The following is a 144,179-nucleotide window of genomic DNA, read 5'->3' as shown; positions in this document are numbered from 1 at the left end:
TGGTCATACCAGACCAAGAATGAAAAAAGTAACATAGTCTCACTTTAATGGTACTGCTGAAATTCAGAATCAGTATAGACAATGTTACTTATAATAGGCTACTAGCAAACTATTCCATCACCACTGCACATGCACATGCACTCACTCACACTCATTTTCAGACCTAATGGAGTCACGTTAAAGTTGAGTTTCCTCCTGCAGGTGTCAGGTGATTTCCTGTGGCTCAGATCACAGCTCTCAGTCGTGCAGCTAATGGGAGAAGGCATTAGAGGACATAAACAAGAGCACATCAGCCCGTCAGCTCATCTGCCATGATGCTCCCTTCTCAGCCCACCGCCCCTCCAGTCATGTCTGTGAGCACAGTTTGCAGGAAATGTCGGCCGGCGTGATTGATTTGAGATGGGCTATTCCCTGACTTCATGCTTGTATAAAGCAAGACAGCTGTTGGGAGAAATCAAATTCCTGCAGGAGCTGGAGAGGCATATTTTTCCATCTGTTTAACAGAGTCATTGCCTTTCACTAGACGAGTAAATAAAAAAACATGGCCAAGATGTGGCAGGAGGTCACTGAAACCCTCATTATATAGCAATTACAGCACAAAACTCCTTTCCTTTCAAAATCCAGCTTGAAAGTCAATCCCACTTTCTAGGGCTTTTCAAAAGTAAGACATGACAAGGCAGCGATCTATCTTTGGTAACAACTTCAAGACTTACATTACCCATTGTGCATAGCTAAAGTATTTATCCAGTTGTTCATTTGTTATTTGGAAAGATTCCTTTTTCATGTATTCCTCATAACACAACTATATCTTTTACACATGTTTTCTAAAATACTGTCCTCATGAAAAGCTAGTTAAATGCTAAATGGCTTGAATTGTTGAAAAGTTTCCTCCCAACATTTTTGTGAAGCCTTCTTCCCAACACTTTAAACAAATCGCAAACGTCATGACAGTTTGTCATGCTGGATGTCTCTGCTCTCTTCACATCGCTTCCCAAGAGATGTTTGGACAGAGTCTTCACTACAGGCATCTTATCACAGTACAAATGTGTGGAAACACCTTCATTTCTCATTACTGCTCTCCATTATTCATTATGGATGTGTGCTGTGTTAATATTCTGCTTCTTATTAGTCTTTATCAAGACGTAGATGATAGTTTTAAACATTCTGTAATGGCTGAATGGTCAAAAGCAGCTCAGCAGCAGCCATGCTAAAGCACTCTGCGTTTTAAGTGATACAGATTATGAAAACAGATGAAACCCAAGAAGCGGAAACTTAGTTTGAACAGCAAAGAAACACTGTAAGAAAACATTAGAGTCTTTAGAGCTACTGCACTTTTGACTCCTGATTCTTATCATTCAGCATAACTCTTCTGGTGACTCACAAAGCTAAACAGAACATGTTTAGTTAAGAAGTTATTATCTTAAGTTATGTTATTATCTTAAGTATTAGTAGTGGAAGTTAGTGTTCTCAGTACAAACAGGTGGATCTGCAGAAGGTCTTTAAAGAAGCAGCTTTTAAAGCACCACTTGATCCTCTGGAGGGTTGTTTTCTAGGAATCATTCATGGTTCTATGTGGATCTTACATTATAAATATCAATGCAGTTTGAGTTTGGGTTAGGGCTGCAAATTATGACCATAGATTATCTTTAATTTCTTAAATATTCAATTAAATGATTAGTGAATAAAAAGCAACAAAATAGTAAAAACTGTGTGTAAAAGTTCCCGGAGCCCAAGTTCATCTTCAAACTGCTTATTTTGTCTAACAGTCAGAGATATCCAATTTACGATCATATAAATTCTCATGTTTAAGAAACTGGAACCACACAGCAAATGTGTGGTTGTTTTGCTTGATAGATAATGAAATGACTTTAATCAACTAATTGATTAATACCGAAGACTAATTGTTTCACCATTAATTTGTGTTCCCAGGCTGCAAAACTGGCTAAACTCCTTGGATACACATAAACCCTAAATATGAAGTCAGGTCCTTTAAATTAAAATGTTATAATACAGGACAGTTTCCTCAAATATGCAGCTGGTGTACTAAAGGGTTAATGCTCTTGATAGTTTCATAGAAGCTATGGTTTATTCAGCCCCCTATTCAACCCCGCCAAGAAAATATGTTTATATATTACTAAAATCTTTTCCCAATTATGTTCAGTTACATCCATCACAGTATTTAGACCCACCTCCTGGTTCAACTTTCACTTATCGTAGGCCTACTTGCCGTAGTTTTGCACGCACACAGTTTTCCTGCACAATGAAGATATTATTACTGATATTTTAAGTGTGCTCAATGGCTAAATTGTTAATTGTTAGATTGTTTACAACCTGTCTGACCCTCTGACAGTCACATCATAACCAGAACTGTTGACCAGAGGTGCAAAATAAAACCTAAGTTGTAATAAACCATAATTTTCCTTTATTTAAGTGAGGAGAGCAAGCAACCTTTTCTTATTCTATGTATGAAATATAAATGTTTTACCTGTTTAAGTCAGTCCATACACTTTAATCCTGATATGAAATGTTTTAAGGTATGGACACCTGTAACGTGTTAATGTTTGTAAGTTAAATATGGGCTCACTTTAATTCAATAGTAACAGTTACATCTGAGATTATTTATGATTTGATAAATTAAAAGGTGTCTGATAAAGCTGTGGTCAGTGGATACCAGTATCATATAGTTTGGGCTTCTCTGACCTAGAGGTAAATACTAAATTACAAGGTACTGGATTGCATTATACTGAACCAGTATTCATTTTATGACAGTATTTTTATGTCTGTGTGTAATGCTTCCAGTTTGTTGATAATAACCTAAATAAGTCCTGCCTGCACTGTTTCACCAACAGGTGATCTCTGAGATGAGCCATTACTGCTGATCACAAAAGACAGCGACAGCACTTTTCACTGAAGTAATTCATTTTCCCACCACAGCAAAAAATAAAAATAAAAACATTTGGGTTCAAGTTGATTTGCCAATCAGCATTTATGAACTCAAACAACTCTGAGGTCTGACTCCAAGACTGTACTTGCTGTACCAATGTACACCATAAAGATATTTCATGAATGAGAGACTGACTTTATTACCTCTCCGACTGTTTTTCTGAACTTGACTGTTATGTAAATGGCTTTAAACATAATAGGAATGTGTATTGTATTAATACATTATGGAAATAATATGTGAATCCCCTTACACCTATTAAAAACAGCAAGTACATGGGATGTTTACATCATTAATGATATTTTGACAGCTTGACTGCAGCTGCATATGATTGCAATTATGAGTCATTCTGAATCGATTAAACTAATATCATAGACAAAACACAAAACTGATGTGACCATTCCAAGAGCCACAATCAATCTTTATCAGGGTTTTGTTCTAAATGTAGTATTACACAAACTGTTTTCTGAAAATGTAATCGATGATAAAGTCCTACAAATGATATCTTTAAATACACCATATGTCATTTTCTGCTGCTAGGGGTCTCTCAATCAAAACAATAACAAAAGACAGAGTTTGATGACGTCTTGAAGTAGCACAGGATCATGGGAGTTGTTGTCTTCATTGTTAAATAACCACCATTGCCGTCATTAACAGTCAGCTTCTCCTGGTTAGGATTCCTTCGCTCATCTCTCAGGAGGTTTTTACTGGAGCAGAATTATCCACAGAGGTCTCCTTCTCTCCAAAACAAATGGACCTGGTGATTGAAACCAGTAAAAACACTAAATAAAGCAGTTTGACATTAAAAATCAGTGTTTCTCTGATTCTGTTCAGCGGATACAGGACATCCGGAGGGGCTGTGAGCCGAACTGCCGCTAATGTTTGCTCAGCTTGTTTCTCTGACAACTGAAGACCCAGACGTCCCATGACTAAAATCCTTCATCCAGTAAAAGATATAGTTAAAAATGACCAAGATCTACAAAGCGTATCATTAAAATGTGGCTTAAAACTGGATAAAAAGTCAATTTATGACAACACTGACGTATGCGCAAAGGGGGTATGACACCATTGACAGGCAACCAAATGAAACGGACCGTTACCTTGATTGAAATGACGTATTTCTCTGGGTTTGAACATTGTTGGAAACATTTGGGATAGTGTAAGTACACAACTCAATAAAATATAACATAGGTCTAGTCGTTTTTAGACATTTTAATGCAGAAAAGTTACATATTGGGCCTTTAATTCATGTGTAAGTATAGCTGGAGTTTCTGGATGCATGCTGGCCAGATATTTATTTGAACAAGACATGCACAAAACAATCATATTCCCCAATTTCCGGCAATTGTTTTTAATTTTACAACCTTCTGTTGTATGTCCAACCATCTCTCATTTGGTTTGATTGCAGGCTGTTGGAATATTCAGCATGGATTAAAATAGCAGAGGGCCTTCGGTGCTTGTCGACTTGAAGACACAGCCGTAGTAATCTCCCAGATGTGCCTCACATGGCTCTGGAATCACTGGAGAAGTTTCCTTGCAGGCCTTATGTGGATTTCAGTAAAAACAATCAGAAACTCCTGGCACAGGAACTGTAAGTAATTCTATGATGGCCTTGGAGACAGTAACTAGAGGTGACAGTTATAATCACCGTTGTATAGCCATGACTAGTGGCAAGATACAGTATGTGGAAGAGATTCCTTAACAGGGATGTAAAAGATGTGCATGGAAAACATGTTGGACATGACTTGGACTAAACTCTCAGACCTAACCTTCTATCCAGGATCTGTTCAAGCTTTATGTTCTGTTCATTAGTATGTTTCATTTAGTGATTAAAGTTGTTCTGTGCAATAAATCAGCACTGCATTGATTTTTGAGTAAGTAGCATTGTGGAGCATGAAGGAGACCATCATCAAGAAGAGCAGGTAATACTGACCTAATTTCTGTACCCGTGTCATCTCTGTCATACAGCTTTACAGAACAAGGACAGTGAGTAATGGCAAAAAACAGGAAGAGGGCATTGTTTTCTCTGTGCAAGTTGAACTAAAGCTTTCAGTTTCTGGCAATGGCAGCTGGTGGAAGCAAATGCTAATGGAAAAATTACTTGTTTTAGTTCTGTTTTTGGTAAAAGCTTGCAAAAAAAAAAGCCTGGCAGACAAAAAGCAGCATTCTTTTTGCAGCAGGAAACAACAGATTTTCCGGGAGATGTGATCTTTTAAAGGTGCTATCACTTTTAAATCTAAATTCAAAACTCAGGAAAATTTCAAATATTATGTATGGAATGAAATTCAGTATAAAAGTGCAACAGCCTCGTACTCCAGCGAGGGGGGGGCATTCCTAAAATACACAGTACACCTGCATGCTTTGTTGCTCTATCAGTAACCTAGGCTAGTGTTGTTCTTTTCACTAACATGAAATGGCGCAAATTAGCGAGCTGAGCTGTATGAGGGACCGTTAGGGACATTATTCAGAATTATCATGCATATACATGTACTTTTCCTCTCCCGTACGCATACAAGTGAAATGCTTTTACACACACAACTGAAACACTCTCACACAAACTGAAAAATTATACACTTATATACACAACTGAAACGCTCTCATGAAAAGCTTTCACACAAACTAGCAAAATGTGCACTTATACACAGTTAAAATGCTCTCATATGGTATTGTGAAATCCTTTTATATAAACTATTGAAAAGCATTCACAGTTCTATTGAAAATAATTTTGTATGATGGCATTTCAGTATGTTGTATGAGTGGATTTTAGTTAAAACAGAAGGCATTTCAGTTGAACCGGAGGGTGACTGAGAAAAGAGAGCGCATGTTGGTCGCTTGTTAGCGACACTGATGTCTGCTCAATAGCCTGCAAGTGGCCGAACCCAAGCAGCGGCGTTACTTAACAATAGTCAGTGGAGACCATCACAACCCTGTCAAATGCAACAACAATTGGGCAGCAACTGACCGTTGCAACTGGACACGCTGGACAGTCACCTAGCATCCCGCTGCTATGCTGGCAGGATGGGAAGAGCTCCAGCTCAGAGTAACTTTGCAAAAGGAGCAATTTTACAACACAACACAGGACCACTCTAAGTCAGTCCATAAAACCAAACTAACATTTACAGGAATTGCACTCATAAAGTTTATAAACATTTAACAGTTTTGAACATAAATAACCAACAGCCTTTCCTGAGTGTCAGGCTAAGAGCTGTCTAGGCCAGTAATTTGTTTTTGAGGCTCATGAACCTGGAAGTTGGTTTTGGCCGCAGTGTGTCCAGTCCCACAGTCTTTGAAAGACTTCAAAGGTTTTGGCCAGTTTTGAAGGATACTCCAGGTTTAGAGTGTATGTCAGGTCAAGAAGAAGGCAGGATGTTCTGGCCATGTTGTCCACATCAGTAAGCACAGGGATGCTCTCCATGATGATGCCCACCGCATCATAGCAAACATGAATCTTCATGCTGTGTGTTTTAAGGTCCTGTTGCACATCAAGCTCTGCTTTTCCATGTACAACATACAAACAAAACACAATGATGAAGACAATCGGTCTTATTTGTTGATGAAAGATACAAATAAATTGGATTTTATGTTATCTATTTCAGCCAATACTTCAGTTTCATTGGAGCAAAACATATTACATCTGTAGAGCTCAGTTTAAAAATTTCAATAATTCCTTAAGAATATTTCATTTCAGATTTTGTCCAGATCTTGTGATTTTTAAAAAACCTTGCAGCTACTGCACATGATGTGTGCAAGTACATCTATTCAGAAGCCATCACATAAACATCTAATGGTTTATGTGTAGCTGGTGTTTCATGCTGTGCAGTTTCAGCATTGGCTCTAGTCTACTACAAAAAATGTTGAATGCACTACTTTGATTTTTTAGCGTGCTACTACAAGTTTTATACAAACAAATAGCATACAGCAGTGCTCAGAAAGCCCCCAGGGGGGAATTCCAAAACTACGATTAGACTTAGCGGTTAAAAAAAGTATTTCAATTTTTTTTGGAAATGTACTCAGTCACCTTATAGCAAAGAGTTAATGAAAAGATCAATATTCATTTTGTGATATCCTTAATTATTACATGATTTATGGACGATGCCTAAAATGCCTAAATTAAAACAAACCATACAAGTGAAATACAACACATTGTTAATCAGAAATGTAAAAGTGACATGTTGTGGTTTCAGGGGGAATTATGTGCTATAACTATTTCTTGGCCAAAGACACAGGAGTTGTTTAAGAGCCACATGAAGGGTTAGTATAAGACAAATGCAAGTTTTGTCAACTGTAAAGCATGCAAAGATATTCCAGTAGAGCCAAGAATAAAAATATGGATTTGGAAATGTGCACGATACATATCTGTCCCCTTTACCACATAGACATGATACCTGAGAATACATGACCCAAAATGTCAAACTATTTCTGTAAAACTTATTTGATAGTCAGAGCTCGTGTGTTTAAAAATATAACAAGCTAAGGGAGGAAATTATTTGAAACTCAGTTCCATCAACACATTTTTGATGCCCTGACCAACTCCTCCTCCCTTCATATTGAACAACTCCAGGAGTGTACCTGTCCAAGTGGGACATACATACAGGGCAAGGCATGACTGTGTCCAAAGGTTCCATGATGCAGTCAATAATGCTTTAAAGGACCATCTCCCCAATTTTCAACCAGATCTCTAGCTATCCAAATTAGGGATATAGTGTGTTGTTGCTGATGTTCTCTGTATCTCTGGGACGCAGCTGCAAAATCTGTTGTTCTTCCAGCACCAGCGCCGTCATTTGATGCGTGCAGTGACATAGTTGGGCCAAGGAAGAAGTACAGGCTATTTCAGCTTGGATTTCTAGTCTCAGCCTCTGAGTAGCCAGGGGGCTTTAGATGCCACTCAAAAACAAAACTTCCTTGTTCTCATCACTTGTATTGCAAACTAGCTATGTTTCCAATGGCGAAAATGGCATCCCAAAATATGAGTGCAGAGGATGTTATGGACAAGGATACATTTTACAGTGTTTTGGTGGACTTGGATATTCAGCCGTATTTGAGCCAGAGTGTGTTTGGGGGTTGGGCATCCGACGCTCGCATGCAATGCATCCTGGTACATGTGGGCACTGCCAGCCTCGTGAGCGGGAAAATTCAGCTTTCTCTGTCAGTATGGCAAGCAGTGAGGAATATATTGCTTCAATTGACTACATTTACCACCAACACTTATTGGACATCCACATAAAACCTGGTGAGATTTCCCCTTAAAATATCACTTTTCATAGGTACAACAGTGGTACATAATTTACATGGCCATCCCATCTGTCATTGAAGAAATAAAAAAAGAGTATGGTTACCTCCTGCTACTTTGATACATGCCTAATGACAGCTGTTAAGATTAGAATTTATACAGAAACATGTATTGCAAAAACCATTGATACATCTACTTTAGTCTAATATACTTAAAGGTTTACCTACTTTGTAGCCAAATGAGACACCAAGGTAGGTAGAGGGGAAGGTGTCTTCAGATTAGATGAGGTTTGATGGTCTTCTCTGAGCACATCATTTAAAATGTTTTTAAGAAACTATTACGCTAGGTCAGGTTAGTATTAGAATATTACGTTGGGTAAAATCATACAGACAAATACACAGAACAAATCATTTAATTATTCATTTAATTTTGCACTATACATTCTGCTATACGTTTCTTCTCAGCCGTAACAATGTCAAATCTGTTAAAACTAAAACTATGGACTTCATAAACACTTGTGTTTTGTTGGTTTGATTTCTTATTTTTTTGGAATGTGAAAGACCTCAATACTGTGTGTGTAAAATTCTTAACAATGATTGCAAAATCAATCACTTTTTGTGTCTGGTCTAAAACCCAGTGCATGTGTAAAATTAGGGAAAGTCATACAATATCAAGCTGCTAAAACAATTTCTAAATTTTTTATGTAAGGAGAACTGTATTCAATTGCAATCTTTAATTGGGGTTTTCAAATCTATTATAAACTGTAGCATAACACAAGGTTTCAAGTCACACAACATAACTTTATATATATATAATGAGTGAGGCAACTCTGGCTTTCAGAGGCTTTTCATGGAATGCATATCCTCAGTCTATATTTTGTACTTTACAGAGCATGACAAAAAGCTGAAAGTGACACTAGCAGGCCAGCAGTTGAAATGCTGCACATATCTGGATAGTTGGTAGATATAAACTAACTGCCAATTAACCTGCATATGACCTTGTATGTAAAGTTTTTTGTAACTTTTAACCGCTTTGCTACCACTATTCACAATAAATGCTCAATATATAGCCATTAAATCCTGTTAAAAAGTCTGTGAGATAAATGTTGGGAAACTCAATGACTTCCACATTAATACAGCAGGGACATTTGAGTGCCCTATGTGTAATAAAAAATCACAAATACAATAACAGTATATATTACACTATAGAACAGACAAAAAAACCCTAATAATAATAACAATAATAAAATAAATACATAAAAATAATAATAAAATGAACCGAAGAATTATATCTTCATTATCAATGTTACCATTATTTTTAAAATAACTTTGCAAATACAGTGGCCTAAATATTACACTACAGAACAATAGAACAGGCAAAAACTCTCTCTCTCTCACACACACACAGTATTTGAAAGTGCAATTGTCTTCACTGAAATAAACCAAAGAAATATACTTTTATATTATGTGATTTTGTGACAAGTGATTTTGGTGAAGTGAAGTTATTGAATATTTAAATTCCCCAAAATTATGCAAATGCACATTTTTTCCAAACTGAGTGTCGTAGTATAACCAGGGGTTAAACTGGGATTTGTTATGTGAGGGGCTCTGTGGTTTCAGCATAGACTACAAAATCTGATATTTGACAAAGTGCAAATAAAATATAACGAGGTGAGACAACTCTCTGCTCTGAACAGTGAAACGCTAATCAAAGTCATTCTAGATACTTTTATTAATACCAGAGACAAGTTCAGACTAATACAACAAACACTGCCAGTTGTACGGTTAAAGTAATAGCTTTGGCATTTGAAGACATGTACATATCAAAGCCAAAATACATACATATCACATTACATAAGAGGAGAACACCATACAATCAAGTAAAAAAAAAACAATATATAGACATTCAATTATGTTTTGAATATGTTTTCTTGTTTATATATTACTGTTTTCCGGTTTTGTTCCTGCTTCATAGCTAGCTTGATGCTAACATGAAGCTGTTAGCCAGTTAGGCTGTGTTGCGTTCAGAGAAACAGACAGTAGTGTCTTAGCTGGCAGCGTATGACGTATATATAGCTTTATATATATATATATATAGCTATGAAGAAAACGTGTTTTAGTCATTGTTTGAATTATTACTAGAACAAGAAAAGTGTAAAAATACACCATAAACATTGTTGAAAATGTGCAAAGTTAAGCATCTCCTGATGACATAGAAGTGCATAGACCTATGTGCCCGGGGCTGAGCAGCCTCGGCCCAATTTAACCTCTGAGTATAGCCAACAAGAGACCATTGATGTGTGAAGTCATTTTGGAGACACTACACTGTATAAAATATTTTTGTAGTGTCTCTTTTCGATGTTGCACTTTTTAGACGGTCCCTGCGCACTCGTCTCACAGTCGGCTGTATATAGACTCCATGTTATTAGTCCAGCTCAGCGGACAGCTTGTTGGGTGAAAATTAAGTTGTAGCTTATTGTCTACCATACTACAGTAGGAAAGTGTGTTTTAACAACATTTCGCTTTAGAGTTATTGATCCAGGAAGTTTGAATATGTGAATATATTTCCAACTTTACTGAGGTGCTGTTTGGTGCCCCCTCTGGTACTTGGTGCCCTACACACAGCACGTGACGCGTGTGTACGTCGCAGCGATGTTGTGGTCATCTACCAAGCACAACGTCAGCAACCCTTCAACAATCCAAGTATTTCTGATTTCACTCTAACATTAGCTGCTAGGCGCTAAGCTTGAAACTGCCACAGCAGTAATGGCCCCGGCACTTTAGAGTGCGACACATAAAGCAGCCAAGAAGAGCAAACAGCCACTTTGACTGCAATGTCTGACTTGGTAAATGAACAAATACAAAGCGTATACTGACTTGTGCTGCATGGAGTTGAACTCCTTATAAAATCCATGTACAAGTGGAGCTGCTGAAGAGAGCTCAGACAGGAGGACAGGAACAGACCCAGACTAGCTCTGTTGCTGTGTATGTGGTGGTGGTGATGTGATGTAAGCACTATCACTCAGTTTTGTGAAATCAATTTGTCATCAAGTGTAATAAAAGTCAATTTAATTTTAGAAAATGATGAGTTGCACAGCACCCTGGTAGCTGAGTGGTTACTGCATATGCTGCGTAACCACAACATCCCTGGATCAACTCCAGCCAGGGACCCTTGCTGCATGTCATGCCCCCCTGTCTTTCCTTCTTTCCTGTCTGCTTGTCAACCATCAGCTGTCCATTAAAGGCAAAAAATGCCCAAAAATATATCTTAAAAAAAAAGAAAATAATGATTTGTTAAAATCTTTTTCAGTTTTTACTAATGTGTAACTTAATCAATAGAAAGGAAAATTAATTTAGTGGGAGAAATGTACATTTTAAAATAGAGTAATATGGACAGCAGCACTGAGTGTGCGTGAGTTAACTAAAATATTTGTTCAAACATTTTTTTAAAAAGTGCTTATGATTAAGTGTTATAATAACCCTGGAGTGTGACAATGTCTGTTATAACCTTATTTGTGGTTTTATGTAATTATTTAAATTGTACCAATATATGGCACATATTCACTACATATAACACCTTTAACTTTAGATAGGATGAGACAAATCCCATGACAAGACCCCAAGCCCATTGATTCAAACTGAAGACATGCGTCCATCTTTAAAATGTCAAAATAAAAATAAATTTAAGATAGATCATAAATATGTGGTTTCATTTTTTTAAATAGGCCCAGTAATTTCCTAAAACAGCTGAGTACTGTAGTAGGAATAAAATACAGTATCTCAGGCTTGTTAGTAGATTCAATTCAATTCAATTTTATTTATATAGCGCCAAATCACAACAAAAGTTATCTCAGGGTACTTTTCACATGGAGCAGGTCTAGACTGTACTCTTTAATTTACAGAGAGAGAGACAATTCCCCCATGAGCAGCACGTGGTGACAGCGGTAAGGAAAAACTCCCCTTTAACGGGAAGAAACCTCAACCTTGACCGGATGGGTTGAGAAAGAGAGAAGAGGGTGGGGGGAGGAGGGTGGGGTGGGGGTGGAGTGGAGCAGAACAACAACAGCAACAACAACAATAACAATAGATACATCAGTTCATTGTTGGTCTTTTCATGGGATTTGTTGACAATAAGAAAAATATAAAATATCAAAAATTCACTACTTAAAGCATTTTTCTTACTTTGTGATGGTGGTTTAGTATTTTGGATTAATTCTGTTGATTGGTCTTATTATTGATCATCAGTAGCCTTTGATAGCATCACCGACATTTTGAATCAAAACACACAGAAATGAATGGCTGTGTTAGATGACTGAGCCAAGTCTGAGCTTTAGAAAGGCTTTCCTGCTGCAGCGTAGCTCAAATGATAACGCTAACTGCTCCTTAATTTAGTACTTAGAGTGACTGCTTCAGATGTCTACAGCTTTTGCTGCAGGAATGAATGAACGAAAGTTGAGCATTCTGCTGCCAAACCACATTTCAAAAGCCTTAAACCTCCCCCATGACACTTCATGTGAAAAAAATGTTTTTTTTCCAAAGCCACCCAAGCCAAAACGACACATTTTAGTATTATTCTAGTGTTACTTTGCTACAGTCAAATCAAAGATAGGTATTCAATCAATAATGTTCCTCCCTCCCTTTCTACCCACTACCCTCCCACCTCCACCCGCAATATTAACCAGATAATCCTGCAGCTGCCAAGAATATCTCAGCGAGCCTTACACGGACAAAGGAAAGAAACTCTGTCTAACAGTATGGTGCTTAAATTGGCAAAAGATTCATGACCTGTTAACACACTGGGGGGCAGAGGCAGATATGCCAGTGCATCCCATTAAAGCCCGGGACAGTGTGCATTAAGGAGCTGGCTCTCTTAAACATACCGATCAAAATATTAATGGTACGTTATAAACACTGTGCCTTTATCTGACAGTGATTTACTTTACAAAGACCTTAATCCAAGAGCACGAAGCTGCTCTGCTCATTAGCAGTGGCCTTTAACTCACACTCCGGGGTGACACACACAGGTGGACGCTGAGCCCGGAGTGACTATTGTGTTTATGTTATCTTTTCATAAGCTCTGTTTGAAATTTGTCAAACTGCATCACTGTTTAACTATGTGCCAGTCAAAATTCACACTGCCAGATGGGTGCCTTTCTGCTAACCTTGCCCAAGGCTGCTCGGCCACACAGAGCACTTCTCTTTCTCTATCTTTCTATTTTCCTTCTTTTCCTTTCCTTTCTGTTATTACCTCTCTTTTCAGTTTCTCTCCTGCACTCCGAGCTCCAACAAAATCCGGACTCTATTTTCCTTTTAAATGAAAGCGTATGCTGGCTATGGATAAAAGTTTGTGTCCCTCATGATAACTGCAGACAAGCTAACAACATAACAACATAACACCATAACGGTTACGAGCAAAAGAATTGTCGAGCATAGATGTCTTGTTAGAGAGGTAGGTGTTAATGTTTATGGAAACAGTGAGGGGAAACTGTGATAGAAAACAACCCAGTAATTAGCTGCAATTTAGATTTAGCAAATGGACCCACCACACACACACACACACACACACACACACACACACACACACACACACACACACACACACACACACACACACAGCAGCTTAGCCTCTGTATGCGCTCCTCAGATCTCCAGCACAGGAGAAACTTTTCTCAAAGGTCTTAAAGGTTTCAGTAAAATTTTAAATACTTTACTCAGCTAATACAAATAAATCTGGTCCTTTACTTGAAGGATCATACAGTGGTTCATACTGGTATAAACTACAAATCATGTATATTTTGCATCATGACTTACCATTTTAGCAAATCATACTGATGTGTTTTAGAAATTTGGATGTATTTTTCCAACCACTGTATTCCATCAATTTATGTGAAATGTAGAAATCTATTAGAATATTAAAACTGAGTTGTGTAAATAATCACAGTGAATATTAAGTGAATTTATTTTCAAAGTTACTTTATTGTTATGTGGTAATGTGATTGAAGCACTTTACACTGCTTTACCTCACAAAAATGATGTAACATTTAAAAAAATTCTTTCAGACTTCTTGTTCACTATAAATATCAGATTGCATAACTTTAAGGAAAAGTCTGGTGATTTGCCATATTTTTGTTATTGTCATCAAATCACAGACAAGTACTGTTTGTCTGCTTCCTCTGTGTAGAGCTCCATTAACCTTCACTAAAAGCCACACAGTTGCACCGGCTGACAGGTCCCTTTATTATGGTGAACATGGGCACTGTGGTTTGTCACCAGTGCACAAAATCCATGGCTGAAAATAGTCCCCAGTAAATGCACTAATTACTTGCATTTGAGTGACGTTCACTAAAAACTACAGTGCCCAGCTGTTTTAGGAAATTAGTGAGCTATTTTAAAAAATAAAATTTAAAACTGAAAGCTAATATACATTTTATATATTTGGAAGCAATGGCTCAGTAAGAGCCACAGACAAGTTAAGGAAGTAAGAAAGTATTAAGAGACAGACTAACTTATCGTTGGTTTTGGTAAATAATAAATCTCCAGCCTTATCATTTAAATTAATTTCTATCTGCTATTTGATTATCTTACTATGTAAAAATGAATGTAAACAGTGGAGCCCTGGAACAGTAGAAAAACACAAAAATCTTAATCCTTATAGTATGCATTTGAAAATAGTCGGCAAAAATTTAGTAAGGAAGTTTAGTAAGGAGCCAAATAATGTGAAAACACTGGCATGGTCCTTTAAAAAACAAAGTTTTTAGTAACCCATCACACTGTAAGTTACTGAAGTTTGATTCCAAAATTAAATTTTTTTGGTTAAACTCTGGACCTTTCAGCATTGGCACATTTCTTTTAATAGTAGGATAACTTTAATAAATGTTGGTGGTTGACTTTGGAAGTAACGGCCTACTAACTCTCATTTCCTTGATTTATTTGTAAGCCAGGATATTTATATGAAGCCCTATGATTAGGTTTATCATCAGGATCATTCAGTAGACTATTTTTGAAAGTAAAATATAATTACAATTAATATGCAGTATTAACAGGTCTAATATTTTAGGGAATAAGAAAAATGAAAAATGTTGCTGTCGCTTTCAAAATCTTCACTCAGAATTCATTGAGGAAGAGACATTTTTACTTTTTTTACAAAGCTGCATTTGTGGAAAAAGTTTACTTACAGGACAGCAGACAAGCTAATGTACATAAGTAATCTTTTCACTTTGTAATTTTCACTGTAGCGTACATGTCTTATTTCCATTAAAACTTAATGTCATAAAAATCATAAAGTCAGCCAGGAAAAGTTGAACTGAACTTCCTTTTCAGTGTTCTCTACAGCCGTGGAGTTTTAGAAAGCTGTGAAGGAAGCTGTTTGAACAGATGCAAGTCAGAGTGAGTCAAGAATCTGTTTTGAACAATCATCCAAAGATTAAGGATGTTAAAAGCAATTGCGGGGCTTTGTTTTGACAAGCTGAAATATTCCTCAAACCTAATATTTACAGCAGACAAGCATCTTCGCACTAGACACTAGACCAGTGGATGAGCTCCGTAAGTGCTTTGCATCAATTTAGCCTGCTAATGTCCAAGTTGGATTGTGAGCTGTACTCTTGTCATCAAATGCCATAAATAAGGCGAAATCTAATGTGTTTCTGTGTTGCCTTCTTCTCTGTTATTGTAAGCGTTGTTGGATCTAATGATAGAGAGGCCCAGCTGGCCCTATCTGCCTCAACTCCCAATCTAAACAGATTGACATAGTGCAGGTGTCCACCTCCTCCTCTGGCACCTCAGTGGAAAACATTAGATTAGAGCAGGGCTTCCTTTATAGCTTTTAAATGGAGGCGCAGGTCAAGGGCTCCCATCCAAGGCTCCGATCAATACCATGACCCCCACCAGTTTGCCCACTCCGGCCTGGAACAGAGAGAAATAGGTGTAAACCAGACGCTGACCGATGACCCCGCTGCCAAACTACCTGCACCTACAAAGGAAGCCTCTGATGGATGGCGGCTCAAGATTGCTCTTGTTGCATGTTTGTATATAAGAATCATTATTTCCCAGCAGCTTCTCTTCCTCAGCATACAGCCCATTCCCTCTCAGGGTTTTAGGGCGGTCACTTTAAAAGAAAAAAAAAAAAAAAAAAGTTTAAAAGAATTCTAACGTGCAATATGTTTGAATTAATTCAAATACAACCCATGTAGCCTAATCCTAAAACACATTGTAGAATTCATGTTCCATTCATCTGTGCCTCTGCCGTCTAACTTGAGTGACAAGCTAACATTACTAAGCATTTGTATTTTACGTCAACCTTACCTTTAGCCTCAACTGCTGTAATTTCTCCATCATTCCATAAAGTTCCACAAACGCTTTCACACTCACACATTCCTCATCAGATGGTTTGATGTTATTATCTGTTCAGCACATCCACTAGTTATCGCTATTTTCCATTAGCAATATTTTCCTCTTGTACTGGAATTAATAATCTTCTCAATTACTGCAGACACAGAGGTTCAGGTTTGCCTTCATGAAAGATGACCTCTGATACAGCTGAAGTGCACATTTTTATTTATTTATTCTTTTAAAGATTTTTTTTGTTGTTCTTGTCATTTTTGCCTTTATTGGATAGTGAAAAGTGACGAGGCAGAGAGGAAACAGGGGGAGAGAGAGATGGGTATGACAAGCAACAAAGGTCCCTAGCTGGAACACCAGGGACGTTGTGGTTATGTGGCATGTGTAGTTACCATTCAGCTACTGGGACGCTCTGAAGTGCACATTTTTGTCAAATGGCTGACATAAGTGCTGCAAGTGTGACAGATTGCATCTTATTAAGGAAAATCAGCAGAAGGTTTTGAAAAGGAAAATAGGAGACACTGGTGAAAAAAAAGACATTTTTAATTAAAATCTTCTCTTTAACCCTCTAATATTTCCACCACAGAGACAAGGTCATTCTTGCTACATTGTTGAAAGTTGTTAATGTGCATTCAAGATGCCGAACAGTATTTCCATGTAATAAATCCAGTCAGGTTTGGCTCTGCATCATCAAGTTTCACTGAATGGATCCTGGCATTATTCATCAGAAATTCATACCTTTCAATAAGACATTTGTCACCATCTGTCAAAGTCATAAGCTAAGACATTTTCCACATCTTCAGCTCAAACACCATAGGGATTACCATCACAGCTAGTGCATTTAAATAAAGGAAGGTATTCAACTAAATATCATCAATAACAGTAATGGACTGTAACTACATACATTTACTCAAGTACTATTCTTTTGTTGAACTTTACTTGAGTATTCCCATTTCATGCAACTTTATACTTCACTATATTTAGAAGGAAATATTGAACTTTTTAACCCACTACATGTATTTGCAAGCTACAGTTACTTTGCAAATTAAGATTTTTACACAGGTAAAAAAACATGGTTACGTTGTTAAAATCAGCTACAACAGTAAAATGCTGTTTACACATTTATGCATCAGTTATATTAATCCAATACTATAATATATACATAAAAGGGGTCATTATGAACCCATAATGAACACTTTCACGTTCAATACTTAAAGTATATTTTATAACCAAAAATACTTCAGTACTTTTACTTAAGTACAATTTTGAAGGCAGGACTCCTACTTGTACTGGGATATTTTTACGTTGTGGTATTGCTACTCATATTTAAGTAAGGGGTCTGAATATTTCTTTCACCACTGATTAATTATAATTGCGATGCTACATATTTAATCTGAAAATAATTGCACTCTGAAGGAAACCATCTCCATGTGTGTTAAGATTCCCAGTTACTTTACTTTGTTAATCACAATGGCATTCTGGTAATGGAATAAATATCAGGCTACAGTTTATAAAACAAAATAACACAAGACCACACACAGACATGATGCATACTCGGTGCCTGGGACAATATGTTTTGTCTTTCATACTAATCACCTCTGTGATTCCTTTGGAATTGTAACTCTGTGCTTTGCAGTCATCAGGAACCAAATGTAATATTTCACTGCGATGTTATGATAACCTAATTCCTCTGGCCTGCCCTCGGCCCGTGAACACAGCATAAACTGACATACAAGTGCAAACAGGAGAGAAAACCGCAGGTGTTAAAACACTCTATTGAGCGCGGGGTAATTTTGACATGTTTTTGTTTCATTAACACTGTATTAATCCATTAGGGCGTCCAGTACACCTGTGCTGTGAACACAGATACTTTCTTCTACACTGTAGCATTCCTCAGTGACAGCTCGACTAGTCACGCATCTCCTTCTCCATGTCCCCACCTGTGGTAGTCACAACAATCCCCCCCCCCCCACTTCTCCATCCTAACACCCACCTCCGCCTGACTTAACCATGTTGTTTTGACAGATAGTGTGGAAAAAACAGCTGCTGGAAGTGTACGGCACAGCTTCAACCGTCATGTAAAGGGTCGTTCAAGTGTTGGCTGACACAATCAAAATGCAATACATTAAGAGCTCTGGGATGATAGCAGCAGCAGTTTGTAACTCATCAGCTTTGTTAATGGCCCGTCTTAATGTTCACTGTTGGCTGATGTCATGGCATGCCAGTTGAGCCTGAATACATAAGCATGAATGTGTTCTGTCGTGACACGCAGCGATTACGGCAAAAAGGATCATTTTATTATCACGTCTCAATGACTCACTTGAATGTGGCTCAGAAGGTTTGAAGTGAGAAGTGACAACTTGTATGAATAGGCCGGCACGTATAAAGTGTTTCTACATCAGTCAGGAGCTCCATAACTAATTTCTACTTATAGTTTTTATAGAAGAAGAATTTAGAAATATAATTGTTGGTATGTGGCTATATACAAAAAGTTAGAACTGAAAAGTTAGCTTACATAATATCTTACTTAAGAAAAAGGAGGAAAAACATCTAAAATATACTGAAAGAAAAAGTGTTATTAAAAAAACAGTGTCCCAATTCAATGCTAACCATGAGGTTTGGTGGAAGGAATCATCTGAAACCACAGGTGTTTTGACTAAGTTCAATGTCATAAAATATTGTTTTGAAATGTATTTCATTATTCAATCTTTGACAAAACACAACAGAAAATGCCTACAAGCCTCAAATGAAGTTTCCATATGGACATTTCTTTTGCTAGTACACTATCTACCAAAAACGCTAACAGCCTCCATGGCTGTACAGAAAATAATACTGGATGCTATCTAAGCTAGCATTTCTTGCTACTATTATGAATTATTTTAAGCTTTTAACATAAAACTTGAATAATGTTTCCTTCAGTTTTTACCAAAGTAATTTACTCATGTACTTAAGTGCATTTTTCTTGCTAGCATTTACATTTTATGCTACTTTTTCTTTCACTCCACTACATTTTAGAGGCAAGAATTGTATTTTTTACTTATTTGACAATTGACAAGAGTTTTAAATACAAAACATTAGCTTCTAAAATATTCTAATTTGTCACAGTTTAAGATACAAGATAGTTAAAATGAGCTCCACCTTGGCTAGCTACAACCTGCACAACCTTTATTTAGAGGATTTTTACATTGTGGTATTGCTGCTTTTACTTAAGTTAAGTGCTTCCTCCACCACCGGAGCTGCTATTTTTGCACTGATGAAATGAGAAAACTCAACTGTTTCATAGTAAGGTTACAGGAACAGGGTCATCACCATTCATAGTCCATGAAATGAATTAGCGGTTAGTGTAACATGTACAAAGTGGTGTTGATGACACTGGGAATCTGTTGCACAGAAAGTCGGTCACGGTAACGAGAGTGAACACAGCTTAATTTGTTGCTAGCACCTCTGAAAAGAGAGATGCACATTTGTTGGAGATAAACCTCTCCTTGTGTCTCCCCTCCTCCCTCCCATGTGTTATTGTGTCAGTATCATAGCAATGAGGCTGTATTTGGCTTTGGGAGGTGCGCTTGTGGCGGCTGAGTGACGTGAACCCTCGTTGGCCCCTCTTAGAGAGGACATGCTGATTAGGTAATCACCTGTGTACACAAAGCCTGCGCGCTCCTCTCCCTCCATATCCTCTTTGACAGACATGAGGGGACGACACAGTTCTGCTTTCACACCCCTTTTCATCACAGTGCGGATAACAGCTTTGCTGCAGCCTGTCAGATGGTAAAACATATTTACCGTTTCAACAGAGAGTCACCAGGTGAGGTCTGGACTGGTCTATTATACAATCAGGGGAAAAAAAGGAAATGATGAAAAGTTAATCTTTTAATGCATGCCAGGTAGAGGCTTATTACCGGCTCAACTGTGGATCCTGAACCTGAAGTGGCTTATGAGCTTTAACTTTGCCACTAGAGTTTTTGTTTTTATAGTTTATAGAACACAATATGTAGGTTTGTCTTTTATTTTTCTTCAACAGTAGAGAAGACCAAACATTCAGTATTTACAACACCATTAATCTCTTGGTTCAGTTATGAATGAGACAACAGGTTATTTATCACTGTTGCAACAAGCTGCTATATGCACAAATGTTATCACAGGGCACATGCTGCCTGCGCTGCCATTCATGAAACTCTGTCCTAATTAGCTTAGCACTGCTAATAGATGAGTCGGCCTGGTAAGAGGAGAAGGGCCCGGGTGGACTGGCTGGCCTCTGAGGCCTGATGTGGCTCAGACCTGTCACTGCTCAGCAAATTGATTCAGTGGCACGCTCCACGCTGAATAAAAGAGCAGTGGGTGGGGGTAGCGAGGGACTAGCAGTCCATTCATTAATCACTGAGGTAAACAGGCCATCCAGTGACACCTGGTCGGGTTAATGCCTGGGACCCCAGAGTAATTACCACTCCCCTCCCCAGCCGGCCCCAACCAGCCACTCACATGAAAGCTTGTGATTATAAAGGAAATGGGAATTAGCAGAAACATTTCAGAGAGGCGGTCTCCAGTTCGCTGGTAGCAAAGAGGGCTTGCAAAAGAAGAGGGAGGGAAAAAAAAAAGTTGGTGGAGATGTGGGCTGATTGGAGTTTTCCCCACGGGGCATGAGGGGTGGCGGGGAGGGAGGAGTGGTGGGGGGGGGGGGCAGGGGTCAGGCCCACACCAAATTAGTAGTGTCTGTTATTTGAAACCAAAATAAAGCAGGAGCAGCAGTAAATGATTTCCCCAATGCTGGAGTGCCTTTCTGGGCTCTCTGTTGAAATTACCGAGAGGCCACGTCGCAATTAGTGGTTTGTTTCTTTTAGACTGAAATATGGCCATAATTCATAGCTTTCAACCCATTTCATTGGGAAGATGTATTGGCTGGCCAAACTGAGGAGGTAATTGTAACACATGATATGGCAATTTGTTACCCAAGCAGCAAGTACACAAGGTATTTGCATGGACATGTATAATACTGAGTTGGTATTCCAAGGAATAAAGGACATTTGTTTCCAATAGGATGTAATTGAAAACTGCCTGTTGGAGTTATTACACAGCTATTCATTAGAGAGGTATGAGGCATAACACTCCAGTGTGTTGCTCAGCTTGTAATGGTTCCAGTTAGTGTCTTTAATGTCAAAATGAGCTAGGACGGAACATAGCTTACATTTCCTCTTAAGTGAATGTTCTCCAGAGCTTTGGCGCAGTTAAAGCTAAGGCCTCCGCCTCCTCAACGCTTTGTTTTCTATAAAAAACAGGTATCCCATTTCTGTGTGTTTACAATAGCAAGCATGAAACATTATTTGATAAATCTGGATGTTTTTCTGCGCGCTGGCCCTTTGTTTCCTGGAGATTAACAAGCTAATCTTCTTGCAATGACTCATTACGCTCTGTATGTAATAATTACTGTGTGAAGTAATGATCTAAATACAAGTGTTTCCACTCATAATGACTCTTTCATTTTCCAGAATGTTGACCTGGCTCGGCAGCACTCAAGTCTTTTGCCAAAGTGGATGCAGAACATTAAACCCCTTTTTCCTCCTTTGCCCCCCTCCCCTCTCCCCTCCCCTCCATCACAACATTTACAGTAAAACTTCATACTGCCCCAGTGATTGTACAGAGTTCAGATTTTCTCTGAATTTTGGGAGAAGATCACAGTGGAAATGAGCGTGTGGCTTTAATGCGGATTCATATAAAGATATTATGTTGTAATAAACTGCAGATTAACAACTAAAGTATGGTATAGTTTGATATTTCCAGTCCGGCCCAGACTGCAGCAGGCGCTGAACTGGATTTCTCTCCATTCCTCCGCCAGCACCAGAGCGGCTATTACACAAGTCCCTTAATGACACTTAATGATTTAATTGTGAAGAAATCATGGAAACAAAGTGATACATGACTTACTCATGTTGACATTTAGCAGACCCAAATCCATGTGTTCTCTCACTGAAGGGAGGTAATACATGCCCCCCCCCCCACCTCCTCTGCTCTGTGTGTCCCCCCATATCTACTGGCATTTCATTAGGGCCAACCACAGGTATTTAAATCAAACCCAACCTAGAACATTTATTATTGTGTAGTAGATCTTGTTCAGAATGCAGAATGTTCAGATGGGTGTCCCTGGCCTTCACTACATTGGAAACCAGTGGTAATACCCCCGTCTAAGCTGTCTAATTAGAAGATTTTAACCATGTTACAGACATTTTTATATCCATTTATGTTGTCACTGAGCTTAGCCTCCTCTTGCATGCTCCACTTGTTTCCGGTGGTCTACGTAAGATGCTCAAGAACTCCGGATTTGTCAGACGAAGCATCCCAAAGCAGAATTGGTTAAAATCGTAAGCAGATTAGCAATTAATCGCATCATTGAAATTCTTAAGGATGAGAGCACTCTCTCACTGTGGAACGCTAATGTCTTTAGAGAAAGTCTGGCAGAGCTCGTCCCTGCGCACATCTGCCTGGCTGCTCCCCAGCCATTGATAAATGGAAAACTACACTTAACATCCTCAATAGACGTGCACTTGTTTTTTTTTTTTTTCTTTTTTTTGTGAAATGGGAAAGTTTACAAGTGCTCCGCAATAAATGAGGCCTCAAGTGCACTTAAAGTGACAGCAAGTGTGGATTTAAATGTCTGTGCTACTTTGAGCCCGGGTAGCTGCTGAAGAACTACACCCAGCAACCATAGCTTTTGCTTAGAGTCAGTACTAATGGTGGAGCTAAATCCTCCATCTGCACCAGTATCAACAGCCCAGTATCAACAAATGACTTTTTAATGCAATTTTTGCTGAAAAGCTGGTATAGTGCATCAAGGTAAAGCTGTAGAGGACAGGTGATTGAAGGGATGTATACTCATATGCATATGAGATAGTACTACTTAATTATTATGCTTATAAGCAGTATGTTGTGCAGTAAAGCATTACTGAGTGATATGTTAAAGTTTTTTCAGTAAGGAAAACATACACTGACAGCATATGACATCCGTCAAAACACCCACACTTGTTGTTTTCTATGTAAATTTACTAGCAGGATTATCTCAGTTTGACACGTGTCAGAATACACCACTGTCCTTTTTCCAAGTATCAATGCACATTAACTTTCCAGAAAAACAATTCACATTTGCTACCTGGATTGGAAGTTAAAGTCATACCATATATCTTGTGTCCGTACAGCATGGCACGTCTGGTGCTACACAACATGGCTGTCAGATGTGTGTCGTCATTAAGGGATGTATAATAAGGGACTACAATTTGAAATTCAGTGATTACATTACAGTTAAAATAAAAAAGTTATGTTGTGTTATTCCAGCACTTTGAAGGTCGGCTTGTTTGGTGGGGAAGGTTAGCTTGCTGCGCACTCAGCCCCAACCTAAACAAGTAAACAGGTCCTGGTCTAGGAACTGTTAGCTTTTTGGCTAAAAAAGCTCTGCCAAATTAGTAGGGAATACCCCTTCCAGTAACTTTCAAAGTTGTGTTGTCTTGTGTTCTGTCTTCTTAGCTGGCTAGCTACTGGTACAGTATATTGAAGAATCAGCTGGGTTTATTTGTAGGGTGGGTTAATGCTGCAGTTTCACTGTAAGAACGGGACATCCTGGGCTAAGCTAGCTGTTGATGCTCGGTAAGTATTTTCCAACCATATAGGCTGGCTGCTTGTTAAACCCCAATATTTAGTTTTCTATTTCTCTATTTCTATGTTAAATGCAGAAGATGAAATGTGAGTGCGGCGGCTTTGAAATTGTTGGAAGGCAACTTTGACAGAGCTGGCCAACTTGCCCAACACTGAAAGTTAGCTTTCTGGATCATAGCTACCATTGAGGACATTGAGGTCACATCCTCAGTATTGTGTCTGAGAGGGTTTTAAAACGAGTTAACATTTTACAATTACTGACAAGTTATACATGCTGGGTTTTTAGAGGCTGATTACAATATTGTTTAGAGTCTGTGTCTTTTTTTTTCTTTATTAGGACAGAGGGATGACAGGAAATGAGAGACATGCAACAAAGGTCCATGACTGGACATGAACTGTGAATGTTGCAGTTCATGGTCAGCACCTTAACCGCTTGACCACAAGAATGAGTCAGAATCTTTAAAAGTGACTGTTCTTTGGCAAAAAAGAAAATCAGTTAACTTAAAATAAAATTAAATGAATTAGTGTTTTTTGCCATAATTCCTGGCAGTGTTAAGAATTATTTGAAACAGCAATTAGACTTATAAGAAAGTAAAATGTACAGAAAATGTAATATAACCATTTTTTAAAAAAGTGTATATAAGTGTGGGTTTTTGGTGTGGTGGGTTTGCGTGGTGGGAATTTGGACTCATGACCTCAGTATTTCAAAAATCCTGGCTACAGCCCTGCTGCGCATGAATGGTTGTTTTGAACATAATCAGTGCAAAAGCCTTTTCAAATTGTGTTTATTTTCATTTTTGTAGACAACCCACATAATCAGCATATAAACCCCTGATAGCTGTGAAGAAAAACTCCAAAATTCATTTTCACCACAGACCTTGCAACACATTTGCTCCGTGCACTCCCAGGGTTTCTTTAGCACTGAAATTGCTCTTGGCTAACTCAACCAGCAAAATAAACTTGGAGGAATTCCCCCTGGTAAACTGAGCCGCTATGAGTTGAGACACAGTGGTGGGAGGGCAAAGGCCTCTGGCTGGTACACATGGTCAAGGCAAAAGCAGTGGTCATAGAGCTGCTCTTAGACTCCAATCTCTTACTGATGATGTACAAAATCTTCAATGTAGCTTTGTCACTTAATTTCTTATATGTATTATTTAGAGAGTTGAAGATTAAGCTGCACCTTAAGGTTATTTGTCCCACTTTTGTAGGATAGTTTTGTTCACATGCTTTAAGAAGAACTGATGATGCTGCTATTTTTAAGTGTTTTAACATGCAGAGTCACTTTGGCATCAGACAGAAGTTTTTTGTCAGACTTCCATGACTACGCAGCAAAAAAAGGTAATTTTACTCCCCTGTCCCAGTGCCTTCATTCTCCTCTGTGCCTCATCTTAGCTTAATTTTGACTACAGTCATTTATAGTTTAATTGAGGGCAATTCAATGTGTGTGTGACAGCTCTCCATTAAGACGAACATGAGATTTAAAGGCAACAATTTTCTCTTGAGAAATTTTAAGCACAAAAGCACAGTGTCCTTGCAGTTAAAATGTTTTGAAATCATCACACTTGGCTCTTCCAGCTCTTTTTGAAGATGGATGAAATGGCTTTTAAAGAGTCGGAGTGAAGAAGTGCAGATACCTTGATGAAATATGTCTTGTATACAAAAGAGATTTTATTACTCCATCGTTCAGACAAAGCCATCAGCGCAGTGCACTTTTCCACTGGTTGCCTAATGTAAATTCCTGCTCAGTGTTTATAATTTCCACAGCAGGTGATTCACTCAATCAAAGAGGGATCTCCAGTTTCCACAGACCCTGGACTAAATCTTGAATTACATGCAGCATCAGAAAGATGCAAGCTCAACACCGTTTTTTGTTTTGTTTTGGTTTTTTTAAGTATAAAAATCATACCTCGCAGGCATGATCATAATTTGTTGTTATCCCAAAAAACCTGATTTGATCAGATTTAGCTCATAGATGAAGTTAAAACAGTTATCCAGCTGCTTGGCTCGTTGCAGAGAGTGCACACGCTTGTACGCTGAATTAACAAAGGTTTCTGCATCGATAATCGTCAATCTTCCATGTCAGGAGAGGGTCTTCAGTGCAGGTCAGAGGCTGCCACATGTAATCAGGGAAGATCTTAAAGTCTCCAGGGGAACTGGAGAGACTCTTACCAATCCCAGATGGGATCGTACTCGCCCTCGCTGTGGCACGTGGACGTCAGGCATTACCTCAGCCGCTCACAGCAACATGCACAAAACACAGACTGGAGCAAACATACTGCAACACTCTGCATGGTTTTCAACAGGAAACTTTGCTCCAGGTTAGAGAATCATTGTGCACAAAACACTCATGCACATTTCTTGCCTGATATTACGATCCTGATCCTAAAATAGTTTAAAGTGTCCATTAAAAACTTTTTTTCATTTACACGAGTATCACAACACTTGCAGATCAAATCATACATTGGTAAGATGAGTGGTTTGTTTTTTTTTAAACATTTCCTCATATTTACACAATATGTCCACTGTGCAGCATTCTTTCTATACAGTACATTTGCCATAAATTAACAATAGCTTTTTTCACTTAACCATACTTATCTCATTTGATACGTATTGAAACATTATTTTCTATCTTGTATATCTATATTTCTTTGATATGTTCATGTCTAATACTGTATATCCTGCATCCTACTGCTGTTGTTTTGAATGCACTCATATTGAATACACTAATGTCAGTGTTCAACTTGTTACTTGCAAATGTTTATACAAGCCCCATTTTCATTTCATCTTTTTCTTTGCTGTATCCTGTTACTATTTCCCAATGCAACGATCCATTTTCCTCATGGGTGTCGTTAACGAACTTTCTAAATTCTTCTCAAAAATATTTGTCTTATTATAGCATTCATTCATTATTAATGATGTGTTGTTGTACAGTTTACATATGTAGGCCAAAAAAAAGCTTTTACCCATAACATCTGCTTCAGAATCATTTCAAAAGAGGAAGAAAGAAATAATAATAACTCAACACTAAAGTATTCCTGAAAACAATAAAATACCGAACGATAAAGTGAGTAACTACTAAAAACATACTGTCTATAAGTGGTGGGGATTCTGATTTTTTGTTTAAGTAAAAGTAGCAATAAAACAACGTAAAAACATTCCATCACACATAATTTAAAATTGTACTTAAGTAAAAGTAATGAATTATTATCAGCAAAATGAACTGAAATATCAGAAGGAAAGAAATAAATAATGTTTTCAGAGTGATATTTAGAGCTAAATTAAACTACGTCATGTTGGCTAGTTTAATCTATAATATCAGCTGATCAACAGCCAATCCACTGAAAGTAACTGTGACATTACTTGTTCAATTTATTAAGCAAAAATGTCAAACATTCTCTGGCTCCAGATTGTCCTATACAATGATTTGTTGCTTTTGTCTGTTTTACAGAACTGTAAATTATTTATCTTTGGTTATTGGTCTGTTAGTCCAACAAAAAAAAAACATTTGAAGACATTACTTTGGGCTATGGAAAATTTTTCAAAGTGTTTTTGACTCACTATTAATTTCCCAGTCAAAATGCAAGATTATCATATGTTCTGTAGGAAAAATCTTAATCTGCATTTTCTGAAACTAGAAAGCGTGGCTGTCAAATAAATGGAGAGCAGGGAAAAGTACAACATTTGTCTTTAAACTGTAATGGAGTAGAAGAATAAAGTTGCATAAAACTGGAAATACTCAAGTACATCAAAATTCTATTTTATTACAGTACTTGAGTAAATAAGTACTTAGTTACTTTCCACCACTGCTGTTATAAATGTACAACCATTTTGAACCAGGTTGTATAATCATGTATAAGTGACTGTGTTTACATGTACTGTATATTGGTATCCACAGGGCCTAACACTGTTACTTTAAAGGTAGAACCAAATAAATCTGATCATTTTTACAAAATATGTAAACATCTGATGTACAGTATTAATCTTACATGTAATATTTTGTCTGTATCCCCATTGACTTAGCTACCAGGTTACTCTTAATTCTACATTTGCATTAGTGGCTCAACCTTTATGTAACTATTCTCAGGCTTAATGAAGGCGTTTCACACTGTTCATTGATTCATGGCTGGACTCCCTTTGACTCTGTGGTTATTTTATGCCCAATTAGTAATGCTTCACAAAAATAAACAATATACAATACATTTTCTTATCTAATTATCTAGGAGACCGTGTCTGTTTCTAGAAATACATTAGATCATAATCAATATACTATAGTTTTCAGTCTTCACAAAATATAGATTTATGACATGTTTTGTAATATTATGCCTCAAATGATTTCAGTGCGTGTGAAGCATTGAGCAACTTACAAGAATGACTTATCACTATGCAGCCATTAATTCTCCTCCACTTGCCCTCAAAAATGAAAACAAATGTCCTCATGCCAACTTCACTTTGAAATATGAGGGTTCCAAACAGGGTCCTTGTGATGTGGATGTAAACTCAAAAACCGCGTCCACACTGTGTTCAAACATGAGCTCACATTAAAGGAGTCAGTGTTGGGATAAAAACACAGCGCTCACTAAAACAACCTGAACAGGCACTGACAGACATGGTCGTTTTCACTGCACATATTTTATGAGTAACCTGACATTGACCGTGGTGTAAGTTATGTTTCACAATAGTGAAAAAACTAATTTACAAAAGGCTAAAACAGCCTATAAGGTGTTTGTGTAATAAAAATCCAAATGTAACTGGTCCTTTGGGTGTTTTTGAGAATTGGGAGGTCAGTTTTTTTTTTCTATTTAAGTCATTAACACAAATTCATCTGAAGGATTTAGAGCAATAGCTGTTCAGAAAGCAATCCAAAGCTCTTCAGGAAACAAAACATCAAAAATGGTTTAGGTTTTTAAAAAAAATTATAAATTAAAGTCTACCAACTATAGGAGTGGAACAATCAATTATCAATTGAAAATTAGATCAAATCAAATTGTGAAAGAAAGTATTTGCTCTTCAACTGAATTTCCAACTTTAACAAAGTGTATCTGAATCAAATTGCTGTTAAGCTATTAATCTACCTACCTACAGCCAATCCATCAATGTCGAAACAAGTTGTGTTCAGCTCAGCAAGTTCTCCAAACTAAACAACAAAGTACGCTGCCTGCTCTTGCCTTTGAATCTGTAACAAATGACCCTTACAAAACTGATTCACATGACTGTTTCCTGATCTGTCATCACTAAGGTTAAGGTTGGATTGTTTAGGACACTAAACTACTTGGTTAAGGAAAAGATCATCATCATGGTTTAAAGAAACCAACATAGTACAGAAAAAGTGGTCTCCCATATCAAAGTCTGATCCTTAGTTGACCCACCCATCCACCCTGACCTCCTCCTTAAAGGTGCGTTCCACTGACTGGACGATATGGATGATGCGTCTCCACTTCCTACTGCTAAGCAAAAGTGAAGCCAAAATATCTCATTTCCGAGAGCTGCCATCTTGCTTGTGTGACGTCATTTGGAGCCAGAGTCTGCGCAGTAGAGTCAGGCAGCGGGATGGCGGCCCACGGGACACGCCCCCTCAGCTGTCCCGGACAAACATCAGCATGATAAGAAATACATAAAATGACAGAAACCATCTTTGAAAACATGAGATCATGAAAATGGCCAGCAGGGCGGCGCAGTGAGGAAGGAATCCCTGCTTCACAGGGAGGTTCAATGACATGAACTTCTAAATGAAGGCTGGAAAACAGGATGTGGCTACACATGAGAAGTGAAGAATGGGGCTTGACGCACTGATGTATGAACTTTTCTGACCATTTATGAATGTTTCCATTTGTCTGCTGCCTCACAGAGCAGAGCAGCTGAGCAAACATCCAGTTGTCATTTTTGGCTTCTTTTCTAACGATCATAATTTGTTTCCATTAGCGTGTGATAAGTTAGATCATGTTGGCTTGTTAGCATAATGTTGTGAGGTGACACCATTAGTTTACACTTCTGTTGTGCATCCCCGAAATCCAAAAATCTCCTCTCAGCTTTCTGTTTATTTTTGTTCACATTAATGCCAACCCCTCAATCAGTCATGTTTGAATTGATTACTGCGTTGGATGCTAAACAAAATTAGGGAATGCATCTTTATGATTAAGCTGACCTACTTGAAAAATACGTTGGCAGCTAACAAGGTTCAGTTTCAGCTGGCAAATTTGCTCTGCATGACTGTTCATTCTGTCACCTCACAATCACAAATTCATTATCTTATCTTGATATGAAAATGTAACGGATTTGTCTAGTCCACAACTTTCATCATAGTCATGTTGGCTTTTTGAATGACAGGTGTGATGACGGAGCCGAAGGCTAAAATGACTCAAGTGGAACTGACAGTTAGAAGAAGACATAATGAATGATCAACATCTGAAGACAGGGTCTGATATGGACAAACATGGGTACCTAATTAGGTTTTGATCATGAGAAAAAGATTTTGTCTTGTCTTGAAAAGAGTAATAAAATTAAAAATGTGTCCACAGCTGCAAGCAGCTTTTGTAGTTGCCAAATCAAGTCTGTCTAAACCCATGAAGCTGACGCTTTGTGCTGATTATTAACAGTTGTTGTTTTTTAAACATATTTTTTTATTGCTGAACACATCACAAATTAAATTCTATTCACCTCCATTGTATTAGGGTGGAGTCAGAAATCTCAGAATCTCAGCACATGAAATCAAGCTATATACCTGCATCGTTAGATGCCATTAGAGCAACAATTCAACTATTGGCAGGACAACATAGTCTGTCAGTGCCTTACAAAATCGAAATTACTATTACAAAAATGAAATACTTTATGATTGTCACGTTGTCTGACGTGCAACCTCTTTGTTTAAGGTTTGATTAGGTTTAAAGTGTCAGTTTGCTTCAAATGAAGTGCTTGTCGGATCATCAAACAGCGTCTGAAACTACCACCCCCCACACCTTTCTGACATTGGATCTGGCAGGGCTGTATCCAATAATCTTTGTAACTTTCTGAAACCGACAATCTGACAAGCATGCCAACTTCACACAATGATTGGCTTTCTCTCAAGTTCTGTTCCTCATTCTTCACACAACTAAAGAGGTTGTCCGAGAGTGTGCATCATTATCTTCACTTGTGCAATTAATTCCGTCTTTCTCTATGGCCTTCGAGTGTGGCCATTCAGGATAGATTCCAACACTATGGACTTCAGACGTGTGAGTGGGATGTACGAACTACATCGTTTGAAGAATACTGTGATTATTCCCAACCCCTGACTATGTATGTTTTGTGCCTAAAGGCCCTACCTACTTGGTAGGGTTTGGGAATGATCAAAGAACTACTTGGTTAAGGTTATAGAAAAGGTCTTGGTCATGGTTAAAAGAAAGCAATGTTGCCTTACTGTAAGACACAGGAAATGAACAGCAGTCTCCCATGTCAAAAGTCACACACTTTGCTGACCCATGCATCCACCCCAACTAGTGCAGCTACTACCATCCTTGCATCTGACAGACAAAAGTCATAATTTGCATGAGCACTAGAGTTCCTTGTCAGGTAAATATAAACATATGTTTATGTTCATACTGTAGGTTATATAAGTTAAAGACTCTTTCATCTTTCTTACATTAAGTCTCAAGGGTAAACATGCATTCACTGCATATTTTTGGGGCCTGCTATTCAGTTTTTTTCTGTCTGTCACGAAGTTGCAAGAAATAACCATACATGCAATGTCAGGTATTCTAATCTTAAGTGTAATCAAATTGTACATTGAAGTGCACTTGGACATGTATTGCATACATACAGGTTTTGATGTCCTAATATAAAATGTGATCCAGAATCTATTCTCGTTGTGTGTGTTATGATAAGTGCTTGGAGAAAAAAAGTTCCTGTGATTGAAAAAGCGATCCTCTTCTTAATGATGATGAGTGAGCCAAAGAACCCATTAAGGCTCTAAACTTTACCCTTTTGAATCAGGGTGTGGAGAGCAAACACTGCAATAGCTACAGAAACTTGAGTCACGCTAAATTAACTAACCTGACAATCACACAGCTTCATGTCTGACTTAAAGTATCCACATGAGTTTAAAAAGGCAGAAAGATTGAAATTGATAAGCCAGTACATGTTAGATGGGCAGCAGCTTGTCTGAAACCGTACGTCCAATAACTGTATTCATTGTGTTTGAGGGTTTGGTGAGTGAAGCTGGGTGGAGTTTGAGCCGGGGCATTCCACATCGCCAAGGCCTGATGAGACATTTGCTAGACTCAACATATTTTCAAAGTGACATCATTCTAACAGTTTCATATTAATGCTCATTTTGACTCACAATTTTAAAAAAGAATTGCCCTGTTGACCCAAGTTAGTCATGATATCTGTCATGGAAATTCTTCTTGGTCTGTCTCTTTAATTAAGTCATCACAAACCTGCAGGTTTGGTAAAAATGAGTGTGCTGTTTGCAGACTATACACATTACCTAATAGGATTTCAGGGTAAAGAAGTTTAATAAACTTTTTGCTGCAATTTTTAAGGCACCAACCAATGTGCGGTGTTTAGATATTTTGCTGATCTCATTGACTGCTCACATCCTCTGTTTGTATTATATTCATTGTACTACTTTTTCTTCGTTTAAAGCAAGACCATAACTGTAACTGTAACTTTTGCTGTCATTGTGGCCACAAGTAGAAAATTACAGATACTGAATAAGCCAAGTATAAATAAGAAAATGAATGATGGCTGAATTCCATGTAGCTGCTTCAGTTTCATGGTACTGACTTGTGTATGCTGGCTCACTGTTACATTGGCTGTGTCTGAAATCACTCCATCGTTCACTCATTCACTCCTCCCTATAAAATGGACATTCAATAGTGACCAATAAACTGAGATTTCAGAGACTTATAAATCATAATTATTTCCCTTCATCACTGAAAGATTAGTGTCTCTAGACTATTCTATAAATTTGCATCTATAAAATTTAGAGTATTGCATAGAATGTCAGCCATGGACACTACCTTTTCATTCCATTATGAATTTTTTGTATAGTGGATATATTTACAGACTGCAGTATATATAGATATGGATACGCTGTCATGGCTTGCTGGGACTTAAAAGAAAAGAGCCATCATTAAAGTTATGAATAACACCTATGCTTTCCTATAAAGACAAGTCAAAATGTCTACTGGGAAAAAGCTTCCTCTTCTCTCAAAATTCTCTTAAGTCAGTTGCTTTAAAGACTTTACAATTAGGTGACCAGTCCGAGCGATTGGAATAGATTTGCAAAGTAGGAGGAGTTTGGGCACCCCTGGTGTCTTGTTCATTTACTGCATAGACAATGTTAAGTGGCTAACATTTAACAGTTGCACAAGACAGTCAATGAGTCAGCAATGTTAGTTACACAGCAGCATCTGTCTAAAGTTTCCTAACATTAGCCACCATAAGCTACCAGACCAAGTAGGGCCACAGCCACAAAACTTAAGTATATTGGACTGAGCAATAAATTTAGACCTCAGCCATGCTCTTGGAAATGTAAACAAAGAGTTTGCCAACTGAAATCCAAACACTCATATCTGAAATATGTCATCACTCTTTGATGTCACTTTGATTAGATACATTTATGTAATCTGTATGCAGGATGAGTCATCAAAAATATTTTAAGGACAAGAGAGGCATTTTGATACATATAGAGTTGCAAACTGGGAGGAGTTATTTTGGGCGCCTCTGGTTCCGGAAGTAAAAATCTCATTCATTTTTCCCATAGACAATGTTACATTACTCACAGTTAGAGCACTTCTATGGTTTGGATTGGCATGAAACTCTCCTGGTTAAATCATCAGAACAAAAGATGAACGACTGTGTTAGAAAATATCTTGGTCTTTAGTAAAAAGTACAAGACTGTACTACGACTCCCAAGGTGCATTTCAGCAAGAAATCGCCAATCACCAAGCTTAAAATTTGGTCACATGTGCCACTTTCGACGGGCAGAAGCTAAAGATTACGGTGTTGAGAAAACTGATTTTACAATCTGCAGAGTGAATCAGTTCACTTTTAATTTCTCGGTCACTGTTGAGTGAATTCAGCAACTATGGCTATTGTTTACAACTTCAGTGACAAAGCAATTTGAATTCATTATGCTCTGATTCGTGGCACTTACTGGCTTCTTCACCATGGCAACAGCGTCCGAGGCTCATGGGTATTGTAGTATTCTTAACTGTCTGCAAAAGTCAGGCAAAACATGATTTCTCAGAAATGATGTTAAAATAATTGAAGCTGGCAATCATAATATAAACCTATAGGATTGATACATTATCCGGGAGAGTCCTGAGTTTCTATGTTCAGTAATAGCGAGGAGATTGTTTAAAGAAATATTTGAAATGGGAATACAGAATAGGAAAAAAACACCTCTGGAACCAGCGGCCCCTCCTACTTTGCAACTATATATTAAACACTCAAAACATATTTTAAACACTCAAAACGTATTTTAAACATAGAGTATATAAACACCAAGAGATAGCACAGTTAATAAATGGATACCAATTGAGATCTTGGAAAAAAAAAAAATTTCACTGGGTATTTAAAGGTGCAGTGTGTAGAATTTAGTGGCATCTAGTGGAACAGACTTGGCAGAAATGGAATACAATATTAATAAGTATGTTTTAATTATTGTATAATCCCATGAAATGGAATTGTTGTGTTTTCATTACTTTAGAATGAGCCCTTTATATCTACAGAGGGAGCAGGTCGTCTTCCACGGAGCCCGCCATGTTGCACCGCCATGTTTCTACAGTCACACAGAACAGATAAACCACACATTGGGGTCTAGAGAGGGACTTTTGTGTTTTTTGCGAGTTCTAGGATGTAGGTTCTCCTACACACTTGAAAGGTGAGGGGGAGTGGGGGGTATTCAGTTGGTTGCAATCTACAATCTCACCGCTAGATGCCACTAAATCCTACACACTGGTCCTTTAAGACTAGCCACAAAATCTCACCAACACACACAGAACACCACATGCACTCTTGTATCAATAGTAAAAGTTGGCTGGAGAGATTCTAATACCCCTCTGAGGCCTTAATAGTATAATATTAGATGTCTGCATGTTTTATTACTTAATGTGTATTAGAGCAATGGGAGTTCAGTTAGGATATTTTTCACCCATTGAACGTAATGACAAACACAATAAAGTATTTTATTAACAGGGCTGTGATTGAAATGTGATTATATCCCCATTCATCACAGTTGTGACAGGTTTATCTAAGGGCAGGATTGGCCTTTTGAAAAAGTCCTATTCACTGGACGTGATTCATAAAGACAGACAATACGCAGTCAGTTTAAGAATGATGGTGCTTGTGTGAAGCAAATGGCTCGTGTCGAAGTTCAAACACTCACGCTGGAATTAAACCAGTTTGTAAATGTGTCATAAATCTCAAAGACACCGTATGTGGTGACACTATATCCACATTTCACACTTAGGAGTTCACCGCTAAATAGCTGGTTATCATTCACCCTGTAAAGCAATTAACTCGTTATTGGTATGTTTACAGAAGCTCTGGTGTGAAAGAATTCCCCTAGAAATGGTGATTACTGTGTGATCTGGAAATCATTTGAAGAGGAACCAACACTTCATCCACCAGGGTTAAGTTGTCTTATTATGTGATTTTTCTTGCCTAAGTTGCGTATTTGTGATTTTAGCAGCCCTGCAAGTACGCAAAACATTTCATGTGTGGCTTTAGACTGCGCAGCATCCCACAGGGAGAGCAGTACAAACACAGCAATTAGAACTGCTTCAGAGAACCAACATTACAAAAAAGAGCAGACTGTAGTCCCCACCATGTGAGCAGTGCCAGAGGTTATTGTGTTCCCAGGCTTAATTATCCAAACCGCTGCTAAACTAAGCTGTAAATGTTTTGTCACTCGGATTCAAACAAAAAGAACCTACTATGTCATGGTAAAATATAAATTTGATTGTCGCCTCCGGTGTGCATTTTTTCTTACAAAAACTCCTGCAGAGCTGAGTGGTGTAATGTGAACAAAATGTAGCTCTGGCTTTTTCCTGAAGGTGCTCTATGGTTACAAACAGAACCTCTTTTCTAATGACCATAAATCATCAAATCATATAACCACAGTTGGAAATATGAAAAAAGTCTAATAGTGTGTGGCTGTGAATCACTGCAAAATGTTCTACCTGCAATGTTTTTTTTTTTAAATAGACATTCTCCTAAAAAGACCACATCCAGGATTTTTAGTGTGCTAGAGGACAGTATTTCTCAAGAAGACCTGACCAGGTTACAGTCAAGTCCATGAATCAAGTCCGTCAAACATAAAGATGAGTGAAGCTGTCATTGCAGGGCAGCTATTAGCATACAGCAAGCATCTTGCTGCATGTTATTTTCCTGGTGGGTGGTCCCCACTCTGCTAGATGTGGAAACTGAATTAGCGCCCGGCCAATTTTGCCTGCGATCTGGAAACATTCTTTACCTTCCAGAAATGAGCTTAATATAGAGCTGTAATAAAACACCTCCAGCCTCTGGCGTGTTGTTTTACCAAATAACATCTAACTGGCCATTACTCCCCATTAAGGCTAATGGTCACACTAATTAGGATAATTCCATAAAAGGCTCTGTGTTTAGACCAAACTGTGGACGAGCATTAACTTAATGACAAGACTGACCACTCTCAATCGCTGCCAGTGTGCACTTTTTTCAAGCAGGCTATTAGTCTGCAGCCTTTTTCATATTGCTGTGTTGAGAAGTGCTCTCTGAGCAGTATTGCCTGCAGTTTAGCTGGTTATGAGGTCATGTTACACTTCATTTCTCTTCATAATGTAACGGTCAATTAAAATACTTTTAAATGTTAACGATGTTCATGTAAACAGTGGGAATAGTTAACGTCATGACAGGAACCTATTGATGTGATAGACTGTTACACTTCAAAGCTACACATCAATATTTTTATATAGACAATTGGTAAAATATGTGTGATGTGAAAGGAGTCATCCATGGTGACAAATCTACACTGAACCACACTCATCTCCAACTCTGAAGTTTCCCTCAGTTCTATGTAGCATTTTAGTGTCTTTGAGCTCATCGTTTTGGCTATTAGGCTTGCAACTTGTTCACTCTCAGGAGCGTCATTTCCAGACACAACAGGCAGCTATTTTGACCCAAAAACCTCTGAAAAAACCCACTGTGCACAACTTTCTCAGCACTGTATGACAGACAACCAATGTTACTAGCTTCTGAACGTAGGGGAGCATTTAGCCGCTAAAGAGACAAATAATTGTAATATATCAATTGGTGGAGACCAAAACAGAGCTAAAAGGAGAATGAATATTGACATTCGTCAATGACCCTGAATGAATGATAACGTTGCTACATGTCTGCTGGATGTATAAATAAGCAACAGCTTGCTAGCATGTTAGGCATAATAACTTTATACAGAGCCGAAGTGAAACTGTAAGTTCCGTGTTCTGTTCCAGAAGTAAGAAAACCTCATTCAAAATCGCATTAAAATTTGTAATGGTGCAGGTAACAAAAAATCCAGTTTTAGACCATAGCCTTAACTCAGCCATATGCCATGTGGGTCACTCCATATGTTTAGATGAGGGTAATTTGATCTAATCATGTTTATTCAGTATTTCAGTTTTTAGCAGCCTTTAACAAACACCATTTCAAATAAGCTCTAGATGTTTGTGGGCTAAATGTCACAGATTGACAGAGGAGGCGAGTCCATGAGCGAGTGAAGGGGTAACAGCTAGTTCAAACATGTTTATAGTAACAGCAGGACGCTGTACAAGTCTTTACACAGCACAGATTACAACTAAAAAGTTGAAAAATTATTTTAGAAGAAAGCTTTGGGGAATTTTATGGATATGGATGAAACCAAGTAACATGATGCAAGTACTAACCCTGCTGCACTTGTGCTTTGTGTCTGTGTTTCAATTTCTTATAGCAAGTGCTGTAGTGGAAGCAGAATAGTCTCAGAATAGAGGAAGTAAACCCCAGAAATATACTTCTTTTTTTCAGAAAGACAGATGAAAGAATTGCTGAATGACGTCAGGACTTTGGCTCTCTATGACGGCAGGCCTCACAGGTTAAACGTCACCAGCTTGACCCAAGAGGCAAGTCCATGGGCGAGTTGAGGGGTCATGGTTAGTTCAGACATGTTCAGACATGTCTGTAATAACAGCAGGACAAAGGGGAGCGAATGGTATAGTAGGTTTAGACAGCAGTTGAAAAGGGGACTAAAGAAGCTTAGAAGAGAGAGCTGGTGGATATCATGATTACGGACAAAACCAAGTTACGATGATATAAGTACCCACACTGCTGCAGTTTTTGGTATGGTCACAAAATAATCATTGTTTAACTTTATTATAACCCTGAAGGTTTCAACTTCTGAACACAAGTACTGTACTGGATGCCAATTTGTCTTAAAATATGGACAGTAAACCCTGAGAACCTGTCTCATTTTTTTCAGAAAGACATGAAATAAATGCTGAATTAGGGATTGTGATGAGTTACAGAAACTGGTGGAACAGAGGCTAGCATAGACATGACTTTAGGACTTTGTCTCTTTATAAGGCCATTGTGAACTTTGGCCTCCAAGTGGCCAAAAATGGAAATATCCTGCTTTAAAGGGTAGCTTCATAAAACTTTGTTTCGTGTCTTTTTTTCTTTTCTTTTAGTTTTGTCCATCATTCCCAAGAATAATTATAGGAATGTATTCACCAAATTAAGAGTTATATTGAAGAGAAAATTAAGGTGAAAAGCATATAATTTATTGTAAATGTCCACTTTAAACACATACTTCCTGATTCAACTGGCATACTTGCTAGCTGTGCTAGTGCAATGAAAAATTATTTACTGACATTTCAGGTACGTTCGCTTTTGGTTTTTACCTCCAAATGAATTAGTGGCTAATCAGGGTGATCCTTTAACTTGCTACTAACATCTTCCTTGACAATAAAAGTGTGAGGACCAGTGCATTCCTCTCTACTATATTCTACTTCAGCTGAGAGGGTAACTCTGAGAAGTATCTGTCTCATTACTGATGGTCCCAAGCAGTCAGGGATACCTCTGCTTGAGATCTTCTCAAGCAATGTCAAGTGACACTGAACAAATTCCAGAGGACATGTTTTGTCTGACTGAAACAGAAGAAAATAATTGACTGCAGTGGGGCAAAGAATGCTTTTAAAGCTGCTTGGGGTTTTTTTCCTCTTTCATCCAGTTTCCATGCAAAGTCTTTGCAATCCTTTTAGCAATCAAGATGATTTTCTCTGGATGTACCACACAGCCTCTCCCAAATGTTTAGAACAGTTTAACGCTGTAATTTTTTGTTTTCATAAGTGAGGCGGCATGGCTTTATAGAGCGCCAGCATACCGTATTAATTGTATTCTTGTGGGTACTGCTGATTGCCAGTCTGCATTGCCGCTGATTAACACCGGTCCTGGAACTGCCGCTGTTGTCCCAGGTGCTCTGTGTTTGGAGAGAGAATGCTTCCAACATTAAATACTTCACAGAGGAAGTCTCTCCCAGGGCCAAGGCTGCGCAGCCAGACCACATTGAAACACTTTCTGTGTGCTCTTACTTCCTCCGCTTTGTGTTGTTAAATGTTAGGATTTATGTAACGGTGATCACAGCAAGCAGGGCTGAAGTCACAAAATGAATTTGCAGGCTGACTCAGAGCTGAAATCACCAGGCAAGTCCGAACAATTAGCATTGTTTTCTTTATCAGAGCATCCAGGGGTAGGCAAGGCAAAGCCTGCTCCAGACATTTGTTTGGATCACTGCTGTGTAGCTTTCAACATACAAGATTAACTTGAATTGTTGTCATCTGAGTGAATAGAAATTGGCGGATTAGTGCCATGTAGTTTAGACTGCAATTGTCATATACAATAGACACAACAGCTGTTGCAGAGTAACAGATCCAGGAGAATAATGTGGCATTTCCCCCTCCTGCTGCATTATCGCATTTTGCTCAGTTTTATCTTCCCTTGTTTGCTCCATTCGGAGCCAGAAATGAGAAGATGATTTGTATGAATCTTTAACAGTCCTTCAGCTTACCATTTCCATGCCTGCCTTCATTTCAACATGTGTAAGATTGTTAAATGTTGCTGGCATAGCTCCAGCAGGCCTAATAAAATAAGTGTTATTATTTCTGACTGGACTTTTGAATGGTGGCCTGAGCCCATGGCCCCCAGTTTGTGTGTGTAATATATATATATAAGTATATATATATGTGTGTGTGTGTGTATGTGTGTGTGTGTGTGTGTGTGTTCAGTAGGCGGTGTGGTTCAGCCCCTCGCCGGCCGAGGAGCTGCTAAACGGAGTTGATTAGCGCAATTGGAGTATTCAAGAGCAGAGCAGCTGCTTTGATTCGCCCTGATTGCTGTTTGAAGGAAATGGCCGAGAGAGGCACTGTTCTGTCAGGAACTGTTTGGCAGATTCCAGATGCCCCTCCCCTACTCACACACTCCACACACACAAACACACACTAGCGTGCACACACTACTAGCAGACCTCCCACTCGCATATTTTCACTTCATATTCCTCGGCCTGCTCATTTCAACTCCTGCCATCTGAATATTAGCTGTGTGTCAAACTAACCATGAAATAATGAGAGTAATGCTCCTGACATTAGCGATGTGACTCATGCTGGTTCTGAGTACTCAGCAACCAAAATGGCATCCAGAAACTTTAACACACAAGCTTTTGGAGCCGAGATGTACTGTACTGTTAGGACTAAACCAAATTGTTTCCGTTTAAGACGGGAAAGGGGATACAAACATTTGGATGCTTGGCTTCGGAGCCTGGCAGTGACCGCTCGCTTCTCAGCATGCTAATGACAGGCTTTGTGTTCTCATACACTCCACGAGAGCGATGAGCCGTCCACACAGGGCTGCAGCACAACCAGCTGCCTGCAGCCAGAGCAGCTGGAACGAATACAGAGGTGGCCCTTTCTACCCAGGACCCCGGCAGATCTGTGTGCCAGCTAGATTGAGTGATATCAGTCAGGGACTCAGGATAACGATAATGATCACCCTCCAGGTCTGCTGGGTCTCTGCTCGCTGGAAAGCTCATTTTTCTGCTTTCTCACTGGCGCTAATTCTGAGGTGATGAATGCTATGTCCCCGATAAGCCTTTTCAAAAGAAATGATCCAAAGAGAAAAAGAACCGCAGGCAAGATGAATCAGATTCAGCTGAAATCAGGTGTGGTTTCTTCAACTTCCACACTAACTGTTTTCATAATCTTTTTAAAAACACTCTGTCAAAGACACATGAATTCATATCCTGTGATGGTTTTGTCACAGAAAACTCCAGTGATTCAGCAAATAGCCGCACCCCCTCCAGGATCAGTGGCGTACTCTAGCTGCACAGCTCCAGTACTGTATGTGCTTTGTTCTGGCAGTCACTCACTGAGCTGAAGAACATTATTTCTCCTCTCATGCCAAGTCCACAGCAATGAATGTACATATGTGCTGCTGTTTCCTCTGCCTCCCCCGCTGCTGCAGAAACATGAATGACTCAAAAGCAGTTCAGGACATATTTCACAAAACTGTCTTCTCCCCTCAGAACCACTCAATCAAATGCCATTTACGTAGAAGAGTAACATGTGGTAAGGCAAATGCAGTGTTATTGTGCAATTTCACTCACTTTTATTTGGAAATTACCTTCCTGCCCTCCAGTAAAGGAAATGTCAGGGGAGGAAACAGATTTTAGACTGCAAAAACTGACAGTAATTTGCACTTAATAACAAAATATCCATTATTTCTTTTTTCTGTTTTTTAGAGGGTCAAGTAAGAAAAGCCTTCTTGTTCATATAAACTCTTAGTGAAAGGAAAAATACACAAGGAGAGGTTTAACGGAAGATGAATTCTTGGACTGCTACCATTAATAGGTCTTTCTTTATTCACTTCTGCCACGACTCCACTAAATACGAGGCCATTTTGAGTCCATTGCCAATGACAGGCGGTATTGTTAGGTTAAATATGTCTTCCTCTGCACTCATTACACACATGTCAAGCACAAAGAACCTGCCTCCAATTTACATCATCAAGCCTGAAATTATTGCCTCCTTCAGTCATGGTGGGAACGCGATCTAGCAGTAAAAATGCAATTATCATGCCCAGAATGATTCCTAGTGGAGAGGGAAAACGTCAGGCGTGTTGATGTCTTTTCATAGGTTGCTGAAAGGTTTTTCAACTTAATGGAATTGCTGCATGTTTGTCTGGGTATTTTTCATCCATGCTTTAATTTCTAAGTGAAAAGGTGTGCAGGGAGAGGGATGGATAAGCGTGTCAACAAGAGCGCAGAGAGGCGAGGGAGGGCCAGGCCATTGGGGGCGGACTGGAGGTAATTGGGGCAGGACTGGAAAAGGGGGTTGGTGGGTGGTTGGTTGTGGGGGGAGGGCACATCTGAGAGCAATCGCACCGTGTGACAAAATGCAGACATAACAGTCTGCTCCGACACTTGTTACCAGCACATAAACACTTGCCTCAGTGAGATAGCGGGAGAGGGCCGCGGCGGTGGAGGGCCTATGTCAATCTGTCATTTATCAACCTCTAATTAACTGTTAATTTGCCAACCTTTGGGTTCAAGCATGCAGCCAATTCATCACGCCCAACAAACAGCATGTCCTGCTGCTCCCGAGGGGTGGTCCCAGCGCCTGCTCACACCTTCCATCTGACGCCCTCGCCGAGCCCCGCGCTGACTGCACGAATCATCTGCTGCCTTTGTTCGGCTCCAACGTGATCTTTCCAAAGATGGAGGTGACCCTTGTCAGTTGTAAAGCCTGATCTGCTCGTGTTTGTTTGATTATTGCTACTCAACACATTTAGAGTACAGCCATTTTTCTTCAAAGCATGTAGCGTATACCATAACACAGAGTATATACATGAAGTTAGACTGATATATCACTTTGCTGATATAAAGCATGAGGCTTATATCCAGTAGAATACATTATTCATGCCATGTTTTTTTTGGCTGCACCAGTGAGTACCTTTGTGTGTATCACACTCAAATAAAAATATGAATTCATATCAAAATGAAATATATTTGTTGTAGATACATTTATCCAGGCATATTTCAGGTCTTTGGAAACTTTGTTATCTTGAGTTAACTATAATTTCATGGGTTAAAAGATGTTGGAAAAGCTTTTATCCAAAGTCTAAAAGCCTGTAACCTCGCTAGCAGCTAGCAGGTCAATAGGTTAGCCACTACCAGAGGCCATGTTTTATGTTGATGTTTACCAGATAACATTTAGCATTTTAGCATTTAAACATGGTTATCATGCTAACATGTTAATGTACCGTCTGGCAGGTTAGAGTAATATTTAGTATGTTAGCTTGTCAGAATGTTAAACATTCAGAAAGTGACATTTAGCACATGGCTACGTTAACATGTTGGGATGGTGTATTAATATTAACATACAAATGTTTCTCAACCGTATGTGCTTTTTGGAATATACTCAGATCTTTTCTTGCACTCAGGTTTTGATGCACTCATACACTCTGGATGTTTTATGTCTTTGTCTTGAAGACATCGTCTGACATTTTGTAATTTTTATACTTTGGTCCTGAAAATATATTACTTCATTTTAACTGTAGTTCAAATGTGAAACTTGGCATGCTGGTGTCTGCCATGCTAGTTAGCTTTCTGAGCATTCATTTCAGAGCTGCAGGCTCATCAGGATTTAGTCATGTTTTTCCTGTTAAATTGGTGATGATAGATGAAAAGTCAAGGAATTATCAGTCAATAGGAATCATCCACTGGGGATCATATGTGTTTACCAAATTTCACAACCCATCCAATAGCTGCTGAGATATTTCACTCTGGAACACAGTGGCCAGACAGACGACAAACCAGAAGAAAGACATCATCTTTCCTAGAGCATTGCCTTTAGTCTAGTGACTAAAATAGTCACTAAACACTGTTTTTTGTGTTTTCCACATTGATAAGAACAAAATTCAGAGTAAAACATTGGATTTGTGGACTTGTTTAGGTTGTAAATGGTAATATAGAGATTTAAGCCCAACATGTCAGGAATTGGCAATTTATATCTAATAACATCCGAACTGGCCTTCAAATACTCATATCAGTGAAAGCCAAATGTGCTGTGCACGGCAGCAAAAACAACACACACTTACCACTTTAAAGTGATAACTGTTATGTGATGAAAAATGTCTCAGACTTCAGAGCCAAGTTGTTAAGTTATTCCGGTGAAAAGCTGTCAGCGACTGAGATATTTCTAATCCGGTCCATCCTGATCATCTTCTTGGCAGACAACAGGGGTGTGTGTTGAGGGATATCTGATAGTGGGTGTTCTCCTCTGTGTGTGCCCTTGCTGAAGAGTAAAACAAACATGCGTGTGGTTGTGTGTATGTGTGTGTGTGCTGACAGCAGTGGCTGTTAGCGGGGCAGATGGAAGTGTGTACCACACCAAGGTGACAGCACATGTCAGAACAGCGAAGGAAATGCCCCCATAAAGCATTGCTGTTGACAGCTACGGCTTGGTCCGCCTGACACCCAACATGAAGCTCTGCGCCTGGCCGGGTCATGTCTGCTAACACACACACACACACAAAGACACACACACCTAACAGATCAAACCACTCCATTGACATGAGAGATACTAGCTGGGTACAACCCACAACAGGTCACCTCTTCACGCACTCAGCACCAACACAAAAGCTCAGTCTTCAGCCTGTGCAGTGAGGTTGGTATTAGCTGCAGCACATGCATCATACTTGACAGCAGGCCAACGGTAACATCCTCATTTTCTCCACTGACAACAAGAAGAGAGAGAGAGATTACACTGTTGCTTATGAAACCAATTTTCCAAACCAATCTGTTGCTGTGCATGCTCCACTTAAGCACAATTACTCTGAAACAGAATGCGTGGGGCTAATCCATTTAAAATGAATCACAAATTCAATGATAAATCTCAAGCTAACGTAAATAGAGCAGCCCAATTAAGGCAATTTGAAATCCTAACTTCTCTGGCTAATCACCTCTCGGAGCAAACACAGAGCAGGTTTGATTTCAGTCGCTAGTTGTTATTAGAGGAAGGTATGCCCAGAGATAGCAAACTTAAAGCTGGGCTTCCCCCCACCGCCACCGCCGCGGCCCTCCCCTCCAGCAATTACACTCACTCAAGCATACGAGTTGAAACTCGGTGCCAAATGAGGTCGTTTTGCAGCAATTTCACTTCCTTGAGCAAATCTCCGAGGCACTTTTGAGAAAGGACAGACTGTTTACAAACAGTCTCTGATTGCATGTGTTAGTCTGCGAGAGAGAGGAGCAACACACCTGTCAGACAGCTCGAGCACACACACACACACACACACACGTCTGAAATGACTTTGATAAATCCTCTATCATCTGAATGACAGAACATGTAGCTGTGTGACAGTGAATCAAAAGCAGCTGCAAAGAACTTCCATGAGCGGTGGAAGCTCACAGAAAGACGACTTTATCCGCTCCGTCGGCCCCCTAGATGAAGGCGGTGGGTCTTTTCCGCACCTTATTTACCCCTGCCTCACATTGCTATTTGATGATTAACGTCTGCATAAGTAATTAATCCTCGTTACATAGAATATTTGTGAAATAGGTAAATGAGGCCTCTTTTTCCAATTTGGCTAACATATTTATATTAGGATTAAAGCGGCAGCGTTTAGCGGCTGCTGAAATACTGCCTCAGTGTGCTCTCCCTGCAGCTGCGTGTCCCAGAGCCGGGGCCTGCTCAGTCTAATGTGCTCTGATAGTCCCACCAGAGGATTTCCTTACACCAACTCCCGGCCGCCGCTCACTTGATCAGGCCCAGGCCTCAGTGCACTCATTCATCCCGCCAACCCCTCCCCACCCCTCGAGCATGTGTGTGTGTGTGTGTGTGTCAGTGTGTGTGTGGGTCGGCGTGTGAGAGCTCACCTCGGCGGTAATGACAGCCCACTGAAAGGAGACCTGTGGTGAGCTCGAGCCAACCAGATCTTTTCAAGATGCCTGCAATCAGGCGCTCAGGACCGTGTCATTGCTCGCACACAGGCCGGTTCGAGCCCGCCGATGAGCGAGGTTTCCTTCAGTGCGGACTCGTCGAAAATATACGAGAGTGTGTGGCCTCAGTGATGGGGATTCAAAGTGAAAATGTCCTTATTCTATTCCTGGATGCTTTTTTGGCCTCTTTGCAGAACTCCCACTTTGCATACTGTTCACATTCAGCTTAATCATAACTGAGAGCTGCTGGATATTGCTTTTTTCGAGAGTTCAAAGCTTTAAAATGCTAACTGTTGTAAACATCAAACCCATTAAATCTGCTTTACATAATCCGACTCAGGCCAACGGTGAGGCGTATCTCTCTGAAGTTTATTTCCTGTAACACATCATTTAGGGCCAAGTGTTCCCAACAGGTCATTAAAATCCCTATAAAAGGACAAAACTGCAAATGTTTGTGCCACAGGCTGGAAAAAGCGTTCAATCAAGGCACTTTAATTTTAATCATTCGTGTTTCCTTTGCAGTTTGGTGCCCACGCTTTGAAACCGAAGAAACAGAAAATAAACATGGCGCTCCTGGTAAAGAAAACACACACAAATTTACTCCGCTTTGTCTTTCTGTCTGGGTTTGTCCCATGTTTTCCCCCCGCAGAAACACGCCAGTCACACACACACACGCACACACACACACACACAGGTCATACACAGGGAGAAAAACATGTGCTTATTATTTACACGTATTTTACAAGATTAACAAATGTAAAAAAATCTGAATATTTGCGCGCAACAAACTAATAATTATTCCATTTTTTTTCACTTCATAACACCTCATTCGCATTTATAAATCTTGTAAAACATGTGTAACTAACATGCACTATTTTCTCTGGTCTGCCATGTGAGGTGTTGCAGCGAGACTCGGGCCATGTGTGGACACTATGCAGGCCGGTCTGCGGCCCTCTCTGTATTATTACAGCTGTAAGTGTGCCAGCCAGGGGAAATTTGTCTGCAATTCACCTGAATTAGAAGCGCTAACCCAGCTCTCCCGCGGCACGGCGTAATGGTTTGTTTATTTTTGAGGTTTTGCTTTTAGCAAATCATTCCTTATCTGTCATTTGCTTATTGTCCCATTGAGTCGCTCCCAAAAAAAGGGCTTGTGGGGAGGAGGTTGCTGCCACATGGCCCCCCGGAAATTCCCACCTTTTTACGCTCTTCAGTTAAACAGTCCAACTTTGTGCAGGTAACACATCCATCCATCCAAGCGCCTGCATGATGTGTTCCCTGCTCTACTCGCTCTGGCTTTTTGTTTATCTGCCTTGTTTAAGATTTCCAACAAAGAGAGATTTAGAATAAGTGCCACAGTTATTCTAAATGAAAGATTCAAAATGCCTAAAAATAGCCTTTGATTATAAAGAGTTTGCTTCTACTCATGCTGACTGCAGCGCACATTGTTTTAGCAGCACAACTCTCTCTCTGTAATCAGCAAGGCAGGCTCTGCAAATCCTCCTCAGTAAGCCACATGAATGAGGCCATCAAGATGTGAATTATCACATGATTGTCTATAAATCATGTCATATGGTGCACAAATATGGTAATGCGGTGAACATCTCAAGTCACCGAAATGCTCAATTTTCTTCAGACCTCTCTAGCGAGCATGGTAAAATGTTATGCTTATCAATTTTCCATTACGTGTTTTATTTTTTCACGTCAGTCACAATTTGCTTGTTTCCGTAAACAACTTTAAAGCATTCAGGAGGTCAGTGGAGACAAGAGAAAAAAAAAAAAAAAAAAAAAAAGATGTCTGAAATCATCCAAAAGGGGGAAAAAAAACATAATTAACAGACAAACAAATAGCCGTTTGGAGTGAAGTTTAGCAGAAGTGGCACAGCGGCCAAGTGTTCCTTGATGTGCGGCTAAGTGTGTGTAATGGCCCTGCAGATGTCTTTAGCGTTCCTCCCCATTGAGATGTGGTCAGTGTGGGATGTGGAGTGGGCTTTTTTTGTTTCTGGGGTTGAGGGTTTACACAGAGCCAGGCAGCCTTAGCGTTTTAAATCAGCCCGTCACACACCACTGCCTCCCTGTCAGAGGCCTATCTGCTACCACTTACTCAGAAATGCAACAAATTTACTTATAATTACTTAAAATTTTGTCGTGCTTGTAAATACTTGTGCTCTGACAGTTCATTTATTTTGTTTGATTGCTGCCGACTATTTATAGTGGAGGGCTGCCTGCATGCAGATTCCATGTGTCATCTAGATTCTGCAATAAGACAAAAGTGGCTGTGATGATTATCCACTGGTTTCAGGGTGTTTATTTACTCACTGAGGTCCAGGAGAATGTGGATGTAATTGACATGCATTCAAGCTTAGGATGGCATTCCTCAGGATCTGCATGGGAGTGTCTGACAGCAGCCAGGACGGCTCATTATCTTAGAAACCGGTGTTCTATGCAGAATGATTGTTTCCCATTGTTCTCTGCTCTGGTTTGATGTCTGAAGTGAGCAGGTTTGTGGGAGCTGGTGAATGACCTCAAACTAGTGGAACACTTCAGATGCAGAAGGTTGTATGACTTACTTATCCATAGTTAGTGTATCACCTGCAGTAGATTTGGGTCGGCCTGCTTCCAGTTCCAGACAGGAGTACCGGCACGGAAGCAAAGCACTATACTGCTGTGGACGGGACAAGCAGCAAAATGTATTCAGAGCTGTTTTGGTCAGTATGTGCTGCTGTGGAATAATACAGTGCGCAGAATGCGTAGGAATAATGGACGTTCTACGGTTGAGAAAATGTAGTGCCAAAGGAAAAGGCTGTCTGACGGCATGTTAAAGTGGTGAAAATATTCTAAATATAGCGTACACTTGAATTGATATTGATTTTTTTTAGTGGGCCTTTATTTAAGTGGCTAAAATACGTTTTGCTGCTGGCCCCGTCCACAGCAGGTACTCCTGTCTGCGTCTCCAACCTGGGCGGGTGATGACCCAAATCTACTGCAGGTAATACACTGACTATGGATAACTACCTCATACAACCCCACTTCCAAAATTCCAAAATATCCCTTTAACCACTGAGTAGTGACAAACAGCATCAAGATGTAGCCTCATGGAAAGAACATTTCTGGAACCTCAGAACAACTTCACACTGTAGAAATATCTCACTGTTAACAGCTTGTTTGTTTTCATTCTTTTTTTTTTCTCGTAAGCCCTTAAAACAGAGAAATGATCCCTGTCACAGGTTGCATGATTATGAGTTGTGGGCAGTTCAGTCAAAGCTGCACTAATCAATACTTTCATATTAACAATGGATCAAATGACTATGTGTTATGTGAAAGGGGTCGTTGTTTTGGTTTTGCTGCCTGCAACTTTACTGTTTTGGTTCATTCTCAGCGTTCTCATCAAACTTGCTTCTAGCAGCAGCAGGCAAGCTGTTTTCAGTGAAAAAGTTCTGACAAACTCACTTTATGTTACCTGCCCAGCATCAGAAGACAGAGTTAGCAACATAGTGAAGCATTTAGCAGCTAAAGAGAACCTCTCAATATTCTCAGGAGATAGTGGAGACCAAAACAGATCTCAAAGAGGGTGAATACCTGCCAACACGTCCATGACAGGTTTATAAGGGGTTGATATGTCAGTATGATGTTTCAGCTTGTTCTGGTGTCCCCACGTAAAAAAATAAATAAAAATCAAGAGCTATTCTCCCTTTTGAGGTGGTTTAATTCCAAAAAAAAATTGAATACATTTTAAAGGTGTTTTAAACGGTTTTACATTCTACCGTAAGAACAAAAGCAAAGGTGAATGAAAAGTCCAATGAACATTATTTCTTGTTTGTCACCATGTTAATTGTGACTCCATGTGGGAAATACTGATTTAGTCAATAACTGGGCCCAAAAGTTCCTATAAGAAGAGAGAAGATGTGTGAACAGGGTGAGACTATCTTATCAGTTTTCATTCAAAACAAAAGTTGTTTCACACATTTTTGTGATTTTCTTATTACTGCCCTGTTTTGCCTTGTTTCAAGACACTGACTCAAATGTCTAGATAATTCCTAAACCAGGAGAAGCTGCACTGTGAACAACACCAGCGGAGTAAAAAAAAGACTGAATCTCAACAAACAGACTTGTTAGGAAAAAATATTCAGCAGCAGAATGACAAAAACAAAAAACTGCTTTTTTTTCCTTTGTCTGTTCTCCGCCACTTCTCATCAAGCGTTGGCCCACCAGTGACGATAACTGCATCCCCATCCCTCACATCTCCACTCCTCCAGCACAATTAAGCACACAAAGGGGTGACAATGTGGCTGCTGTCCATCTCCCGAGAGCCTCCAGCAGTGGCCACGCTCCATTTCAGCTCCACAAACACACAGCAATGTTTTCCTGATTAAAGGCCTGATAGCGTGGCTGGGATGAACAGCGGCTGCTCGGCAGTCAAACAGGGTCACTGATACTGTGGGAGTCATGAAGGCAAGATGAGGCCAAGACTGCTCCAATGAGATAACTCAAAGTGATTGCCATAATCAAAAATATTAAAAGACGCTTCGCTGATTGCCGTTTACTGCCGTTTCAAAGCCGCAATTTTCTTTTAAAAGGCAGGCGTGTCAAAGTGATTCGACACTGGCTAGTTGTAAGTTGTCATCAGTGATTTTGGCATGTTCCCCAGTTTAGATCATTTCTGCTCGGAGATCACACGGGACCGATACGCAGCTGCTAAAAGAAGGCTGATAAAATACACAAACTCACATTCTCAAAAAAGAGAAAAAGTCTCACATCACACGTCTAATCATTTCCAGTTTAAATTCAAGCGGGTAAATGCGACCTTTCTTTAAAAATCATTTGAATATTTTATCACTGATGATTTGGATTAGCATCATGTGCAGAGGTTGCATGGTAAATGCCTCTTTCACCATGGTGGCCTTTAAACTCCCCTCTGTCTTTTATTAAAGCCCAATGTCTGCAAGATAACTGCACAACATTCATCTTCATAATAGAGCCTGGCTGGATTTGTCCCCCGTAAGGAGCCCAACTTAGCTGGGTTAAAGGAAAGCATTACAGCCAGCAGGCATGTGACCACATAATTTCAGCCAGAGAGGCCTACGCTTCCTCTGTTTGCTGTCATTATGCCCTCAGTAAGCCACATAAAGGCCCAGCCATCCTGTGGAGATCACTGCACTCCTCGCCGCTCCGCCTGATTGGTTATTATCTAAATGAACCAATGTTCTATATCAGGGCTTTTGACTACATAACTACCCTGTTAATATTCAGAGGAAGTGCTGGAGGTCAGGGAGCTCTCAGCCGCTTGACCTTGGGGTCGCAGGAACCTGAGCCGCAGAGTGGCACATGGCAATGAATGAGCCCTAATGATTTAGATGGTATCTGTTACACAGCCCGGAGAAAGCCAATCTCTCCAGACAATCTGGCCGTGGAGAAAAAGCAGAGAGTTGAAAATAAACCCCCACTTGTTTCAGAGAGGGGTAACGCTGCTTCATCAGCGCAGCACGTCATTGGAATTCCCATCCAGAATGATGAATAATTACACACAGATGACCACACAGCAGCCTTGGACGCACCACCGGTAGATGCATTATGCGTGCAGTTGTTTAGGGAACCGAGTCCAGGAAATGCAGCGAATGATTTGGATTGTTTGTTTGTTTACTCTGTGCTTAAGTGACTTCAGCACCTTGTTAAAGAGGCCTCACACAGCCTTTGACGGCGGGGCCCGCCACAGGAGCCTCTCCAGAGGATTAGGTGAGCATTTGCTTCAGTTAGGCTACAAACAGGGCCCTTCGTGCAGCCGTTTAAGACACTTGTTGATGCGTGGCATGGCTTTGAGTTTCCTTAAAATACTCGGGTAAACATTGGGCTTATGCACAGCAACAAACCCATGACCTTAAAGGGTGCTTTCAAAAGCAATTTCCCTCCCTTACTACTGCATGTAAACAGAGTAATTGTACTTGGGAGACTCCCATTGCCAGCTGAGTGTAATTTATTTCCAAGTCATCCACAATGAAATCAGAGCCACAGTGATAACTGTTATGACAGCAATGCTTGTAACATTCTCCAACAATAATAATAACTCACTATTATCACTGCTACAGCCAGTGCTATCATCAAGAGCACCCGCCCACGCTGGATTTATATAGATATTCTTTTAATATATTATTCATAAACACATCACATCAACCAACATTTTGATAAGGATCCATGAAATTCAGTTATTAGTGATGACCAAGATACTGAGTAGTAAAGTTCACTGGATACAAAAATATATTAAAGCAAAAATTGAAAAAAAAAAAACACTTGAGAAAGTTGAACTGTAGTAAACTGTAGTGAACTATTAAAACATGAAATGAAGCTCATAACTCATGTCAACATATTGAACTCCAACACAAAAAAACCCCCCAAACATTTTCCATCACTCATCAGTCAGCACACACAACAATACTGCAACGATTAACCACGACTATTTCTTAATAATAACAAGTCCAAACTTTCATGTCACCATAACACTATTATAACTATCTACCTATTGTTACTACTGATACAAGTCAAACTATTACTATAAGGATAATAATAATAATGTCAGTACTAACAGATCCACTGTTACTAATCTACTGTATTCTGCTGGAGCTGGTTCTTATAAACACAAATCCTCTAAAAATAACTGCTCAGCTATTCTAACAGATGTTTGCATTTGTGTGTTGCAGAGTTAAATATGTTGCATCTGTTGTTTGGCTTCTCTGTTTACAGAAATCTATCACAAAGTGCAGATCATAGATGTTTATGTCAGGGGGCCTTGATGCAATGACAGTGTAAAACACTCACTCATTTTCTCTTTTCCCCCCCAAGTAATACACTCTCTCTCTCTCTCTCTCAGAAACTGTGTTCAGCTCTGCAGTGATCACATGACTTACCGTGTGCGGCTACATGTGTCCTGAGGTTGAGCCAGCGGTTGGAGTTGGACACTAAAATACAAATAACATGAAATGAAAAAGATGCAGGAGGTCTGTTAATTAGTAAAGGAAAGGAACTGAAAAAGAGTCATTTACATTCAAGGTTCTGTGGAAAGATGTTAATGTGCTGCAGCTATGAAAATATGACTAACAAAACACATGCGGAAAGCTAGAAAAATGAGAATGCAATGCTCTAAATGTGTTCTTTGTGCTCGCTTTTCCTTTGAATTAATTTGTTTCAGTATATTGATGTCTGTCCATCTCCCATTTATCATGGTAATATATATATATTCAAATAATAATTTAATCTACAAGTTAATACATTGAAACATGCAATTTAAAGGTTAACCACAGCAAATTGCATGAATTCTATAGGTCATTGCGGTTATTCTCCATCATGATGATTGGTATTACTGCCATATTTATGTGGAATACCAAACTGAATTATCACTATTATTATGGTGTTAGTTCATAAAATTCATATTTTTCAATTACAGGAAGCAACTGGGGAGAAAAAAAACCATTAAATACCTTTAGCTTTAGCTAAGGCTAGTGGTGGCTATCTCACAACCTTGATGGCGTTTCAGCTGACTAGTTGGCCGTCTTTCCACCGGGTCTATGCCTCGTTCATGTCATGTCATCCAGACCGTACTTAGGAGCAGCCAAATGGAAAAACTGTGCATGTCAGCCTCCTAATTGCAATGCCAAGTCAGAAGTATCAAGAATTTCTGACAGCTAAGAAACATTATTTTCCCATTTGATGCAAAGAACTACAGAAGTGTCAGTAAACTTGTGGCAAAATAGCCGCAAAGCCTCCATCACTGGCAGTTACATTTAAAATCCAAAATGAACTCTCATTCAGACGTCTCAGCTAATTAAAAAGGAGCTAAACTCTATTTATTTGTAGCTGGTTTCACTTGTTAATGAACAATTAGCCTATATAGCATTAACCATCTCGCAATAATTCATGAACACTTCCAAATGGGAACAGCTAACATCGCTTAAATACAGAATTGGAACCTGGAGGTTAACAAGCCAGAGTACATACTGTTTAGACTTGTGTTTTAGCTCTATTTTGTAGTTACTGAAAATGTATTTTGTCTTATATATAAATGTGTTAATGTCAAAAAGTTTGATTCTGGTTGTTTTTGAACAAACGTGTAGTTACTGTATTTTGGCTTTATAGAGCAGAATAGTTTTTATTCCTTATTATGGTGAATGTCTAATGATATACAGTATGAATACATAACAAAACTCTGTTGTGCTACTGATAAATAAATCAAAAATGAAATGAAAGTAAATCAAATACTTGAATGTCTGCCCTACTGTGACTGCAGCTGTCTGTGCGAGCAGTCAGTGAATAAAACAAGCTTTCCACTAAGGCCTTGATCACGCTCACATTAATAATACTCTCATTTGGGTGGGCGCTCACTTCACTCGTGACAGTCGTTTCCTTGATGGGCGTCAAAAGTTAACGATGAAGTGTTGTTTTCCAGTTCCAAAACTTCAGGCCTGCCAAAGGTTAAGGAAACACGCCACCATAAAACAGAGGCTCTGTGTTTGTCTTGAAACGGGGCAGCGTTTACTTGCGCTTCTCAAGCTGTCGGACGTTCGTTTTTATGCTGAGACGACACCGTGTTTTGTTTGACAACGGTTTTTAAGTTTAAGCTTCCTCTCGTGCCGTTACCGAAGCTCTCAAATAGAAAACATTTTCAGAAACGTCTCAGGATTGATCCCAGCAGAGGTCATGTGTCCAATCAGAAGTGTCCTTGAGCAAGACGTTTAAGTTCTACCTGCTCACTCAAATGCAGATATACACCCTGATAATCACCTGTCAAAAAGTATTAGAAATCCTTTTAAGAGTCATTTCATTGATACTTTTTAGGATGCAAACCAACACACACAGGAAAAAATGTGTGTGTGTGTGTGTGTGTGTGTGTGTGTGTGTGTGTGTGTGTGTCGGCAGAAGCCAAACGTCTCTCTGCACCAGTGAAACACCAGCAGAGGAGTTCCTGTTGGCTGACAGAGCAGTTAATCCACGCGGAGGGAAGCACTTCCAAACAACTGCAGAGAAACACAAGCTTGAAGTCTGTCACTTTTCATCACTGCCACAAAAACAGTCAACCTAAGACTCTTTGTGAGGAGATCGCTCCGGGCCACTATACAGTTGCAGCTCTCTATAGCTTTACCAATCTGTTGGCAGAGGAATCACAGCACATTATTACTAATGACAGCTCTGAACTTGGAAGAATGGGATGAATAAAAGGTAGAGCAACCAGGGGAGGGGGGGAAAAAAAAAAGAAGCTATTTTAGCAACTTGCATCTTTGCACGGCCACACAAATGCAAAGCTTAACCTGACATTCCTGTGTAATTAAGACATCTCTCACATGGCACGTTTCTCTTGACCACTTGGGACTCCCATACAGGACCGGAGGGTTTTTCAAAGCAACGAGGGCAGCCCATTCACATCTGTGATCACTAAGCGAGTGCAGCATGGCCATGAATGCAGTTAGACTGTAACACTCTGCAGGCATTGTTTTTAATACACTGACATTTAAATTGTGATCCCACTTGCCCTTTCGAGGGGACCAACTGCACTGGTGGAACTGACAAAGAAACAAGAGAGGAGGGTAGAAAATGTTCAGGGACCAACACTTTGATAAGCTAACAAGACATGAACCGCATTTTTCTACTTTTTCTGCTTTTCAGCTGCTAAATATTTTCCACTTTGAGGCAGCTACACTGTGAAAGAAATCTTACTTTTTAACAAGTGAAAAAATCTTCAGTCTAATTCCCAGTGTAAATCAACTTGAATCAGGTATTTTCTAATAATCAACTTTCAATTATTATTATTTTTTTATTTTAAAGATGGACTCATTTCTAGAAAATTCTTGAAGTTGAATTGTATGAAACTTAAATGTAAATATTCTTCCTGCACTCAGATTTATTCACTTGGTTTTTTTTAAATAAGTTATACACAGAAGTTACTGGAAAAGACATAATTTCTTTTCTCTGTAAATTAACTTTGAGTTTTCATTTTTATATTCTATTCACATTTCGTTCAAACAATATTAGTACAGGCTTATATAAGCCATGAAATATACACAAAATCGTAGATGAGGATCAGTAATGATGGTGAAAAATCTAAATTAAAAACATCAATTACTCTTCAAATTTGTTACAGCCTGCAAACATATACATTAAGTGAAAATGATTTGTTGTTCTTGACGTACATCTTTCTATAGTTTAGCTTCCTGACAACTTTATATTCAGTTTTGAACTTAGATAGTAAATCCATCTAACTGGGTGTTCAGTGTCCACTTTCCTGGTTGCGTGAATTTGCTTTCATGTCAGTGTGAGAAAATGATCCTGAGAGGACAAATTATGTGATTGTTTCATTCGCTGATGTCGGAGCACTTCAGGTTCTTGTGTTAACAATTAGCTAACAATAACAACTCACTTTGTTGCTAACCAGGGTGGAAACGGGGTCGTGACCTTTAACAGCCGCACGGCTTCACTCCACCCATAGATCTCACACACACACACATACGCACACATACGCACACACGCATACACACAGATCTGATCAAAAAATGAAATAAAACATCAACGTAGGGAAAAGTCAGATTCCCATGAAGATCACTGCACCAGCTTCATTTTCGGGGAAATCAATTGTGTCCAGATGTGTTATTAGGCCAAGATTATAACAATGGGAAACCAGCCACATAATGTACAGTATAAAGGCCTCACATAACTTCCCTATTTAAGTAATCAGTCATTCATTACATGAGGTGAGAGTTAATTGACTTATTTTTGTTGGAGCCACTGATTTAAATGTGCTGTAACTAATTTTCTTATAATCTCCTCAGCAGCGTTCACATCCCTTCATCTTCAAAACTAGTTTTCCTTTCATTTCTGTCGTTACGCTGATAAAATCAGGATGTTATTGACATGAAAAAGTCTTGGACAGAATCTAAATGCATATTTAAAGCTTACTGAGTGGTCAAACTGCTCGGTAAAATAGGCTAAATATGCAGATCATTTAAATCACAACAGCTCTAGAGAAGCTGAATCCTGCATCTGTGGTCTGCTTGAACATTATTACATTAAGCTGATTTAAAAACATGCATCAGTTGTTATGTTCATATAATTTTTGACTCCATCTAGTGGTGTAGACTGGCTGTTGCTCAAGAGTTTTACATTCTAATACTGCCTGTTTGACCACAGATTTGAGAACCAACTCAAATCTTGTGAAGCAGTCAAAGTAAATATGAGGAAATGTTTTTCCTTAACTGAGCAGATCCTGTATAAATTTCTGTCTACATTATATTCAAACATTGCAACACCTGCTCAGGACGGTGAAAGGGCGTCCTCAAGTAAAAAGAGTCTGACTACTTTTACGTTAATACAGTTTTAATGGTGTTGACTTTGGCTGAGTTTTAATTAATGGCTCAGCTAAAGCAGCTGCTAAAGCTCCGGGAGGCGAGATCTCAAACTGAGTCCAGAAGCTGAAAACTCGGGGCTGATTCTCCATTAAAACAAGCAGTGCCAGATCAGTTTGTGATCAGTGTGGTGCTGAGTTTGACGCAACTGCAAAAGCATGACAATGTGAAGCAGGAAAAACATTTTTTAGTCGTCACCACAGAAGCCGTAACATTGCAAGTGGGAGAGGAACACATTACAAAGTAGGTTTTCCACAGTAACTGTATTGCAAAAGTAAACAAGGCGGACAATCATATCATTCAACAATATGTTTGTTCCTCGGAATTTGCCATTTCTCGACGTCTTAAAAAAGTGAGCCATGATCTCAAACAGAATCGTCTAAATACAGAAAAATATAGATTCAGGTCAAAAAGGATTGTAAATACTTACTAGTACTGTAAATAACAGTAAGGGAAGACAGCTACAACAGGTATCATTCACTGTCCTGGCACAGTGGATGCATTTAATAGGTCGGACATACAAAAATAACCCACAACAAAGCAACACACATATTGTACAAATAAAAACCTGAAAATATGTCCCACTGACAGAGTTTGATCGGAGCGCGTTTCTCTCTTTCCGAGAAGTGGACGCATAGTGTACATCTGTGACTAAAACACTGCTGCTATACAGTATAGCACTTGAAACCGTGTTAAAAATGTCCTGACCAAAAGAAAACGGCGTGATGGAGGCGCTGACGCAGCTGCTTATAACTAGAATATTAACAATAATAATAATAATAATGTCAAATTGGAAATGTTTACCATGACACCATGATGACGTTGACATTGAGTGAAGACAGGATGGAGATTAAAAAAAAAAAAAAAAAAAAAAAAAAAAGTTTGCTAACGTAATTTCTAGTGTGTAAAATTTTCGTGATGCTCCCCCCCAAAAAACACACACACATCCCAAAAAAAAAAAAAAAGAAAAAAAAGAAAAAAAAAGAAGAAGAAACAAAAATTGTCTGCTAAGGGTAAATTTCACAAGTTGATGAAATATTCAAAAACAAAAAACTCTTAAGAATTGTACAAGTATAAAAAAGCTACAAACATTAATAAATTACATCACTGACACATAAACACTTCACAAGGTGCTAGTAAAATAATTCCGAAACCTTCAGGATACTAGAACTCGAACAAGAGGCTGGTCATAGAAACTTTAAGTGATGGGTGGTTGTTTTTTTTTTCTCCATTGATATCATTTTTCCTCAAAGCTTCGTCTCTTATTCAAACAGAATCACAATACAATTAGCTTTGTGTATGTAAGGCCATATGACAATAAAATGTATTATTTCTTCAGTTGTTTTCCAGGCAACACCTTAAAATGTAACGAAAAAAAAAATGTTAAAAATGAACCTCTGCTATAAAAAAAAACCCAAAATAAAATAAAGGTTTAAAAATTAGGACTATACTGTATATCCATATATATATTTTATTCATTTATTCATAATTAGCAAAACCAGTAAAAATGTAGAATTAAGCCTTAAGGGGAAAGGATACAAAAAGTAGTAATTTAAAAGGCTATGTACAAGCTACATTCTATATACTGTACTGTGTGAAGCCGGTTTGTCGGTGCTGCCTGTGAAAGCAAAAGAAGAGAGAAAGTATCTCCATGTAACTGCAGACCTGACATGGATGAGGCTTATCATTAGCTACAAGTTTCCACGTAGTGTCACAGATCCTACGCCTTTTCACGTCGTAACATACCAAAACCCTCCGTCCTATGTTATCCTATGTTTAATTGCGAGGAACGCTCAGACACTGCTGCTGTTTAATACACAGCGTTAACTCGTGAATCACTTTGTGCTTTACAGTCGTTCCGTGACGTCCCACTTCCTATCTATGACTCAACATGAATAAATAAATATCATCGCTGATAGTGCTTTGCAAAACTTAAGTGTTAACATAAAGAGGTAAATGCTTGAGTTGACTCCAATCAAAAACTGTGCTGTATGATAAACAGAGAATCTTGGCTGGGAAGGAAGGAAGGAAAAGATTTTTTTTTTTTTCCATTTCAACTCGTCAATCATCAGTGTGGCAATGATAAGCTACATCCATATATAGGAATTAATCTGTAAAATCCCCAAACCCTGACCCAAGCGCACATGCAACTGAATACATGCAAGGGATACTTTCAGAAATCTTGGAATGACTGCAATGTACTTCTACTTCATGTTTTAGCAACCCCTGATAAACTGACAGCTGTAGTAAAATGAGACATGTTCTCTTAAAAAATATTTATAGTAGGTTCTGTACACTTTAATATCTGAAAGTTATAAAGTATAAGTAGAGGCAAAAACCTATTTGCGTGATGTTCTTCTTAGAAATTGAAAAATGCATGATTTTCTTCGTCTCCCATCTTGTTTCAGTTTTTTTTTTTTTTTCCTTTCCATTGTTGGCTTTAATCAGTGAACAGGGGGTGAGGTTGGGATGGGACCCAGCTCATGAATTCCCAGTCCTACAATAGTCTGCTGCATGCTACAGGAGGAGCTTTCCGTTTCGATGGATCTTTAAAATCTTTCCAAGTCTCTGTTTGGCTGTTGCCATGCCTTTCTTTAGCCGCTTAGCTGTGAAAAGAACAAGAAGAGACAGGAGATAAGTCAGCTAGTGTGTTCCTGCTGCTGTAACAGCTTCAGATGAATTTGTTTCAATATCAGTTCGATAGACAAGATTTTTTACTCCCCTGTAAAACAAAACAACTATAACATTCCTACCTTTTACAAACATATAGTGGTATTTTGAGCTGCTTAAAAAATGGAGGACATGATTGTTTTTAGTCTTGCTTGAAAATGTTTTTTCAAGCGAGACTAAAACCAACAATGGGTTATGTTGTAACTCCTGGCTGTTGCTACAAAAAATAAATGATCATGTGATGAAAATGATTTCCCATTATAAGAACTGATAATGACATATAACATGAATTCATGTACTTACTGCATCAAAGCACATAGCAAATCTTTAACTACAATGAACCCAACATGTTCGCTAACACACAGAGGCTTCAGAGTACTTCAAAAACCTTTAAAAAACTGGTGATGATGCTTTTTTATCAAAGCATGACAACATAAGTCTACAGTTCTATCTACACGTTTTGGTGAAAAGTATATGTGTGAAAAACGGAGCAACTGAACTGTTTCATAATAATCTGAAGACACATCAGAGTGCCACTGCATTTTCTATATCTTAACAAGATATAAATGGGATAAATAAAGGTTAATAAAGGTTAAATCAAGTAAAAAATTTTTAAAAAATCTTTCTGTTAAACCAACATTTCTAACAGTGAAATTTTGTGAGGTAAACAGTTAGCTTTCCTGCTCTCCTGAGTTTGCTACCGTTAGCATGTGACCTACTAGCTAGCAAGGTAGCTCACCAGCTATAGTGGCTCACCAATGAGCCCAACAATCAGTCACTGTGTTTTATAGCACCAGCTTTTTTGCGAGAAAATGTTGTTGTATCACTTCCTGGTTTGAATGGGCACTGAGTTTAGCAGTTTGAAGCCAGTTTGGCCTGCCTGTGTTGTCAGTACCACTCACCTTTGGCGTCTGCTGAACCGCCACGTTCTCCCTTCGCCAGGCTGCTGCTGTTGGTGCTCGTGGAGTTGGTGCTGTTGTTGGGAGAGGACATGGACGGTCGCCTCTGGCTGAGGAAAACCCCCGGCGCCATGGGCTGTGGACCCCCCGGCGACTTGACTGTTCCAGTGTTGAACTCATGGTCTGTCAGGCTGCCATCTTGGGAGTCCAGATTATGCTCCGGCGAGCTACTGTCCTGAGAGATTTTCGGGGGTTCTTCAATCATTATTGCCTTCTTTTTGGTGCTTTTCTTCTTCTTCTTGGTTTTCTGCTGCTCCTCCTATTGACACATTATTCTCTTTAGTTGAGCATCGGAATACTAACTATTAATATTAAAAACTACTGTTAACTGACTTACCTGATGAGAAAGTTTTGCTGCAGCAGCAGCGAGGCCTGTTTCTATGGAGGCCACTCGGGCTCCTTCTCTCGCAGGCCTTTCCTGTCGAGGAACCGAGGGTCCTACACGGGCTACGATGAGATTGATTGAGTTTAAATCATAAAACTTTCAAGTACAGAACATTCATTTGTAATTTATCATCCTACAGTATTTACCTGTTGGGCTGTATGGAGTGTCGTCACTGCTTTTCCGTTTTTTCGATCTGGATTTGAAAACAGGATTATCCTCTTCCGACTCCAACGAGGGGTAAACTATCGTCAAAAAAAATGAAACATATTACTTCCAAATCATGCGTGTAAGGTTTTCAAAGAGAGGATGTACAAAACTAAACATTAACTGCCAATTATTGTCACATGTGTAAAGCATGAAATGTGAATTAGGTGCACTTATTTCTTTTCTGCTTTCCTTGCATCTAAAATGGTGGAAGTTTCCAGTGACAGCATGCAGAGGACAGCTGTGAGACAGCTGTTGACTGCCCTTTCCTCTCCGCCTGCTTGCAGCACAACCATTCCAATCTAGTCCTTTTAATATCTGATAATTGGATGATCAAGATAAAAAATGGCCTGTTTACAAGAGAAGAAAAAGAGTGCCAGCCTGAGAGAAAAGCCTCACGCTGGCCTGAGGATTTCAGAGCGAGAATGTTCGTGCTATGAACAACTAATTAGACACTAATTAGAAGTTCGAAAAGCATGTAAAATAGCAATTCAGAACTTGTGTTAATGGCTTATTAACAAGCTGGGAGGGTCCAAACAGCTGTGTTTGGACAGAGTTCACAAAGAGAAAGTTTCCGAGGAAAAAGATCACAAATTGGAGCAACACGAAAGGGCGGATTTGGAAAGGAGGCACGAAAAATAAACATAAACCCTATCATCTATTTCTAATGAAAAATTCCACAACCAATTTAGAATTAAAGACCCACATGTTGATCCATCAGGGGTCAATCTGTTTTTAACAGCACCTGTTAGCAGCAGTGCGAATCAGGCATGGCAGATAATTATTTTCTCATTTGTTTACTCAAAAAATAACCTCGTGACACTGTAATGACCTCGGTGAGCTCCACTACGTGTTTTTGCAATGAAATTTCAATAAAACAGGAATGAGTTGGCTTTCAGTGTTTACCATAATCTGAGTCCTTGAAGCATGCGTCCATGTGATCCTGGTCGTCATCGTAATCCAAACTCTCAATACTGCTGCTTTTCCGGGGCTTCTTCGGGAGGCGTTTGGTGGGCCGCTTGCCGTTGCTGCCTCCGACTCCTCCGCCTCCGGCCTTCTTGCTGGCCTGTGAGCTGTGCGAGTTGCTCTTCGACTGGCTATTGTTTTTGGACTGGTTGTTGCTCCACGGCTGCTGCAAGCTGTCTGAAGACGACAGGTTGGCCATGGACAGCATGCCCTGAATGGCCTCCTGTGTGCTGGGAGATGCAGGTGGCTGACTGTAAGTACGTCAATAAGAAATACACAACAACACAGCCATTACACAGCAGTCAACACGCTGGCAGGGGTGAAGAGTGACTGAGAGAAATATTTGAAAAAAAGGTTTTGAAGTGGATGTAAACGTCACCAGTTGTGCTATTAAGAATCATTTGACACCTGCGAAATGTTAAAAAAAAAAAAATTGTACCAAAATCTGGAAGAGCAAAGCAAAACACTGTCAAATCTAAATATCCTCCATGGACTTGTGATTACTTTAAGAAGCAGCTACAAAAATAAATTCACACTGTCAACGTTACCACCTATTAAACTATTAGCCGCTGAGCTGCAACAACAAGCAGAGTGATGATCAAACTCTACTATAATGACCCGTGGTCGCTTCATTCCCCGCTCTCACCGAGCTCCCTTTCAAAGGACCAAAACAATTTGAGAAATTAACATATTTCAGCCGATGTTTTCTTTCTTTCTTTCGTTGCTCATTTGTAGCTTTCAATGTGGTGGAAATAGACCATCAAGAGCTGAACTAAACAGCAAACAGCAAAAGGCAAAGGGAAGAGCCTCAAGCCATGCAAGCATTTGATGAATTAACGCAGGATGAAACAAACATTGACTTAACACAAACTGCTGACAGGATCTGCGTAAATTTTTGCTTTAGTCGCTGGTGGATTTTTCAGCTCTAAGCGAAGTTATAAAATTCAGCTTTTTCATCCAATTATATCAGTCATTGAGTGGGTCGTTTGTTTGTCAGTGGGTCGCCCCATTAAGGAGTGTAAGACCTAAAATTCATTTACTGAGAGGGGGGAAAAAAGGGTCCAGTGGGAGCCATTTAGGGAGTAATGCTGTGCATGTGCTGTAATCCAAGTGTGGTTAGATGTGAAAGTTCCACTGCTGTTGAAAGAAACTGAGTGAAGAAGCAGAAAGTAATGACGTCAGGGGAGGTCATTCTACCTGTTGGTGCTGTAGTCAATCCCACCCACTTGCTTGCTCGCCTGCAGCAGGTCCAGGATCCCCGCAGCGCTGCCGCCCTTTTTCTTGACCTTAGAGTTGCGACTTTTGACCTCGGGCTTGGCCTCTGTGTCTATGTGCAGAGTCTCTTCATCTGAGGAGTCCACACTCTGATTGTGGAGAAAGTGAACAAAGTGTCAGTTACAGAGCAGGGTTTGACATAACTGATGACCCGGGGCCAGTAGAAGTTTATGCAGGGCAAGTTGGTTGGCCAATCAGAATCATGTGTACAGTTTAGGACGAAGGGAGGACATTTCTCTTTGTTTGATAATGTTAAAAGTAAAGTTAGGCTTTGCTGTCGGCTTCCCGACTCATTTTAAAAAAGATGAGAGAAAAGAGAGCGAGAGAGAGAGAGAGAGAGAGAGAGAGGGGTGCTCGAGCGAGAGGAGGAAGTGGCGGTAGAGAGAACAAAGCAGTGAATGAGAGAAATAAAATGTTATTTTCTGATCGTTTCACAGCAGTTATGTTCAATAGAACAAATAAATAACCATCAAACACTCAACAGATGATTTACTGTGGAGATGCTCTTAGTTTGTGTTTCGTTTTCCTCCTCTGCATTTCTCCTTTTCATTCATTCATTATAGTTCAACTCCATGTCTGTAGCAGACAGGTGGCAGAAACAGACAGAAGGAGCTTGGAGTGAACACACGCACACAAACAAATGTCATCATGTTCTTTCTCTCACTGTTCTATCTTAACGAGAACATCCTGCAGATCTCTCAGCATTGTCTCACTTCTTGACACTTTATCTCTTTATCTCTCTTTATTATGAAGGTCATCCACACTCACTGAAATGTTATTATCATAAATTCTCTTTTCTTCTTCATATGGACGCCATACTCTCTGGCTTTACATAAAGAATGGAGAAACCTACATTTATACACCATTCATTTACTGATCCAATATCTACCTCATTTTATATTTTGCATATTTGTGTAATATATCAACATTACATATCCATAACTAAAGAAAAACAACCAAATCTAAAGGTAACTTCACTGTTTTACATGTCCAAATGTCCAAAATTAATACATCACCAAAATTATGGAAAAAAGTTATTTTCATTTTTTGGCCGCAGGGCCAGTTAAAATACCAGTAAACCAGTAAAAATCTCATCTACTGGCCAAGTGGGCCAGTGGGGAAAAATGTTGGATTCTGCAGCGGAGTATGGCACTGCTTCAAAATTGTGACACATCCTGATAATTGTTTTTAACATGATTTTAGCTTTTTTTAAAAAAAAATGTCTAATGACTTTTTGCTGCTGTTTCATTGATAATGAGCATAGCTGAATTATCCCAGTAGAAGTAGAATGAGCTGTGGGCACCTACTGACCCCCTCTTTGCAGTAATTTGGTTAAACATGTTAATTTGGGAATATGAACCATATCATCAATTTATATTATACTTTTGTGCATTTCCAAACATATTTCTGATAAATGACCATAAACCAACAGACAGGCCTTCGGGGCAGTGATCCAGCCTTGGATCTGACTGGAGTTAAGTGACTGTAGCTTGGAAGTGGAGTTAAAGCTGAGTGAGAATAGCCAGTGAAACAGCAGATCAAGGTTATGATATGGTTTCCAGTGACCTCTCATTAGTAAACAGGAGAGCATCTGGTATTAGTCTGTTTCTTCCTCTTCCTCTCTTCACACCACAGCTATTTCCCTCATCAGCCTGTGGTGGTCCACAGCTCAGAGAGTGTTTCATTCATCCAGAATGCATCGTTTTTTTTTTTTTAAATTCCAAGCTTTAAAGTTCATTGCAGAATGTTCTGGCTCATGTGAAATCTCGTGGTACAGGATCGTTTTTTAAAATCCAATCAGATGAAAAGTATTAAATGTCAATAAACAAGATTAGGTCAAAACCCAGTATATGGCTGGACCATGTGTGGTCAATGTGCGCCATTGTGGCCAATGTCTTACAGGGATAGTCGGTGGTAGATTCTATAATGTGAATACCTGGATATATCTGCAATTTTCTGTAGTGGTCGCAATAATATTTGTCGTTGAAGTGTACTGAAGTAACATATCACATGACATAGTTAAGCTAGAGTCAAAAAAAAAAGTTATAAATGCACAAACATACTTTCCACTCATAGGTGGTTTGATTTGATAGAGAACTTATTTTAAATCTAACAATAACTATTCTAATTATCTGTTAACTCGGCTTCTCTTTCATCTGTTTCTATCTGCAGATGTCTGGTTTTTCTATGACTCACTCTGTATTGAGTGTTTTGTCAGTGTGATTGTTATTTGGGGTGCTTTAACTGTTTGCTCTCCCTCATGCCTTTCGGCGCATGGAGAGCTGTTTTCTCTCCTACTCTGCAAGCTTGCGCTATTTGTTCCAGTTTGGTTGCAGCCAAAGCTGCGCAAACCAATGTTGGAGGTTTCTCTTGTGCAGCAGCGCAGCCCCAGGCGCACCACCGGCTGGACTGCTGACATCATCACGAGGAGCGACACGACGCTCCCCGCCGACAACAAGGCCACAGACCGGGTCGGCCACAATAACACCTCCACACGCTCCTGGGAGTCCAGGTGCAGACTGAGGTAGGGCATCTGCTGGCTCGGCTGATAAATTTGGAATGAGCTGCAAGTCAATGAGTGGGACTGCTGTATACGCCCCCTGAGGACGTAAGAGAAAACTGTTTGCGCCGATTATTTTTGAAAGCGCAATGGCAGATAAGGAAACTCCAACACTGGGCCAGCCGACCAAAGGTGTAACTTCATCAGTCAGTCAGTGACGGACAGACGTTCAGGGTTTTAGGGCTGGTTTGTCCAGCCAAGAATGTAGCGGTTTGTTGGATCCAATGTTTCATCAATCAATACAGTACAGCGCGATCAGGTCAGATTGTTCAATTATTAGCTGCTTAGTAGAGGAGTCACAATATATGATTATGTTTGTCAAGTTCACTAGTCAGAGATAATGTAGATGTAGATACTTACCTTGGTCACCAAGGGTTGGAACTTTGGTTTTTTGGCTGGGTGAATGGGTTCTCTGATGTCTGACAAAACTGCACAAAAATGAAGTTGTCATTGAGTAACAGTTCACACAAAAGTTTTTCACTAAATGTTTTTTCATTGTTGATAGCAGGACTGGGTATCTTCTGAAAATTAGTATCAGTATCAGGATACATAGGTATGTTTTGGTGCCATTACCAAAATAATAGTTTTCAATACCTTAGTTTAGAAGATAAGCATTTTTCTAGCCTACCCATTTTACCCATTTTTGTGGCCTTTTTTCTGTGGCTATTTTCGTCCCAACTCTAAACTCTGCCTACAAAGCAGTGATTGGTTGATTGTTTCTCCAACCTGGGCAAACTGCCATCGATCAGAACAACACCAGACTTATCTGAATCACTAAACAAATCAAAGCTGTGATTCAGATCTGTGGTGAGCGGTGAGTCAAAGGTCTTAAATCAGACTATTTTAAACCTTTTTCTGGTTGACTGACTTCTTGCTGCAACAGTATCAACTAAAGAGCTTTGCAAATGTTAAATAAACTCTAAAGTTAAAAAGTTTAGAGATATCTGATCAAAGAATAAGTAAACCTCAGAATCTCACCAAGCATTTAATGCGATTTCGATTTTCGATACTCAACACATTGAAGTCTATGTTCATTAAATGTTGAGGTTTAATACCCAGCCCTAGTTGACAGTTTGAGTAGACTGAAAAAAAAAAGAAACAAGACTTTACAACACAATACTTACAGGAAAGATCTCTCTTAACGGTGTTCTTTTTCCTCCTTATGGGGAATTCGTCAATCTTCAGCTCCCCCTCATCTGAGACATACTCATACTCGTCTCTCACTGGCTTGCTTTTGTCCTCTTTTAGGTTTTGTAATGATCCAAAAACACTTGAGTTGGTCTGAGGTTTCAGCATCTTGGAGCTGGAGAGGAAACCGCAGGACAATAAGGGAGCGATACGAGGCTCAGCCAGGCAGAAGTCCTTGAATTAGCTCTAATGGATATGGTGCTGATAGCCACATAGCTCTATAATCACCATAATACACCACATGAGAAGGTTAATACGCTCTCCTCTCTAGAGACCTTTCATGAAACGTTTATATGGCAATCACAGCCATTCCATACATACCCGAGCATTTTCTTGTGAGACGTAGTAAAGCTGAATTTGTCTTTATTGCCTGACGGCGGTGTTCTGTCAAATTTGCACTCCTCCTCCATTTTCAGCAGGGAATCTGGTTTACTATTCTGTAAGGTTAAAAAGGAAATAATGTCAAATAAGCACATAAGAAAATAAAATCACCATGGGTGTTAAATGACAGACACAATAACATTATCAACCAATTTTATCTTATCACAGATATATTGGTTTTTAGCAAAAGTAATGAAAGATGAAAGTTTAAAAATTCAATTAAAGCTGCACTATTCAATATTTTTTATATTTAACATGTCTCAAATGACTAAGTGTAATGTAAAAAGAGTCATTTGTGGTGATTAACCACCAACCAACCATCCAGCCATACACTACCTGCCTACTACCTGCCTACCCAGCAACAAAGTCAGCGAGTAGCTGGTGAACACAGTGGAGTGTTTAGCAGACACTATAGAAACACAACTTCTAATGAATACTAATGTCGCTCTATATCCGCTGAATGTTTACATGGGCAGGTGTTAGCTAACATGCTAACCATAACAACTTTATAAGGTGATGATATGTCATATGTGTTGTGTTTAAAGCTTGTTCTCCTGTGTTGTGTTTCGTACATATCTGGGTCTAAACAATTTAATGACCACATTTAAGGGATCCTTATTAAAAGTGTTAGTGCATGTGTTTAAGTTATGTTATATTAATGTTATATTGAATCTTTTTACACTCTCAAATATTGATATTAATGTTAGCAAGGATAACACAATGTTTCACAATGTGGCTTCAACCTTTGACCTTTCATCTGTGCAGGTTTAACTGTAAATATTACAACCTTGTATCAACTTTATGTGCTTTCTTTCTCTTTCGTAACAATCAATATTTTTCACCAAATGAATAATAAAATTTGGTCTCCTTTTCCTTCAAGTCTCTGGGCAAACTCACAAAGAATGGATTGGGGCCTCTGATAGCACCATGAATTGCTAACTACCCCGTCTCAAGGTCCAATTCACAAAAGATATTGTGCTAATGATATGATGGTGCGAACACACCCATAAAGTTTTGCAGCTGAGTGCAATTTGCCCTTGTTTTGCATTTGATTGAGTAAGCAGAGCTGTTTCCAGTGTTTAAGGCTTTTCTCCATATTTCACTACACAGATTGGTTCATAATGAAAACTGCAGAGAGCACAAAAGCCTCAAATTGTGTGTCTTTAATTAGCAGAGCTGTGCACACACAGAGCTCTCCACAATCGCAAACCAACTTTTATGTGTTTTGCATCTTTTACTTCTCTAGTATTTCACTTCTATAACATGATCTACCAAACAAAGCTATTAATGTGACAGGTCTGAAACATGTTAGATTAATGTCTGAATCTTACAATAATGTTGTTTAGGTGTCACTGAATGTATCCAGGATTTCACAGAAACATCAGTATTGATGTTCTGTTTGTTGTCCACAGCTGGCTGTGTGTCACAGCTGGCTGCAGCATGACACAGCAGCTGACACGATAAGTGCCTCTCCAAACCTTTGAAACTGGCTGTGCGCATTTACACACGTGGCACAGCAGCAGTAACTTCATTAACATCGGATCGGTCAGGAACTAATGGTAATTAATGTTCTGCTACACATCTACAGGTCAGCTGTTACACACAGATTCCAGCTTTATGCAGTGGAATTGTTTGTAATAAAGCAGCCCCTTACTGTATGATTGAAGCTCCATCAGCGATGTCAAGAGAATTTTATTTAAAAGTAGCTGAAAGTGCAAGATAAACCTACCACCCCATACCCACTTGATAGTTACCATTAACTCTCTGAAGAAGCTAATAATTTCACTTTAATTGCGTGTGGCCATTAGAGCTGGACCTGGTCTTTATGAATTAGACTGTTTTTGCAATGAGGCTCATTTGCATAGAAAGGGGCTAATTTTGGCCAAATGTATGCATCTTATCTAATTTACATACGTGCAAATAGCAAAGGACCACCGGGATGCTGTTTGCTTGGGAGCGCAGTTTGGGGTGCATTTCACCCTATGCTGGTGCTTTGTGGATTACACGGTTTCTTTTTGTCTCATTTGCACAGTTTAGCTGCCACAAAAGTTGTTGTTAGTGAATTCACCCCTCTGTATTTTTGAATATTTATGTTTTTTTTCCAACCATATAAATTTAACCAACAGTTAGAATCTGTTTGGATTACATAAGGATGAATCAGCACAATAAATTTCAGTGCATTTCCTTCCTGTTTGAGAATCTTGACTCCCAAAATGTACTTTAAGTAAACTACAGTCTCTCATCTCTTCAATGCTATGGATCTCTTCCACTTATATCATTTTAGCAGACCTAATTGAACAATAAAAACTCTAACGAGAAGTGAGGTTAAATATCTGTCATCAAATGACTACTGCAATTAAATTTAATCCAAGCACACAGTTATTTTGTTTGGATTTACAAGCCTGTTTTGTGACTCTAAAATTAAACTACCAAAGCAATAAAAGTACTATTAATATCTGTCCAATCAACACTTGTTTTAAACAAAATCACTATTCTGTATAACAGCATAAGGGAATGATTCGATTTAAATAGAAAAAGTACTGGTGAATGACTGAACTCATCTTGATGGCAATCTCCATGGATCATGTTCACTTAAGACCTTTTCTGACCCAATTTAAACTAAAGAGGAATGCAAAGTGGCTGCCATAAACATCACCACCAAGCAGACTGTGTAATTAACTGAAATCCAAGAATATACATTTTCAAATATTCACTCCTCAACAATTTTCTCTACCAAATTAAAGGCATGTGACAACATGGTGTAACTTGAAACTGAAATTTCTCATTGTCTCGTGGATCTTTTTAATACTAACATACAGGCCTAATCGCCCTGCACGCTGTACACAGAGGAGCTGTGAACTTTTACATGATTTAACAGTAATCACGAGTGAAGATGCGGTCTCCAGTGACCTTGGTGAACATCTGACAGGGTCTCCACTCCATCTGCAAATGTTTGGCCTGATATGGAGGAGCAGTTGGATGGAGATCCTTGGAGGGACTGCAAACATTCCACAGCAGTTTGGCATTGAATTTTCCATGAAACTAAAGCCCTCTAATGTCTTCCGTTCAACAAAATTACACTTTTGCTCTGAAAAAGCCTCCCCCTGTTGTTCAGCAAAAACGATACAAAAAACTTTTTTTTAAAGATGAGGGCATATGTAAATACTTAGATGGAACGCGGTGGATATGAACGTGGCGTAATTCCATTAGGTAAACTCTGGGAGGGTGGATGTTTCTGGAGCAGCTCTGATGAGCTGCAGGCCTCAAATGTGCGACTTGGGCCACATCATTATTTTTGCTGATTGCTTTGAAGTGAAGTGTGCAAATCACTTTTGGATGATCCTGAGTTTTTTTTTTTTTTTTTTGCTCAGCTGCTCAGCTTGTAACCTTCACAACTGCTAGAGTCTTCTTTTCTAAAGGACACTGAGCCTTCAGTTTATTTGAATGTTGGAAGGACTGTGATACTGTTTATTTTGGCCTGTAACAAGCAGCCATTAGTTTTACATTCATGACAACTGAAATGATCTTACCTTATACTTCCATTTTGCTTCAGTCTTGTTTTTATTCTGCTCTCTCATTTCAAACTTCTCTACGTTGTTCTGCTTTGATATTTCCTTCTCTGACATGCTGAGGACATTCTTAACAGCCTGAAAACGGAAATATATGAAGAAAGACACAACATTTACATAAACATTCAACCACAATATTTCTAGTCATTATAGCTTGCTATCTTTCTGTTGGAAGGGATGCAAAATGGCTCACATAAAGTAACCGGTACAAATAATTATTCCACAAAATAAGCATCATTTCTGTTGATACTAACTTCATCGTTTCAGCAATGTCCCATCTGCTTACCTTGGTCTTCTTCGGCTGGTCCATCTTACTCAAGATGTCCTTTGCATGGGACTCCAAAGCTGCGAAGCTGGAGGGTTTGGGAGGCGGCGAAGACTCTTTTGCCTTCTTCGCTTTCTTCTTCCCTCCCTCCTTGACCTTCGGCACCTTCGGAGGCTTTGGGGCCTTGGGCATCTTTGGGGGTTTGGGAGGCTTCGGAGGTTTGGGGGGTTTGGAGGCTTTCTTTTTGGCTTTCTCTCTGCTGGGTGAGGGGACATGGGCTGGGGAAATGGGCTCTTCAGGCTCGGAGTGGGTGGATGGTGGCTCCTCCACTGGCACCTTGATGTTGGGCTCACTCTTAATGGCTTTTGTTGCATTCTAGAGATGAAAGACAGGAATTTCTGTAATTTAGCAACCTTTGATTAAAACCGTACTGACACTGGGCTGAATAAACTATTTTGATAAATGTTGATTGTACAAGTCAATGACCATACCATATACAGTACTTGCTTGTCTCAGCCTCTCTAACATAAAACAAAAGACAACTCTTCATTTCACCTCATTTTAAATTGAATATCTTTAGATTTGAGGGCTGCTTGTCAAACAACATTAACAGTTAAGACATCACTTTAGGCCCCAATGACAATGTTAGATGGTAGGAAGGCCATACAATCTTGCTATAATAGAGAGTTTGTGGCACTGGAGGAAACGCTGTTGGGTCATTAAAATGAAATGAGTTCATCTCTTGGAGAGCAGGAATGTTCTCACAAAAGAGTATTTTGTGCAAAACTGACATTTTGACAACAAGGTTTAGTGTTTAAATAGAGAAAGCTCATGCTCTGACAATAATCTCCATCTGTAGCAAATCTCATGGAAATCTGGACATCAGTTTTCGAGACACCTTTCCATGGTCAAGATTTTGATTTGACACTGGTACCAGTGACACTGGTCACAAAAATCATTAGGAATCATCCGTAGATGACCATGAATATCAGTAACAGCTTCATGGTAAAATATGTTTGGACAGGATCTAGTAAACATAATATGATCAATTAGGTCTTCATCATATGATGTTTATACCCAAAGAATAGAGACGCACCTCTGACAGTCTAATCTCTCTGGCAAGATCCTTAATGAGCTGCGAGGGTTTCATGTTCTCTGGAAGCTCATCTTCATGTTCCAAGAGGGCCTGTCAAGGAAACAAACCAAACTCTCATTACTTTTATATCATTGTAGATGGCCATCTCACTGTTAACATACATCCTGATGTGTACCATACCTGCTTTTTAGTCCAAGCTCTGAAGGCTCCATTGATGATTTTGGCACCGTGTATCAGGTATGGAGCTGGTTGCTTATTTGCTTTATGTAAACCTGCAGAAGAAGAAATGCAAATGTTATTACTGAATGAATCCTGACTTTTAAAGTTTAAAAAGTCAAGGCCATTAACTTGAGAAAAATAAGTCAAAATACAGAGTACATGTCCAGCTTAGCAGAGATTTAGAGGATGTGAGAGAGTAAGCCTCTCACAAACATCAGAACAAATGAACTGACACTCCAGTCTGTGTTGTTATAGAGAGACACCATGAGAAGTGCACAGGAGAGCGACTCTGTCAGCAGGGTGACTGTGTGTTTGGACAAACTGTCCCTGTTACTTCAATTTACCAGACCTGAGAATAAGATAGCCAAGTGATGCGTTAACATTCTCAAGGAAGACAATCAATACCTCCCTGCTTACTCACTCTGGATCACTGTGCATCTGTAAATCACTAAAATGTCAAACATAACTACTGTATGTACAACATGTAGCTGGATCCCACTGTGATTTTGATGAAAAGCTCGATCTTCTGTCTCAGATGTTAATAGTACAATGAAATACAGCCTTCTGAAAGGATTTTACATGTATACTTTACATCACAGCAAATATTTGTGCAAACCATGTGATAGTCTTTTAGAAATGTTTTTTTTTTTTTTTAAATTTTGCTCAAGGTCTTTTTATTGGTATTTAAAGTCATACAAAATGCAATAAATAAACACAATATACCCCCTCCCCCTCTTTTCTGCTCAAACAAAGCCCCATCCCTATTATAGTATTACTGTATAATTTAGTAATCACACAGAATAGCTTTCATAAACAATTGCATGTACATAAATAAATTCAATGTGACAAAAATCGTAGGTGAGAAACAAAAAATAAAATAAAGTAAAAGATACAATAAACGATAAAAATAAATAATAGTAAATAATGAGTGATAAGGAAAACATACAAAAAATAAAATAAAATTTGGAAATAATAAATAAGTAAACTACATACAATAAGGAGTCAATACTACAAAACTGCTATATCAGTGGTGTCCGTTTTTTCTATAAAGGTTAAAAATGGTTGCCATATAGCATCGATTTTGCACACCCTCTTGCAGAATAGCAAATTGAGTGTAAAGGATTGTCTGAACTGTGACGAGATCTTAAAAGAATGCGTCACGGATTTGAAGTGTTCATGGATATAGGTTCAGATAAGGAGTTTTGAGCAGAGCAGGGCATATGAGGAAGTGCGGCCAAAGGATAAATTCTCCAATTGTAACCATTTGGGGGCAGTGACATGGGATGGAAACTCCAATATAACATAATCTTTATGTTAACAGCCCAGCAGTGCTGTGTTGACAGTGCCACTGTAACATGCCCTTAAGTATTCAAGGGTTTTTCTTATTCCAAATAAATCCAGATATCAACTTGTCTATGGACAAAAAATGATTTTGATAAAAAGACAGGGATACATTGATATACATCTAAAAATTTGGGCGGCACGTTCATTTTGTTTGTATTGATTCTTCCTCCTAATGATAAAGGTAGTAAGCTCCAACGTTCAAAATCTGGTTTCAGAAAAAGTAGCAGTGGGGGTAATTAGCTTTAAAGAGGTCTTTAATGTAATGTGTACCCCCAATTTCCTAAGTGCTTAAATTTGTGTGCTTTCGTTAAGGGGGAATGGATTAAATGCAGTCTACTTGGTTGCAGTATTCACCAGCATGATCTCACTCTTTTGTAAATGATCTTTATATCCCAATATTTTGCAGAGGTCTTCTAGTAGACTAAGTGTTTATGTTTCTGGTAAACTAATTAAGAGTTCAGATAGATATAAAAGCATGTCATCAGCATAAAGGGATACTTCATGCTCTGAACCCTTTCTCTGTATTCCCTTAATGCCAGCTTCACCATACAGCATGATCGCTAACAGTTTGACTGCAATAGCAAATAAAAGGGGCCACAAGGGGCAGCCCTGCCTGGTGGAAGTGGAAATAGGAGGAGAGATGGCTGTTCATTTGGATAGATTATCCAAGAGATAAATCTCAAACCAAAACTAATTTTTTTGTCTTTATTGTATGTCTTTAGATATATTGGAATCAGTCCAGTGATAACACCCCAATACCAGTATCAATTTACTGAACACTTGATCATGGATAAGCATGTCAAGCATAAATCAGCAGTTTGCCATCTCCTTAATATTAGGGTCAAATCATAGAAAGGCAGTGTTCGCATTCATTTGAAGGTCAAATAAGAAAAAATGGTTAAAAAATAAAACACTCAATTACACCATTTGCTATTCATAAAAAAGGGTAAGGTGACATACTCTGACCAACCATAGTGATATGTCTGAACAACATACATGTATAAACATAGGAAAAAGAAGGAGAAGAAAAAAAATACAAATAAATAAAGAGCAACCAGTAGCCTAATAAGTGCTCTCCACATTTATCTTCCTTCCTCTGGCATAGATGTGCAGTATTCATAGCTTTGTAGCCATAGTGTATGTCAGCCAAAGTAATGCGTTTAAACAGTTGTAAACATAATGAGAACACAAAAAAAATAAAAAATTGCAAAGCAGCCAGTCGTCCAACTTTATCTTACTTCCTTTAACATAATTAATTAATTGAATGGGCGGCATTTACAACTTTTGTAGTCACAGTGTACATTGTTTACTCACAAGAGAGGACAGTATCAACATAACTGATGTGAGATTAAATCACTCTTACTTAAGTCATGGTTTGTCCTTTGGTACATCTTTTATGATTTTCATTTTCACATAAACTTTGTCCTCTATCCTCTGGGCTTTGAAACTGTCTCTCAGTTCCATTATGTGTGATGCAGAGTTGTGCTGGATAAGAAAGGCCATACCGCCATCTCATCCACGCAGCAGTCACTTGACTTCGCTGAATGCAGATCTGGTTTGTACAACACTTGCGGGGTAATCACAAGGAATATGGTGGTTCCTTTGAACTGGAGAGGACCAGACACCCTCGCATGGCAAAGGACTTCGACACAGTCTTGATAATAATGTACTTTCGCCACAGTGACACAAGGCTTACCATCTGGTTTCTTTGCCTGGAGACTCCTGTGTGATCTATTGATCAGAACATCTTTGTCAATGTTCGAAACTTCTTTCAGTAGTTTAGAGACTGCCACTGGGGTGCTGGTTGTTTTCATTGTCTCCAAATCGTTGCAGTATCATTTGCCACTTCTGTTTTTACTGCTTGTATTTCGGATTTGACAGCCTCAAATTCCTTAGCCAGCACAGTCTTCAACCAAAGCAGTATAACAATGTCTTTTTTCAACGAGGTGAGGATTTCGAGTTTCAGGTCCACCGCCTCCTTGTGGTTATCTGGTTGGGGGGAGTCACTGCTGATAAAACACTCAAGCTTGCGGCTTTAGGCCCAGCAGTGGAGGTTCCTTCAGAAAAAGTATTCTTTCGCAAATTGTTGGCCATTGGTGCGGCAAAACCAAAATTTAAAAAATGAAAATTGAAAATAACGAACTTAGAGCAGTGTTTCAAAGCCTTTTGTGGATGTAAAGTGCCTACACAAAACTTTTAAATCAAATTTCAGCAGAGCTTGTCATGGACACAGCCTACCCCATTGCCTGCTCGCAAGCACCCCCCAGTCTCTTTTAGAAATTTTGATGTTTTTTTTTCACTGTGACATCACCCATTGGTTTGTGGACTTGCGTTTTGAAGCCTCGAGTGTAGCAATTTTACTGTCGCTATTTTGGATTCAAACATCGCGATCTTTGATTTTTGGAGCCAGAAGTGACCATATTTGGTAAATCAAGTGAGAATTGGCGTCATTTCCTCATAGACTTCCATACAATCAGACTTCTTCTTGCAACCAGTGGAGTTTCCCCCTGCTGGCCATTAGAAAGAATGCAGGTTTAAGGCACTTGAGCAGTGGCCTTACTTTTCAGGCCGGGAGCTACCCGCTTGGCTTAAATAGCATTTTATTGAATTTGAATCCAGTGTCAAGTCCACTCATCAAATCTAATTAGGTTTACATTTCAACATTTGCAAGTAATTAAAGGCTGAAATAACTCAACTCAAAGATGTCTACTCATCTTTTGTTGGCAGAAACATAACATTTTTAGTGGGAACTTTTCACAGCCTGTAGCAACAACCTGAAAGTACGATGAGCAGCATAACATAATGGCATGCCGAAGGTCCTGATTCACAACTATGAAGCTGATCAGATTCAAATGTTGATCTGATATGAATCAGTTTAGGAGGAGAGGTGATCAGCTGATCATTTCTCTGTTGGTCTCTGTTGAACTACAAAAACAAACAGGCCACTGATATTGATGTTATAGAGTGATGTGTCTTTTCACTAACTAACACTTTGTGTGAATACAGACAGATGCTTTAATGAGCACATTAACCAGAGAACAGACTATTTTTATTATTTTATTTCAGATCTAATCTGATGCCTGTGTCTGTCATTTTAACCAGATACAGCAGCAGTTAACTAAAAACAAGAAGCTGTTAACTATACTGTATGTTTTCTATTGCTTTGCTAATGAGGACAGAGAAAAGGTTTGATGAGACATTTGTTAGCATCTGAACTTAATGAATCTGGGTATTTTACTGACTGGTAGCCAGATCCAAAGTGAAACCAGCTATCGGAACCCATCCCTATCTGTTCCAGGTATTTACTGGTTTCAGTTCAGTTCAATTCCCTACAAAAAGTCTGTACCAAAGTCTTGTCTCTCAAAGATTCATTATCTTCAGGTAAAGCAGTGCTGAGTAAACTTTTTAAACCTCTGAACCTTTGGCCTTTTTGCTCGGTTACTCCCATTATTTAGAGGCTCATGATATTGTCACTACACAGCATGTTAATTAAATAGTCCACCTTGCCCTATTTTGAACTCTAAATTCCGAACTCTTCCTCTCATACAGAACTAAGATCTTTAAAAATGTCACTTTGTGTGATGTCAGCAGGAAGTATAACGTTGTTGTGCAGACAGCGGGCACAGTAAGCTTTTGTTTAGTCTATATATCTATAATTAGTTACATCTGCATCATGAAGAGTCCAGCTGCATTAGTTGATAGCAGTTCCTGTCTGCACTGTGACCATAGATGTACAGACAACTATGACTGGATTTTGATACTGAAGAAAACCTCCTAACATAATGACTGTGCGCTGATTCCAGCAGGATGTGTGTGACGTCTGTGTTCAGATGTGAGTTATGCATTTTTTAATGCAATAATGCGACTCTGAATAAAATCAATGCAGACTTGATGTTAGCTGTGACAGATCATACTACTGAAGCAACTTTCAAGAGTCTGCATTTTCTGTTCATGCCATCTATAAATGAAAGGAAATTTACTGTTAGGCTGTCTGGAGGGAAATGAAAAATACATCAAACTGCATCCAAAAAAACCCCCCAAAAAAACAACTATGCATGATTCATAGTTTAAAAGCTAAAACTTACAAATACATTTACATGCTCTATACTGTTAGTGTAAACCAAACACAACACTGGATTTAGTCAGTGACAACTCCAAATTACATCTCTCAATGACTTTTTTTTGCAGTTTGACTATTTTAGCTCTACTTTTGGCAAAGACTCACCGGTCTAGATTGAACTGTTACAACCCTGATTTATGTGAAATTATTCAAGGGCAGCATAAATGTGGATTTCCTCTTTAATTTCAGTTTAACAGCAGAAAACAATGTCTAAGTAGTTCTGTCCTCCTGAGACATTTCCTTTAAGCCAAAGTCCTTTCAGGGGGTTGAGTGTTTGTCTCAATACTGATTACACTGAAGTAGATACACACACAAAACAGGAAAGAATTAATAAGATGAAGGCAAAATAGCAGCAGCAGTGAAGTGAGTCTTTTTCCTGCACTCAAAATGCTGACCTTGAAGTTAAAAAGAATAATGGTATATTAATGGAAAGGACTTGTGGATTGGAAGTAGTGCGCACACCACACACAATAGCTATCTGGCTTTAACACACGCACACACACACATAGAGAAAATGGTGGAAACATAAACAATTGGCCCAAGCCAGCTGAGGGGAGTTTAAACACAGGCTCGTAATGGAGCAAGTGATTCTAGCTCGGCCAAACCTTTTGAAGCTAATCATCTGTGAACTCTGCGATTCACTGATTTAATGACTGAAATAATATAAGGGCATCCAGCTCCTCATCTGTGCAGCAGACATACACTGCAGTGAATGTGCACGAGGCAGTTCTGACGCTGTTTGTGTTTTCTCTGCTTCCATGCGTTCTTCTGGAAAAATGGCGAGTTAAATGAGGATGTAAGTTTACATAAAAATACCACATACTACAGCGAAAAATTCAATCTATAAATACTTAAGACTAATTTAATGGTTCACCTTTGAATCGCTCGAGGAGATGTCGTCCCACATACCAGCACGCTGTCTCGAAGTTGGGGAAGGGGGTGAGAGATTTGACCTTTAGCCGCTTCTCGATTTCATACGCTCTGTGGAGAATAAACCAAGCTGCTTCAGCTAAACATTGTCATGCGTTGCCAACAGGTTTATTGCAACAAACTATGCAATTCACAAGGTATTTCCAAACGTCAAGAATTCATAAACAGATGGAATTTGGGAGTAAAAAACAAGGTCTAAATGAGGACGTAGTGGAAACTACTATGTAAGAACAGCCTCACTAAATCCCCCCGAATTAAAAATGAACGTCTGCAGGAGCCATAGTGGCTCACAGCGATTAAAACCAAAAAAAAAAGCTAATTACCAAACACAACGATAACAAGGCAGCATAAAGGATGAATGTGTGTGTAATAAGACAGGTGTCCAAACCTCATCTGCATCTCCACACTCAGGTTGTGGACGAAGTGTCCAGAGAACGCCAGGCAGTCGACTGGAGTCAGTATTGCATTGATCCAACCTGAGGAGACGATCACATGTCAGCCAAGGACAAAACTATATCATTACTAATAACTAAGATGATGTTCATTAATTCAATATATTCTATGAGGGGAAAAAAATCATTATTAATTGTTGCAATTTATTTGTTAATTGTAACCCTCCTTCCCTAATCATTTACATTATTTTATCTCCTTGTTTACTTATTTACCCTTTGTACCATTATTACCATTCTGTACAATTCTGAAACGGTTTTTTTTTGTTTGTTGATTGACTGATGTAGATGTTCTTAACTACATGTTGCTCAGTCTGTATGGGCTTACAAGCCTGTAGATAACCACAACAACCAAGACGATCACCTAACACTGATGGACAATTCCACAAATACAAAAAGCAAAACAAATTCTAAATACCCTATTTACATAACACAGATGTCCCAGTTATCAGGAATTTTCTAGCTTCAGTGATTTTCACCTGAATGTAGTATTAAACATTGTATGATCCCAATAAGGTTGTGATTTGTAGTCAATGTGCTATTTTCAAATAGCCTTTCACTGTACACGTAGAGTACATAATTATGCTCCCTCTAATGTTCTACCATCAGACATTATTGTAACTGCTGACTTCATGCGACCCACATTTTGTTAATTATCCATGGAAATAAGAAAATCACACCATCAAACTAGATACTAGAAAAAATACGAAGGAACATCACAAAAAGCTGCAGTTGTGAAATGTTTCAATTGATTGAACCCTGATCATTCTCTTTAGAAAAAAAATATCTGTCAATCTTTTTAAAATAATTGATTAATACTTTAGAATAGCATGTCAGAAAAAAGGGGTGATACACATCAGTGTTTCTCAGAAAATAATCTTCAAATACCTTTTTTAGCCTAAATGACAGTCCAAAACTTAAATATGTTTTATTTCCAATGATATAAAAAAGCAAAAAGCAGCAAATCTTTACATTTGAGAGGCTAGAACCAGAAAATGTTAAATGTTCAACTATGAATCTTTTTTTTTCAATTAATTTTCTGACATTTAGCTAATTGAATCATTGACTCATCTTTTCAGCACTGAACGTTACATCGGTTCCAATTGAAATGTGTTTTTTCGATCATTTTATACACATTTGGTATCTTTGGAAACTCTCGGATCTCCACTAGAAATTAAACATGTGTTTGACATAATGGACCCGTCTTTTCTCTTAGATCACATTGAGGTATCTTCATGATGACATGAGTGCAGTTCTGACCTGATGGGATGAACAGAGTCTGGCCTTGCTTCAGAGTGCATTTGTAACACTTGTCCACCTGGTCCGCAAAGAACATTTCGCTGTGATTGGACGATGACCTCCAGCGCTCGTATAGAGACAGGTTGGCAGAGGTGGGCTTGATGAGGAAGAAGATCTTTTCTCCCTGCAAATACAAGGCAATCAGATTTTCTGGCACCATCATCACATGAGAGATGGAAGTGTAATGTATTCCACATTTCCTCTTGAAGACCCCTTAAAAATTCAGAATAAAATCTTCCCAAAGAAAATGAGTACAGAATAAACTGAATTCTCATCCTATCAGAGGTAGATCACACTGACTGGCTGATACATATTTTTATTACGAAGACACTTCTGGCCCAACATACTGTTCTAACCAGAACTGTGACAGACCTTTAGGACGTGGTACCAGACGGAGGCGCCACCGCACTCGATGTGGAAGTCTGTGTAGCTGTCTTTGACACAGATGAGACAGTATTTGGTGACTTTTGGCTTCCCCAGCAGAGCGTCATCAGGCCAGTAGTTTTCTACCCAAGACAACCGCCGCACAATCTGGGGACTCTCCACAATACTGTTCATCCTGTCCCAGAAAAACAGAAAAAGAAATGAGTACCATGGATTTTCCAGACTGGCAGCTTTATAAGCCAGATCTCTTTTTTTTTTTTCGAAACTGCATTTCAAACTTCGCCGTCAGATGCAGAGCGCGTACCTTGCATCAGAGAATTCCAGGTTGATGACGTTTAACACTTTCTTTCTGTTCGTGCTGTAGTAATAATCGACAAACTCTTTGAGCTTCATCTTGCTGTCAGTCTGTTTGGTGACATCAACGACGTCCACGCCAACATCAGGACCTGAGATAAAACAGAGGACATAGAAGATATGATAAAACCAGCGGAGGAAAAAATAACCACCTACAAGCAAAACATTTTGTTTCGACAGGAAACTGTTAAACAACAGACAAAATATGTCTGTTGCAGTATACAGCTGATCTCATCACAGAGCACAAGGTCACAGGGGAAATATAGAACAGATGCGCCCCCTATTGAAATTCATTCACTACCATATAATATCCCTGAGATTCTTTGAAGGACAGAAATGAAAGTGTATTGCTGGCCACCAACTAAAACACATACATCAAATACAGTGTACACTAAGGATGTGCATACACACTGCATACAAAGTACTAGCATTGACTTGTTTGCATTTACTCAAAGTTATTGTATTATTTCATCTTGATTTGTTGTCCCCCCTCGCATTGCTCATGCTCTTATTATTTAAACACTGCCCAATCTACCTATGATGTGCTTTGTAGTTAAAGATATATTCATTTTGTTATGAATAGCATTAGTATGGTAGCAGCATTAGAATTAGTAGTTGTGTATTTATAGCAGTGATAGATGCACTTGAGTACAGGAAGGAAAATTAGAAATACCACACTAAAAATACTCCATGACATGTAGAAGGTCTCATTTTGAAAAGTAAATAGTAATTATAGCTGTGAAACAAATATAGCAGAGTGCAAAGTGAAATAAAGTGGCATGGAAATCCTCAAATAAAGTATCAACAGTGCTTGAGTAAATGTACTTGGCTACATTTCACCACTGCTGGAACTCAATGGTAAAAGTTGCAAAGATTTACTGTAATAATACAGGAGTACTAGAGTTCTAGAAACAGTACTAGTAGTATTTTTAGTGGTTGTATCAGCAGCATTAGCTGAAGTAGTGATAGTTTTAGAGAGCTGCAACGATTAGTTGATTAGTCAATTGACAGGCAACTACTAATGAATTTGTTTTAGTCATTTTTTAAGCAAAAATGCAAAAAGCTTGCTGTTTTCGACTTCTCCAATGTGATGTCTTCATGCTTTTCTTTGTCAAGCATGATTGTAAACTGATTATCTTTGGGATTTGGACTGTTGGACATAACAAGACATCTGGGAAATTGTAACGGTCATGTTTCACTAATTTCTCTCATTATATAGACCAAACTATTAATCGACTGATCAGGGAAATAAACAGCAGATTAATTGATAATGAAAATAATCATTAGTTGCAGCCATAAACTTCCACTTGATAGTAGTAGTTACTGTAGTAATTGCAGTAGAGGTGGTGATAGTATAAGTGAAAGTAGTAAGACAGTGGTAACACTAGTACTGTAGTACAATAGTAGCAGTAGCAGTAGTATTAGTGATGATAATTGCAGTAATAGTTTTAGTAACAGTAGTAATAGTAGTGGTAGTGGAGTTGCAGTAGTGCACTAACAGCAGCAGAAGAATTAGGTGTGGTTGTAATAGTAAAAGTACAAATAGTATTTAAAGTAGTGTCTGGGTGGTAGTTATAGGAGAAGTGGCAGTACTAGTTATTACAGGACTAATAGTGGTAGTACCAGCAGTAGTGGCTGTAGTTATGGAAACAGTTGCAGTAGTAATAATTAAAGTGGCAGTAGTAGTAGTATTAGAAATAGTAGTAGTAGCTGTTATAGAGGTAAGTGTTAGTAGTACTGTCACTAGTATTAGTAGCCATAGTTTTATACATCCCGCTAATTCCAGTAATACTAATAGTACCAGCAGTAATAGTGGTTGTGATAGTAGTACAGGTGGTAGAAGCAAACATTGCAGTACTCCACTGGCAGCAGGAGTAATACATATAGCAGTAATACTAACAAAACTAGGAGTATTCAGAGTAGTATTAGGGATAGTGGTTATGTGAGTAGTTGCAGCAGTAATAGCAGTAGTAGTCACATTAGTGAAAGTAATAGTAGTGGTTGTAGAAGTAGTTGCAGTAATTGTAGTAACTTAAGTAGTAACTTTTGTTTTTGGTAGTAGTTACAGTAGAAGTAACAGTAGCAGTGATTTTATAACTTTATAGCAGTGATGGATGTAGTACCAGTAATAGTAGTAGTAACTGTCGTATAAGTCATAGCAGTAGTGCAGTAGCAGTAGTACTAGATATTGCAGTAATAGTGAGATCATTACAGCTCTTACCAACGTAGTTCTCCACATCACTGATGTAGAAGGTGGGAGCCGGCATGGACATGCCCAAACCGTCTTTCTTCTGCACCAGGATGGGCTCGTTGAAGCCGTTCTCCTCCAGGTAATCCATGGACAGCTGACTGCCGCTTAGTTTCACCACAACATCATCCGCACTGGAACACACACACACACACACACACACACACACACAACAGTGAATGACAGGGCTCTGTGATAAATGAAAAGCAATTAACTGGCTTTACATAAAATGAGGAAATTACATGACTTTTGAAACTGTGATCAAATCTTGAAAAGTTATTAGACAGTGCCCCCTAGTGGGATTATTTAAATGTGGAGTAATACTGACAAAAGGGCAATATTCAAGAGTCCTTAATGAAATTCCATGTGACAAAATCAATATGAATAATTTTTATTATAACTTATTTTGTATTATAATTATAATTTATTAAAAACTTAATTTAATAGATGTGATTCATATTAGAGTGTGTCAAGTAACTATTTTAATTATACAGAAGATTGTACTCTCATTTTATCTCACATTATTACCCAATTTGTGGTGTAGACAGTTGTGCAGTTCAATAATGAGTTCTTCAAAGATAGTAAAATGCGTGTTTACCTTGGAAATGTCCTACTGCGAAGCTCCTTTATGAAAACCTGACTGCCATTCTGAACAGCTTTGATATCTGTGCTTTGTCCCATATCATGTTTGCTCCAGTTCTTTTTCTTTTTCACTGAAGAGCAAAAAAAAAAAAGGGAGTCAACATTTCCTCACACTGCAAGAAAGTACTTTAACAAACAATTTTAACCCATATTCAAGACTTAAATGTTGATTTCCTTGACAGTTTCATCTGTTTTGAAAACTTTCAGGTCACAGAAGTTGAGAGGATGTTTCACTTCCGATCTTTTGTTTGTTAAGACAAGTGATAGCACAAAGGTCAGTGCAAGTGCAAGGCTACTACGTACATGTGGATTTGCCGTGGGTCTTCTCGCAGTTTGGACAGTGATATATATCAATATCTGGAGCGTCATCTTCATCCACTTCAACACAGCTGAAACAACACAACAACACCGTTTAATGTACAGGAATGCCACCTTAAACAACCTATTTTCCAAAGCATGCACAATAGCAGGTTAGATTTTTGAATGTGTATTTTTCTTTCTTCCAGCCAGCCTTTGGTGTGTTTAACTGCAGTGCAAAAGTCAACTTTCCCGAAAGAGACTTGAAACTTGACTGAGTTTCTTAATCTGTAATCACGGTGACATCATGTCTGCTTTCGTTTTTGTCGCAGTTACAAAAATGATCATGGGAAGGTCATACATTTGTAATTACTCCAAAAAAACATCAAATATCTCAATCATCATATCAATTGATTTTTTTTGTACCAGGGTGACAAGATTAAAAAACAGTGGCTGTCTAGAAGATAAAACACGTTAAAAAATCTACAACCAAGCATAGACTGGAGCAATTTAACAGTTTGTTAATTGTAGTAAGTGCGCAAAAAACACTGAAATAGTCCTTTAAAAGTGATTCACGGTCCATACTAAAAGACAGCTAAAGGGCATAGAGTACAGGACAAAGGGACAGAGGAGGACAGCACAAGAAGTACAACAGACAGTAGACTATAAATACCACTCTACACACTGAGGTTTACAGTGCTGCTGCTGAGAAAGGAAGTGCTGGTTGAATTAACACGAGGCAGTTTGACTCAGTTCGGGCCTTTCATGGTGTAATGATTTCAACATTTGACTATTTGTAGTGACAAAAGAAACATAAAATTTTTTTAAAAAAAAGCAAAAAACAAAGCAGCAGCATTGTGGACAAGTGATAACACAAAAACAATCAAGCTGACTGATGTGAAAACAATGCGTTTGCCTTGTTCGACATGATGACAGTGAACGTGCAGCTCGTTCCACTGTTTCAAACAGCAGCTGTCATGGTCTCTTGCACAAGCAAATTCCTCCCATTTGGAGCCGCTGCTCCCAAACTCAATGAACTGGGAGTTTCCCAGAATGTTTTATTTTTTTCCCCAGGGAACTCCACAGCTTTACTACACAACCTACTCGCTTTCACTGGAGGCAAACACAAGAGCGGGTGGGTGTGTGCGGACATAGTGAAAATGCCTGTTGATGACATCCTTGACTTGGTGGCTTGGAGGAGAACTAAATTCGTACTAAATATGTTATGTGAGGACAGTGAAGACATTCTTACTGAAAGATTTTTGTTGTACAAAAGAAGAATTTTAAGGTAGCAGAACATTTCAGATGAGAAGTGTTAAAGTTGAGATAAATTGTGTCCTCCGGGTGTTCTGCCGTTAAATGTCACAGTAGATGTACGTACATGGTTGAGACGGGTTTTTACGTAGGAGTTAGTTCTTTTTCAGGAATACTGAGAATTATACAAACATTTCATCTTGAGTACAGTGAAGCTGTGACACAACTCCACGCTAATCCTGCTAACAAATTTCTGTCTGAGACTTAACAAACAACACAGGATCAGATTACTAACATTATCTTCTCGACACTGTCTTGTTGGCTTCAGAACTGATTTTATCAGCATTTTTTTTGAAAACCTGAGCCAGGTCGAAACCCTGAACACATCTGACTTCTTTCATCTTGTTATGAGCTGCAGTGCAACGTCTTCCTCGAGCGGTTGTGAAACTGACTACTCCTCTACAGAGACTGATAAAATATCATACAATAACTTTTCAACATTTTATGACATAATACATAGAAATGTATGTCCATCACTATTATATTATTAAAGATCTAAATGTATAGGCTTTGTCATACACTCTGTAACACAGTTTAGAAACGTGTATATTAAGACTGTCACTACTACATTTTTAGAAAATCTCATTCAAACAAATTTGTACTATCATGTAATCTGTTCACATTGATTCGAATGCACCCGCATAGCCAACATATTCTTAACTTAGCTAACGTTAACACAAAGCAATTGAATTTATAAATGATTAGGTGTCATGATAATCCATTCAAACTAGCTCACTAATTTTATCCATTTTGTGTTAGCTGAGAGGACAACAGCATGTTCAACATACTTGGAATTTTGAGTTCAAACTGATAATTACATTTTTTTCCTTCCACATATGTAACATAGTGATGTCATCAGGGTCATCTCAGGTTAGGGTTGCAACACTTGCGGCACAAGACACAAGTGACTTGCATTATAGGAAGTGTAGGATCCAGCAGGTTTTGGAACGTGACCATTACTAAGGATATCTCAAGCTCTTCTGCTTTTCTGCTATCTATTGTGCATGCATCTATGTCACTATGGTGTTATCTCATATCTCTGGGTTGTTACATAACATACCTCTACCAGCAACACATATAGTATATATACAGTTGATTCTATTTTCAAATACGCAAGCACAATCCTGCACCTTGCTGTACTGTAATTCCTGCTTGTCTACAATCAACTATCCAATGAATTTCTAATAAAAATAAAGGATAAAATTACACTCCTGAGCATCTCACATAATTCCTAGATTAAAGCACTTGATTTGACTCAGTCCCAGATTTTTGCCTTCTGGTCAAGCTAAGCAAGGAGTTAAGAATTAATACTGATAAATAATAAATGCAATGAAATATGACTGGCTATAAACATCATAAAACAAATATTCAAGTCTGTATTGATACCAACTCTGTAAACAAATAGTTTTCTGGATTCAGGTGGCTTGTGTGCAACCACATACAGTATCTGTGGACCAGCATGGTCATTATAACACATTATAACACTAAAAATAACACAGAAGTTCAAACAACAACAAACGATGGAACTTTTTGGAAGACGATAGAAGGACTGCTACGATGCAAGAGGTGAGGGTCAGGGTGAGAGTTTTTGATAGACTTCCTAACTTGGCTTAATCTCACGTGCCAGAACCATCAGAGAGGTTGTCCTTGGAAAATGTTTGCAAGAGGGCAGGCTCTTTCAAAAAATACTTGGCATGTGACTGGATGAGCCATCTGTCTATCACAGTCTGTGACCATCTTACCATGCAAGGCAGCTGGATTCATGACACTGATTGGTCCGAACCATCGGTGGTTTGGATACAAGCGCGAAACCTGAAGCCTGACAAGATGGATTCTCGTGTGATCTCATGATGTCGTGATCTCACAAATCCAGGTGCCTCACAAGGTAAAACCTGGCTAGAGAAGTGGTGAAGTGGACAACACAAGTGTCGTTGAAAATTTATTATTTAGTAAAACATTAACTACTTTTTACAACAAAGGTAAAACTAGTCTGTTAAATACCCTGAAACTTTTGTGTTCTTTCACCTCCAATGATACTGCAATGTCAATAGTTTCCTGTTAACAAGATGTAACATGAAAGTGCTCACTTGTAGTAACAAAATCATTACCAGTTCAGTTACATTCAGCTCTACAGAGTGCATTAGTGTCTTTTAACTCATTGTTTTAGTTTGACGTATTGCAACTTTCGAGTTTTGGTTAAAAGCTTTGCTAACACATTAGCCATATCAACTATACAAGGTCAAACGTGTGTGATTTTTATCTTATTATGGAATTCTGTCCCCCAAACAGAAAGACTGATAATTGCAGATTTAAGATTTTACACAAAGCCATACTATAACTTTAATTTAAATGTGGTCCACAGGGCTCAGTAAAGACTGATAGCTACCTCTCTCCAAAATGCAAACATAACCTCTGCATATGCGGTTCTCATTACTACAATATAGTTTTAGGTGTTAGAAACAGTTTTATCTTTGCTACTGGCCCAACAAAGCTTCCACCCAACTGTGTTCACAATGACAATCAGTAAAAAGACAACACTTTCAGTAAGTTCAGCTAAACTCACAGCCAGTGGTGATAAAAATAAACAGTGTGAAATAGCTCAAACAGCCAAACAGTTAGCACAGTGTAGCCTACCTTGCAAGTGGCAGTGCTAGCACAGCAACCTCCATCATCACAGCTATATGTTTGGCTAAATGCAATATATATTAAATTGGGGGCTACATTTCCTCCTGGTTTTATAGCATTTCCAAATGAGTAAAAATTAAATATAAAATCCAACCAGAGGTGAAGACAAATTCCAACTAATTAAAGTGATGTTTGCGTGTATATCAATCACTTGACCCTTGCCTCGCAAGCCAAAGTGGAGCCTAAACTTCCTCTGTGCCGTTTTGGAAAGTGGGCTAATATTAGCTGATTGGTCTATAAAAGCAGAGACAAATTAAAAAGAAAATAAAACAAAAAATCAACAACTCATATCTTGGGGGATGAATCTGTGTAGTAATGATTTAGTTAAAAGTGAATGAGGAATGATGAATAAAGGAGATTTCAAAATAAGGATACTCTTAAGCCCTTCAGCCACTGTATAGTAATTTGAGAAGAGTAAGCTGTAGTAGTGCTAGCAAATAGCTACTAGCTAGCACGCAAAGACAGTTAGGAGTGATATGTAACAATTTGTTACCTGGTACACACCAGGTAATGTCAACTATTGTGCACACAATAGTGGTGTGGAAAAGAACAAGCTACTGCCTGGAAATAAAATCTATCAGGTGTGTCAGGGAAATTGTTTGTTGCTAGTAGGGCTAGGTATCATTCAAAAAATTTTTATACCAGTACCGGTACTGATACCTTGACTTCCATACCAGTTCCTGAACAATACTTTTTTTGATACCAATTTTATAAAATCCATTAAGACAAGGCGAAAATATATTAAAATATCGAAGATGATGATATTGCCTATCGTTTGACATGAAAACAGTGGTGGTTCAGCGGCTTGCGAACAGCTGCTAACGTAGCAAAGCAGTCTCTGTGTGACCAATGCTTAATGTAACACAGCTAATGTTAGCTAACATTAGCTGAGACTCACAAGACGCTGTTGTCAGCCATTCGTCAGTCGCCGAACCACCACTGTTCTGATGTCAAACAATCATCATCTTCAATATTTTAATACAGCTTCATCTTGCTTACCTACAGGTTACATGTTTTGGTCCAACCTCCTGTTACTAATGTAGCTGCTGTAGACACTGCTACTGCCTCCACTGCTGCCTCCGCCATTGCCATTTATGTTGGGAGGCAACAGCCAGATGTTACGGACAACTCCGCACCCACTAGGTATCGAAATTTGGTAACAGTATTGAAGTTTGGTACCCAGCCCTAGTTGCTAGTCAGAAACAGCAGATACATTACACATGTCTATACTAACCGATTACAAGGTTGTTTCTCAGTCATTGCTGCCAGGTGGGGCTGACCAAAACGCTTCAATGCGTTGATCGTTGCCATGGTAATAGACAGCAAAATCAGTATTCGAATACTTTTTTTTCCCCTTTTAACCCCTTGAAAAATAAGAATTAGCCCAGTGAATAAGAATTAGCTTATTGAAATAACCCAACATTAATCATTATGAATAACTATTCATCAGCTCTTCTCAAACAAGGATATTTAAAACTTTCAGATGTATCTTCCAATTTAATACTAGCTCTTGTGAAACCTGTGAAAACTTGAGTGCCCAATGCAACATCATAGCATGTGACTTACAGCTAGTTTGGCAAGATGTCCAAAAAGTCAAGCATCTGGAATAATTTCAAAATTTGTGAAGATGACCCCTAAATAGCTGAGTGCCAGATATGCCAAAAGAAACTGCCATATCACAAATCTATGAGTTTGTCAAATCACCTGAATAACTCAAGTAGCTTCTCAGTTGTACACGCCACGTATTATTTGTTTTCCAATTATGGCTAATGTTGGCACGACTTGCTAACAGCCTAGCTTAATGTTACCAACCATGGCTAATTGTTATCTGTTATTGTAGGTGCATCGACTGAAACCACTGGCACCTCACAAAAGACACTTGATTCAATGATGAAGAAGCCCATTACAGATAACCGAAAGCGAGCCTTAACTGATGCTGTAGTCTCATTCATTGCTGAAGACATGAGGCCTATCAATATTGTGGAAGGGGAAGGACAGTTTATGAATACGCTGGAGCCAGGGTACACTTTGCCTTAGAGATTATCACCTGTGCGCTGACAGCTTGGCATAATGACATGCAGGACAAAATATGTAGCGACATCAAGAAGTGTTCCGCACTCCGTTTAACAGACATGTGGACCGGTCAACAAATGAAAGAGTACATGACGGTGACAGCTCATTGGATAAACAGCAACTGAGAAATTAAGAGCTATGTGTTGGACACCAAGTCCATGGAGAAGACTCACACAGCAGAGAATATTGCATAAAGACTCAGAGAGGTGGCTGGGACATATTCTGCACAGCAATGCAGCGAACATGGTCCTGTGCGCCGAGATGCTGCAGCAAGAGGAGTCGTGGGGAACAGTCATGCACTGTGCTGGACACACACTCCAGCTTTGCATCAAAGCGACACTTAAACACAATCCTGTATGCCTTACTGTGAAAAAGTGCCAAAGCAACTGCTGCATTAAAAGAAAAGCAGAAAATACAGCAAGTCTCAGAGCACAAACTCATTCAAGATGTCCCAACACATTGGAACTGCTTTATGCTGTGTTTAGTGTCTTTGTAAGCAAAGGTGGCCCATTTCAGCTGTCCTGTCTGACCCAAATGTCACCAGAGGAGCTGATCTTACACTGGACCTGACAACAGCCCAGTGGGCCATAGCAGAGGAAACTGTTGCCATCCTTAAGCCTTTTATCACCCTGACTGAACTCTTGTCACGAGAAGAAAATGTGTCCTTGCAGCAGTCAGTGCTAACAAATGTCAAAAGAAGGAATCTTAGAGCGCAAGAGGATGACAGCAGCACCACCAAAGCTCTGAAAAGTAAACTGGCAGAGGAAATTGAAAGGAGGTGGCGAGTGTCAGACATGAATGAAGCTAGTATCCTCAGCGCAGCCATTCACTCCTGCTTCAAGGAATTAAATTGGCTATCCGACGAGGGAAAGGAACTGGTGTACATGGAGGTGACCACATTGACTGAACACTTGGTCATATATGAGCAAGAGGGAGCATCAATTTGATGAGGATGAAGGAGGTATTGCATCAGCTGCACCAAAAAAGAGGGCTAAAACTTACAAAGAGCGAGAAATAGAGTTCCTCCTGTCCATGGATGACAATGGAGAAGCATCTGACAGAGAAGTGACTGTCACTGCAAAGAAGGAACTGGAGGACTTTTTAAAAGACAGGTCAGAGACAGATTCCAGCCCTCTTGAGCGGTGGAGACGATATACGGACCATTATCCACAGCTGGCAACTGTTTCCTTTGCATCCCTGCCACTTCAACCTGTTTGGAGCGCATTTTTTTGAAAGCTGGATTTATTGTAAGCAAATCAAGAAATTCCTTGTTGCCAAAGAATTTGGACACGTTGGTCTTTCTGTCACACAACCTAAAGTGGGTTCAGCACTAATATGCTCATATCAGTCAAAGCTCCAGGTATGCTAGTTTGTGTTAAAGGTTAGACCACAGATGCTATTTTTGTTAGGTTCTAATTAATGCTTTTGCTTTGACCGGATATGGTTCTTTATTTAGTTTGATCATGCGCACTGAAAGTGAAGGTTTGATTTTCTTTATTGCTAGGCCTACATTCTTTTTGTTCATGTTAATCCTAAGGCAACACAAGCAATGCAGTTAATTACTTAAGACTTCATGTAAAGGTCTACAATGACAAAGGCCTTATTTCTTTTTTCTTTTCATGAGCAACCAATTTCACTTTGATTTATTTATTTCAATTTATTTCAATAAAAAGGAAATACCTTGAAGTACAATTTTGCCTTTGTCTCTCAATAGCATAATAATTAATTAGAATAACAACCTTATGATAGCGAAATGTGATAAAGACATAATTAATTAATAACAGCAAGTTGGAAGAAAGTTAACAACATATAAGCAATTTCATTTTTATAGTGTAAGGCTGTAATTTATAATTTATAGTGTAAGGCTATAATTTATTTGATTATTGCACAGTATGTGCCACGTCCCCCCCAAACACACACACAGTCTGTCTCCAGCTAATCCACTTGAAGTCCACTGCTTTATGGACTTCAAGTCAAGACAGATTCATAAGTACTTTTGACAAACAGGAACAACCTGCATGTTATTTGTAATATTCCGTGCTATAAATCTCTTGATTACATGAAGTTGTGCAAACAATTTACATGTTAATTATATTTTATACCCCGTTCAGTGTCCGTGCCAAATGTTGCCTTATATGTGCTGTGTGTATTGTGCAAATATGTATCTGTGTAACTAAAGTGGCTATATATCTATCTGTCACCAGGATAGTCCATAGAGGTGAATCGTAGACTGCAGAGAAACAGAAAATGGAAGGAAATGGCTGTATAAGCATATTACTTCTGGAATCAAGTACTGCCATATAGTATGAAGCTTTCTGCAACAGGAAGGGTCCAACATTGTACCACGATAATCTTGGATATGATCAACCAAATTAAAATTGAGATAAAATAAATGTGCACCTCCATTTATGGTGTTTTCTATATTTAGAAATTGATGCTGTGTCCAGTGAGTGTGATAGTTCAAGGCCAAGAAGAACAGTGTCTCCACTGACTGTCAGAAGTGAAAAGTGAAAAACATCATATTTTCTATCCTTGACACACATCGACATTTATAGCGGGCCATGTTTATATCAACAGTTCCTCATGATTTGTACTGTGTCATATTCATATTGACTTGTGCCTAGTATTACATAAGTGATGGTGATGTAATTAGGGTTCATTGTTTTAGTTTCAGTTTACTTCATAAAAATCAGGGAATTTATGGGGGGTTGTTTTTTTTTATTAAAGATGAGTGAAATTTGATTTTTTTAATTTAACATCTTACAGCAGGAATGTTTGGCTCCAAATCCATTTGAATAAATCAGTCTGCTTATTGTAAAATATTTGGGTATTCTCTAGTAAAAATCAGTAAAACACTGTAAACAATGGCCCTGTACCTGATGCATTCGTCTCCACATGTGTCTTGGGTGACCACTTGTGATCTGATCTCACTTAGCCGCTAATAAATATGCAAATAAACTCTTGCATCATTTCCATTTGCAAAAGCCAAATTCATTGTTGTTTTTAACTGGTGAGAGGACCAGGCGTCTGTGTAACCTAAGTCCAAAGCTGTGTTCAACTTGTTTGCTAACAGGATAAACGAATATACAATGCATTGTGCCCCCTCACGAAAATCAAATGCTCCTCCTATTGATTTGCTCTAGCGCCACGTCTGAACATATATATATAACAAATATGGAGTTACATGCAGCGATCCCCCCGCTACTGCCTCTCCATACTGTGAGAGAGACACTGCATTTACGCACCAGACACAGCAGCAGAACTTCACTGATTCTTCATACATTTATTTCAGGATCTAATATTAATTAATGTTCTGTGTTCTTCTACACATCCAAAAGGTCAGCTGTTACACACACACAGTCCAGGTTCATACTGTGAAATTGTTTGGAGTAAAGCAGCCATCCTCCTGATAAATCCTGAGCTCATTATGTCGAGCAGCACTGCAAAACTAAAAACTGTAGTTAACTTGACAGGATAGAGGAAACTATCCAGGGGAAACAAAACTTAACGTTTAGCCTTGGAAATATTTTTTTTAGACAGAGCGAAAAACAAGTTCTTTTCTGGTTTTAGTTTAATTTCTATTCCAATTGCTGATTTGAAGACGAAAACGGGTCAGAAAAATGGGAAGTGGATATTGTTTTGTTTTTTTAATTCACATGAAAAACAGAAAAACAAAAGGATGTATTTATCCTGCTATTAAACAAGTTAAAGCTTTGGATGGAGGGAGTCAGCAATACCCTTCCTGTGCCTAGTCTGCCAGAAAATAGAGGACGTCAATTGAGAAGGCGGTCCTTCAATGTGGCCCAGGACACACTGCATTCACACTGCTAAAAGAATGTAGCCACATGCAGCCCAGACCACTTCCGAATGTGGTATGAAGGATCGGATCTCAATGCATCCTCAGTGCGTCTTGGGTGCGTTCACACCTGTAATTAGAACTGTCCAATTGTGATTAGATCACCCAAGACACATGTTAATGCCAGGTGTGAACCAATCAGTCTTCCATTTGAGCCTATTTAATGTGTCTGTTACAGCTCTTTGGTCATCTTTCAAGTTTTATTTTGGTCTGTCCCTGGAAGTTACTGTTTTCTTTTAGAATAGAATTGCAAAGGAAATAGGATTTCACAAAAAGCTAGTGGGCCAACATGAGAAGACTGTTGGGGTTTTAATAAAATGTTGATATTTCTGAATAAGTAGTTGGAAGTGTATGACAGAATTTTATTTTACAGGCACCCTCACTGTTTGGCCAACCAAGGCCAGGGTACTTGCTCTAAAAAAAGCTGTATTGATGTCTTGATGGATTCATTGACTGCTTTTACATGGACTTGAGCATCCCGGTTATTATCAGGTTTTTGAAGTATCCCATTTTTGTGTTTACACATGTAAACATCATATCCCAATTTCAGAAACCTGGATAAGCCCTTATCCCGGTTTTAAGAAACCTGATTATTCTAGCTGGAGTACTCCGACAGAAACCGGGATACTGTTGCATGTGTATCTTATATCGGTTTCTGACTGCTGCTGACTACCTGCCAGGTGCAGCTTCAGTCAAGTGATGAAACAGAAACACAAACAATGGCCGCAACGAGAGCGTCTCACTTCTGGAGCAATGAAGAAATGGAGTTTTGTCTTTCGGTGATGAAAGAATTAAATACACTTGGCAGTTTAGATGGGAGAAAGCATCAAAACACTGGTAAAAGTGGAGGACATGTTTAATATTTATCACTCTTTTCTCTCATTGCTGGCAATAAGGTAGATAAGCCAAATCCGCAACGCCATATTGGCATTTAATAGTGACAAACCCACAGACAATAGTCATCCAACTCTACAGAGCTTTTTAGACTTTTTAGCTCATTGTTTCGGTTTAACAGCACATTTACGATTTTGGTTCAGCGTAATTGGCCTCACCAAAAGAAGGCAGCTGTTTTCAGCAAGCAAGCTCTAATAAACCCACTGTACACTATTTTGACCACACTTGTATGGAAATTACCATTGCCCATTGCAATTGCTCAATTACCAGAGCCAACAGTAGTTGCAGTATGTGTGTTCCTAAATCAGCCATTGGGGGCAGTAATGAGTCCAATCCGCTGAAGCAGATGCTGCACTACAAAATAAACTTGGACAATGGCATACATCTGATACTGTCTCTTACACAGTAGATGAGACAATCCCTGGATCCCTACTAGAGACCAAAGCACACATAAAAGACTTGTGAATAATGAAATTCCACTAGTCTGATGGTCAGAGACACAACTTTAATAGGATGGTAATCTTGCTTTGCTGCTGGAGGTGTAAGTAGACAACTCTTTGCTAACACATTGGCCACTACAACTTTAAAAGGTGAAAACATAGAGAGCTGAAGTGCTGAGGTCACTTCTATGCTAGCTGTTGGTCTACTGGCTTCTGTAACTCAACATAATCTCTCTTTAAGGGTTTCTTTCATCTGTCTTTCTAAAAGCATGGAACATGTTCCTGGGGTTTATTACTCATAATCTAAGTGATCATCATCTACAACAGCATTTGGTATTAGAAGTTGAAACTTTTTTTGATTATGACAAAGTTAGTCCGCAATTAATTTGCAAGCAACTGCAGCTCCCATAAGGTTTTTCCAGCATGCATATTATACTGTATGTCATCATTGCTGTTTCTCCCTTTTCCATGGTATCCACCCACGCTCTTTTCTAATGTCATCTTTCCAAATTTTTAACTGCAATTTCTGCTGTCATACGTTTATTTATAGTTCATTCAGTATACATAGCACAGCAGGTAGAGCAGAACAAAAGGTTTGGAGTCAATCAAATATTAGCAGACACAGTTACAGTCCACTATTTCTGAATGCATAAATGTAAAGTACTAAGTACACTTTCAGACATTTGAATATGTCTGAAAGTGTACTTAGACATGATATGACATTACCTGGTGGGCAGGGCAAATTCTTCCTTCTTGCTTTTAACAATAAGTGACAGTGAATGCTGTCTAACAGAGAGCAGACCGCTGTAGGGCACGCAAGATATTTAGGCAAAGACAAAATTCAGTGGTAAGACCTGCTTTCACCCCTGGAACTGGTTAATGAATGTCGTTGACAAAACTCAAGACGGAAAGACTGATTTGAAAGGAACTGGTGATCTGTCAAGAGTGAAGTGTGACACTGATGGCAAATGATCAAGATGAGAAGCAGCGGGTTCAGCTGAAGCTAAGGTTTTTATCTTTCAGTACAGTAAATACTTGCTATGTAGAAGATAATCATGTCAGCTAATTGCCAGGTAATTATTTTAGCCTAGCTTAATACCAAAAAGCAGCAGGAAACTGCTAGCTGCATTATTATCATTATTATTATTATAAGTTTTAAATATTATTTTAAGTCCAATATTCGTTCTCCTTTTAGCTCTGGTTTGGTCTCCACCAACCCCTGAGGAAACAATTATCTGTCTTTAGCTGCTATATGTTTGACTGCCTTCACCAGCTAGCTTAGCCCCTAACTGCATGTTGTGCTGTGCAGTTAGCATACAGTACATATAGCATGTTTGCTGAAAACAGCTGCTGGCTTCTATCAAAAAGGGTCAAACAGAGACAAGTGGTTATTATATTTTGTTTCTTTATCTCTTTATGTCATTTCAAGAATAGAATTGGTCTATAAAACAGTTTGTCGTTGGTTGTATCTGAGAGCAACTGTAAGTGAGGGCTAATAGAGTGACAGCAGCTTATGTTAATTTAATACTCATCTGGCAAAAAATGACTCATAAACATATCCTCTGTGTTACACTATGAGAATAGAAATATAATTGATAACTTATCCACACACAATAAACAGTGGGCCACTTCATCACTTCAAAGTGCTGTTACTGACACAAATCTGTTCGGCTCCGATCGGTCAAATTATGTTATTTACCTGTTATTATTATTCATCTAGTAAGTTTATAAGATGTTACAAGGTCATATTCATTGGGATTAAGATGAGCCTTGTGTTTACATCATTATATTCTGTAGATTTATAAAGAGTCATGTAAAAGATTTGATGTCATCTATAAAAGGGAAAACTTCAGCTTTAGTTGGAGGGCCAGATTTGGCCTACGGGCCACTGTTTGCCTACCACTGACTTACATCCATGTTGGGCCTTATTCATTCAACATGGGAAACAGAAATGTACAGTAAAAACAAGATATTGTGGTTTTAGGAGAAGTTAGTGTTTGAACTATTTCCTGATCAACAACAGCTGGGCGCAATAACTGCAGGCAGCGTCTCAGAAGCCCTCTCCTGAACACTCGAACAAGGCCAAGGTGACTCTTGGCTGTGTTGGCGAGTAGCCTGCTAGCTATCATGTTGTGAGGTGTAAGTAAAAAAGTGTAGTTTTTCAGTTATGATGGAGCTGGGTTAGGTGTTTCCCCATTTTTGTGAACACGTCTAACTATGTTTACACTGGACGCACACAGAAAGTGATACCAGTGTTCTCATCTGGCTCTCTATGACAGCAAATAATCGTATTTCCCAAAATATCTTTTACTTTAACTGTGAATTGACTTAACACGAGTGCTACACACTCACTAACCATACAACACACATGTGGTGTTACCACTAGTGTTATTACACCTCATTATAAGTAGCTAATCTAATCATCAACATACCTGCTCTGGTTCCATACAACACACAAGATTATCCACCTGGTAGTTTACAGCTTGGCAATATAATTTCCAGTAATTACTTCCTCTTGCCAAATGGATGTGTATTACAGATAACAGTGTACCATAAAGTGCAACCTTTTGCCACTTCCAAGACAAATATCTCCAGCTCATGACAGCAGAGGATAGCTGATCTCATGTACATCATACTGTATGAAGGATTACCCAGAGTTCAATTCTTGCTTTTCATGTTGCCACTACACAACATCATCTGATGACACAATGTAAGTTATCATAAGTAAGCTAATGACATATAGGACCAATAGTACCATAACATACTGTGAGCTGGCTACATCTCTGTATTGAGTATGGTAGATATTGTTCCCGCGATAACATAATATAATGTTGGTGCATTCAAATATTACACACAGCTTTAATAATGCTGTTATTTATCTGTTATTTCTTTATCAGCTCATTCTGATGTCAAATTTCACACCGAGTCTCACTTAACTTGCTCCTGTAATTAGTTAAAATTTGCAATTTGATTTAATCCACACTATTAGTCCCTTTATGGTGGTCCAGCTCAGGAGCCTGAAACATTGTATTTTGTTGTAAGCAGGAACTTATGAGCAAATCCACTTTAACATACTTTCTTTACAACATAGTTTCTCAATTTTTAAAAGGGGGCAAACCTTTAAGATTTAAATTCATAGAATTTCCTATTGTACGACACAGTAAGGAGCATCAAGCTGATGTTAGAGAAGAAGAGAATATATGACGGTTCTTTTTTTACATATTGTCGGTTGTTTGGTTTAGGCTGATGCGTGACTGGAGGTCATGGCTTATCCCCAGCATTTAATTCAGCACTACATAATGTGATGAGGCTCCATACAGCCCAGGCAACCAGGGGGGGGAGCATTAAAGGGTTAACGTTCAGGCGCGTAAATACTGTTGGTTGCTCTGAAGGGCTTGTTCACCAAACCAAACACGATTAACAAAATGATCTGTCCCCAAGAAGACATCCAGAGTGCAGCCGAACAGCGTGAAACATGCCAAAAACAAAGACGAGTGCAGGGACAACTCCAACAACAGGAGGGAAATACGATGATAACAGGAAATATAACATGATGATAACTACAGGAGGGAAATATAACATGATGATAACAGGAAATATAACATGATGATAACAACAGGAGGGAAATGTAACATGATGATAACAGGAGGGAAATGTAACATGATGATAACGGGGATTTGGCGGAGATCATTACAGCTTATGTACGGCGGGGAAAGTGATGAGCGCCGGTGGACGATAACGTCTACGTTTAATCCCGGTTAAACAAAACAGCCATTAGCTATAGCTGAAAGTACAACACAAACCAGCTCACTGAATGTTAATAATTGTATTCTTTCCCCGCTACAGCTTAAGGACATCCAACACGGGCTATTGTCAGCCATAGCTGCTGCCTGGCAGGAAGGCTGAGCGGGGCTGAGCTCAGACTCGGGTCGTGATTTTCAACCGTGCTGTGTAAAAAAACACCCGGTGAAAGCCACGCGAACGGTTACGATGTGAAGACATTTACTGACAATATACGCGAAATATCAGCCAGACCGCGGCTAGGAAGAGGGGGAATGAGAGACAAATGAGCAGCGAGTGTGCCGAGGCTTCCCCCGCTGCCGCCGCTCGTTAAGCGGTAAGGGGTTAGTTTGGGGCTATGCGGGATGTTAAATGCCCGTTCATTACAATTAATAGACGAAGCCCGCACCGAAATCACTCTATAAACATATTTAAAAGGGGAATCTGTTTTGTGTTATTCGCGAAAAAATGTCACAACCCCGGTCGGCTATATTTAACTCCGCCTTCTTCTTCTTCTCCAAGCGGCCTCTCTTCAGATGTAGACGGGCGACGGAGAGCCACAAAGCTGTCAAACGCACCGAGACCTCGCCATTTTTGTTTGTTTTCCACAAATGCAAACCGCCACAAAAAACACCTCGGTGAACAATCTGGCCTTACCTGCCGTGGAACCAGTCCTTGCAAGCATCGCACTCGATCATAAACTGGGTCACGTCGTAAGGTAATCTGCAGATGCAATATACTGGTACAGTCGCCATGTTCAATTCACAACTACGTCGGGATAGACTGGGGGGGCTGCAGGAGGAACAACGTCCTGCAAACAATATGCTCCAATATGATCTTCCCCAGAAAAAAAGCCAGGGGCAGTCCCGCCGGACACATGAACCTAAACGCACATCTCCATCACACCACGGCCGTGCTGGCGTTCATACGGAGCGGTGGAAACGATGGAGGCTCGTCGTAGCAGGCTTTCCTGAAATGCATTATTATTATTATTACTATGTGCATGCCCCCTGGTGACTGTACGGCACCGAGGCGCTCATGTTAGCAGCCACGAGAAGATGTAGCCTCGATGTCACTGCGAAATAAATAAATAAACAAATAAATAAATAAATAAAAAATAGATAAATAAATAATAAAAATAAATAAATAATCATATAATACATCAAATAAATAAATACATAAACAAATAATATAATACATCAAATAAATAAATAATAATAAAAAATAGATAATAAAAAATTTATAAATACGTAAATAAATACATTAAATAAATAAAGATGCAAGTTACGTCAGGGAGCAAGGTTTAAATGAGCCAAGCTCAATCAGATGAATGAGTGTCCGGATCAATATTTACAGCTATCAGGATTGTGTTTTTTCTCACTGCACATTTGAATGCAGCAGACTCCATCCAACACGTAATGTCACCAAACACAAGCTTTCTATTATTAGCTGATGAAAAATAAAATGAAAAAAACAACAACTTACCATCAGCTAAGTGCAGATGTACGTAATTCTTTAGCTATTATATAATTCTTACTTGTTATAATTCATAATATATAACCAAATTGAGATTTTAAAAAAAGTGCAACATAATAATACAATACAATAATATATTATATAACCAGGCATAGCATTATTTATTACATTAAGAAACAATTACTTACAATATGTAATTACAGAAGCAATTCATTTTTGTCAAATATTATGAGACAGTCTTTGTCGTTTTTTAATGATCTTTTTATAGGGGCAGGGTGACACCGGGAACAGTTCATGAACATTTAGGGGCTTATTATACAATTATACACATGTTGGGTTTTTTAAGATTCTGATTAATTACATGTTTACTGTTTATGTCTGACAAAAAAAGGAAACAACTAAATAAATGTAAATCAGATAGGATGGCATAGGACACCTGGCAGTGCTGGGAAGTCTCTAAAACACCTTTTAGACCATGAAGCAGGGAGATAATATATACATAAAATATAATTCTGCAGTTACTTTAATGAATAAAACACAAGACTTTTGTGTTGTCTTGTTTTTTTTTTTTAAAGTCTGGTCAAAAATGTCTTAGGTGGGAGGGGTGCTGCCGGTGCACTCATCACCTCACTGTTTCTAAAATCCTGGCTACAGCCCTGTATAGAGGATTGAGTATTATTCATTACTGAAAACTGATCTCTCACACCTGTAGCTTCACAATGATATTCACAAACACGCTTTGGTCTTTAAAGAGCTCTAGATTTCAAAAGATCCTTCTGCGTGACTGCGTTCATTCGCAGAGACACAATAGTACAGCAGAAAGAATTTGACAGATTTTTCAATCAGCTAATTAATTAGTTGAAGAAAACTTGTGGCTCATCTGGAGAAATGTGGAAAGACGGCTTTGAAGAAAATGGAATTAACTGTGTTTGTGTTGATAATAGGTCTGCAGGTCAAAGTTTACTTACACCCATCAGTTTATAACATCAAGTATCTTTTATTCACATATGCAGTGATGTAATGGTAATTTAGAGGTGGGTAAACTATGACCTGGATCATCATTTTGAGATTAATCGCCATGTAAACAAACTATTACTTTATGCTTTGTCCATATCATACATATTATACCGCATTGTTGAGTCCTGTAAATTAAAAATAAAAATGACATTAACTTTTCAGAAATGATTTTTCCTTTAATAAAATGTCATTTAATTTGTATTAGTTGAATATTACAGACCACTGTGTCAATTAACATGTGTAAAGATTTATAGCTGGTAGCTGTAGCTGGTTGACAATACAATCCCAACTCAAGGTCCACTTACTAGCTTTCAACCATATCAGTCTTCATCAGTTTTCCCAATTATGATGCTGATGGACGGTCACATGCAATTTTAGTAACCATTATTTAATCCATAGCACCTTTTTTTCCCCAGCAGGTCCATCTCCATGACAACAGAGCAAACTCAATTGAATTGAAACCTTAAAAGTCATAATTTCCTAATTTTGCCTGTTTGCATTTAGAGCAGATTTAATCACTCTGCTGCCTTTAAAAATGCATGCAGGGATTTAAATATGCAATATGTCAGTGAGCGGGAAAAATGTGAAATATTAATGCCTACATGCTGTTACTGAATGACGGGATAAATAAACAAACAACCAATAACTTGTACTAAAAGAATATAGTTTTATTAAGCATTGTAGCCAAGTTGCCTTCAAATACACCACACCACAATCCGTCAACATTCAACCAAACCCAACAGCAGTTCATTCTTTTACAATCCACGAGTTAGGAAGAAAACTCTGATCAACTTACATAGAAAGTAACCTATTTAGCTTTTGCGGGGGGGGACTGGGGGGGGGAATACACCATTTTTCTGATCACTAATGAAAGATGAAAAGCTTCAGGAGAATTATGTGGAAATGTTAAATGATGGTGTAGAAGTAGAATGAGTGTAAAAACAACACAGAAGTAAAATCTCAAAACTGATCACTGTGTGACGGCTAAAGTCTTAATTGGAAGGTGGAGCACGAAAAAAAAAAGGGGGTGAATCTGATTAAAGCTTTTTATGTTTTTTTTTTTTCTTCTTCGGATATTTGACTAATGCAGAAAACAGCAACAGAGAACAATATAGTATGAATACACTATTTCAAAGTGGCTAGATAACATGTTTTTTTTTTTTTAATTAAATGCAACAGAGGTCAATATCACAAAAAATTTCAAGGTCAGAACAAATCTGTTACTAACAGTTAACACCTTTTATGGGCTATCACTGATATTAGCAATTTCTTAAAATTTGCAAATGGGCACAGTACTCGTAAAGGATGAAAGAAAAAGGACAACATGCATAATAATTACACACCTGTTCAACTGCGAACCATGCAGAAGGTTTTTGTTGAAGCGGTAATACTACAGCCTCTCCGTTTGATTCAAGAAACCCAGGAGTATCGGGATTTGACGAGATGTTTTCGAGTCTGATTTTCTTGAAATGTTACTTACAGCTAAATGACTGAAATTGTCTGGAGCTCGTCTGAACTAATGTGGCTGAACTAATGAAATAGCTGCTTGAATACGAACCAAACAGAGATTGATGACTTGAGGTGGAAAATTTGCGTTTTGACTTTTCTCTTTATAAAGTTTGGTTTTCGTCAAGCAGTTACCGTGACAACACAAAACTGATAACCGTACTATGGCTAATACATGATGCCAACTACTTGAAGAGTATCAACCTATAACAACTAAAATATTTCATGAAGCTTTAATATTCTGATGGAAGGAAAAGTACCATTTCATAAACATGTAGAAATCTCGGTGACGAGGGAGCGAGCGACTCCTTAAACTAGCATGTGTCATATATCTCATACGCTTGTGTTTGCTGAGAGGGATCCGAATTTCATCTCCTTTCTCTGTCTGAGAGGAAAAATGTACATTTACTGTAGGCTTTCCAAATTTCCAGATATTCCTAATCCTGTTCCATCTTTCATCCTTCACCCTCTCTAGAAAAATAGGCTTACTCTTCTTTTGAGACAGCGGCCTCCAGACCTTCATCTCTATGGCAGCCGCTGTCTACATTTAGTGCATTTAAGTGAGGATTAGTATTGCACGTCTTGGAGTCACAGCTAAAGGCACTTTCAGGTTGGATGAGAGCCGTGTGTTCCTCTTTATCTCCGTTCAGCTGGTCTGGCTCTTTGTCCTCTACGCCGTTCTCGGCGGCTGAGCCGTCGCACGGCGCGGGGGAGGATTTCTTCTCTTCCGGCTTGGGCTTCTTTCTCTCCTTCACTGCATCGTGTCCAGATGTATGAGCAGGTTTATAAGCAGGCTTATTCTGGTACAAAAGGAGACAAAAAAGGATTTGAAAGTGTTGCCAAATAACACAATTACACTGCAACAGTGACTGTGTGGATTCTTCTTAAAAAATCATGCGCAACACGGACAAAAGACAGATGTGGGCTGAAAGTCCTGGTGACAAACAGAAATACCGAAGGGCAATGTAGAAGTTAATTAGCGGGGGTTTTAACCAGCACAAAGACCTGCTGAGAGGCTGTTTAGCTCCGTCTCATCCCATGCTGAAAGTTCAAACAATGGTTGTGTATACTGTTGTTGCACTGTAATTACACAGTGAAAAGAGCAACAGATGTATTTTGATCTTTGTAAAGGACATTCAGTCTATGTTGAAGCATAACAACAACTGATATGATTATTCTGTATTGTTGAAAGAAATACAAGAAGGCTTCAGCGCTACTATATGTACACTTCCTCCTCCTCCATCTGTACATCACAACACTGACATGACATCACTTGTGGATATTCCTGGTCCCTAATACATGAATCCTTATGTTTTGGGTGACCCTGTTATCTTTCTATGAGCACCACCTTCAGGGAAAAATCTAGAAATTTACTGATCAGGTGACAAACACCGCAGCCCAGTCATAACTGCAGCATTTGACATTTGTACTCACACATGACACATAACATTTCCTCACGTACCGAAATTCAGAGGAGGGGTTCAAAAATAGTTCACTGACGGAGTACATGTGTAGGAGTATTCAACATGCACACAATTTCAAACAGATTTAAAAGGCAAATGTACACACATTTTCCCCTTCAGATTTCTGTTTCTGTAGCTTTTAAATATAGACGTTGGCAGATTTAGTAACATGAAAATCAGGTCAAATTTGCACACACAATCTGTGTGTAATGAACTGAAAGTATGAATCATTATATCTGTATTGTGAAGTCCTACTTTTTTTCCCCTCATGTAAAGAATGATTCATCGCAAACTTACCAGGTACACTCCCTGACTCTTGAAGACCCGTGCATGGTACCTGCCTCCCCGACCAAACGTTCGAATGACGGGCGTGGAGATCACTCCTCTCGGACGACTGCGGGAAACGGAAGCAAGTCCACGTTACACGTACAAATAAACAGTAATAGATATAAACAGATAAAGTACATCATATCTTCTTTCTGTACTCACCCTCTATTTGGTCCACCGACAGACACCACCTGGACAGGGAAGCCTCCTCTTCCTCGGCTGCGTCGGGTACCTGCCCACTGACCCACCACAGTGCCAGCGATCTCCAGCTTTCCGCCCTGTGATGGGATTCCTTGGAGACCTCATAAAAAGAGGAAGAGCAAACAGTTACAAATGATAATCAGTGACTGTGCATTTATGGTATTACACCACTCTCTTATCATATATAATCATACATAATACAAGGTGATATAAGGTGTTTTCAAACCTATATTCGGTTTGCTTTTTAAGACCTTTTTAGTACCACATAGAGTACTATTTAATACCTGATTCACAGTCATACTGGTCACAGAATAACAAACAGTAGGGACAACTGGACTTCAGTTATATATTAAGTACATGAATTTAGATCACTCAGCTGTACCAATAATTCCTAATGGTGCTGACTGAAACTCCACAAAAAACAATTAAACAGCTTCCTGCAGCACCAGTCTCACTTGTAGTAGATGTAAAACGTCTCCTGACAACCACGTACAAAAAACCTGAACTAATGTGACTGTCTATAGCAGGCAAGAAAAGGCATTCAAGACATTTGTAAATTACATTTTTTATACCTATTAAAGGACTTTCATTAAGGGAACTGAACTGTTTAGTTCTTTCATCTGCATCCCAGCATGCAAAGTGCACCTGGCTACTGGAGAAGTTGAGCTTAAACTGGCAGGTTTGTGGTCAGGGCAGATGAAGGTCGGATCATGTTCCCACCAAAAATTAATTACTCCAGAATTCATCTGTGAGCCGACCAAGATCACTCCATCTAAAGGGTGCCTATGAGCTTGTTTTGGTCTGCTCTGAGTACAATGGCTGTGTTCAGATCTGCCTAAAACAAACCTGATTGAACCAGACTTAACAAGTTTGAGAACACCCCATGTTCACATCTTGGTACCTGATCTAAGACACAAATACAAAACCTTTCCCACCAATTTATGCAGGGTTTGGTTAGAAATGTCAAATTTTAAACTAGTGGAATGTATGAAATGATTTTAAGACAAATTATTTTAAGATCACATATAAAATTAAATGGTCTAGTACCATTTGCAGCTGTACTCACCCGGCATCACCCTGGTTCTCCCCTGAGGTGGCATCATAGGGGGCGGGGGCGGGTAAAAGGAGCCCGTAGGGGGGTAGAAAGGCATCCCGTGAGGGGGTGGAGGCGGCGGCGGTGGGAATAGAGGAGGATGAGGTGGACGAACAAAGTTGAGACCTTCCAGGATGCTCTGACGCATCTTCTCCACCTTGGCGACCAGCTCAGCCTAAACAGAGAGAAACTGATCAAAACCGCTGCAGGTTAACAGGTAACGCTGTAAGACTGGACACCATTTCTGCTATTTTTCAGATGGAACAGGTGCGATCTTTTAATTCTGCCTATCTCTAATGTTTATCTGTCTCAGTGTGAGAGGAAACATCACTGTATTTGATCTTTACAATTGTGGCTCAACACAAAAAACTTAAGTTAAGTCAGTGCTGTTATCAATCTAAAATCAGCAGTTAGAAGACGTCTGATCAATATCAGACTATCGGCAGCGTTTAAGTGTCTCTTATTTATTGAACAGACTGGTACATTTGCTCAGCTGTGGGCAAGGCCCTGGTAGACAAGGAAATGTTCCAGCATAATAATAATAAGAGTTGTTTGATCATATTTTTATGGAATTAAACCATTATTCACCTTGCCTTAGTTCTACTTGTTGACATTTGAAAGCTAAATACTGGTGGAAACATGATTCATTAGCTGAGATACAAAAGATTAACAGAAAATGCAGGAAGAGTTTTTAAATGAGGTATAACCCAGTGTGCTTCATCGGTTAATGTATTTGTCTGATAAAGACCTCATTTACGGCAGGTTTTAATATGTGTATCAGGATGTCTTATCTGGATAATAATGCCTGGTGATGCAGGTGTAAATGCAGACAAATGCATTTTAATCAGAATGTCATTGGATCATCCAGACCACATCTGGATTGTGATCGTTCTCGGCCGGGTGTAAATGTAATCTTCGGGTCAGCCTGTTCTATTCACTTACACATTCCTGTCACATTTTACAGCGGCTGTGGATATAGATCAGTATCATCCAGGCTGCGCGCTCCTGCTTAGGTCTGCACCAATCAGACTGTTACTCTTTGATACCTGAACTCAGCATGCCTCAGTGGAATCATCTCTATGGAATTTTATAAACATCTCTGGTCCCTTATCTCAGCCTTATTTTTCAAAATGATCTCCGATATCCTCCATAGTTTTAAAATTCCCCACCATATGAATACTGCCCTGATTACACTTATCCTTAAACAAAACAAGACCCTACACAGTGCTCCAACTACAGCTCTATATCTTTAATAAACACTGATGTTAAAATTATAAGCAAAGCTTTGGCATTAAGACTGGAATTTCATCACTTGTGCACCTGGATCAGACTGGTTTCATCAAAGGGAGACATTCCTCAGAAAATATGAGAAGACTATTCAACATAATTTATCTAGATAACACCAAAACTGATACAGAGATTAAACATCCTGCCATTACTTGAACTCTAGATGCTGAAAAAGGTGTTTGACAGGGTAGGCTGGCCTTTTCTCTCCACCTCCTTAAACCATTTTGACTTTGGCTCCTACTTCATCAACTGGATTAAGATTCTATATAAGACCTTCAGCATCTGTAATCACCAATTAACAATTATCTAGATCGTTCAACCTAAACAGAGATACTAGTAGATGTATCACCATTACTTTTTGCACTTTTCATAGAACCACTAACCACTTGGAATAACAGCATTTCATACATTAAAACCCATTCACACCATCGTAAAATCTGTCTATATGCCAATGACATCTTGTCTATCTAACAAAGCCCTCAACCACCCTCCCGTCAATCCACAGTCTGATGAACAGCTCTGACAGGGTTTCTGGCTACTCCATGAACTGGTCTAAGTCCGAGATTCTGCCTCTAAACCATTTAGACTGGGGTGCGGAGGTTGGCGACCTACCCTGTAACCACACAACTCAACCCATTAAATACCTTGGGATACATGTCTCAACAAACCCAAATGATATATTCAAACTCAGTTTTACCCCGTTACTACAGGGCATCAAAAAAGACTTGGATAGATAGATGGAATAAACTCCCACCCTCTTTAATTGGCCACATTTCCAACACCACTTCCAAAATAAACTACTTGCCATGACCCTTGTTCATCCACCCCTGGGCTGGTTCTCCTCCCTAAATTCAATAGTCAGTGCATTTTACTGGAAAGGCAAAAGGCCCAGGATCAAAATAACCGTACTCAAAAAACCCAAACAATATGGCGGGGCTTGATGCACCAAATTTTTACCACTACTTCCTCTGCCACCAGCTTCAGTATATCCAACACTGGACAAACAACTCTAATTCTGCCTGGCTTGATACTGAACAGACCATCTGTAAGAATCTCCCCATTCAGCATATTGCATTCATAGAGAAACCAGTCAAACCCACAACTGCTTCAAATTTAACACCATAAATATCACTTTCAGTGCCCGGTGGAAAGCAAATGACATACTTAACTTTAAACCATCTCCTTCTGCTCTCACCGTTATCTGGAATAACCCTGTGTTTAAAATCAATAAGGAACCCATAAACTTCCCTGCACCCAAACAGAGAGGAGAAACCAGCCTGGGGCACCTTTTCAGTGACGGACAGTCCCAATGGATCATGGTCCTGGACCCCCCTTGTTATGGATTGCGAGCTTCTATGGGTCGTGGTTGAGGATCCTGTGTTACTGTGGTCCTGCTTGACGCTCACGCCTGCTATTATTATTATTAGTCATATTTCTATTATTGTTGCAGCTAATACAATACAAGGTCCTGCAGAGAGTACACATCACCACTCGCAAAATGTACCTGATGGGCTTCACAGACAGCAACACCTGCACACACTGTTTAACTGCATTAGACAACCACTTCCACACATGGTGGCTCTGCACACCAGTTAGGCGGTTTTGGTCAGAGGTCATGGGAGAGCTGTCTGAGATCCTCAACCTCAGCATCCCCCCTCTTCCCTTCCATCTCTCCTCATTTAGATTACCACAACATCTCCAAACTTTCATCTTAATAGCATTAACCGTGGCCAAGAAAACCATATCACTCAACTGGAAAGACAATGAAATTATTAATCAACTATTAGCTCAATCTGTTATTAGACCACTCAAACCTAGAAAAGCTCACATCAACATCAAAGGACAATCTGATCCCATAACACCTGCTCCCCTTTCTTGCAGTTCATCCAGAGCTGATTCCTCTCTCTCTCTCTCTCTCTCTCTCTCTCTCTCTCTCCTCACTCACTCAGATCTTCTCAGCCCCAGTATGACAACTCAAAATAACCCACAATGTGCTTGCTCAACACTGCCTATCATGACTGGTATCCTTCCCCTCCCCCCCTACACACACACACACACACTATTATTTATTTATTGTGCTGTTTGTGTTGTTATTCAACAAATACTTTTGGCATACTTCTGTTATCCACCTGTGGTAAATGATAAAAACTAATTTAATTTAATTTAATTTAAATTAAAAAAAAAAGGAGTCATCTCTATGGGGGGCTAGGCATAACTGTGGCACCAAAAACTGAGCCAGTTGCCCCCCTGACTTAATTGATGAATTTTAGGGCTGCAACTAACCATTATTTTCATTATCGATTCATCTGTTGAATATTTTGTTGATTAATCAATTATTTGTTTAGTCTATAACATGTCAGAAAATGGTGAAACGTGTCGACCACAGTTTCCCAAAGCCCAAGATGATGTCCTCAAATGTCTTGTTTTGTCCAAAACCCAAAGACACATTCAGTTTACTGTCATAGAGACTAAAGAAAGCAGAAAATATTCACATTTGAGAAGCTGGAATCTTTTTTTTTTCTTTTTATTTTTTAATAATAGCACTAATGAAGAAACTGTAATTAATGTGTACTAGTGATTATTTTTATTTATTTATTATTGTATAGCTTATGATATAATTAATGGATTGATTGTTCAATCTAATCTAAAGTATAAGAAATAGTAAAAATGCTCATGAGAAGTCTGAAATGAGTCAATTACTGTTTGGCTTTTTTGCTTAATAAATTACTTAAACAGCTAATAATCAAAATATTTATCCATTAATTTTTTGTTGATGACTACTCAATGAATCCATTAAGTTTTTCAGCAACAATGTCGATCAATGAAAAATATGTGAGAGTTCAACTAATGAAACGTTAGACTTTTTACCACTCTGAATGCTATTTAACACCATACAGGCCAACGTATGACGATAAGGCCTACAATTATTATCAAGTGCATGAATTTATATCAGTCACCTAGTCATTTCATTAATTACTGTGACCTGGAGCCTGATGAGTGGTGCGAGCTACTGTAGCAGCAGCAGTGACTGTCTGACTGCAACTTCCCTGAAAAACGGTTAAAAGCAGCTTCCTGCAGCACAGTCAACTGTCACACCAGCCTCACTGACAAACTAATAATACCAGTCAAGACCTCTGTCAATGAAACTTAAGACTTTTTAACCTTCTACCGCCTTTTTTGAAAGATCTGAACTCTGTGTGTTTTACGACTTTTCAAGACCTGCAGCTAGTTGGACTGTTGAAGTGGTGAATAACCATCTGTTCAATATGATTCATGTGAAATCAGATGAGAAGGCCTCAGTATGCTTCAAACTAAGTGCTTGTCAGATTGTCTAACAACTTCTTCTCTCTTGGCCTCTTTTTTTCATTCTTTTCTCAGCTTCTTCTGCCCCCCCCCCAGCCTTGACGTGAGGCCGTTCAAGAAAAACTATTAAGACTTTGGCCTTCTGATGCTGTTGGACGACATGGTTTGTTTGAAGCATACTGAGGGTTGTGCTTTTCAGACTGGTGGGTGATGACGATGAGGCTACCTGACCATCACAGAGGTCAATGAGCTGGGCCTTCTCCCTGTTGGCCCTGATGAGTTTACTCTGGAGCAGCTTGCCGTCGAAGAACATCCACGGGCAGCAGTGCTCCCAGGGAATCGGCTGTCCGCACGCGTCGTTGGCAAACAGAGCCATGTCCACTCCGCTCATGAACAGAGCGGCGAGCTGGACTCCTCGAGAGTCCAGGTTGTCGATCTGTCGGAGAGAAATATACAGATTTAGAAAATGATCTCGTTAAAAGAAAGAAAAAAAACAAAAAAAACAACAACACCGTGTTCCTCTAACAGCCCCACTGAGCATTCAGATTAATGAAGTGCAAAGCTAAGCACAGAGCAAGCGTAAGCAGCCCCATTCACTCCCGGCTGCCCAAATACAGCAGTACACATCCTAATCCAGCCAACACAGAAAGCCAGCAGACACAACCTGGATGTTCTGGCACAGCGGAGAGCAGACAGGCTGACAGAGCTACACACAGACACAACACGAGGACCAAAGCGCACAGCTCGTGTGGATGGTTTACACTCTCTCTCTCTCTCTCCTCTTCACCTTCCACTGAGTCTAAACAAGATCTCCAGTGTCTTTACAACTCGGTGCGAGACATGGAGTTGATAAACCATCCACACGTGGACACGAGAACCCCTCAAAGTCACTCCAAAGCTCTACAAAAAAAAAAATCCATCTTTTAAGTAGCAAAGCTACGGCTTCAGTAACAACATGCTCGTACAAAACTGTTGTTTTGTCAAGCAGGTTGTTTTTTGTCTTCAGGATATGACGAGTGTCCACAGAAACATGACAGCATGGAATCTAGCGACGCTCAGCCAATTCTCTCATTAGGAGCAGTTCAATGACAGGGTTGAGGATTCTGGTCGGGACATTCATGACTTGTGTGCGTTTCTTGGACACTCCTCATACAAAAAATCACTACAAAGTCACCTTCAGTTCCTGCAGCTGGTCAGGCTCATAAAGTTTAGGAGAAAGTGCTTGGGCTAGGAAAGCGTCAAGTTCGTTACGACGCAATATTCTTAGTCCTGGCCAATGTAACATAAACCTGAAGCAAAACACAGAAGGTTAACAGTGTTACAGATATCAAGAGACTGATCGACACTGTCTTTAAAATAAATCCTCACTCCCTTTCTAGTTCACACTTTTCACACTGGACTCACTTCATGAAACAGTGGAATCTACATCATCTGCGTGTCAGGTTACAGTCTGTGCTGTGTAGTTCGGGCAGTTCTTTACTCACCGCAGCACACAGCACAGCACCAGGAGGGGCGTGGGGACGTTGGCAGGGTTCAGCATAGCCGGAGTGTCGGAGCGCATGCAGGCCAGAAAAGCCCTCATCCTGCGGTTCTTGTCCTCCACGGCCTTCCCCAACCACAGCTTCTTCAGGTTGGGGCAGGTCCACTCCCTGAAGGGCAGAGCCTCCACCAGCTCTGGAGTGTGGGGAGACTTGCCTTTGTAGGCGGCCCACTCTTTGACCATGACATGTGTGTCTGAGGGAGGAATAAAGGATTCAAACACATCAATGTTAGTATTTATATAAGACTAAAAATAAAGTTAATGATGACGTATTGCAGTTTTTCTGATATTTGCCTATTGAAATATTAAACAGTAATAACATTTGAAATGCATAATATAGCATTATTTTGTATGTGTAGGTTTTATGTGTATAGTCAATCATCTAGAGCCCGTTTCAGGCATGCATTAAGTAAATGTGATGGTAATTTAAAGGACTAGTCCACTGATTTAGCATTGCACTGATATAACAATGTCAGACTCATGATGGACAGTAAAAAAAAAAAAAGGATCATTTTCAAACTTGTAGTCTTCAGACCCAACCGGTGCTGACTCAAGTGACATCACTTGAGGCAATTTATCTGATATCACAGAGCTCCCTCTGGAAACACACAGTATTACTCCCCAACGCCTGGAAACACACGCTGATGTGTAAAATCTGTGGAGTTCTTCTTTACCATTTGGGGTTCGTTTCTGAATAAGTGTCCAAGTCATTTAGTCACGACAGCAATCTAACTAAGTCGGACCTGTAACGTTCCAGTATCACCTTCAACACGGCACAGCGCTGATGTGAATGATGTTAGCTGCAGCACCATCAGTTAAACGTGCAGAGAGATTAAGGCGTGCGTCTCCTTCCGCCTTCTACGATCACATACGTATTGTGAAAGAGATGATCTTAAGTTGCTGTGGAGATTCTTCAGTCCATAAAAAATATTTTTTGGTATGAAAATAAATTAATCTCCACATTTTCTGTGCGAGGAAAGTTTGATTTATTACTGCAGAAAGTACTGCTTGTGATAGATGCATCAGCTGCATTTTCCCTCTCGCTGTGTGATCTGCAGTTTTTGCAGAGAGCATGTGCTTTTCTTTTACATCCCAAAAAAGGTCAGTCAAAAAAAAAAAAAAAAGACCATATGAGGAAAAATGAAGCTGTGATAAAGTTAGAGACCCTCAGTCCTCTGAAGGACTTTAAAGACTTTAGAGATATTTTTCAAAATATCTGTGATTGTTCAGTGTTTAGTGTCTGTGTGTGACCATCGTTTAGTGTAAATTATGATGGATTCATCTTACATAGTTAGTCATTTTCTAAGTTAAGAAAATTGGTAAAATGCCTTTACCTCTAGGTCTAAAAGTAGGACCAAAAAGATGCACCAATGAGACTTTTGGGCTTGTTATTTCCTACTTGTGATTTCCTACAGGTGACACAGAGACGTAAAGGAGCTTTCTGACCACATGACTCACATTCAGGGAGGCAGTTCTTCCTCATGGCGAGTCTCTCAGCCTTCTTCCTGGCCTCGGCCAAGCTGAAGAGAACTCCGTAAACATATTGACGGATAGGCCGAAACAGCTGCACTGCTGAAGGCAGGTCTTTGTTAGCTTCATCTTCAATGGTGACAGAAAGCTTAATCTCTCCCTGCAAAGACACACTGTTACCTAAACAACGCCACAAACAACTCACCACAGATTTCACACACACGTATGGTGACTGTGTACACCCTGCACACCTTTACCTACACATGTGAATGTTTGTGCTTTCTTGGAATGAATTTTTTAATGATAGTGACATTGGTACAAATGTTAACGTATGAGCGGAAGGACACTGAACTATGTGTGAAAGCGACTGCCTGACCTTGGTGAGAACGTGGTAGATGTACGGGTACATAAGGCCCTTCTTGTGTCTGTGCTCTGCCACCCGCAGGACCTCTGGGGCCACGTCAGGCAAAGGTGGGATGGTGATGTCCATGTGGTTCCTGGTGGGCATGGAGAGCAGGGAGGGGATGTGGGTATTCAGGCTGTGGAGACCTCCAGCTTGTGATGCCGGGCTCACAGCAGACGTCACGCAGAGGTCAGCCTGAGGACAGAGAGAGGTTTAAGTGACCTGCTGGGTTTCTGATCAGGTCTGATGTGTGCTGTTCCTGATGATGGGACTCACTTTTGTTTGGTCCTCCAGGTCCTCTGGTGTGTTTTCAGAATGAGCGGTGTTTCCGTTTTGTTCCCATCCTCCCTTACAGTCACTAACATGACTAGAACAACATACATATCAATCAGTTTTGGCAGGGTCAACATGCCTCACTGATCATCATCTGTGTGACTGACTAGCTACATGTTTATTGCAACTCACACGTGGTTATATCTTGAGACAAAATACAACCAGTAAGAGAGAGTGCAGGCTGAGAGAAAAGGAAATGACAGACTGATCTCCCAGATACGGAGCTTCTCCATGAATGGAGACAGTAACAGAGAGAATAGGCTGTGCTGTACTCACTTGGCAGTTGTGGCTGAGCTCTCCTCGTTCTCTGAGGAGGAGGATGTGGAGGAGGCGAAGAAAGCGGCCTCTGTATGGTCGGGGCTGCCGGCCTGGCCCGGGTTGATAGGAGAGGACCTCTCGTAGAGCGGTGTGTGCTTCCCTTCGTGAGGAATGTTGCTGAAGCTGTTCTGTTCTGAGACGCTTTTCGCTGCTGAGTCCAGAGCCAGACTGCGCTCCGCCAGTGGCTCCGGGTACGAGTGCTGGACCTGAGAGAGAGAGGGAAGGGGGGGAAAAAAAAAACGCAAACGTGTGAAGTTCTACTGAAGCGCCTATGGTAGATCGCGGTTTGGACGGAGCGTATATATCGCGGTCTTACCCCGGGTTTTCCAGGCGACGGCACCTGTGGAATGTTGAGCGTTTTTGGGGATGCGTGTTGTGGCACTGCAGCAGGCACTCGCATGTGTTTTGGTCTGACTGTGACACACATAAAAAAGAAACAAAAACAGATAGAGTTCATTATTTTTTGTGTTAAAGAACCTCAGGAGAGCAAAACCCCATAAAAACATAAATGTGCTGCTGTAATGTCAGCTACAGGTAGATACTGCTACTCTTGTTTGACTCCCATTTTTAGCTGATATTTGTTTAAATGTTAGCATATTGATGCTATTAAAAGTCTGCCAAGTTACCTATTAACAGTTCCTGTTTGCGGTGTAGCTGTCCATGTACAGACAAGTATCACTGATGACTTTGATACTGAAGAAAATGTACAAATATGATTATTCTCAGGCAAGTTCTGAAGCCTCTTTTCTTCTCTAAGTGGATTCATGAAGGTTTACTGGTGATGGACATGGGAGATACTGATATCCTCGGTAAGTGTAAGTCACACTGAATGATATCTATGTGTTTCATATCTGTGTGTTCAGGTTTGACTGAGGTATGACTCAGAGAAGGAGCATGATTTTTGACCTCACACAGTATCTTTGCTTAACCATCAACTCTCCTGCTTCCCCCCCCTGGGGAGGCTTTGTCTTGCTGAATGTCCTGTCATGCCCTCAAGGTTAAGATATCGTCCAGAAATGTGGTAAATTACTGAGGAGTACGGTGTATATTTCTTTCCCCACCTCACCTTGTGATAGTAATCCTGTCCCAAAGGAGCTTAAGACAGATAAAGATGTGAAGAGCCCACACAGTCACAGAAAAGGTCTAATCAGGTAAAATAAGTGAAAACATGTATGTGGGTTTAGAATGAGTGTTCTCCTCTGATCCATTCATACCATGTGGCGTTTTTGGCGCCAAAGGTATGAAGAGGGACATGCGACGTGGTTCCCTAGCTGGACTGGAGCCCTGCAGGTCCTTTTTTCATATCATCTGTTCCTCTTAACCTTTTTTTTTTTTTTTGCATGTTTTACATACCAACTGTTCCACCTGCTGCAGATAAACTCTAACCAACAGTATTCAACACCACACCTACCGTGCAGCGTCATTCGAGACACACCCACCTAAGTGTGGAGGGAAGTGAAGGGGTCTGCTGGCGGCTGAGTAGAACTCCACTGCCTTCTTGAAGCGAATGACTTTGTCATCAGTGCAAGACTGAGAGAAGAAATAACAACAGTACAGTCAGAGAAAAGGTTCAGTATTTGTCCACAATAGAAAAGAACACTTCAGTTAAACATGGTGGTTAGATAATGAATAACTAGATAATGACTCAGTAGTGTACATACTCAAATATAACCTTTCCATCCTCACTTTATGTGCTTTATGCTGGTAATGAACTTTTCCGCCAGTATTATTCTGTTCCAGTACACACTGTTTTCTTCTTCAAACTATTTTTAGGATGCTATTCTTTGACTGATAAAACAATATACAGTTACATTAGAAATGAGAAGAGGAAATGTTGACTCTGACACAGTATAATTCATGAATATACACTGAACAGTGTGTTGAGGCCACGTTATCAGCTTTTCTCCAATTCAGAGCAACACCTTCATGACTCATGATCCTCTGTTGAGTCTGAGGCCATAGTCTTCACTTCCATGATGTCTTTTGACTTTATATTTGGTGACGTCAACAAAACGGCCAAAGGAGCAAAAATGCAGCTTCAAATAAACGGCAAGTAAAAACTTTGTATATTGGTATTATTTCTTTCATCTTGTTCACTTTTTCACTGTTTACATTGATCCTACACTGCTGTACATGTTCATTTGTATATTTTGTGTTCTCCACTAATGTCATAACTGCTTCATGATATGATTGCTTTCATTCACATTGTAGAATCAAAGATTTCAGTTGGATTCTGCTCAGTGTTTTGCATTTTCTGCAAAATGCTGCGATTGCCTAAAAGCTTGATGTTAGCTAGAAATGAAGCTAACGACACTTTTAAAGCAGTACATTCATAACATGTCCTTTTCCAGAAAGTTCTGTGAATAAAAGTAAATCCCTTCGGTTTCCAACCACTGGTCTATCACAGGTATTTTTGATTTTTAGAACTGGTGGTTGCTAACCGCATTCATTATGCTAACATGCTCACACTGACAATGCTAACACGCTGATTCTAATGTTTACCATTTAGTTTAGCATGTTAGCATGCTATCATCTGAGGCTGATGGGAATATCATTAGTTTTGCAGGTGTTTAGTCATGAACACAAATTGGACAAATTGAAATTTTGACCAAAACATGACACTAGATAAAAAGTTAAGGAATTATGGAAGTTATTACAATTCATCCTGTGGGGAACATGAATGTGTGAACCAAAATTTCATGGCAACCCATCTACTTTTCACTTCAAACCACAAATGTGAACATCACAGTGGCGCTAGAGGAAGCTCAGGGGATCATCAAAGTCATTAGGGTTCATCCTCTGGGGACCATGAAAGTCTGTGCATCAGTTCATGGCAATCCATCCAATAATTGTTCAATGGATCAATAGTTGGTTCAACAAAATATAGCATGAAAATGATTCAATATCCATGCAAAACCATTCTTCACTTATCATTGATGTGTATTAGCTGATAGAACTGGTTTGTCAGTGTTTAAAAGCTACTTGTGATTGTATCATGAAAATGTGGTCAAATATTGACTACAGTCCAGTAAAACAGCTGCTACAAATGTAATTCCTGCTTTTCAACAAAGATCATTATAAATAATAATTATGTTTTTTTCCCTTCAAGTTGTTTTACTTCTGCACCACTGTCACACATTCATTCAATTCACTGAAATGTTTAACAACCTGAAAATAGGTCAGCTGGTAAAAGTGTGAAAATCAGCTGCACACTAGCAGCCTGTTACTGATTATTTCAACAAAAAATATGTGATCAAAACAACCTGCATAATATCCATCATCTCTCCAAGACAACAACAACAGTGACTGTCCACGTTTTAATAAAGAGCCAAAGTCACCCTGACACATCGGTCCAGCTGTTGCTCCTCATACCTGTGAATGCTTGAAGATGTCTTTAGCGATGGCCTCCAGGTCAGTGATGTCTTGGATGTTGCGGACGTAGTCAGCCACGGCCTTGATTACAACATCACATGGTGGGAGCACAAGCTGGTGGGCACGCACCTGAGGAATGATAATACCCTGAGGTCACAGCTGTCGAGTTTATTGGGATGATTTCAAATAGTATAAATAGTGTGAACAGCAAGGTCCTGCTGCTGTTTACAACACTGCGTTTGCACCGTAAATCTCCAGCGCGGTTCTGTTTTTAGCAGAAAGTCACATGTCAGTGCTGCTCCGACCAGGTGCCAATATGTCACAGATTGGATCAATATATTTATCATGTTTTCCTTGAGGATGTTTGAACCATGAAACATGCATTAGACCGTTTTATCTTCCTGAAAACTTATCTCTACATCCCCATCACACATCCCTCAGCTTCTGAGAGCACGGCCAATCACCGATGACCCGTTTATAATGAAAATCTATCAGCCAATTAAGACTGATCTATGGGTGTATCCCACACGTCAAAATCAGAGAAAAATCAATGAGCTGAGGAGACGAGAGAGGTTTTTAATTGCAGTACAAGGAGAGTTAATGTGTTGGTAATTTCCAGATTATTCACTGTCGAAATTTCTTTCTTCTCGAAGTTTCTACACACCGGAAGGTCTCAGTGACAGGTGTGAAGGATCAACAACTCTTGACTTGAAAAGAAAACCAAACATATCCTGCACGCTTCATACAGACAAACCTTTGACAAACAAACATTGTTTTATTAAAGTGATGGACTATGTGCAGGATTCTATGGTTTTCTCTTCTAATTTCCAGATTATTAAATATATTTTCATTTTCTTTCCCACTTTGAAGCTGACAATACAGTACAAAGCAAGCCTGGTATTCTAGTGAAAACTGGCTTTTTGATTTTGTCCCGTCATCAGAAACACAATTTGAATTTTACTACTAAAACATCAGGAAAGCCTCTGTAATGAATTTAAGATTCTTATTAGGATCTGTCATCTGCTTTTATTACTTTATCACCGTATGAGAGCTTCCCCCCTACAGCTGAAGGTCAGGACAGATATCCGGACACGTAACAGCCAACAATAAAAAAATCTCCTAGGAGAAATCGTCAGTACTTTATTTGTCATGCTCTCCTGTGATTGGCACACCCTGGATTTATATTCCACCTGCTACAACAGATCCTCAAAGGTACCTTGTGGAGTTTTTGAACACTACTAATGCTATAAAGCAATATTTTTATGCTATAGGTCTCTGTTTTGCTTCTATCACACACACGACAGCGTGATTTACATCCTGCTATTGGTTTCATGCTATTCAGTCAGCGGCGGTAAAGACACCGACAAAAGTAGAAGAAACTGATAGCCAATACACAAGGATGTGAACAATGCACATTCTACATATTTTTAAAAATTGCTTTTGCTCTGAGAAGGGAAAAGAATTCAATACATTTATTGGACCTCAAGGATAAATAATCTCTGCGGCCCTCTCATTACTTTCAGGCCCTGTTGTTGCTTTCCAGATATTACTGAGCATCCTGACCAAAGCTACACCAGGCTTAGCAGGTGTGGTTGGATGAATAAATTAATTGCTTTAGTTCTTACCCACTGAGAGAGATTAATAAGTAAACAACACGGGACAGCAGCTGCAGAATGAGACCGTTTCTGCAGAGCAGAGCGCCTTGAAATTTGAGCTTTTATAGCTTTATTTAGATTGCCACAGTCCTCTGGCTACTCAGTTCTTAAATTCCATCACATCCATCAGTTAAAATGAATGTATAAAACCTGATAATTTGGCAGAATGATGAGCATAATTTTACTGGTTGTTTTCATTTGTTTAAAGGCTGATCGGGTGACACTGATGTGAGCAAAAAGACCAGTAGAAACCGGTGAAGAGTAGTGAGTAGTTTGTGTGTGTGTGTGTGTGTGTGAGTCATTCAGCAGTGGAATGTAATGTGTCAGTGTGGTGGGTAGTTCAGCTTCAGTCAGGCTTTCTGTTTAATCACAGCTAGTCATTTGAAAACTAACAGCTGAACAGTTTACACACTGTTTCCTCAAACTGTCTACTACTGCGGTCATAACTGATGTCAACTGTGTGACTGAAGCTCGGTAATAACCAACACAGACTTAAATATGAAAGCGATGACAAATTTTATGCCAAAACAAGCCTCCTCTGTTGGTGTAAAGACTGGAAGGGATGAAATCAGCTTTTAAAAAAGGTCCTGAAAAGATATTTTGTTAGTCAGCTGTCCTACATGGAAACACACATTTCTGCCAAGGTTCAGTATGTTTAGGTTATTTCACATTTCTGTATTTTTGTTTTTCCTCTGTGCACTTGTCACTCATTTGAAGTGGGCGGGCTCAGTTGGTTAAACCATGATGTCACATACTTCCATGCACCAATCAGGATTTAGTAATTATATTTGAATCAGAGTCTATTGACACTTGGGGTGTTGTATGTTTATGTTGCCAGCACTGTCAATCAAATCTGATCACACACACACACACACACACACACACACACACACACACACACACACACACACACAGGCATGAGGAAGCAGATGAACTAGTTTTTGAAAGTTAAATCTGTATAAATAATAATTATGTTTTTTTCCCTAAACTTTAGTTTTCAGGGGCTTTAAAGCGGTACACGTCACTACAGATTAGAGATTATAGTCTGATCTATGGATTTGCTGTTGCATGGATGTGTTCCTGCAGTCAAGTGTTTATTAAAAGGATATTCGATGATTTAGTACTGTACTGGCCAAAACCCTGTATTCTACATTTCCCATAATGCAACTCAAAAGCATCATCACTCTGGGGCAATTTGGTTGACAAAACCTCTCCAGAGCAACAACAGACAGTGCACAGCTGTTTTCAGGGGCTGAGTAGTACTGCTCATGATAAGAAAACTGACCTTCATGTGTAAAATCAGTGTAGTTCCCCTATAAAAACACTAGCAGGAGATACACTTGACGAACAACGCACTGACCTGTGGTTCTGTGGACGGCTCTGAACACAAGTGTGAACGCACCCAAGACGCACTGAGATCCGATCGCTCAGACCACATTCGGAGGTGGTCTGGGCTTCATGTGGCCACATTCTTTTTAGCAGTGTGTACGTGAACGTGTCCTGGGCCACACTGAAGGACCGCCTACTCAAGTGACATCTTCTGCAAAAGCCCAACTACTCATTCTAGCACCGACAGCGTCATATTACAATGCGAAACAACAAGAAGCCACAACAACCAAACAAAACAGTTTTGATTTTGCCCACACGTAAAGGTCTTTTAATTTCTGGCCGACTACGCACAGGAAGTGCATTGCTGCCTCCCGCCAGTTAAAAACAACACATTTGGTCTTTGCTAATGGAAATGATTTACGTGTTTATTTGCATACAGAGCAGGGAAGTGAGATCCCATCACAGGTGGTCACTCAAGACGCATGTGGAGACATGTTCTAATGCACCAACGATGTTCACTAACGGTACTTTTGTTACTTTTAATTAACAGTCCTGTGATTTTAAAGAAATCAACATAGAAACTTTTTACCTTCAAAGATGCTAATGGATGCTCTGGACCGAGTAAGCTCCAGTGAAAGGCAGCCAAGTCTTCATCAGGCAGTATGTGATTTCCTGTAAAGCACATACATGAAGACACAGTTGGGTCAGATCAGCCTCCTCTGAACTCTCAGTACTATTTACATCGTGTCCACAGAGCCGCACCCACCTAAAAGTGACGCAAAAATGACAAAACGATTTGGGTTGAGATCAAGCTGCCGAGCTACTTCGTGCATCAGGTACTGGCTGGTGGTGAGGCTTTTGCCGTTGCGGCTCAGCTTGAGTGCGTGGGCGCTGAAGTAGTACGGGATGTTGCACAGAGCGTAGTCCGAGTCGTAGGCCACCAGGCCGTGGAAGCCGTTCTCCCTGCATAAGGCTATCACTTCCAGGTGGTGGTCCTCGATGCTCTGGACAACCTGAGAAGAGAAGACGTGAATTAGACTTTATGCTAAAGCCTCATAATAAACCTCTTATATCGACACTCCAGCAAAGATTACAGAAACAGGATTATAAAGCTGCTCTGCTTGAGTAAACTTCACACAGCTGATTAGATACTCAGAGACAGAGACACAAATAATAGGCTATATACTGCAATATATACATTTATTACTGACACCATATGCAGAATTTACCACGTTACATGTCACTGCATGGTCAAGACGATAATACCTTGTAACTGTGAGCTAAATGATAGATTCTTTTGCAGGGATGCACCAATTCCACTTCCCTGATACTTCAGCTGAGGGCATCTGCCAATCCTGATTCTCCGTCCAACACCAGTGGTCTCTTTTTCCCCAGATTTAAAATCTGTATACTACCCTGATTTAAAGAATGTAACCGACAGCACAAAAACTCTATTTCATTAAAGATATCGACGAATAAGCTGTATTTAATGTGAATCAGTCGATGCCCGTTTGTGGATCAGGTATCTGATACCAATACAGAGGATCCATGCATCCATAGATTTTACATTCAACAATGTTTGGTAATAGAGCTGCAATGCTGCAAGTCAAGAAACTTAACTGCATGCAGAATGAGATTTCACCAAACTGTGATTTCATCCTTGACTACTGTACGTACTCGGATAAAAAAACAAAACAACACTTTACTGCTGTCCTCGTCCACTTAGCATCTATAAGCAGAACACGACTACAACTCCTCCTGTGAGCTGCTGTATAAACAGACAATGAATGACAATATAGTAAAACACAACTGTAATAATAAATTGTTACCTATGTATGAATGTCTGTGCTTCGAAGAATACCTATAGAAGTAATATATAGGTCTGCAACTAGCAATTCTTTACATTTTCAAGAGCCAATTGTCTTATGATTTTGACATCTTCTATATCTGGTTTTGCCCGGCCAACAGTACAAACCTAAAGATATACAGTTTACTATCACAGAAGACTAAGAAAGACAGCAAATATTCACATCTGACAGGCTGGAAGCAGTGATTGTTTTGGCATTTTCGGATAAAAAAAAAAAATCTAAACGATGAACTGATTATCTGAATAGTTTCCAATCTTTTTTCTATTGATGGACTAATCATTTCAGCTCTAGTTATTTTGTTTGAATACTCCAGAGTGACTGACATCTACTTTCTCTTTCTAGTTCTCCAGTTAAATGAGTCTGTTACTACTATGCCAACACCTGGCCTTTAATTAATGATCAAACTATTATAATTATAATGTTGAGTACATGTATTCATACTGTGAGGTCATTTCACAAGAAACAGAATGAGTTAAGCTTTGCAAAGCAGGCCACTGACCCCACTGCTAACACTCATAAAGGCCGCCTGGTTAACTTGGCCCAGTGTGGAAACAGCTTTTCTGATGGGTGAAGTTGGCAGTGATGACATGGTGGGCAGCTAGCAGGCTAACCACAGAGCCTGCTCATGTCTGCGGGCTGTAGTCCAAAGAGGCTCCGCTCAACAGGCACTGCCAGGCCGAGGTTTCACTCACCCCGACGCGGAACCTGAGGAGCGCCAGTCGGATACAGTGGGCCATGCACACGGGAGGCAGGAACCAGACTTTGGGCGGTGGGGTGCCCTTGTTCTGGACGTGGCTCATGATCTGCTGGGCGGTCTGCCTGTCGTTCACCTGCCGCTTGACCCACTCGTGAAGACGGCCTTTCTCCAGGGCGCCATTGAAGCATACCAGGAGCTCAATGTTGCCGCTGAAGCAGGCCTTGGAGAGGGCGGCCAGGTAGCCGAGCATGTGGTTCCACTGCCCCCCGCTGACCCAGTCGGTGTAGAAGCCTCCGTAGAGCCGGTGGAGGCAGTTCTCCGCGTCCACCAGCAGCCGCAGGGGGCTCTGAGGGGGTCTTTGCCGGCCACCTCCAACCATACTCCCCCGGGCCAGCTTCTGGAGCTCCACTGGCACCACGGCGCTGGCGCAATGCTTCTCAATGTACTCTAGGAAACCCTGAACACCCATGCTGAGCTTATGTCAGAAGAGACGGAAACTTAATGTTGACTGTTAAAAAAGCGAATATTAGAGGAAAGTAAACCGGGGGGGAGCAGTCCGCCTCTCCCGCTGACAGAGACTGACAGCCGGCTGGTAGCCGTGGATACTGCAGGAGGTGGAATAATTTCGAAAGAAACCGGAATAAGGCTGCTATTTAGACATCGTCAGATTTTGGTGAGTTGTTTTTGGTTCATGGCTGTTAGCTGCCATGTGTCGGGTCACGGAGCCATGTCTGAGGTTGAGTCTGTCCGCGGGGAGAAGGAGAGAGGCGGGGGAGCGGGTGGGCACATGACGACATGACGCACAGGCACGTTCAAAGGCACACGAAGGAACTGAGAGGGTTCACTGATACTTACTTCCGCGTTTGCTTTATTTCAAAAGCGATAAAGCCCAAACCTTCCCTTAACAGACCACCACTCTGTCAACTGATAGACAGTAGCTCTACAATATTACGTTTCTGCACTAAGAGAAATTCTGTGATTCATTTCAGTTGATTTGTCAAAGAGGTCATTGTGTTATATTTGTCTGTCTGCGATCTAAACAACAGCACCTTGATGGAGTTTAATTCATTTTCTTTTCATTTTTTTATCAAGCACATTGTATAGTACTATACATCTTAGCAAAAGGGACAATCATGCAGAAGAGATAAGCACAACACCCTAAACCAACACAATACAGAGCAAAAGCAGCATAATAAACATAGCTGGATTAACAGATTTACAACAAAAGTTGGGAATTAAAACACTGTTTTTATAGACATACATGTTTTGGAAAACTTAAACCTGCATTAATTGATTTTTTTACCACTTGGGGACAGTGCAACAAGCTGTAAACATATTATCCCCTAAAGTTGTTACAGTCAGCAAACAATGACGTTACATATACAGCAACATTCATTTCAAGTCATGTTTCTGGGCACCCAATGAATTTAAGTCCAATAATCGCTCTGCTTTTAGCTCTGTTTTGGTCTCCATCATCTCCTGTGGGACATCTGCACTACCAGTCAAAAGATTGGACATACTTTCTCATTCCAGGGAATGGGACAGTTTGTCCAAACTTTCGACTGGTACTGTAGCTGCTAAATGCTTCACTATGTTCACCAGATAGTCTCTAATTTTGTCTGTGTGATGCTTGGTGCTGAGCAGTTAGTGCACAGTGGGTTTATCCAAGTTTTTTGCTGAAAACAGCTGCTGTAGAAAACAAGTATCATTAGAGCAATGAGACTGAAGCAAAATAGTAAAAAAAAAAAACAAACAAAAAAAAACTCGCAGACCTTAACACCTCTTAAGTTCAGGAGTTTACATTCACTAATGTCATAGCAAGTGTCTTGCCCTTGGCATATGATATGCAGTTCATAAGTTGTAACTCTTTCACACATTACATTTGATAGGCTGATGTATGCTAGCACAACTAAGACCCAAAGGCTGGATGTGAACTATCTTGAGAGGTTTGAATCTTTAGGTTTTGTTTCCTGATTTGTGGTGGGGTCAAAGTGGATACACAGTTTTATCTCCAGACTAGTGCAAACCAACCAATCAGCAAGCTGGTCGTTTCCCAACTGTTGTAGCAAAGAGTTTAAAGTGAATTGGATGTCACCTAACAACAGACCTAAAAACGACTGTCTATTCAAAAGCTCACCATACTTACTGTACGCTAGGAAGAATAGTAAGTTCTACCCAACCATTGCAGCAAATAGCATTGCAGTATGGTTCAATAGATTTTCAGTATAAGCCTTCTCAGCAGACTATGAGGATATACTGTTTTTATGAGTAAATAAAGTAATGTGTCTTTTGTCACTGGAGACTGTAATTATAAGCAGTGCAACAGCATTTGCCATCGACATGTTAATAAAAGTCCAGAATTTTCTCCTAATGATGTCAGCCCAGGATATTTACATTTTGGTTTTATAACTACAATTTAATAAAAATTTAAAGTTAAGAGAAGTAAATAGCTAAATTCCATGCTGATAAATATGTTACTTTGATGTTAAAATAAGAAAAAAAAAAAGTATACTTCACTGAATGAGTCATGATGTAAATTCTAAATGTCTCATGTAGAGAATCAGAGTATCCTTCAACCTGAAAAGACAAATGGAGTCATATCCCTTCAGTACTGCTAGGGGGCAGCATGAATAAACTGTGCGTGTGCAGCAGTCATTCAGTTGTCAAGTTGTCCTTTACTTCTACCAAACTTTGTTATCTGAATTTGTCAGCCAGTAAGATGGTTTAGTTGAGACACAGGCCGTGGATCAACCATCCTTCAACCAATGAATCAGATTCAAGTGTCCAACCTGCTGAAGTGTACATACTGCACAACACTGCTACTATAGCAACCTTTTTTTACTCTCAGACCCATAACATATTTTTTCCATCCCTACACTTTCAAAATGCACAATCACATGTCTGTGACTTTGAAATGAGGTACTAATACTAATGGGAAGGCCCCTGCCTTCCCATTATAGTACTTCATTCTTAAATGAAGCAGAGCCATGTGAGTGCAAGCCCACAGCAAAGGGCAAGATGAATTTATAGAGTGATTGAATCTTGCTTTTTATAATTCTCCTGGCACATTGTACAAATATTATAATGATGTGACTGTCGATAATAATATAAAGCCCCAATACTAATTCTGTGTTTTATAAAATTAGAATTTATTAGATAAATCACCTAGGGAAAAAATTCTATATTACACAATGTTGCCTAAGGTTACCAATAAACAAACCTTAATTAGAGGATACAGATTGAAATGTTTAATGATGGAAATATTATCAGAGAAACTGAAACCTTTTGAATGATGAAAATAAAAACAAAAACAAAAAAAAACCCCACCCATGACAGGGTGTTCTTTTTTAAATGCCCACAATAACCAAAAAGATGAGAGTCTAATCTCTTGCTACATATCACATATGTTCTGTACAGTAACTGAGGGTGCAACAGTGGGGTAAGAAGTTAACTTTAACTAAATTTTTGTGTATAGGGTTAAGCAAGACACTGAAGCACTACCAACTACAGTGTTCCTGTTGAGTAATGACACTAACCTCTGATCATTTCCATTCAATGAGCAATGACCTATCATGTAGTAAAAGTGGTACTCCAGCGATATAGTATTGCACTTCCATAAAGTTGGGGAAGTCACAAGACACAGATTTGAAAAAGAATGGTAAAAATCGAAACAACAGAGGCCGAGATATCCTGACCTTTTGTCCCCAGTATGAATCACGCACCAAAAACATAAGATCCTACATTTCCCATAATGCAATCCACAATAGCTTTCCCTTCCTGGTAAATACACATTTTTTTTGCATGTACTTCCAACTTCACGGCCCCAGTTGGGACCACAGACCTTTCTGTCATACATCTGTAGGCTCGTCTTCTAATGTCTCCTAACCCTGATGACATCATCAGGGTTAAGAGACATTATAAAAATGTTTCCACAGTCAATGACTCGTAAACTGACCGATATGTATAAACTTAACTTTATTTTTCATTATTTTGAATAGAGAGAAGGTTAAATAAAGACTGTTTCTACAGAGATCACTACAGTTTATATGTAGATGCTTCAAACAGACATAAACAAAACAACATAAAGGGTTTTAAGTTTTTTTTATTTTAATAGAAATGAAAATCCAACATGTGTTGTATTCAGTCTTTTGTCGAGGAAAGTGTGGGAATGCATAACACATTTTTTAGAATATTTACATAGATATTCACAAAAAGTAGTCTGTGTCAAACTGCTACCCTGGAGAATATACCTCTTACACAATAAAGTGATAAAATACATAAAACATTCACATAACAAACAATATTCAGAAAATATAAAATTGTTGTAAATTATATAATACATATTTATTTTATAGTTTATACTTAAATTGCATTTTAAAAATTGGCTTGAGTACAGTATCCTGAATGTGCAATTTATTTTGGAACTCCGCTGAGTTGAAGTCTTTTATTTAAGTACAAATACAACTCCATATTTTAATTGTTCTGCTTGTCTCAGCAGCTATTTCTAACATTATTAACATTTTAACCAGCAAGGTGATTCATTATAACAACATTCAGTAATACAATGACCTTTTTGGCAAGTGAAGCTTGAAAGTTGTTGAATATGAAATGAATGAGCAAGGAAACAGATGAACTGATGAATAAACCAATGTCTTTTGCTGTACAAACAAATCAGTATGCTTGATATTTGTGCTCTCAAATATCAAGCGATATCCGAAAGTGCTGTGCTCTATGGGCCAGTTCCTTTGCAAACTCTTGAGCTTCATGCAGAGCTTGCTTATCTGGGAAGTGCAGTGCGGCCTTCTTGGTGGCCACAGCCAGCTGCTTCAGGAGAGCACACAGGTGGTTGCTCTTACACAGAAGGCTCTGGCTGGACTTTACACGTTGGGCCTCCCTGCACAGGGTGTCCACCAGTCTCTGGCCCACCATGATCACCAGCTTACTTTGTGAGATGAATTTTTCCGGTGGCTGGCCATCCTGAAGGCTGCCAACAAATCCTCCAATGGCCTTATGGAGAGCGCCAAAGTAAAGCCGGCAGTGCTCTGACAGGGAAGGTGGTCGATGTTCTTCTGGGCCACCAGAAGACTCAGAGGAATGCTGCTTGTTATCAGCCTGAGCAGTGGATAAAAAGAATAAAGAAAGTGAAGAAGGCCACATATCATGCCTTCTGGACAACAGTTTCTCCTGTCTATTCTGACTACAAGGAAAGTCTGGATAGCTAAACTGTAGAAGAGACTATAAAAATCTCGTATTCAAAGAGGCAAAAATTGATTTTAGGATTTGTTCCTTTAAGTAGGAACAAGTCCTCTGTTTTAACAGGAGATACTCACCTGTGCCTTGTTAGAGACTGGTGTCACATTTTCTCTTGGTTCCTTCTGCACTTCCTTTTCCTGCTTTTCAAAATCATTCTTTGTCTGAGGAAAAGTCAAAGGCAAAAACATTACATCACCAGTACAGTTTGATTTTCCTTAGTTAATAGCTAATCATTCGTTTACCACAATACATACTATATATGATTTATGATGATGAAGATCATTAAAAGCTTTCACCTGTAGCTCAACATAGTCGTTGTCATCCTCCACTATGTCCCCTCCTTGTTGACTCCTGTCTGGAATTTTCTTTGCTTCTGGCTGACCTGTGGTGTTAAGGGGCTCTGGATCCTTCTGAGGAGCTCTGAACAGAAGCTTGCCATTGGCATTAATGATGGACACCAGGCGCTTGACGTCCTCTGGCACAGTGCGGGCAACCATAACAAAGCGCTCCAGTTGGTCAGGCGTCTGCACTTGCCCAGGGTCCTGACAAAGCGTGTTAAGGGGCCAGCCGGCCATGTTCAGAGCACTCACAGTTTGTTGTAGGATCACACCTGAGTCCTCCACAATGGACAGCTGTTTATAGAGTCTGGTCTGAAGGTTGGCATCAGTCAAACGTCGGGCATTGCCCTTAATGTCCAGGGCAAAGTTTAGAAAGCATGTCACAGAACATGCAATCCCCTCTGCTGCTTCTTTGATCTCCTCCAGGTGTTTCTCCAGATGTTCTTTGCTCCTCCAGCGACTGCTTACGAATTCCATGAGCTGGGGTACGGTCCTGCAAATGGACTCCTGTAGGTCTAGAAGTCTGCGGCAAGCCTCATCCTGGCTAAGTGTCACTTCTCGCAGAGGCTCCGGAGAAGACGAGCTCAGAGCCAGAGAGTCACAGGAGCTGGTGGAGGAGCTGGAGGCTGTGCTGATTCTTTGACTGTCTACTGCAGAGAGACGCTGGGTCCTGCCTCGTTCATCATCCTCCTGCACCAGTGACTCCCCACTCCCTGGAAGGTCACGGAAAGATGTACAGGACAGGAAGTTCCTCATCCGATGAAGACGCACCCTTGTGAGTTCATGAGCACTGATTGAGTCACCCCTGCACTCTAGAGGTATATGATCACCAGGGGGATCACTGAGAACTTGGGTGAGGGGTTCCTCCTTGGGTGGGACAGCGTATACTGACTCCTCTGTAAGCTTTTGAGTTGGGGGCTTGTCATAAATTGGGACCCTTGGCAGCACTTTGGGCGGACTTGAGATGTCAAGAGAACTTGGTTTTGGTATATCATAAAGTGAGGGAGTTGGACTGCTTCTTTGAATTGGCCGTGCACGTGACGGAAGAGTGTCATAGAGCTGCCTGCAGATGGCGTTGGAGGGCATGGTGTCGTAGGTGCCTTGGGGTTTACTTTTTTGTTTCTCAGAACTCATTGGAACATCATAGATCCATTCAGGCTTGCAGGGGTTGGGAAGGGTGCTGTAACCACTGACTATTTTCTGTTGGGCCTCTGTGGCCGAAGGAATAGGGATGTCATAGTTTGGGTCCTGAAGCAGAGGTGGCGGAACTGCATATGTCTGTGCAAAAGACAAAAGTTGTCAATATAATTTATACTTAGTGGAAAGTAAGTGTCTCAGTTTGCTTCAAATGATGTGCTTGTTAGATTGTTTTACACTGTCTGAAACACCCTCCTCCACACCTGTCTGAAGTCAGAATTTGGGGGGTTTTGTCTTTCCCAAGAATTGGTGTCTACAGAGGTGTTAAAGCAATTCAATATTTGAGTTTCTCTTCGAGTTCTTTTTTCATTCTTTAACAAAACAACTACCATCATTTTTCATGTCTACAACCTAGTGCAACACCATGAATGCTTTTGAGAAGAGACTGTCCCAAAGTGAGCACCATTATCTCCACGATTATTTGCATGATTCATTGTGTTAAGGCTACAAAGACTGCAAGTTCTTGGAGATGGATCAGGGAGGCGATGTAATGCAGCCAGGAGGAGACTATGACGGCAGGCTTCACCCCACTTTTGAGTGTGGCCATTTGGAACAGGTATAAACATTTTTTATCATTATATGTGGTTGGGCAACACATCATATGAACTAGTTCATTTCAGGCATACACTAAACACTAAACTAAAGTGAAGGATTGGATTAAAGAAATGTTGAAAGAAAGACTGCATTTTAAAGTGAGCACATCACAGTCTCCTTGCTTCATTTATCCCCCCAAAATCTGATACTTACATAAGAGTCTCCTGGACTGCTACACCTTAAACTCCCCGGAGAGTCAAATCTCTTCTCCAGCTCTGAAATTGGAATCAGTGAGTGTTTTCGGGCTGTATATTTTGGAGTTGTTGATGCCTGCAATGGGAATATTACAATAACAGTGAAGATATCTTTGACACAGACCAAAACCCTCTCAAGTGGAAGTATATCTACAAATAATATCTACTTTTGGTGTATATTTTGTAGTGAATATTTGCAGAAGCTCACATTGAAAAGAGAGGCTCGTCTCGCTTGGCTCGGGACATCGTAAACATCTCCTTTAGGACTGGATGCCGGGCTGAGCAGTGAAGGCTGCAAACAACAGACAGGCTATAATATTGGTTTCGACTGGCAACACTTGCACTGCTTTGATCAAAGCTGCATCTACCCCAATGACCTCTGCATCAACACATTTATGGGGACGGTGTTTGCTCAGAAGCTGTTGAGCGCTCCGGAGAACCCCATTATGCATGCACTTTGCCAATTAACACAACTCTATAATAGAAACCATGCTGCTCATTGAATATTAGGTGGCTACTGCAGAGTGGAACAGGACTCCCCTGGAGCAGGAGAGGAAATGGTGAACATGTGGGTATATTTCTCCCCACCTTCTGCCGCACAAGCACCCGTACAGACACTTCTGTCTTTCTGGGGTCCCTGGCGGCATGAGCTGCTGTTTGCAGTTAAAACTGTCTGAAGTCTGTGTCTGTTTGTCTTTTACAGGCCCATAAAGACCCCAGTGCTGCATGCCTGTCCCCATGGAGAGGCCCCTGGTCCCCATCTGTAAGCTCTTTTGCCAGCAGGGGTTTCCCAGCGTTGCATTTCTGCAACAGCCTACCTCTCTAATCATGAGAGTTAACACTTCCCAAGGAAGAGGTCCAACTTTGACCTTGGAGCACCAGCCAGACTGACATCTACATTCAGGTTTTTGTTCTTACATGAACACAGAATCATACATGTAGAAAAAATAATTTGTACCTTGTTTCCTTCAGGTCCTTCTGTGCTATGCTTAAGTGCTAAGGGGATTGGACTTTTTGAAGCTGATGAGGGAGTAGACGGGACCTTGTAGATCATGTCCATACGTTCATAAGCAGGGTTGCTGGAGGGTCGGGGTACACTGGGGATCTGGTAGATATTCTGCACACTGTCATCGGTTTTAGCATCAGTTAATTTGTGTTTTTCCATGACATGGCTTAAGGAGCCTGCAGTGGTTACAGTTTGTGGTAAGAGCTGCAGTCTGTTTGCAGGGGCCAGGCCTTGCCGCCCATACAAAGAGCACATCCACCATCCACTGGTGCCAGCCACATTTTGATCCATCACCGTGACGATATCTCCCCTCCTGAAGGCCAGCTCATCTGCACACTCTGCAGTGTTGTCATACAGAGCCTTTGCAAGTTTGTTCTGAAATAAGAACAGAGACAATGAAAATAAAGATTAGCAGGTAAAAAAGTTACCTGGTAAGTTTCTATGTTGTCATTTGCGTGTACAGATTCAGATAAAGATGAATGTTTTGAATTGATTTTTTAAAATATGAGATACCATCTATTCCACATGCCCTGAGCATCATACTTTTCTGAATATGGCAATGTCTCTTTTTTGCTGCTGTAGGCCTGATGACATTTCCTCTTGCAAAATGTTACTTCAAGTTGCAAGATGCAGTTGTCATCAGATTCATAATGCCATATGTCATAGTGTCATAAGTCTTTTTATAAATCGGAATGAGCACAGCTGACTGTGGCAAAGTCATTTTTGTTATATTATATCATTATTGTTAGATAGATTGTGAAACAAAAAATAAGTAGAGCTATTTCATGTTTTGAATGACATCTTCTCTGCTCTGTATTTTCACTTCCTATTTGTGTGCCCTACAGAGAGATAAATGGAAAACAAGTTTCTTCAAAACTTCCCTTTTGCAGACTCGAGAGCACCCTATCTCACCACTCCAAAAATACTTTGAAATGTGCAAATGAAACCTCATTTCACTCAACATATTTTAAATCCCATTTGAACTCTGCCATTTAAGAATGATTGTTGCTTTTTATGCACGAGTACATGTGCCATGTGTTGAGATGTTCTTCACTGTCAGTGATCATGTAACCCAGCTGCCCTGCACTTCTCTGTTTGTACCAAATCTTAGTAATATTGAGCAACATACAATGACCACTGACATGTGAAAGATTTGGTGTGGTGGCTCTTGTTGTGCAGGCTGTCATTTCGCGAAACAAGCTGTGAATAATGAAACATGCCACTAAACCAAAACCACTTGGCAGAGGTGAGTACACAAGAAGCAGCAGCCTGTGGTTTGACTCACTGTGCAGCTACAGAGAAAAAAAAGGAGTTCACACACATATGTCACCATATCGCTTCAGCTCCTCTGAGAAACATGTTCACACCAATTAAATATAACTATGCTATTAGTGTGTTATGATGCCAGTTATGTTGACTTTGTCAGTATTGGCACAATCTTACAGTCAGCTTACAAATCAGTGTGATAAAAACAGGGTTTACCCTTTAATGCAAACAAACTTTGACTAGAGAATTTTTATTTATGAATTTCCTCCTTACAAATGTACAAAAATGTTTTCATTGAAGAATTTAGGCTCTTACAGCTCACTGGCCTGCCTCTGGTTAAGTCATTGTAAACTCATGCTGTGCAGCCAAACATTGTTCAAGCCCACAGAACATTGTTAGGCTGGATTTTGGAGGAAATGTGTATACAATGATGCATAAGACATGTAGAATATTTCCATTGGATGGAATGATACAGACATCAGAAACACAGTCTCAAGTTTGTATGTTTAACTGAACATCATCATCGGAGTGGAATACTATGACTTTTTCAACCTTAAGGGAAAACAGGATGTTAATGGATTAAACATTTCAACATTAAACATTTTCTGTTGTGTGAAAATTTCAAACAAACAAACAAAAAAATCTATTTTACAATGTTTATGTTATCTACATAAAATGCCTTCTTGACAAAATCACTTTTATCAACAAAAGCTCATAATGATAGTTCATTAGATTTTAATTTAACTTGTCTGTTGGCAATTTATCTGTCCTGTTGTTTTTATCCTGATTCTGTTTTATCAGTAAATTTGTTTGATAGTTTGAATCTAGTTTTAAAAGCTTAACCAGGGACAGGAGCTGTAAACAGCATTAGCTTCAGCTAGATGCCCCATTCCATCTGCTGCAGTGCTTATCTGTATGTAACAGTGTTTATCTGTATGGTCCCTGTTAAATAAACTAATAAAATGAAAAAAAAAGTGTCCTCTGGTTGGTCTGTCCATCACTTTGGTCCACACTGAAATATCTGGAGATCTGCAAGATTGCATGGCACAAAACTAGCTACATTCATTCCTCCTAGATGATAAATCTTCATGACTTCATGACTGCACAGACAGCTTTGTTTTCCACAGGTTTAATTGTAATAACTTTGGTGATCCTGCGATTTCAATTTATCAAATACTTTGGTTGTTGACCAAATACCTACAGAACTAATGACATTCCCATCAGCCTCAGCTCTACATTGTGTTAAGTGCTAATTAGCAATTAACACTGTTACACAATACCTTGCCTTGATATAATGATCTACCTCTTGTGGTATCTATAATGCTGATACATATCAGTAGTGGAAAAAGTATCTTTCACTTTTAGCCTCTAAAATTAGCAATACCAATGATGTAGAAAAACTATTAGAAGTAAAAGTCCTGCATTTTATAGCATTATCAGCAAAATGTATGTAAAATCTTAATCTACAAAGTAACTAGTAATGTAGTGTAGTGTAGTAGTGGTAAAGACATTTCCCTCTTAATCGTAGTGGATTATAAATATATAGAAGTATAAAATGGAAGTCATCAAGTATAGTACAAGTACCTCTAATTGCACTTAAGTAAAGTTCCTGAGTAAACATACTTGGTTACATTCATAAATAAAAGTGCAACAAACTATAAGGAGTATGGTATAGACTGAGTATGGTATAGACCCTCAACAAAACAAATACACCACCCCCCCATACACCCTCCCACCCACACACACACACCACCCTCAGCTGATAAGAGTGTGTATGTTGGGGGTAGGGGGGGGGCTCTGTTGGCTCTGCCTCTCTCTGACGGTGAATCTTCTGCAACAAAGAGCCCTTTCACCATCAGAGCCCAACACGCTCAGCACCTGTTGGGATGCAGGCCTGTCAGCCCTGTGGAGCACACTGACCACAGCAGACCATGCCCCCCCCCCCCCCCCCCCCCCCCCCCCCCCCCCCCCCCTCCCAAACACACACACACACACACACACACACACACACACACCAAGCCTCAGCAAACTCCCTGCCTAATCCTCTGGGTCATGCAACAGACATGCAAGTAAAATACGTAGGGTCAGATGACAGTCAGCGACCATACCACCAAGAATTACATTGTTGTACTTTCTCCCTGGAAACATCAGCGTATACTATCCCCATCAATACACACTCTGCTCTGTGTCACACTCACGATGTATCTCAATCATGGGTCATGATAACACCTGGATGATTATATGTATATATACTATATGTATATAAAGTATTGCAGAGTTTCAGTCCTGTTTCTTCTGTGACCATAATGCCATTAAAGCCACAACCTTTTAAGTGACCTGATTATCGGAGGCACTGAACTTATTTCAGATTTCATACACTCATTATTTTCAAACCACAGTTAAACCCACTAAACCATCAGAATCAAGGTCACTTGTCCTGAGCAGAAGCCCCCGCCTCACCTCGTGCTGTGTTTGCTCGTGTCCCTGTTTCTGTGTCTGATAAGTACAGTAACAAAGTCAGATTCAGCTGTGACTCTTGGATTCCTGCACACGCCTGCTTGTGCAGATCAGCCCCACTGACAGCTGGCTTCAGCACTTTAACTGCACAGCTGTCTCTGCCTCTCTCTCTTGCCTCTCCCGTCTCCCCGCTCCATCCTGTTCACAAATTAACATCGGCCCCTTCAGACGCAACGCAAGAAAAGCTTTTAAAACTCTTGGGATAGAAGCTTCTGTTTAGGCAGTAAAACACGTCAGAGCAAACTAAGATATTTCAAAAACATCTGAGCTATTTCAAATCAAGACAAAGCAGCATGTGGAGCGGATCAGATCTTTCATTGTTTGTGTTAAAAGCAGAAAGAAGACAATTCTATTTTTAATAGAATATGTACACATATATATACATATATATATAATTTTTTGTTTACATTACTGATTAAATTATTTAATTATTGTTTTAAAGAACTGATTGTTTACTCTATAAATTATCAGAAAATTGTGAAAAAGGTGCTTTTATAGCTTCCCAGAGCCCAAGGTGACATCTCCAAATTAGTCCAAACCCACAAAATATTCCATTCACAATGATATAAAAGAAAAAATTGCAAATCCTCAAGTTTGAGAAGCTGGAACCAATGAATGTTTGGCATTTTAGCCATGCTTGCAGTGTAGCTGGTACCATACTGATACTGGTCCACCAGTCCAGACTGAATTATACCACTACTGGATGGATTAAGATGAAATATTGTACTGACATTCATGGCCCCCAGAGAATGAATCCAACTACCTTTGGTGATCCCCTGACTTTTCCTTTAGTATCACCATGAGGTTGATATTTTTGGTTTTTGACATGTTTTTGAGACAACTATTGGACGGTTTACCATAAAACTAGGTACTGACATTCAAAGTCCCCAGAGGATGAATTCTAATGACTTCGGTGATCTCCTGACTTCATGTGGTGCCATCATCAGGTCAAACATTAAATTAAACACTTTGGTTTATGACCAAATACTTGCAAAAGTAATCACATTCCCATGATCACCAGCTGTACTTTATGTTTATTACTAATTAGCAAATTAGGGCATTTTAAACTAAGATGTTTTAGCATTTAACTCTGAACCAGTCCAGGAAGTGATTCCCAGTGTGGGAATGACACCCTCTTGGTTCATTCTGACCTTTTGCCCCTTGACAGCCTGGGCACGACCCCCAGGTCAGGTCAGCACCTCATCCATTATACGTTCAGACACAAGCCAGGCCCTGTACAACACCCATGGTGGTGCTGAACAAATCTGTCACACAGGACTGAGAGTTCACTAAAATTTAGAAGAATGTTAATTTTCCCAGACAGAGTGGCGGGAGCAGGGTGATCGAGATGAGGCAGAGCGCATAGCTAAGATAATGTCGTTTCTTAAATTTGGACAGGAAGTCAGCCTGTAAATATGACATATTAGACTTTCCCACAGCATCTTTGTAACAAAAATGGGAGCGGGGGGAGACGAGGAGGAGAGACAGGGACAGACAGACAGACAGACAGAGAGAGCTGGATTGAGAGAGAGATTTGATATCCTGGTAAATCATCTTTTGACACGTTGGGAATTCGTTGCTGGTCGATCAATTTTATCATCTTAAATGATCCTCAGATGTGCTCCATGGAAAATCACCTTTGTCAATCCTCTTTCCAACCCAAACAAATCCAAGAGGAGGCTGTGGAGACTAATTCAGGCTCTGTGGCAGTGACATTGACTCGCTACAGCTGCCCTGGTATTTCCTGTATGGGAACTGGTGAGAACTATGTCAAAATCTCATACACAAACGCAAACAACTGACGAAAACTTCCTAGGATTGCACAATCAACATTCCACATAGATAGATAACTTATAACGTAACACAAAAGAAACAGTAAATACACTTCATATGTGTCAAAACTAAACAAAAATAGCCTGTGAATGATGAGCACACTGATAAAATATTCAAAAGATTATTTGTGCTCTCTAGAGGTGCAGTTCTCAAGATCTGCTTTGCATTTTTGACAAGTCCGTTTGCCTTGAGAGGAAGTGAATATATGGCACGAAGGAGATGAGGTCCAGGACTTTTTATAGTACAAGGGACAGCATGAGTTTTTCAAGGAAACTGCTATGATCTGTTTTTAATCAGTTAGTCAGTGAGCCTTAAAGCAAAAAATATCCAACTTTTGCAAAAAGAAATAACAAAATCATCCTGTTACAAATAAAAAGTTGGATTCATAAGAAATAGAACGCAGCCTTGCTCAATACACTCAGACCACTAGTTTATGGTGGCTAATGTTAGCTAATATTTAGAAGAGTCATTTTACTGAACGTTTCACTATAGTAGGGCTATTGTTACACTACATTTAACACGGGAAACATAATATAAACACTTCCATTGTTTTATCAGTAAAACAAGTCAAACTAAATGTGAAGACTACACACATCACCTGAAGAGCTCAAGATCAAGTGGACCTTTAAGGTTGGATTGTTTTTTTAAATATGAAAAAATTGTGTGAGTACAATAAGTCATTTATTGTACTTAAGAGCGAGATGGGGCTAAATGGTGTTTTCATTTCAACTTCAGCTATATTATACTCCTAAATGTGTCACATAGTACAATTTAGGCTTCAGGGTTCACTTGTATTGACTAATAATGCAATTTAGAACAAAAATGTAACTTGGCAGCAGGTTTTAAACAGACAGTGTGTGCTGGTTCAGCCAGCTATTAACTGAACCGGCAGAAATACTTGAAGATGCACTTTAGTGAGTTGTTCACAGAGGTGTGACAGTAACAGTGGATGACGGAGAAGACAATGTGAGGAACAGCAGATAACAAGTGGGCTGCGGGTTCACTGCTCAGTGGCAGGAACTTATCTTTCTGCTCACACTCTTGATTTATTTATACTCACACTTCCTCAGTCTCATCTTCTGCCTACAGTGCACATATTCATTATGTGGTCACTGTGTTACTTTACTTGTAGCTTTTAACAGTTACAGTGTTAAACAGCATATTGCATGCTTGAGATTGTTTATGAATTCATTTTGACTTGTAGTCAGTGTAGCCACTGGTTTGTTTCAGTGCAGATCAGTGTCCTGCACATACGCATGGAGAGTGTGAAGTGCTACATTAAACATATGAAGATTTCTGAGACGATACGTTAAACAAATAGGAGAGGGAACCAGATGGATTATTTAATGGTATCCTGTGGAATTTCTGACTGCTAGCAATGTTTTGATCAATGGATCCCTGTTTTGTTGGTATGTTGTGTGCTCTACTAGCATGATCACAGGGCCACACATGTACACGCACAAGCATTCTGGTGCAACAACACACTTTCCTGCAGTTTCACGTCATTACGCTGATTGCAGTAATCCACAAAGAAACTTAGTAAAGTGAGAGCAGTCAGTGAAGACACATGACGATGAAGACTGCACAAGATCCTGAGAAGAAGACTAGTAAAAGTTAGTAAGTGGACCCTGACCTTGAGTTAAGGTTTTTTTTTTTATTACAAACTTCTCTCTTCAAGGTTAAGAATCAGTTTTCATGCTTAAGTGAAGAAGACTGCTAGCGAGCTCACATGGATGTAATGGTGTTTGCTTTATAGCACAAAACATCACATTTAAAGCAGCAACATTGTCTTTTTTTGACCATTTGGGGGCTGCGCTGTAATTACAACACTGACATATTATTTCCTAGAATGTGTTAGCTAACAGCCGCTTATTTACACATCCAGCAGACACATCTGGAGTCATGTTTTTGGCCACCTGATGAAAGGAAGTCCAATATATATGTAAGGCTGTAAAACCAAAACAATGAGCTGAAAGACAGTAAAAAGCTCAGTAGAGCTGAAGGGAACTGCAGAGTCAAGTGATCATTCTCACCACAAGTGACACACATTATACATAATTATTTGATCCACTCTTAATTTAAAATATGAAGTAGAACAGCTTTAAAAAGCAGACTGTTAGTGAACCTCCCACTAAAACCAAACCTCATGCACTCAATGTCTGAATGGTTTTTCAGAGAAGTGGTTGTGGAAAGCCCCCACTGCTGTTGCACGCTATTATTATGTAATATTTATTCATTAATTTATTTTTACTTTACAAACTGCTTGCTCCATGTGGCAGCTCTGTTGACTGAATTGATTTTGTTTTCATACTCTGTAAAAGAGTTTATTCAGGAGCCTATTGCCCACTTGGAATATATCCTGAAAATATTTGGCTGACAGGATGAGTGATGAAGGCCTCTCACATCTGAGGTAGATTAATAATCCTCAGCAGTTAAACATATGAACAGCGACAGGATAACATAAAGGACAAATGATGAATTAAACAAAAAAAAAAACATTTCAGTTCCCTCAAGTGGGATGTGAGGAGGATGCTGCCACTTTTCCATGCCAGCCTCCTGCTGTGTGCGCTCTCATGACTGTCTACTGATGATAAAAGCAGACACAACAGCAACGCAGCACACGAGGCATCCCGAAATAGCACACGACGAACTAAAAAAGAAATAAATTCCAGTGCGAAACAAACTTATAGAAGGGAAATGAGATTGCTTAAACTGCCAGTTAGTCATCGACTAAACCAGTCATTTTTTTTGAAGACGTGATGAATAAGATGAGACCGGTCTCATAACTGCTTTGCATTGGAAAATGTCAGGATGATGCATATCCTTTCCCTCAGCTGTGTGCTGCAGATAGGACCTGTGAAGATTATGCTTTTCTATTACATTAATCATGTTGAGGCTTTTAAAACATTTTCCATAAAACACCCCCCCCCCCCTCCTCTCCTCCTCCCGACTCTTCTGGACACTTCCCTCAAACCAAATGTTGGCTTCTAATCTCACAGAAAATTCACTAAAGTCTGACTTGACTTAACAAAAGTTTAGAGCAACTGTGTCCAGACGTTCTTATTGTGCACACTTTCATCTTTTCTCCATCTGCTCTTGTCTACCTTGCATTTCCATTTAGTCACTCTGGGGGTCCAACATGTATACCCAAAGTCTGACTTTTAAAGAGAAAATGGTGCAAACACATCCACTGATCATTTCTTAGTCATGTTGCACACAGATTAAGAAACAAAATGCATCAGTGGTTATTAACACAACATCCAGTCCCGTTAGCGAGCTGAAGTTAAAGAGACATCGAGTTGGACAAAGAACGTGAGGCGAGTACGGGAACCGAACCAGCCACAAAATGTTCTGTCAGCAGCTCCCTCAAAGAAAAAAAAAACCACACAGATCAGCTGTGTTTAAATGTTAAGAGCCGATTAAGATGTGTGAGTGACATGTTTGGTGCGTGTAAAAAAAAAAACAACAACACAGAAGCAAAGATATTAAAGACCCACAACCTCATGTGCAACATTTAGGACATGAAACATCTGCTTTATCTCCAACTGATCTGTTTCTGAGAAAGCTGACTTGATAATCTGACTGCTCAAGTTTGTGTGTTAATGAGGCTCATAAAGTTTCCCTCTCTGCTCAGTGTGAGGATCAGCCCTCTCAGGTTACAGCCTACAGTAGAGCAGGTCAGAGGGGCTGTGTGTAGAAATAGGTGGTAGCTGACACCGCAAGTTAAAGTGAAATCCCAGCAGGTGGTCTACAGAGAAATTCCTCTGCATGAGCAACAGGAGACAACAGAAGATACAAAAGACATCACTGCATATGTACAAAACTGAGTTATAGACTATTTTAAAACAAAAATTAACTGAGTTATAACAAAAGTAAATGTGGAATATTGAAGTCAGAGCAGCTGGATTACTCACCATGTTTGGGTTTTTTTTTTAAGTTGTCTTCAGTGTCCACGTAGAGTTCGTCCACAGAGGGTCGGTTTTCAGTGAACCATCTCAACTGTGAGTGTGTGTGAAAAGGGGATTTAGTCCTCCTGTGTGTCTCACAGGCATATTGTCTGAGCTGTCACTGAGAGGCAGAGAGTTTTACACTCTGGGCGGGGTAATCCAGCTCCATGTCATTGACAGAGCTGCCATCCTGCAGCCCCATTGGCCAGAAGAGACCCCCCCCCCTCCCTCTCTCTCTGCAGCTGCCCCACCCCACCATTCTATTTTTTTTTCCCCACCTCACAGAATTTTGTACCATCGTTCCCCCCTTCATCTTCCTGATAAAGCAGAAGTACATCATAGTTTACTTTTCTGACTAAGTGAGGGATTTTTTTTGTGTGTGTTTTATTTTGCTTCCTCCTTCTTATAAATTTGACTAATTCCTCCGTACGTGTGACAGATTTATAAGGCAGGTTTGGGGTGGTGGGGTGGTAAGTTTGTTTGAAGCAGAAATTCTTGTGGCTCTGCTCGTTGTTGTCTGGACGACACACACACAGCAGCGTCTGGGAGAGTCGGGGTGGGGGTTGGGGAATGCAGAGGGGTGATGGGGCGCAGTGACCTTCCAGTCTGAGGGTGCGGGCCGGAGTCGAGAAGAAAAATCAGGAGCTTTTCTGTTCTCTTTTTCTTTCATGTTCTTACATTTTTTTGAGAAGGTCACTGAATACAAGAAAAGATTAGAATGTTTAACAGAAAACTAATCCCACATTTCAAGTTTGGAGGTCTTTTGTGGATCTGGTTTGTGAATTTGGCCTTAAAGAAGAGCCACAAACAGAAAAACAAATCACAATAAGTTGACATGCGTGACCACAGGAGTGCATGTGTGTGCGTGTGTGAGTGTGTGTTGTGGTATATCATACCATTTGTGTGCTGATAGCGTGCTGCAAAGAGTGAGCGGGCTGCTGATTCTTTGCAGCAACACTATCTTAAAATATCTACAGGATATAAGCAGAGCTGTGGGTTATGAGCTGTGAGGGGGATTTTCATCTTCAAATTCATAAAAA

General features: G+C 39.5%; 3 protein-coding genes and 2 long non-coding RNA genes across 10 annotated transcripts; 2 read left to right on the top strand and 3 right to left on the bottom strand.

Annotated features, from left to right (window-relative positions):
- Nucleotides 1–57,961: 57,961 nt before the first annotated feature.
- Nucleotides 57,962–101,369, bottom strand: phf2 (PHD finger protein 2). Of its 3 annotated transcripts, none has more exons than XM_042407020.1 (22): nt 100,994–101,368; nt 85,301–85,386; nt 84,954–85,068; nt 84,329–84,489; nt 82,058–82,199; nt 81,742–81,928; nt 81,331–81,493; nt 80,010–80,097; nt 79,566–79,672; nt 73,189–73,280; nt 73,009–73,098; nt 71,934–72,287; nt 71,609–71,725; nt 68,019–68,134; nt 67,634–67,812; nt 66,870–66,937; nt 63,872–64,038; nt 62,615–62,904; nt 61,651–61,746; nt 61,457–61,566; nt 61,063–61,378; nt 57,962–60,096 (listed from the first exon to the last, which is right to left on the bottom strand). In XM_042407020.1, exons 1-22 carry the CDS (start codon nt 101,089–101,091, stop codon nt 60,008–60,010), a joined length of 3,231 nt encoding a protein of 1,076 aa, XP_042262954.1. In that variant the 5' UTR covers nt 101,092–101,368; the 3' UTR covers nt 57,962–60,007. The 3 variants fall into 3 exon arrangements, with proteins under 3 accessions (XP_042262954.1, XP_042262953.1, XP_042262956.1); XM_042407019.1 differs by having other exon boundaries at nt 62,615–62,925; nt 100,994–101,367; XM_042407022.1 differs by lacking the exons at nt 57,962–60,096; nt 61,063–61,378; nt 61,457–61,566; nt 61,651–61,746 and adding an exon at nt 61,753–62,058 and having other exon boundaries at nt 62,615–62,925; nt 100,994–101,369.
- On the top strand, nt 100,866–106,395 carry LOC121894433. The gene is made up of 3 exons (XR_006095535.1): nt 100,866–101,054; nt 106,075–106,224; nt 106,310–106,395. It is a non-coding gene; the product is annotated as an uncharacterized LOC121894433 (long non-coding RNA).
- On the bottom strand, nt 103,473–125,755 carry LOC121894431 (constitutive coactivator of PPAR-gamma-like protein 1). Of its 3 annotated transcripts, none has more exons than XM_042407023.1 (17): nt 124,990–125,755; nt 123,196–123,442; nt 123,019–123,101; nt 119,446–119,574; nt 117,513–117,603; nt 116,390–116,487; nt 116,032–116,279; nt 115,699–115,789; nt 115,396–115,617; nt 115,008–115,179; nt 113,494–113,743; nt 113,184–113,298; nt 112,236–112,445; nt 107,393–107,594; nt 106,288–106,426; nt 106,096–106,192; nt 103,473–105,135 (listed from the first exon to the last, which is right to left on the bottom strand). In XM_042407023.1, exons 1-17 carry the CDS (start codon nt 125,461–125,463, stop codon nt 104,821–104,823), a joined length of 3,183 nt encoding a protein of 1,060 aa, XP_042262957.1. In that variant the 5' UTR covers nt 125,464–125,755; the 3' UTR covers nt 103,473–104,820. The 3 variants fall into 3 exon arrangements, with proteins under 3 accessions (XP_042262957.1, XP_042262958.1, XP_042262959.1); XM_042407024.1 differs by lacking the exon at nt 124,990–125,755 and adding an exon at nt 124,797–124,983; XM_042407025.1 differs by lacking the exons at nt 103,473–105,135; nt 106,096–106,192; nt 106,288–106,426; nt 107,393–107,594; nt 113,184–113,298 and having other exon boundaries at nt 112,301–112,445.
- Nucleotides 125,756–125,868: 113 nt separating this feature from the next.
- Nucleotides 125,869–143,240, bottom strand: cass4 (Cas scaffold protein family member 4). The gene is made up of 7 exons (XM_042407027.1): nt 143,107–143,240; nt 133,529–133,951; nt 132,779–132,862; nt 132,530–132,646; nt 130,544–131,863; nt 130,325–130,408; nt 125,869–130,106 (listed from the first exon to the last, which is right to left on the bottom strand). Exons 1-7 carry the CDS (start codon nt 143,107–143,109, stop codon nt 129,690–129,692), a joined length of 2,448 nt encoding a protein of 815 aa, XP_042262961.1. The 5' UTR covers nt 143,110–143,240; the 3' UTR covers nt 125,869–129,689.
- On the top strand, nt 131,812–133,887 carry LOC121894434. Of its 2 annotated transcripts, XR_006095537.1 has the most exons (4): nt 131,812–132,338; nt 133,081–133,138; nt 133,274–133,474; nt 133,798–133,887. It is a non-coding gene; the product is annotated as an uncharacterized LOC121894434 (long non-coding RNA). The 2 variants fall into 2 exon arrangements; XR_006095536.1 differs by lacking the exon at nt 131,812–132,338 and having other exon boundaries at nt 132,787–133,138.
- Nucleotides 143,241–144,179: the final 939 nt, after the last annotated feature.

The sequence above is a fragment of the Thunnus maccoyii genome, chromosome 3, assembly GCF_910596095.1.
Source record: "Thunnus maccoyii chromosome 3, fThuMac1.1, whole genome shotgun sequence".
In the NCBI taxonomy this organism is placed as follows: Eukaryota; Metazoa; Chordata; class Actinopteri; order Scombriformes; family Scombridae; genus Thunnus; species Thunnus maccoyii.
The sequence above is the reverse complement of the archived record's forward strand: the minus strand, read 5'-3'. Positions and strand labels throughout refer to the sequence as shown.

What these genes read in the sequence shown, in the direction of transcription:
- phf2 (XM_042407019.1), bottom strand. Translation starts at nt 101,091, where the DNA reads ATGGCGACTGTACCAGTATATTGCATCTGCAGATTACCTTACGACGTG. An exon ending in AAGGACTGGTTCCACGGCAG is followed by an intron (nt 85,387 to 100,993) that starts GTAAGGCCAGAT and finishes GTGTTGTTTCAG; the next exon opens with CTGTGTTGAAGTGGATGAAG. An exon ending in AAGCAAAATGGAAGTATAAG is followed by an intron (nt 68,135 to 71,608) that starts GTAAGATCATTT and finishes TTAACCTTACAG; the next exon opens with AATAGTAAACCAGATTCCCT.
- LOC121894431 (XM_042407023.1), bottom strand. Translation starts at nt 125,463, where the DNA reads ATGGGTGTTCAGGGTTTCCTAGAGTACATTGAGAAGCATTGCGCCAGC. An exon ending in CATTTTTGCGTCACTTTTAG is followed by an intron (nt 123,102 to 123,195) that starts GTGGGTGCGGCT and finishes TGTGCTTTACAG; the next exon opens with GAAATCACATACTGCCTGAT. An exon ending in AGAGTCAGGGAGTGTACCTG is followed by an intron (nt 105,136 to 106,095) that starts GTAAGTTTGCGA and finishes CTTTTGTACCAG; the next exon opens with AATAAGCCTGCTTATAAACC.
- cass4 (XM_042407027.1), bottom strand. An exon ending in GACGAGCCTCTCTTTTCAAT is followed by an intron (nt 132,647 to 132,778) that starts GTGAGCTTCTGC and finishes TTCCCATTGCAG; the next exon opens with GCATCAACAACTCCAAAATA. An exon ending in CAGTCTCTAACAAGGCACAG is followed by an intron (nt 130,107 to 130,324) that starts GTGAGTATCTCC and finishes TCCACTGCTCAG; the next exon opens with GCTGATAACAAGCAGCATTC.